Genomic DNA, 144,179 nt, shown 5'->3' with positions numbered 1-144,179 from the left:
TGTATTTATGATATAATGGCTTTGTTATAAGCAGACATATCCTCCAATTTACCTTCAGCAATACCATAAGGATGTTGCTCTGACACTGAAGGTGGGTGGAGGTAATGTTTTTTGCCCCTGATCTTTAGCCTGTTTGGCTGTAAACAGTATCTCAAACTAATGGATGGATTTCAACAAAAGCTGGTACACAGGGTATGGCACAAGGAAGAACTGATCAGCTTTTTGGTGACAATGTGGGTCTGGATCGTGGAATATTTTAAGGGATCTACCTGTTAATGGGGAGAGATGATGTGAATTGACTTTTTCTTTCAGAATTTGTGGGTTGTTTTATTGTAAATGTTGTGGATTGTCTCAACTGCTGTGGTCCAATTTGTCATAGCTGTCAAAAGTGTGAGCAGAGTTTTCAGAGCAAGTTGTTGTAACTGAATTGGCTTGAAGCCTCTTCAGTGAGATGGAATACTTAATAAAAATGTCTTTTTTCAACTTTTTAGTTGCAGAGCATCAACCGGGCAGGTTGAGGGTTAAGACGAGTAATTCTAGAGCTGCATAATTGTAATAATATTGAATTAACACAGCATGAGCTATGCACCCTACTGAGCGCCCTCTTCGCTTGTTAGTTTTGTCTTGTTGAAGTGTCTTTTCAAATTGACCCCCAAGGTTGGAACTTGCAGGACTAGCTTTGTAAGATTGAAATATTATTTGAACAGAAGTTTTGACTGTACCTTCACACCATTTGAGAGTTTCCTATGTATGCAGTTGATTATGAAATTGCTCAATAGAAAAATGAACTTCTGTATATCCCTAAATATGCAACATAGGGTGGAAATGAGAAACCCATTCATATGTTCCTTGTGTTTTCTTATTTCCGCTCCTGCCTTCCCCCGCTAAAGGACATAAAATTGCTGGAAACTGAAAAGATGTCAGCTTTCACAAAGGTCAAGGCCCTTTCCTTCTTGGTAACTGATCATTACAAACACTCCGTCTGGAATTGCTTGTGTGATATCGACTTAACAGTTGATTGGATGTGGGGGAGTGCTGGCTAGAAAAAGGAGTGACTCCATGTACTAATTGAGCACGGAGACTGATGAATTGGCTCAGTCTACAGTAAGAGGGGAGAAATTCTAAGATCCAATTACATGTAGAAATTGCTTCTTCAAAGTATTATTTTAAACATTGATTTTAACATCATATCTCCATATGTGTAACTATGCTACTATTACTGCACTTTAGATTATTAGTTATTGTTGGTGCGGGGTGTGGTGGGAAGTTTGTGTCTCATAGCTAAGACAATGGCCACTGTTGGCAGCTGCTCCCTCTATTCCTCATGAAGAAGAATTTCTTCCTTTCTTCACCATTTGCCACCCCTTCTCTCTCTTTCCCCCTAACCCCTCAAAAAAAACCTAGGCTTACATGACTATTTCCTGAACTGGTTTCTAAAACACTCAGCCAGATCATACTGGCAATGCTCCTCACTGCTAGAGGGGAGTTTACATTTAATGCCTTGAATCAAATGTAAAAAAGTTAAGAATTCGGATAAATATGACAATATTACCTAGAATTACTGTTGTCTTAACCCTCAATTGGGAAGAGGAAAGACTATAGGTTCGCCTTTCGCAGTGTATGAAAACTGCAGTAAAATTTGTCATAAAAGTGGCAATAGTGTTAACTATTTCCCCCATGGAATAGGGTGGACTTTGATCCAGCGATTTGCACATTTCCCACAGTGTGTCCCATTTCATTAAAGAACTTAGACCAGTTGGATACTGAGCTATAGCCTGCATGGTCTTTGGGAAATCCATTGGTCACTTCCAAAGAAGAGTCATTTATCAACCAAGTCTCATTGTAACATTGCTGGATGTTATTCCAGGGAGATCGGAAATGGTCATTCAAGTCCATTCTCAAATAACCAAAAACTTGATGAATGGAAAAAAGAACGGGAGAAACCGTACCAGTCCTCCTTCAGAGATAACAAGTAATTTGTCTAAAATGCATCTCTCTTTTACATAATTATGTACATGGTCCAAATTTTAATTGCACTCAATACATCAGTGCTTTGAGGAAGAAGGGAGTGTAGATCAAGCAGAGTTCAGCATTACCTCATTCAGGGTTCAATACGACAGCTTAGCAATTTAATTATAAAATCTAATTTTGACTTGTATCTTTTGAACCTCATCTGTGATTGCATTCACCAGCCATTTGTGTGTTTATGGCTATTATGAGTTCTAATTCAGCAATAAATCGAGAGCTACAACTGGTAACTGAATTAAAGGAGAAATGTGGCTCAGGACAGTCATCTGAATTGAACCAATTTATATTAAATTACTGACTGGCCTCACTCAATATTTTGCTGGTTACCATTCCCAACAGGGTCACTGAAGGATGGAACAAAGTTTGATTCTTCTCGGGACCGAGCTCAGCCATTTAAATTTAAAATCGGTGAAAATCAGGTCATCAAGGGCTGGGAAGAAGGATTAGTTCAGGTAAAAATAAACTTGAATTTTGTCTTCTCCACTGTACCCTGAGGTGCCGACTCTGTTCAACTCCATCCTTGTTTTCAAATCCCTCCTTGGTCTTGCTCCTCCCTATCTCTGTAATCTCTAACCCCAGAGCCCCCTGAGGTATCTGCACTCCTCTAATTCTGACTTCTTGTGCGTCCCAATCATAATTGTTCCACCATTGGTGGCCATGCCTTCTGTTGCCTAGGCCCCAAGTTCCGGGATTCCCTCCCTAAAACCCTCTACTTTGCTTCTTCCTTTAAGACATCCTTAAAACCTACCTTTTTGACCAAGCTTTTGGTCACCTCACCTAATATCTCCATATGTGGCTTGATGTCATACATTGTTTTAAAATTCTCTAGTGAAGCGTCTTGGGATGTTTCATTATGTTAAAGGTGCTATATAAATAAGTTGTTGTCATAGAAGTTGATGCTTTTTTTCTTCCCATGGAACTCAAAGCTAAGTTTCTAACTGTTCTCCAGTTTTGTAGAGGAAGCTTATTATAGCCAAAGTGAGCCAGACTGGCGTTATATAACAGTTTCTCACATCTTAGTTATGCTATAGCTCTTGAATTATCTTTTAGAAGTAGTTATTACGTAGGCAGACAGAATTGACAAGATGGTGATTTTACTCCACTTGGAAGCACTTTACACTTATGTGGCATAAATTCACAAATAGAAAAATTGGAACATGACCCAAATACTTCTTTTATATTGTCATATCAGGGCACTCTCAGAAAAGTTTCTGCCTCCCTGCTGTGCCTAACTGGAATTAAGGCAGAGCTAGATAAATTCTTGATTAACAAAGGGGTAAAAGGTTATCGGAGGTAGGCAGGAATGTGGGATTCAGGTTACATTTTGATCAGCCATGATCTTATTGAGCAGGCTCGAGAGGCTGAGTGGCCTGCTCCTGCTAATTTGTATGTGTATATGTTTAAAGCATACAGGAGGTGATTAGCAGTAGTTCAGTACAATCAACTTCCCCTTTAACACTCTAACTGCATTTGCAGTTTTTGAAGAAGCTGAGAAACATGTGGCTGCGTTGCCATGTTTAACTGAAGGACAATGTGGGCATTGAGTGAGGTCAGGATCAGGCTTGACTATAGCCTGTCTACCCTTCTCCCACCCACACTTGCCTATTGATATTACTTGCTGGGATTATGGTCTGGTTAAACAAAAACAAAAACAGAATTACCTGGAAAAACTCAGCAGGTCTGGCAGCATCGGCGGAGAAGAAAAGAGTTGACGTTTCGAGTCCTCATGACCCTTCGACAGAACTTGAGTTCGAGTCCAAGAAAGAGTTGAAATATAAGCTGGTTTAAGGTGTGTGTGTGGGGGGCGGAGAGAGAGAGAGAGAGGTGGAGTGGGGGTGTGGTTGTAGGGACAAACAAGCAGTGATAGAAGCAGATCATCAAAAGATGTCAACAACAACATGAGGACTCGAAACGTCAACTCTTTTCTTCTCCGCCGATGCTGCCAGACCTGCTGAGTTTTTCCAAGTAATTCTGTTTTTGTTTTTGGATTTCCAGCATCCGCAGTTTTTTTGTTTTTATTATGGTCTGGTTACTTGCACTAAGGCACTAGAGAGCTGCTGTCTGTCTGTGGAACTGTACCCCAGCAAGAATCATTGGCTTCAAAAAGTATTTTAAATCCCAAGGTGAAATCTTAAAACTAATTTTTATATATTTACAATTCAGGTTCATAATTTCCCACCATTATGTTCCCACATTTGTTGTAGCAGTTCTAATGGAAAGTTATTGACCTGTTAGCCATACCTTCCGCTCTCAATGAATGCTGCTTGACGTGGATATCTCCAGCATTTTCTGTTCTACAGTGAGTTATCTGAGAGCAGACTTAAGATCAATTCTACCTGAGCTTTTTATTTATTCTTTCATGGGATGTGGGTGTCACTGGCAAGGCAAGCATTTGTTGCCCATCCCTAATTGCCCTTGAACTGAGTGGCTTGCTAAGCCATTTCAGAGGGTTGTTAAGAGTCAGCCACATTGCTGTGAGTCTGGTTTCACATGTAGGCCAGAGGTAAAGTTGGCAGATTTCCTTCCCTATGGGACATTAGTGAACCAGAACTCTGTTTACAGCAGTTGATGGTTTCTTGGACACCATTACTGAGACTAGTTTTTAATTCCAGATTTTATTAATTGAATTTAATTTCCACCAGCTGCCATAGTAGGACGAGTTAGACTGCTTTTCAGATGCAGCAGAATCTGACCCCAGGATTTGTTCTTCAAAAGTTAAGTACAGGAAAGCACCTTTTAACAACATTGGGGACCAGGACATGCATGAATTGTTGGATTCATTCGTATGTAGAGAATGCTGGCATCTTCTTCAAAGTACCCTGCATTGTGGGGTTCTCGGACTTTTGTACAAAGAGGAATAAACTAATTAACCTTAAGCACTAGAACCTGCGTGATATACTAAGGCACTTGGCTTCAACTATCTGGAAATCTCATTTTTCAATAGTGTATTTGTGCACTTTGTCCCTGTATATTTTAACTAAATTCTCTTAAGTTGGGGATAAGAGGAACAAGATTGGTCATCTTGTCGATCTGAATTTACAATATTGGCTCTCCTAAAACATTGTAGAATGAATTTCCCCCACCATTTCCTGTTTAAACAGACGATTTCTATAAAATGGTCTATGCAATCTTTATTCTGTCTTGTAGAGGTAGCGTAGCTTGGATCTGATAATCAGATTTTGTCACTTGCTAGAAATTCTGTTGGATTCCTGAAGTGCTGAACACAAACTACCTTTCTGCAGGTCAAAATGGTTCATGAAAATGATTCGTCTTGAATAATTTACAGCAACAAAGTTATAAGGTGTACACTACTTACTGATGTGCATGTAGACATGCTTGCATACAAGATGCACCCCAAATCTTGCCTTGAAATCATGTAAAAGAACTAACTTACACTCCAAGCTTCGGTTTTTCTCCATAACCTCCATCTTGGAGAATCTCAACATTCAAACTTCGCCATTTAGGAGTGAAGTCAGGAAGCATTTTTCACAAAAGATTATGGAAGTATAGAATTTCTTTCCCCAAAAGGCTGAGTCCTGGGTCATTCGAAATGTTATATTTCTTATTAGGGTATAAAGAGATATGGAACAAAGACAGGTAAATGGAATTGAGGATCAGCCAGCACCTAACTGAATTATGCTAATACAAGCTAGTGATTACAGAATCCCTCGATCAGAACAATCTCAGCAATCTAGTGGCTGTACGGAAACAAAACATGAACAACCGTTTTAGACTTAATAGATGAAAGTCATTTTGAATGTACACTTAAATCACATGTAAAAATCTTGTAGGCATAACAAAAAATCTAGTTCTGACAAAACATCCAAAGCTGAAATGTATGACATTTGCTGTCTTTGTTTTCCTTTAAATAATACCTCCTATTCATTGCAGAATTTTGAATTGGCTTAGAATACAATTCTGATTAATTCTATCTTACAATTAAGAAAGAATTCTGAAGTGAGCCCAGAAGGTGGCATTTTGCTTTTTCATATTCCCTGCTCTTCATTATTATAATGCAGAGGCCACTGATGTTTAGAAATTTTTCCTGGCGTTGTTTGTCTTTTTTAAAAAGCTTTGTAGCTTTATGTTCAAATGTGTTAATCTTGTATTTTAGATGAGTGTTGGACAGAGAGCAAAACTAACCTGCACCTCTGACTATGCTTATGGAGCTGCTGGCCACCCTGGCGTCATTCCACCTAATGCTACTTTGATTTTTGATGTAGAGCTCTTGAGACTCGAGTGAAATCATTATTCGGTAAGTGGAATTGCAATATAGTTGAGAGGGCACAAAAAAAATCAGATATTGCTTGCTATCTTTAATACTGAAAATTGGAATGTGGAGTAACCAGTTCGTTTTTTTTTTAACAGGTTTGTCTCCTGCTTTTGGCACACAAACATGAGCAAGCTTGAAGATTGTGCATTGAATATGCAGGGCTTGGCTATAATCACACTACATTTACCTTCCCCATCCACAACCTGCTGTATGTCAGCAACAAATCTGCTTCTCTCATGTTCCTTTTGGGCTGTAACTTAAAACCTGATGATCTCAATCTTGAACTTTATTTTTTTAATTTTTTAAAGAAAATCATGCTTTGCTTTCTGATAATTCTAAGTTGTGCATGATCAAGAATGAACATCAAGCTACCTGTTAGTAAAAAAGGACAGCTGATCATTTATGACATACTACTTAACATTGAATTGTTAAAGCATAAGATAACCATTTTGAATTGACTTGATGCATTGAAAAGCCATTATCTGAATGAAACCCAGTGACAATGTGGCCATACAGATTGCAATCTTTTTAAACTTGTCCATCTTTGTATAGAAATGATTTACTATTGTGACCTGCCTGTATTGTCTAAACTTACTCCCATGCTAAATAGTATCAACACAAAACTTGTCATTGAGGATTATCCAAAATTGGGGGTAAAATTGATCTGTGGTCAAATATAAGGTTTATTTTTTGGAGGAAAGCTGGGATCAATTTACCTTCTGCCAGTACTTGCTTGAATTTTTACATACAGTACTTTTCTCTGCTTGTGTACAGCCCAAATTTCCAAGTCATTTTTAACTCCACATGTTGTGATTTCACCAATATCTCTTCCATACTTATTTGATTCCATGTGTGCTAGTATCCTCAGTAGGGTCTGGTCTTCTATTCTGTTTAACTTGCAACAAAGTGGTGCATCCTGAATGTTTAAAACCTGGCACTGGGTAGAAATCAAGACTGATTTTTTTATTTTGGGAAAGAGGGCGCTAACACATTTAACTTGTACATTTCCAAAAATGATCATTCCTTAATACAAATGGATGATTCTCACACTGGTCTGCAGAAGACATCCAGTGATGGCATTGGTTGTGAATCATAGGAAAGGCAGCAAAATCATGGGGGCAGGCAACTCGTTAGTACTGATTAATGATGTAGGGATCACAGAAGTGTAAATTATACCATTATGAAGCTGGGCCTCTTGAGCGCTGTCAATGGGATAGAGATACTGCACCTGTTCTAGAATTATTACAGGTTTCACTGTCACATTAGGACAGTAACTTCTTCCTCTAAAATCATCCTTGCTTTCATCCTTTTTCTTTGGAACAGCCAGTTCCCCTTTGTAACAAGTTAAATAGTTGCTAGTGACATATTTGTAAGCAAGAGATGCTGGTCATCACCGCTGCCATCCCACCTCAGTCCCTTCAGTGTGGCTTATGATCCTTTCATTGCACATAGCCCTGTGATCAGCAATTCATTTTGGAACTCATTGCTTTTACAATAAAATGCTTTCTACCAGTTTTTGGTGTGATGTTTGTGTCTTTAAAAATTTGGGGGTAAAAATTGGTTCTGGCCTGTTTTCAGACACGATCAGTGTCTTCCCACAGGTCCAAGATTGGACCTTGGCCTTTATTTATATTATTCAGATGAACTATTGCAGCCCCACAGCTTCCATATTTCAAATAGATTAATGTCCAGCCTCTTGTCTTGCCAGGCGTGCTTTTCAGATAAGTCCCAGGAAGGGAATGAAATGAAATGGTAGGAGCTGAATGGATGTATAGAGGAGCTGGACGAACATTCCTGGTCTTCCTGACTCCACAGCCTTTACCAGTGTTTAGGCCACAATGGCCACTGAAGACCCTGAGCAGCTGTGACATCTAATCTGCCAGTTGGAATCCAGTTTCTTTAAGGTGGCCTAAAATAGGCATTGGGTTCTTTGATAACATATAAGAGGACTGTTTTAGACAACCACCTGGGCCAGCTGAAAAATAGCCCCACCAAATATCCTTGCAACATAGCTCTTCGTTGCTATTGAAGGAAAATCCAAGCCAATACTTCAGAGACTGTCCCTGATCCTGTTCCAATTCCAACACTGCTAACTGTAAAAGAAACTGTTTTTGTGTCTGTTTTGTTCAATGGTATTACATTCACCTTTTGGGTTTCAAAGTTGTGAATACAAGCCTTATTCTAGGACTTGAGCACATAATCTAGGCTAACATCTCATTGCAGTACTGAGGGTGTGCTGTCTCTTCACGAAGATATGAAACTACCCTGGGTGTGTTAATACGAAATATGCCTACTTCACTTTTAGAAGAACTGGGAATAATGGTAGCCTGGTCATTATTCACCCTGTAACCACCATCCAAACAACCTGCTCTGGGCCTGCATGTTAACAGTAATTCATTGGTTGCAAAGCTTTTACAATGCCTTGTCATGAAAAGTGCAAGTTCTGAGTGCTAGTCTTATAAGCTGACCCATGTCTTCTTGAAAATCATGAACCTTACAACTTCATGTAGAATAAATGAATTAGCCTGCCACCAGATTAACCATCCTTTTTATTGTCAGTTCCACATAAGAGTTCACTTGGACCAGCCCAAGATCAGCTTTGGTTCAATTGTAATACTCTTGTCTTTTGAGTCAGAAGGTTGTGGGTTTCAAGTCCCACTCCAAAAGTTTGAGTACATAAGCCAGGTTGACACTGCTAGTGCAGTACTGTGGTTAGAGGTACTGTCTCAGGTGGATGTAAAAGATCACTATTTGAAGAGCAGGGGATTTCCCTTGGTATGCTGGTCAGTATAATTCCCTCAAACAAAACCTGAAGACAGATTATCTGGTCATTTAACTCACTGCTTTTTGTGGGACTTATTTTGCACAAATTGGCTACTGCACTTCCTACTTTACAGCAATGACCCTTTTAAATACTCCATTAGCTGTAATGTGCTCTGTAGCACGCTAACCTGAAGATATATAAATGCGAGTTCACTCCTTTTCGCCACTAATTCCTGGTGTCAGAATAGCTGCGCACACACATTTGGCTCGCACTGAATCCCCTGATAAAACGCAATTTCTGCCAACACTGGCATCATTGGTGTATGCCTGTCAGCCAGAGCCAGTACTGGTTTGTGCCTATTCAAATGGTGGGGTCACTTGCTCAACTGCTCTGGCTGGTGCATCCTGTCTGCCATTGGCCTGTTCCCTCCGCCACCCTGAACCCTCAGCCCTTCTCTCCCAAGCTCTTGCCATGCAGTGCTCCTGTATTCGGCCATTGTGAACCACAGTCCAACCTGGCAGTGACGATGGTCAGTTATTTCAGGGTGCCAAAATAACATTGCATTTCACTATGTACGTGGCAATCTCTATCCTTCACACTACAATCATTTTTGCAAAATTGTAACGCGGAAAATATATAGCATAGGTCCACTGTATACGTTTGCAGCCTGAAAAATACAGCAAAGTGTAACCTTGTAAGCAGATTTACTGACTGCCATTTAGGTTGTTTCTACTTAGGCTAACACAGCACTGTAACCCAGAGAGAATTCTATAATAACACTTAAGCTTCTCTACAGATTTGCTGTATTTTAATAATCAGAGCCCTTCAGTTGCTTGATTTGACATCACAGGCAGTGCAAATATGTGGTGGAAGTGCATCCTCTGCAGTTGTGGCATCACCAAACTCAGCTTCCTTTAACACTGCTGTCCTTAAAGTGTAGAAAATTTCAACCAACAGTGAGGGCATCCAACGACTACCTGAATTTATTTAGCACAGATAAAATAGAGAAATATCTGATGATGCTTACATTGTTCCTGTTAGGGGAGAACCAACCTAACCAACAATTTGTTGATTCTGAAACTCAGGAGTTTCAAAGTCACAAATCTGGAGTTACTTGCATGCACTTCTTTAATTGGCCTTAGTTTAAGAATCAGTGATTATGCCAGTAAGAACATGTGCTATAAAGCTGCTGCCACAAGCAAATCACATGGTGTTCAGAACGTGTCCACATGGCAAAAAGTTCTCACCAAGGAGCAGTTTCTGGATCTTGAAGAGTTTCATTTGCTCACTTCATATATGTTTCAAATTGTCATGAATAAGTTTTTGAATGTAAGCTTGGTCATAGATTACCACTAAATAGTAACTATGGAATTTAGTAAAATATTAGGTATATTAAAAATTATTACAGTACATTGAATTTAGAATTATTTCATGAAAAATGACTGTGCTTGAAGACAAAAATACTTACATTTGTACAGCACCTTTCACATCTTCAGAGCATCCAAAAGTATATTTTTTTAGCTAATTAAATACTTTTGAAATGCATTTATTTTGTAGATAAGCATAACAGCCATTCTGTGCACAACAAGGTGCCAGAAACAACAATGAGGTTAATGAGCAGATAAGTTGTTTTGGTGGTGTTAGTTCATCCAGCTTTCATCACCTCACCTTAACTTGTTTTGGTAGTGTTAGTTCGTCCAGCTTTCATCACCTCACCATCAGTGGCTTGGCCTTCAGCGATCTAGACCCTAAGCTCTGGAATTCCCACTCCAAACCTCTCCACCTTGTTAGCTCTCTCTCTCCTCCCTCAAGATGCTCGTTGGAGTCTACCTCTTTGAACAAGCTTTTAATCAGTTAAATTTAATTAGTTTTAATTGGTGTCATTTTTTTCTCTTGATTATGCTCCTGTCAAGCGCATTGAGATGTTTTATTGTGTTAAAGGCACTATATAAATGCAAGTTGTTGGCTGAGTGATAAACATTGTCCAGGATACTATCTGAACTCTTCTAATAGTGCACTGGATCTTATACAACAACACCCCATTAGAGAAGTATGACTGATATTACAGCATTCCCACAGTACTTCAGTGAAGTCACTTATGTGCTGAAGTCCTGAAGAGAGGAGCCATTTTGAGTGAGTTGGTACAGTTTTAGTCAGGTTCCTTGCTTTCCCAGTGAGAGTTAAGTCTCCAGAGAAGAGCCAGTTTTGTTTCTTGTCAATCTGTGAAAAATAGAACTATAAATCCAATAAATGTAAGTTGTTTGGCACTGCCAGTCCAAAGGAAGTGAAGCAAGAGAGAGAAAAATAATGAAGAATAAACAGGAGGTAATGAAGAAGCAGAAAAGAAGTAGAAAAGAGATTGAGAGAAGAGCAGAAATGAGGAGCAATAAATTAGTTTTACAATTTTGAAGCTCCTTGCATATACAGGAGTGGAAAAACAAGGTGTTGAAAGTGCCACTTCGCTTGTTCCTTGTGTTTACAATGGAATTTGGTCACGTATCTCAGAGAAAGAGTCAATAAAATATTCATACCATTACTCACATCTACCCCTTTGAAGGAACAGAAGAACACAAGAATCAGGAGCAGGTCATTCAGCCCCTTGAGCCTGCTCCACCATTCAATCAGTTCATGGCTGATCTGATTGTGGCTTCAACTCCACTTTCCTGCCTGCCCTCCATAACCCTTGTCAATCAAGAATCTAACTCAGCCTTGAGCATATTCAATGTCACTGCCTCCATTGCTCTCTGGGGAAGACAATTCCACAGACCAACAGCCCCCGCCCCCCCCCCCACCCCAAGAGAGAAAATTCTCTTCAACATAAACAGAAATACCTGGAAAAACTCAGCAGGTCTGGCAGCATCGACGAAGAAGAGCAAAGTTGACGATTCAAGTCCTCATGACCCTTCTGTTGAAGGGTCATGAGGACTCGAAACGTCAACTTTGCTCTTCTCCGCCGATGCTGCCAGACCTGAGTTTTTCCAGGTATTTCTGTTTTTGTTTTGGATTTCCAGCATCCGCAGTTTTTTGTTTACCTCTGTGAGAAAATTCTCTTTATTGCAGTCTTTACTGGGATATCCTTTATTTTTAAACTCTGTCCCCTAGTTCTAGACTCCCCCACAAGGGGAAACATCCTCTCAATATGCACCCTGTCAAGCCCCCTCAGGATCCTATACGTTTCAATCAGATCACCTTTCATTCTTCTAAACTCCATTGGTATAGGTCCAACCTGCTCAACCTTTCCTCATAAGATAATCCCTTCATCCCAGGAATCAGTCTAGTGAACCTTCTCTGGATGGCTTCTAATGCTATTATATCCTTTCTTAAGTAAGGAGACCAAAACTGTGCACAGTACTTCAGATGCGGTCTCACCAATGCCATGTAGAACTGTAGCATAACTTCCCTACTTTTATTTTCCACTCCCCTTGCAATAAACGACAACATTTAATTTGCCTTCCTAATCACTTTATGCGCCTGCATACCAACCTTTTGTGATTCATGTACCAGGGCAACCAAATTCTTCTATAATTCAGAGTTCTGCAATCTCTATGTTTAAATAGTATACTGCTTTTCTATTTATCCTCCCAAACTGGAAAAGTTCACATTTTCCCACATCTCCATCTGCCAAATTTTTCTCCCCTCACTTAATCAATTTAAATCCACCAGTAGACTTTTTATGTCCTCTTGACAACTTATTTTCCTACCTAGAAAATTTAGCTACCATACATTCAGTCCCTTCATCCAGTACATTGATAAAGATTGTAAATAATTGAGGCCCAAGCACTGACCTATGTGGCCTGCCACTAGTAACAGCTTGCCAGCCCACAAATGAGCCATTTATCCTTACTCTCTGCTTCCTGTTGCTAACCAATCCTCCAACCATGCTAATATGTTACCCCCATATCATAAGCACTTATTTTATGAAGTAACTTTTGATGTGGCACCTTGTCAAATGCCTTTTGGAAATCCAAATATAGCACACCTACAGATTCCCCTTTTTCAACATTACTTTTTGCTTGCTTAAAGAATTCTAATAAATTAGTCAAATGCGATTTCCCTTTCATAAACCATGTTTCCTCTACATTGGAGAGACCAAACGCAGACTGGGTGACCGCTTTGCGGAACACCTTAAGTCTGTCCGCAAGCATGACCCAGACCTCCCTGTCCCATTTCAACACACCACCCTGCTCTCATGCCCACATGTCCGTCCTTGGCCTACTGCAATGTTCCAGTGAAGCTCAACGCAAACTGGAGGAACAGCACCTCATCTTCCCACTAGTCACTTTACAGCCTTCCGGACTGAATATTGAGTTCAACAATTTTAGATCATGAACTCTCTCCTCCATCCCCACCCCCTTTCCGATCCCCCTTTTTTCTAATAATTTATATTGATTTTTCTTTTCCTACCTATTTCCATTATTTTTAAATGTATTTCCATCCGTTGTTTTATCTCTACCTTTTAACCTTTTTTGATCCCTTCCTCCCACCCCACCCTCACTGGGGCTATCTGTACTTTGCTCGTCCTGCTTTCTATCCTTAATGTCACCTATTAGCACATTCCTTAGATAATATCACCACCTCCAACACCTCTTTGTCCTTTTGTCTATGACATCTTTTGGTTATCTCCACCTATCACTGGCCCTTTATCAGCTCTACTTGCACCCCCCACCACCCCCCCCCCCCACCCACCCTTAACCAGCTTATATTTCACCTCTTTTCTATTTTTCCTTAGTTCTGTTGAAGAGTCATACGGACTCAAAACGTTAACTGTGTTCCTCTCCACAGATGCTGTCAGACCTGCTGAGTTTTTCCAGGTATTTTTATTTTTGGTTAAGCTAACTGGTCTATTTCTGGTTTTCTGTCTCCTTTGTTTCTCGAATAGCGGTGTTACATTTGCAATTTTCCAATCCGCTGATGCCTTTCTAGAATCTAAGGAATTTTGGAAGTCCACAAACAATGGATTTACAATCTCTGCAGCCACTTCTTTCCAGACCCTAGGATGAAAGCCAGTTTTCCCAGTACCTTTTCCCTGATGCTTATGATTGTTTCAAGTTCCTCTCTCCCTTTTACCTCGTGCTTTTTAAGTATTCTTGGTATGTTTTCAGTGTCTTCTGCAGACAGGCATAAAATCCCTATTGAATGCTTCTGTCATTTCCTTTGCAATTATTAATTCTCCAGTCTCACCCTTTAATGGATCAACACTCATTTTAGTTACTCTTTTCCTTTTTAAATGCTAGTAGAAACCCTTACTATCTTTTTTTAATATTTCTAGCTAGCTTTCTCTCATACTGTAATTAATTAATTATGGTCTGGACTGCACTGCCTGAAAGTGTGGTGGAGGCAGGTTCAATCAAAGCATTCAAATAGGAATTAGACTGTTCTCTGAAAAGGAAAAATTATGGGGACAAAGTGATAGAATGACAATAAGTGAAAGGCTCATTCGATGATCCAGTACAGACACAATGGGCTGAATGCCTCTTTCTGCACTGTAACAATTCTAATTTCTCGCTCAATTTTTTTAGGCATTCTTTACTGATTTCTAAAATATGTCCAATCTCATAACTTACCACTATTCTTCACTGTATTATACGCTTTTTCTTTCAATTTGATACTACCTTTAACTTCCTTAATTGGCCATGGATAATGCATCCTTTTCCCAGAGTCTTTCTTTATCAGTGGAATATATCTTTGCTGAGAGTTATGGAACTTCTCCTTACATGTCTGCTACTGCTTCTCGACTGTCCTACCTTTTAACCTATTTTCCCAGTTCGCTTTAGCCAACTCTGTCCTCATACCCCTGTAATTGACTTTATTTAGGTTTAAAATTCTAGTTTCAGACCCACACTTCTCAGTCTTCTCTCCCTCAAACTGAAAGTGAAATTCAATCACTTTATCACGGCTACCTAGAGGCTTGTAGAGAACTACAAGGTTGTTAATTAAACTAGCCTCATTGCACACTACCAACTCTAGAATGGCCTGCTCTGATTGGCTCTAGTATGTGCTACTGTAAGAAATTGTCCTGAAAACACTTTAAGAACTCATCTTTCAAGCTATATTTGCCGATCTGATTTGTCCAATCTATCCATAGATTAAAGCCACTCATAATTGCTGCAGTACCTTGCTTACAAGTCCCCATTATTTCTTCCTGTATATCTGTCCTACAGTGTGGTTACTGTTAGGAGGCTTATAAGCTACTCCCACAAGTGACATCCTACCTTTATTTTTTTCTTATCTTTACTTAACCTGATCCTACATCTTGATCCTTAGAACTAAGGTCATCTCTATTTTACTAATGTCATCCTTAATTAACAGAGCTATCCAATCACCTTTTCCTAGATTCCTGTCTTTCTGAAGTGTAAAATATCCATGAATATTCAGTTCCCAGCCTTGTTCACCTTGCAGTCATGTCTCTGTGATGACTATCAAGACATATCTATTTATATTTAAGAAGACAATTCATTTGTTTAGTTACAAATGCTTTGGGCATTCAGATACAGAGCCTTAAGTTCTGCCTTTTTACTATTTTTGCAAACTCTGGCCTTATCTGTTGCTGCACTCTTAAGTTTGTACCCTCTATCTCTTCCTGCACACTCATTATTACTATCCGTATTGCTACCTTGTCCTTTCCCTTTAATTTACCACATCTTCCCCCATGTGACCCCTCACCCCCTACTATTTAGTTTAAAGCTCTCTCTGCTGCCCTAGTTATACGCCTCGCCAGGACACTGGTCCCAGTATGGTTCAGGTGAAGTCCATCCCATCAGCACAGCTTCCACTTTTCCCAGTACTGATGGCAGTGCCCCATGAATTGAAACCTATTTCTCCCACACCAGTATTTGAGCCATGCATTTAACTCCCTAATCTTATTTGCTCTATTGTAATTTGATTGTGGCTCAGCTAATAATCCAGAGATTATTACCTTTGAGGTTCTGCTTTTTAATTTAACTCCCAGCTGCTCACACTCCCTTAGCAGAACCTCTTTCCTATTTATGTCATTGGTACCCACATGGACCACAACATCTGTATCCTCCTCCTCCCACTGCAAGTTCCTCTCCAGCCCAAAAAGATGTCCTGAATCTTAGCACCAGGTAGGCAACATAGCCATTGGAACACTCACTCTTGGCTATAAAAAACTGTGCCTATCCCCCTGACTATACTGTCCCATTCTACCACTACATTCCTATTGAGTGGCTTCATCAGATTGATACCATCATAAGTTTACTCATCCACCCTGAAGACCCCAGTTTCATCCATACAAGCTGCAAGAACCTCAAACCTGTTGGACAGTTGCAATGGCTGAGGCTTCTCCATTTCTACCTTCTCGATCCCCATACCTGCCTCACTCACAGTCACATCCTTCTGTCCCTGACCATGGATGAAGTCAAATGACCCTAGCCTAAGGTTTGTGATTGCCTTCTGGAACAAAGTGTCCAGGTAACTTTGCCCCTCCATGATGCATCGCTGTGTCTGTAGCTTGGCCTCCAGCTCAATGACTCTGAACCAAAGCTCCTTGAGCCACAGACACTTACTACAGACATGTTTGCCATGGATTACAATGGTGTCCACCAACTAACACATACTGCAACTACAGCACATTACCTGCCCAGCCATCCTAATTATGTTTTAATTTACTAATTAATTAATTTCTTAATTTATTAAATTAATGCTTATATACTTACTTTTTAATTTATGTTCTACCACCCCAATTTTAAATTCCCTTGTTTAGATAAGATAAATAGGAAATACTCACCTGCCAATTACCTACCTGCTTCCCTGTGATGTCACACCTTGAACTTTGTTTCCAAAATCTTGCTCTCCCTCTCGATGCTTGTGGCCCTGTTCATGGCTCCCTTAATTGAATTCAAACTCCACCAGCTGCCATGGTGGGATTTGAACCCATGACCCCAGGGCATTAACCTGGGCCTCTAGATAACTAGTCTAGTGACATTACCACTCCACCACTATCTCTCCCAATTTATGATTGTCAACCCTCCAAGATTGTCCTGTAATCTCCAGCAATTAAAAATAAATTTCCAGAACACTTGTGAACCTAGAATGACAAGGGCAGCATATGCATGGGAACACTATCATGAAGAGATATTACTGTCTATAATGATACTGGAAATTATTTTTTTAAATAGAATTTAGCGGTGTCTATGTGTTGTCTTAACTGGATTAAAGACAGCTAGGCTTGTTGCTTTGATGTATAGTAGTGTGAAATGTAAGTAGGATAGAAGGTAAAGAGTACATTTGCATTTGTTGAATAAAGCATTCAAAAGAATGGGTAAAATCTTGCACCTAGCTGGAAGACACCAAGCAATATTACTAATAAAATTAGTGGGATGAAAATGTTATTGTTAGAAGATGTGACATTAAAAGCCTAGGAAACAATGGAAAATCTACATTCAAAGAGGAAGCTAGGTATAAACAGAAAGGAGTTTTATGTGTGCAGGTCAGAGGCATTTTAAGATCTCACCAGCCTGTCACCCTAAAACTATGTCTGCAAAGGAATCAAATTGCAATGAACCCCATTTTGAATTTGTAAGGTCAAATGCACTTTGCCTGTTGTCTGTTTAAAGTCTATGGGTTATTGTTGCCTTGGTGAAGGTTTACCTGGGAGTGGTTAATTTGGGGATTTGTTTAAAGGTTATTATGGTAGTAATTTATAGACATGTGTATGTGTTTGATTTGTTAAATTAATAAATGTTTAATTTAGTTTTATATAAAAACCTTTGGAGGCGGTGGTCTTATTTCTGCATTCAGAGCTGCATCTCAAACATACCAATTGAAAATATAGGTTATGACAGTTGTTTAAGTTTCCCTCTTCGATTTGAACAACTCAGCCTTTACCAACTGTTGTGTCATAACAATGCAGGGACCTGCAATATCCCCTCCAAGCCACAAACCGTCCTGGCATAGAACTATATCTTCATTCCTTCAATGTTGCTGGGTCAAAATCCAGGAATTCCCTTCCCTACAGTGCTGTCTTTGTGCCTATACCAGACAGATGGCAGTGGTTTAAGAAGGTGGCTCACTACTTTCTCATCTTGATTTTGGAAAAGTCCCAGCAGATTGGAAAACCTCAAATGTAACACCTCCATTCAAGAAAGGAAGGGAAAAGAAAGCAAGAAGCTATACGCCAGTTAACTTAACATCTACCACTGGAAAAATGCTGGAATCTATTATTAAGGAAATATCAGCAGGACATTTAGAAAATCATCACACAATCAAGCAGAATCAACATAGCTTTATGAAAGGGAAATTGTGTTTGAAAAGTTTATTAAAGTTCTTTGAGGATTTAACAAGCAGGGTGGATAAAGGGGAATCAGTAGATGTAGCATATTTGGATTTTTGAAATGCATTTGATAAGGTGCCACACAAAAGGTTACTGCAGAAGGTAAGAGCTCATGATGTTTGTGGCAATATATTAGTGGATTGGTTCACTTACAGGAAACAGAGAGTTGGGATAAAGGAGGCATTTTAGGTTGGCAAATTGTAACTAGTGGAGAGCCACTGGGATTAGTGCATGGGCCTCAACTATTTACAGTCTATTAATGACTTGCATGAAGGGATCGAGTGTACTGTAGTCAAATTTGTTGACGATACAAAGATAGGAACAGGAGAAGGCCAGTCTGTCAATAAGATCATGGCTGATCAAACACTTCAATGTCTTTTACCCACACTATCCCCATAACCCTTTACATTATTGTTAATCTATCAATTTCTACCTTAAACACAAACATAGGTAGGAAAGCAACTTGTGAGGTGGACACAAAGAGATATATAGGTTAAGTGAGTGGGAAAAAAATGGCTGATGGAGTATAAAGTGGGAAAATGTGAGTTTGCCCACTTCTGCAGGAAGAATAGGAAAGCAGAATACTATTTAAATGGAGCGAGATTGCAGAATGCTGTGGTTCAGAGGGTCCTGAGTGTCCTTGTGCATAAATAACAAAAAGTTAGCATACAGGTACAGCAAGTAATTAGGAAGGCAAATAGAATGTTAACTTTTAATACAAGGGGGATGGAGCATAAAAGTAGGAAAGACTTGCTGCAACCGTACAAGACACTGGAGGGACCACACATAGAATCCTCCATACAGTTTTGGTTTCCTGACTTAAGGAGGGGTAATATTTGGAGGCAGTTCACTAGGTTGATTTCTGGGATAAAGTGCTTGTCTTATGAGGAAACATTGAGCAGGTTAAACCTATATTCATTGGAGTTTAGAAGAATGAGAGGTGATTTTATTGAAACATGAGAGATTCTGAAGGGGCTTTGACAGGGTACATGCTGAAAGGTTGTTTCCCCACATGGGGGTATCTAGGACTAGGGACACAGTTTCAGAATAAAGGGTCTCCCATTTAAGATGCAGAGGAGGAGGAATTTATTCTCTCAGAGGGTCATTAATCCTCGGAATTCTCCACCCCAGCTAGCAGTAGAAGCTGCTTCATTGAATATATTAAAGTGAGTTAGACGAATTTTAATAGGGTGGGGTGGGGCACTGTAAGCAGGAAAGTGGAGTTAATTAAATCAGCTATGGTTGAGCAGGCCAGAGGGGCCTAATGGCCTACTCCTGCATCTATTTCTTATGTTCAAGGGCAATTTGGGCAACAAATGCTGGCTTTGACAGCAACCCTCACATCCAGTTAAAGAATAAAAAAAAACTTGGGGACAGAAGTCACATGCGTTAAAAAAAATGGTATGTTTTCTTCATTCTCTTAACGCTTATGCTTTTTAGCTTTAAAAAATCTTGGGAGCTGGGGAGGCGGACGGTCACGTGATGAAAGCTCCAGGAATATCTCCAAAGTGAGTTGGCAAGCCGCGTTCACAACTGCAGTGTCAAACAAACTCAGTTATAACGTGAAATGCTTGTTTTCTTTTTAAGGGGAGGGGTAAGGTACTTGTGAATGTCGCTCACTCACAAAGAGTTGACTGGTCCAGGGTCGGAATGGTTTCTGTACCTATCAGGGTTTTCAATGGACCCTCCTCTTTACCCCAATTTCACTGGGGGTTGAAGGTTCCTCGAGTCTCACACACATTCCGAGTGCATGAGTGGCTGAGGATCCACCCCAACCAATCCTAGGATATGTTTCTCTTCCTGCTTCCTCCTCGCACTTTCGGAGATCCGCCTGCTCGTACGCGACATTTCCAAGTATTACTCCTGGCTCCGCAGTTGATGAGAGTTCGAGTCTCAGACCCGAAATCGTGTGCGTGTCATTCATCACTTTAACTAAATTCTTCTCTGAGGTGAGTTCAGTGTTTTTTTTTCTTCCCATCTCTTTGATCAAGCTTTCTTTTAATATGTTTCGTTCTGGCTGAGATGTTAGTTTCCTTCTCTTGACGAATTCCTTTCTGGATCTCCATTGCTCCCCAAACATCAAACACAAATCTGTTTTCTTTAAACGTAGAATACGATTTTCAACTAATAAGCTGAGCATTGACCAACAAGTTTGTGATACGAATTTGATTTTTGTAAATCTTTTAAAAATTGGCAGCCGAATCTGGCTGTAAGATCCTCCAAAGTTCAGGCTCCGAAAGCCAGTTAATTAAATGGTTCAATTAGTATTTGTTTGTCAAAGCCCTGACATAATAACGTAGCCCTCCACGTTACTCGCTTCACAGGTACAGGTAGTATTGTAAATGCTTCACCTCTAGTCCATCAACAATCTGTTCCCTCTTTAAACAACACCAATCCTGGTCTTTAAACTTGGCATTTTTCAGTTCTGTAAAACTCTAACTGATTCGTCGAAATTAAGAGCAGCAGCAACGCTGATTCTGACTCTGGCTTCACTAGATGTCCAACATACACAAACACAGACATTTCACAGCAGTTTTTGCAGAAAAATATAGCAACGGGAGCAGGAAGCCAGTCTGATCTCTTTTTCCACCCACCTCTCCCTCAACCCCTACCCTTACCTCTAGGCTTGGCCTAAATAGCCAAGTGGTTATGGTACTGGGCTTGTAACCCCAAGATCAAGAGTTCAAATCTCACAATGGCAAACTATGAAACAATGTAACTTCATCTGAAACAGATGGAAACAGGTTTACTCAAAAGAGTATCAAGAGTTCAAATCTCTCAGTGGCAAACTATGCAACAATGTAACTTCATCCGTATAAACAGATGGAAACGTGTTTGTACTCGAAAGAGTTACCCCTACCTCTACCCCCACCCCCTCTCCTTTACAAGCAAGCTATTACGTGGGAGGTTCTAAAAAGTGTATTATTCTTAAATACAAATATAGGAACAGTAGGCCATTAGGTGCTGCAAGCCTGTTCCTCATTTATTGCGATCCTGTCTATCTGTATCATAACTCCACCTACCCACCTGGATCCATGTCCTTTATTCTCTTGTTCAGCACAAATCTATTGATCTCAGATTTGGAGTGACTAATTGAGCCAAAGAGTGTACTGCATTTGCTGTTCTACAATTCCTTGTGTGAAGAACTGAACTTCTCTGCTGAATGTCCTGACCCTAATTTTAACATTAACTCTCTCTGTCCTCGAGCCCCTTCCACTCCAGCAGCCGAAAAAAAAGTTGCTCTCTAACCACCATATTAATCCCTTTCAAAATCCCAAAAACCTCTATCAAATCGTTCCTTAACCTTCCACATTCCAGAGAATAGAAGCCTAGTTTGTGTAATCTCTATTCATAGTCTCACATTCTGGTGAACTTGCTGCACTCCAAATGTGAAGATTTGATTCCCTGAAGAACAATCTTGTGACCATTATTTGTAAATTTTTTTAAATTTAGGGGTGATCAACGAGTTAAAAATTCATGGGTTGGAATTTTGTGCTGGGGGGATTTTATGGTCCCGCCAAAGTCGATGGATTTTTGAAAGGCTCGTCCCTGCCACGATGGGGCTGTAAAATTCTACCCGTAGGATCATACTGCACAGGAGAGCACTCGGCCCTTTGTGTCTGTGTTGGCCCTTTGAAAGATCTATCCAGTTAGTCCCACTCTCCAGCTCTCTCCCCATAGCCCTGCAAATTTTTCCTTTTCAAAGTACATGCAAATTCCCCCTTGAAAGTTGCTATTGAGTCCACTTCAGTTCACCCTTTCAGGCAGTGACTCCCTGATAAAGCAAGTCACTGTGCAAAAAGATTTCTCCTTGTCATCTCTTTGTTTTAATTAATTTTTACCCAGCTAGAGGAAGGCAAGTTGTCTCTTTTTCTCTCTCTCTCTCTCTCTCTGAGGGCATTGGTGATCATGGATTAGTCCATGATTATGCTTGGCAAGGTACTGCAGTGGTTTGCCATTGCCTTCTGCAGTATGGCAGAGGCTGTGGTCTGCACGTAACATCCTAGAGGCCCTGCAGGAAAAAGACATGGATCCTGTCGGATTATTCCCTGAGCAGACGGTCAAAATCTTTTGGCAGAATGCCTTATCGCCAGAACTTTCAATCAAGCACCATGACATAGCTTTGTTAGTGGTGAGAAAGGCCCTCCCTGTCAGATCCTTCCTACACATCCTGAGTCTCACCCCCTCCATGCGCTGCCCTTGAGGTGGCTGTGGTGGTGAAGGGACCATTGTCCACCTCCTTGTGGAATGTGCCTTTGCAAACAAGGTCTGGAGAAAGATGCAGTGGTTTTTGTCGAGGTTCATCCCAAGCACCTCCATGACACCAGACTCTGTGCTCTATGGGTTGTTCCCAGGGACACACAGCAAGACAAATGTGAGCTACAGCTGGAGGGTCATCAACCGGGTGAAGGATGCTCTTTGGTCTGCCTGAAACTTGCAGTCTTCCAGTGCAAAGAGTTGTCCACAACCAAGTGTTGCAGACTGGCACATTGCAAGGTCCAGGGCTACGAAATGTGGGATGAACTAAAGCTTGGGACAGCCACCACAGAGCTGCCTAAGACCTTTTGGCCATAGCGCATGGATGAGGTGGAAACTACAGAATCCTCTTGGGCTGTATGTCTCACATTGAATGTATGCAGCAAATATTACATGTATCACAATTGCATTGAAGAATCTCAGAGTGCAACATGATCTATGTGTAAAATTTGAATATCATTGCACTTTGTGATGGCCATTTTAAAATGTTTTGTAATGTTCTTTTAGGTATTTTATGAATAAAATATATTTTTGCATAAAAGAAAATACCAGGTGATTCTCCCACTCCTAACACCTGCCATCAGGCATATTGGAAGGATTCACAGGTTGATTCTCAACCTGTTTATCCATATTATGAACCCACCTTCCTTGGCTATCAAGTCCTGGAGTGGGACTGAACCTAGAGCTTCTGGCTCAGAGCCAGGGATGCTGCCCACTGTGCCACAAGACCTCCTTCACAAGCTGTCTACTTTCAGTCAGAATAAAGAAGAACCAAATTTGCATTTTTATAGCAAATATTTTCACAGTCCACAAACTACTTCTTTAGTGTAGTTGCTACTGTTATACAGGCACACAAATCCGGACCCAAATTATATACACCAGGGTCCTGTAGACTGCAAATGTGGTTTTAATAATATTGATTGAGGGATGAATGGGATGTATGCATTCACCTGAGGGGGCAGAAGAAGCATCAAGTTAATGTATCAGTGGAAAAATAGCACCTCCAATAGACATCGTCAAGGGCCTCTTGTTCACCGCACCACCTCTGCCTTTACCCCACCACAATGCCTAGAGTTGTCTAGACCCTAATGTCTGAAATGCCTTCCCTAAACTTCTCTACCCCGTTTCAGCTGCTCCTTAAAACGTACCTCTTTGGCCAAATGTTTGGTCGCCTGTCCTGATATCTCCTCCTTTGGTCTGGTGTTAATTTTAGTCGGTTGCACTTTTGTGAAGTGCCTTGGGATGTTTTCCTACTTTAAAGGTGCTATATTTATATAAGTTGTTGGTAATTAAAATGGAGATGAGGAAGTGAAGAGAAGTTAATTTTAAAAAGTTTCATTGAATTGGACACTTGGTGCTCCAGCCTTAAAGTGGTTTTATCTGGCTTTGATCAACAAAACAGCTGTGGTCTCATGATTCCTGAATCTTGTGATGTTCAGAGAGTTAATCCCCTTGTAGAGCTCTGAACTAGCTGTAAGAAAGAGTTGTTTATGTAGTTTGTGTGGTACTTTGGCACCGAGGCATTAAGTTGCAATTTGTTCACTGGGGGATGTTTGTATCTTAGGGGACAGTGATGACAAATTGCAGGATTTGTTGCTCCCTCCCTAGGAATTAACCCTCGCCTTTGTTATCACAAGAGTTTTTGGAAGGAAGAGGTTAAATGCTACCATTTTATGAAGATGTGATTTAACTGGTGAGCATGCTTTGAGTCACCTGGCAAAGTTCTCCACATGAATGAGACTAGGCCCCAGAGGTAGTGGCGGAGAGGTGGGGGTCAGAGATGGAGGTGACAGAATTGAATTCTAAACTGTTCCATTACTCTGCAGACCATCTGAAAATGATGGGCAGGAAAAGATTAGCTGGACCATCTAGCCCTCCCCACGCTCATGATGGCTGAAGCAGCCTAACCATTTCCAACCAGCCACTTATCCCCCTCACCCTCCCTAAACCATCTACAACAGCTATGTCATTGGGGAGAGGCAAAAATCCAATAAAACCCGAGGGACAGGGAAGGGAAAAATTGCAAAATTCCTGTGTGACCTACAGCTTTATGAATCAGAGGCATGAGTGCAACCAATTAGAAAAATGTTGTGTAACCCACCATTCTCATAGGCAGTGGTTGTAGTCAGTTGTAGTCATTTAAGACAACAGCAGAGACAATCAATGATTTCAAAAGGAAATTGGATGGGTACATAAGATCATAAGATATAGGAGCAGAAATTAGGCCATTCGGCCCATCAAGTCTGCTCTGCCATTCAATCATGGCTGATAAGTTTCTCAACATCATTCTCCTGCCTTCTCCCCGTAACCTTTGATCCCCTTACCCAATCATGAACCTATCTATCTCGGTCTTAAATATGCTCAATGACCTGGCCTCCACAGCCTTCTGTGGTAATGAATTCCATAGATTCACCACTCTTGGCTAAAGAAGTTTCTCCTCATCTCTGTTCTAAAAGGTCTTCCCTTTATTCTGAGGCTGTGCCCTCGGATCCTAGTCACTCCTACTAATGGAAACATCTTCCCCACGTCCACTCTATCCAGGCCTTTCAATATTCTGTAAGTTTCAATCAGATCCCCCCCTCATCTTCTAAACTCCATCGAGTAGAGACCCAGAGTCCTCAAACTTGCCTCATATGTTAAGCCTTTCATTCCTGGGATCGTTCTCGTGAACCTTCTCTGGACCCTCTCCAGGGCCAGCACATCCTTCCTGAGATATGGGGCCCAAAATTGCTCTCAATATTCAAAATGTGGTCTGACCAGAGCCTTATAAAGCCTCAGCAGCGCATCCCTGTTTTTATATTCTAGTCCTCTCGAAATAAATGCCAACATTGCATTTGCCTTCCTAACTACTGACTTAACCTGCAAGTTAACCTTAAGAGAATCCTGGACTAGGACTCCCAAGTCCCTTTGCACTCCAGATTTCTGAATTCTCCCCCCATTTAGAAAATAGTCTAAGCCTCTATTTTTCCTACCAAAGTACATGAGGGAAATAAACCTTCAGGACTACAGGGTTAGAGAGGGGGAATGGGACTGACTGGATTTCTCTACAGAGAGCTGTAATGGACTCCATTGGCCAACTGGCCTTCTTATGGTAATGACTCTATGACCACTCGGGAGATTAGGACCAGTCAGGAGATCACACGGACCAAGTGTTATCTGTAAAGATACTTAGCTTCAAGATACCGTCCTTGTCCCAGTCAAAAAGCTGTCAGGCTTCAAAATGACTGCATCCAAACAGCACACACCATAGCAACCAATTATGCACATCAGAGAGCATGCTCTCCCACCCTTACCAGCAACCATGGCCTTGCACTGTGTCCTGAATCCAGGATGCTATACATGAACAAACTGGGGAGAGACTTGACTGAGAGAGACAGAAGTCACAGGTTGAAAAGAGCCTGCACCAGAAACAGGAAGCTGATTAAAATGCATGTCAGATTGGATGATTGCAATGTGTCATTTGCATTGTGAAAAGATTATTTGGATGCATGTCTGTGCTTTGTGGGGTAAAATAGAATCAATATCAAATTGCTTTATTATCTTCCAGGAGAAGTAGTGACTGGAATTGTTCTCTGTTAGAAACACAGAATCTTTTGTTACGATCCCAGCCGAGGTTACCACTGGACAAGCTTAATCCCAGCTTGATAGATGCTAACTTTTATTTGTTTAGATACGTGGAGAGGGGCTACTGAGCAGAGTCACTATAGTCAGCTGATGAACTTTTAACAAAAGCATAAAACATTTATCAAGCAAGAAAAGATGAACTATATTACAATACTCCTTCACCCACAACTATACCTTGAGAGATGTATATAGATTTGTAAGGATAACACAAGTTATAAAAGCTATCTTGTACTCTAATATTCACAGTAAGTACACAGTCCATGTAAACCAATTGGGAACCTGTAGTCAGACACACCACATTCTGAAACTAAATGACTGATACCGCCTCAGCCAGATGCTATGAATCTCTCCTCAACTACCCCCAGATGCTTGTCGCACTGTGAGCCAATCAGTCTCACTGAACTCCATCTTTCACATGAGGGTTTCCAATCTCCACTTTCCAAGAACTCGCCTTGGAATCTTCTCCCAGACCAACATTTTCTCTCAGATGCTTTCTGCAAGGGTTGACCTCCAGGGTTTTGAACTCTCCTTCCAATGTTCCTCTCCCCTGGATCACCGCATATATTCAAACTTTCTTCTACACACTCTCTCACTGACTCAGCTGTCAGAAGTATACCATCATTTCACATGCCCATAGCAAAGAGTTAGAGACCTTCAGTTGCCTCTTTGGACCTTCTGATTTCTCACAAGCCTTTATATTGCTTTGACTCTGCTTCCTGCAGCTTGGAGCCTTTCTCTGCCCTCACTCTTAACTTCACTTAACAGGACTTTTTCCTGATTCCCGTCCTTCCTTTGACTATAAGGTCTTCTTGGGACTTTCTCCTGTTGTACTTCCGTGGATTCTGTGGACTTTCTTCTTTAGCTTGGGACTGGATATCTTCCCTCATTGCTCCAGTCTCTCCCTGGCAGCTACTTTCAACCAATTTTAGTTTGGAACTGTCTATCTGAGTCTTCTAGGTTGCTTCTGCCTGGCAGCTATCTTCAAAACTGAACTCAAAACTGCTGTTTCTAGTTTCTTGTGTGTGTATCTGTGGGAGGGACCTGCCTCTCTGGACCCCTGTTGCTAGGCTATGGCCCAGTTTTTCTACTCTTGCATTTGCTTAACTTCACTTACAGCGTAAACTCTTATTAGAAAAACAGGCACCTTTTAAAATGAAACTAAAACTCAACTTTACCTTTTCTTAACACACGGATACAGAAATACAAACCAAACTTAAACATTAAAGCTAAAACTCATTCCTAACACCCACCAATACCAATATAACATACTTAAACTATTTTTATTTCCTAACACGTTAGGAACAGGAGCAGAGCAGTCACCCCCTCAAGCCTGTCCTGCCATTCAGTTAGAACATGACTAATCTTTGGCTCAGCTCACTTACCTACTCCTTGCTACACTTACCTAACAAAAATGTCAACTTTGAAAGCTTCAATTGTCCCCCAATTTTCAGTGTTTTGGATGAGAATAACCCAAATTTCTACTACCTTTTGTGAGAAAAAATGTTTCTGGATTTTTTTCCGAAATGGCATAGATCTAATGGGCAATAAATGTTGGCTTTGCTAGCAGTGCCCACATCCCATGAAAGAATAAAATAAAAATGTTAAGATTCTGTATGTTTGTCCTTGTTTCCCTCACCAGAGGAAATAGTTTCTCTGGACCTAACCTATCGAATCCTCCTAACATCTTAAATAGCTCGATCAGATCACCCCTCAATTTTCTATACTCCACTCCCGAGCTACCTAATCTTTCTCATTCCCAACTGCCTGAGGCTAAATCATTTGCAGCTTTGGGATTATATTTGGCCATGAAATGAGTATCCAACCACATACCTGCACCATCACTATTTTCACCTCTGAAACATTGCCCAGATCTTCCCCTGCCTCAGCTCCTTCACTGCTGGAACCTTGATTCATGCTTTTATTGCCTCAAGACATGACTATTCCAATACATTCCTAGCTGGTTTCCCATGTTCTACTTTCTGCAAACTTGATGTCATCCAAAACTCTCATTCTTGTTTTCAAATTCCTCCATGGGTTGCCCCTCCCTATCTCTGTGAATTCCTCCAGCCCCCCCCAAACCCTCCGTGATATCGCACTCACTTAATTCCAGTGCATTGAGCTTCTCCAATTTTCATCGCATCATCTTTGGTGGCCATGCCTTCAGCTGTCTAGACCCTGAGTTCTGAAATTTCCTGCCTAAACCTCTCCACCTCTCTTTCATCCTTTAAGATGGTCATTGAACCTTACCACTTTAATCAAAATTTAGTCTTCTGACCTAATATCTCTTTATGTTACTTGGTATATTGTTCCTATGAAGCGCCTTGGGACGTTTCATTCTTAAAGATGCTATATAAATACAAGTTATTGTTGTTATTGCCGTTCAAGCCAAGTTTATGCAACCTGTTCTCCCTCTATGCCCGACATTTAGTTCTTTTCCGCCAATTTCATCACCATCATCTACTGAAGGCACTGACTCCTGCAGGGTTATGTTTTCATGAGTATAGGCCAGCCATCACTGCTCAATGTTAGCCCAGAGCCTATGGTCGATTTTTCTTTCTACCACCTAGGCATTAAGTATCATTTGCACAATCACAGAGAAGAATCTTGTGCAGAAGGATTATGTGCCTGGAGGGGAACCAAGCTGATTATCCTTCCACTGGATTGGAGATGACTATCTGAACTGTCTCTTGATACCACACATGAATCACACAAGTTCACAACCTAAAGCTTGTATTATCTCAGGCCACAATGTAATTAAGAGTTTGTTTTTCCGAATGACTTCAAAACAAGCTGGAACATGACCATTACAACCTTTTTATGTAAGATTTGGCAGGAAAAGTGTTTTCAAGTAGATATTGTTAGTCAAGATAACAAATACTCAAAATAGAGAGAGGGGATGATTTCAACATGCATTTTCATATAAACAATGAATTCAAAAGCAATCATTGTTCCCTTAAACTAAAACAAAAATTTTGGAAAAACTCAGCAGGTCTGACAGCATCTGTGGAGAGAAAGACAGAGTCAACATTTCGAGTCCATATGACTCTTCTTCAGAACTAAAGAGAAGTAAAAATGTGGTGAAATATATACTGTTTAAGGGGAATGGGACAGGTGAAGCTGGCTAGAGGGCCAGTGATAGGTGGAGGCAAAGGAGAGATTGTGAAAGATGTGATAAACAAAAGGTCGAAGGGGTGTTGATGGTGGTGATACTGGCTAAAGGAGGTGCTAATGGTGACATTAAGAGTAGAAGGCAGAATGAGCAAGTGACAGATGGCCCTAGTGGGGGTGGGGGTGAAGGGAGGGAACGATGTGGTAAAAAAGATCGAAATAGGCTAAAAGGTGGGGATAAAACAATGAATAGAAATAAATTTAAAAATATAATAATAATAGAAATAGGGAAAAAATATATATAAAAATTAAAAAAAAAAACTATTTGGAAAAAGGGAATCAAAAAGGGGTGAGGATGGAGGAGAGAGAGTTCATAATCTGAAGTTGTTGAACTTAATGTTAAGTTTGGAAGGCTGTAAAGCTGTAAAGTGCCTAGTCGGAAGATGAGGTGCTGTTCCTCCAATTTGCATTGAGCTTCACTGGAACAATGCAGCAGGCCAAGGACAGACTTGTGGGCATGAGAGCAGGGAGGGGTGTTGAAATGGCAAGCGACAGGGAGGTCTGGGTGATGCTTGTGGTCACCCAGTCTGCATTTGGTCTCTTCAATGTAGGGGAGACCGCATTGGGAGCAGCGAATGCAGTGGACCAAATTGAAGGAGGTGCAAGTGAAGCGCTGCTTCACCTGAAAGGAGTGTTTAGGCCCTTGGACGGTGAGTAGGGGGGAAGCAAAGGGGAAGGTGTTGCCCCTTCTGCGATTGCGTGGGAAGGTGCAGTGGGAGGGGGTTGAGGTTGGGGGTGATGGAGTGGACCAGGGTGTCCCGGAGGGAATGATCCCTGTGGAATGCCAACAGGGGAGGGTGAAGGGATGATGTGTTTGGTGGTGGCATCGTGCTGGAGTTGGCGGAAATGGCGGAGGATGATCCTTTGAATGTGGAGGCTGGTGGGGTGAAAAGTGAGGATAACGGGGACCCTATCATGGTTCCAGGAGGGAGAGGAAGATGTGAGGGCAGACCATCGGAACAGATGCGACGGAGGCAAAGGAACTGAGAGAATGGTTGCATCTGTTCCGATGATGCCTCTTTCCAAAGTAGTGTTTCTGACACGTCTCCCTCCTTCCTTAACCGAGATTTCATACCCACGGTGGTTGGCAGGACCCTCAACTGTGTTCGACCCATCTCCCGCACCTCTGCCTTCACACCTTCCTCTCTCTCCCGGAACCATAATAGGGACCCCCTTGTCCTCACTTTTCACCTCACCATTCTCCGCCATTTCCGCCAACTCCAGCATGATGCCACCACCAAACACATCTTTTGTTCACCACACCCCCCCCCACCTGTTGGCATTCCGTAGGGACCATTCCCTCCGGGACACCCTGGTCCACTCCTCCATCACCCCCTACACCTCAACCCCCTCCCACGCCACTTCCCATGCAATCGCAGAAGGTGCAACACCTGCCCCTTTACTTCCCCCCTCCTCACCGTCCAAGGGCCTAAACACTCCTTTCAAGTGAAGCAGCACTTCCCCCAATTTAGTCTACTGTATTCGTTGCTCCCAATGCGGTCTCCTCTATATTGGAGAGACCAAACGCAGACTGGGTGACCACTTTGCAGAGCACCTTCGGTCTGTCCACAAGCGTGACCCAGACCTCCCTGACGCTTGCCATTCCAACACCCCACCCTGCTCTCATGCCCACATGTCCGTCCTTGGCCTGCTGCAATATTCCAGTGAAGCTCAACACAAACTGGAGGAACAGCACCTCATCTTCTGATTAGGCACTTTACAGCCTTCCGGACTTAACACTGAGTTCAATAACTTCAGATCATGAAGTCTCTCCTCCATCCTCACCCCTTTTTGATCCCCTTTTTCCAAATATTTATTTTTTAATTTTTATATATGTTATATATATATAATAAATATATATATATTTTTCCCACCTATTTCCATTATTATTATATTTTTAAATTTATTTCTATTCATTGTTTTATCCCCACCTTTTAGCCTATTTTGATCTTTTTTCCCACACCATCCCCTCCACCACCCCACTAGGGCCATCTGTCACTTGTTCATTCTGCTTTCTACTCTTGATGTCACCATTAGCAATTCCTTTAGCCAGTATCACCACCATCAACCCCTTCTACCTTTTGTTTATGACATCTTTTGCAATTTCTCCTTTGCCTCCGCCTATCACTGGCCTTCTATCCAGCTTCACCTGTCCCATTCCCCTTGATTAGTATATATTTCACCACATTTTTACTTCTGTTTAGTTCTGGAGAAGAGTCATATGGACACGAAACGTTAATTTTGTTTTTCTCTCCATAGATGCTGTCAGACCTGCTGAGTTTTTCCAGCAATTTTTGTTTTAGTTTCAGATTTCCAGCATCCGCAGTATTTTGCTTTTATCTTATTGTTCCCCTGAATATTGATTAGATAAGATTTATTTCTTACCTTATTATTGATATCTCATCTTGATCATCTTAAAGGGCCTCAGAAAGTACAGGTATATTCCCCAAACAGGACACTGAAATGTTAACCCTGCTTTCTCCTCGGGCTGCCTGACCTGCTGAATGTTTCCATGTTTTCATTTAGAGTATCAGAAGGACGGGTTTCGATGGATCAAATGGCCTTGTCTCATTGCTGACTTCACACGGGGCTGGGCATTGTCTTTCTGGAATGCTTCATGTGCAGTAATACATGATTGAAATTGAACAAAATATTTATATATGTGTAATAACTCTTGTCCGTTTCAGTGCAAAGGTTGGACCAAAGAATGGCTCTGTATCCATCACTGGAGGATCTGCAGGTCTCCAAAGTTATTCAGGTCAGTTATGATGATTCTTAATGCAGTTTCAATACTCTTTAAGAGATTGATGATTGATTGAGGACAGTCATTTAAATTTTGATTAATTCAGTCCAGTCTGATAGGGATTTTTTGTTTTTTCTCAACTGGTTGCATATCAAATTAATTTTTGGTCAGTTGCACCCTGATACTTAAGGGGACACAGCACAGGATGTTTTAGAACTAAGCTGTCAGTCTCAATCGTAGAGTCCACCAGAAGGATATTACACTGGACCAGCAGAGCAGACAGAGTTTTATTCTTCATCCAACCTATGGAATGCTTGAGCAATAATATACTGAAGAGTCATGAATGTAAGTTGTAACCTTTACGTAACATAGAGGAGGGAGGTGGCACTTGAGGAGAAATTACAACTTGCCAAATGCAAACACAGGGAACCACTCAAGGAGTGTCTGATGCTAAAGACAGAGGTTGAAAAACTGTAACATGTGAAGGAATATCATGAATTACTTAAAGACATCAGTTAACATCCATGGTAAATTGATGAGTAAATCATCCAGGCTTAACAAAAAGTTATTTTTGGCACCGGAATCCCGTGTTAACGGTAGAAAGAAAGCGTTAGTTTAGAAAATATTAGTCAGTAACAGAAATGAAAGGATTGCTAATGAAGAATATAAATAGAGAGGTACAGACAAGGAAAGTGGTAGAGAAAGTTAGAACATTGTTGCAATAAGTAATTCAACAGGGAAATGTGAATTCACAGAATCACAGAAACACACAGTACAGAAGAGGCCCTTCGGTCCATCGAGCCTGCACCGACACGTGAGAGACACCTGACCTACCTACTTAATCCCATTTACCAACACTTAGCCCATAGCCTTGAATGTTATGATGTGCCAAGTGCTCATCCAGGTACTTTTTTAAAGGGTGTGAGGCAACCCGCCTCCACCACCCTCCCAGGCAGCGCATTCCAGACCGTCATCACCCTCTGGGTAAAAACGTTTTTCCTCACATCCTCCCTAAACCTCCTGCCCCTCACATTGAACTTGTGACTGCTCCCTATCCACCCTGTCCATGCCCCTCATAATCTTGTACACCTCGATCAGATCGCCCCTCAGTCTTCTCTGCTCCAACGAAAACAACTCAACTCTACTCAACCTCTCTTCATAACTTAAATGTTTCAACCCAGGCAACATCCTGGTGAATCTCCTCTGCACCCTCTCCAGTGCAATCACATCCTTCCTATAATGTGGCGACCAGAACTGCACACAGTACTCCAGCTGTGGCCTCACCAAAGTTCTATACAACAGGAACATGTCCTCCCTACTTTTGTAATCTCTGCCTGGATTGATAAAGGCAAGTGTCACATATGCCTTTTTCACCACTCCACAAACATGCCCCTCCACCTTCAGAGATCTATGGACACACACGCCAAGGTCCCTTTGTTCCTCAGAACTTCCTAGTGTCATGCCATTCATTGAATACTTCCTTGTCAAAAGTGTATCACCTCACACTTTTCAGCGTTAAATTCCATCTGCCACTTATCTGCCCATTTGACCATCCCGTCTATATCTTCCTGTAGCCCAGGACTCTCAACCTCACTGTTAACCGCCCGACCAATCTTTGTGTCATCCGCAAACTTACTAATCCTACCCCCCACATAGTCATCTATGTCGTTTATATAAATGACGAATAATAGGGGACCCAGCACAGAGCCCTGTGGTAATCCACTGGACACGGGCTTCCAGTCACCAAAGCAGCCACCTTTCCTCACCTTCCATCTCCTACAACTAAGCCAATTTTGAATCCACCTTATCAAATTACCGTGTATCCCACGTGCATTTGCCTTCTTTATAAGTCTCCCATGTGGGACCTTGTCAAAGTCTTTGTTGAAAACTACATCAACTACACTAACCTCATCTACACACCTGGTCACATCCTCAAAAAATTCAATTAAATTTATTAGGCATGACCTTCCTCTGACAATGCCATACTGACTATCCCTGATCAAACCTTGCCTCTCCAAGTGGAGATAGATTCTCTCCTTCAGAATTTTCTCCAATAGTTTCCATACCACATGAGACTCACTGGCCTGTAGTTTCCTGGCTTATCTCTACAACCCTTCTTAAATAGCGGAACCACATTAGCTGTTCTCCAGTCCTCTGGCACCTCCCCTGTGGCCAGAGAGGAATTAAAAATTTGGGTCAGAGCCCCTGCGACCTACTCCTTTGCCTCCGTCAGCAGTCCGGGACACAAATCATCCGGACCTGGAGATTTGTCTACTTTTAAGCCTGCCAACACTTCCAATACCTTGTCACTCCCTATATCAACTTGCTCAAGAACTTCGCAGTCTCTCTCCCCGAGTTCCATACCTTCATCCTCATTCTCTCGGGTGAAGACGGATGTGAAGTATTCGTTCAACACTCTACCGATGTCCCCTGGCTCCACCCATTGAATGCCGCCTTGGTCCCTAATGGGTCCTACTCTTTCTCTGGTTTTCCTCTTCCCACTGATATACTTATAGAATATCTTGGGATTTTCCCTACTTTTACCAGCCAGAGCTTTCTCATATCCCCTCTTTGCTCTCCTAATTGCTTTCTTAAGCTCCACCCTGCACTTTCTGTACTCCACGAATGCTTCTGCTGATTTGCTCCCCTTGTACCTGCTAAAAGCCTCTCTTTTCCTTCTCATTGTATCCTGAATACCTCTGGTCATCCATAGTTCTCTGGGCTTGTTACTCCTTCCTATCACCCTAGACGGAACTTGTTGAGCCTGTACCCACTCCATTTCCTTTTTGAACACCCCCCATTGCTCTTCTGTAGATTTCCCCACAAGTAGCTGTTCCCAGTCTCCCTTGGCCAGATCCTGCCTTATTTTACCAAAATCCGCTCTCCCCCAATCCAAAATGTCTTTTTGCAATTTGTCTGTTTCTTTGTCCATAACAAGCTTAAATTGTACCATGTTGTGATCGCTATCACTAAAATGCTCTCCCACCACCACCTCAGCTACCTGTCCAGCTTCATTCCCCAGAAGTAGGTCCAGCACTGCGCTGTTCCTTGTTGGACCCTCTACATATTGACCTAAAAAGTTCTCCTGTACACATTTCAAGAAATCCATTCCATCAAAGCCCTTAACACTATGTCTGTCCCAATTAATGCTGAGAAAGTTGAAATCACCTAATATAATTACCCTATTGTTACTGTTTTTACACACTTCTGTGAATTGTGCACATATTTGCTCCTCAATTTCCCGCTGACTATCTGGGGATCTATAATAAACACCTAACAATGTGGTTGCTCCTTTTTTATTACTAAGCTCTATCCACAAAGCTTCTTTTGATACTCCCTCCAAGATATCATCTCTCCTTACTGCAGTAACTGACTCCTTAACTAATAATGTAATGCCTCCTCCTCTTTTACCTCCTCCCCTGTCTCGCCTGAAGATTCTATATCTCGGAATGTTGAGCTGCCAATCCTGCCCCTCCCTCAATCATGTCTCAGTGATGGCTACTATATCACAATTCCATGTGTCAATCCTCAACCTTAACTCATCCGTTTTACCTGTAATACTCCTGGCATTAAAGTAGAGGCCATCCTGCCTTGCCTTATTCCCTTGGAACTTCATGCAACTGTACGCCCTCTGACTTGATTGTTTTACTGTATTATGATGTGTCCCTATTCTGCTAACATTCTGTGTCCCCTCCCCCTGCCAAATAAGTTTAAACTCCTCCCAACAGCACTAGCAAACCCACCCACAAGGATGTTCATCCCACTTTGATTCAGATGTAGACCATCCTGCTTGTACAGCTTGCCCAGAAACAGTTCCAGTGATCCAGGAATCTAAAACCTTCCCTCCTGCACCAACTCTTAAGCCATGTATTCATCTGTGCTATTCTCCTATTTCTGAGCTCACTAGCACGTGACACTGGGAGTAATCCAGAGATTACAACCCGAGAGGTCTTGCTTTTTAGCCTACTGCCTAACTCCCTGAATTCTTGATGCAATACCTCATCCCTCTTTCTGCCTATGTCATTGGTACCAACATGTAGCATGACCTCTGCCTTATCACCCTCCCCCTTCAGGATGCCCTGCAGCTGTTCAATGACATCCTGGACCCTGGCATCAAGGAGGCAACACAGCATCCTGGAGTCACGTTAAAGGCCACAGTAGCACCTATCTGTTTCCCTGACTATAAATCCCCTATTACTATTGCTCTGCTTCTCTTCCTCCCCTCCTTGACAGGCTGCTTGTGGTGCCAGAAGCTTGGCTCTGTCTGCACTCCCTGGAGGAACCAGCACCCTCATCAGCCTCCAAAATGGAATACCGATTTGCGAGCGGGTCCCCAGGGGAATCCTGAACTACCTGCCTGTTTCTCTTGGACTGCCTGGTGGTCACCCATTCCCTCCCTTCCTCAAGTCCCTTCAGCTGCGCTGTGACCACCTCTCTAAACGTGCTATCCATGATGCTCTCTGACTCGTGGATGCTCCACATTGTTCCCAGCCGCCGTTCCAGCTCTGAAACTTGCGCTTTCAGGAGCTGCAGCTGGACACACTTCCTGCACACATGCTGGTCCTGGGCACTGGAAATGTTACCGGCTACCCACATGGGGCACACCACGGCTTTGAGCTCTCCTGTCATGACTTATCCCTTTAAATTAAACCTTTTTAATCAATTACTCTAGGGCCCTTCTTTCCTGATCCTCGTTACCACAGAATATACAATCTATAAACCACAAAAGGACCTTAAACTATAAGTGATAAAAATAGTAAATACTTACCCAACCTTACCCACTACTTACCAGTCATTCCTCTCCCTTGTAGCCTCTACTGCTGCAGCAGGTCAAGACCACTCTCTGAAGATTTAAGAAGTTGGATAGCAAAGAAAAAATGCAAATAGCACCTCTTCCCCTATGCACCGAATTCCCACTATGCACCAAATTGCCAATACCCACACTCACTCTGGCTGTGTCTCACTCAGGATGAGATCTCTCTCCTGATTGTGTGCAAGCACACAAAGGGAATAATTTAAATAGGTTTAACTATTCTTGGGTAAGAGTAAAGGAAATGGAAATGAAGGCAAAAAAGCTAATGAAGAGAAGGGTTGGATTATCTGTTGGGACGAATGATATTAAGAAGAGAAGATTGAAATAACTAAAAGAATACAAAACTAGTGGCTAAAGAAATGTAGCAAAGCAGAGTTAATGTCAAACAAAACTGAAACAGGAAACAGCTGATGAATGAAGTCATTCCTACATTCTCCAATCAGAATAACTTAGTGATTCTGTTTATAGTAAGTGCATGAGTTGATTTTAATGTTGTTTTTTCTTAGGCTCAGGCCACCATTTTAGCCAACCAGACCTCACCAGCAATTGAATCCGAGGCCTCAGATGCCCAAAGTGGTGAGTCATTGCAGTTTACCCCTGTGCTTTACCCCACTATTCTTCAAAACTCTATTTTCAAAATCATGAACTTAGACCCCTACTTAGTATTGATGTCTTCACTTTCATCCATGCCCTCTCCTCTCCATCTTCCAGCTACCTCCTCCAGCATCACAACCCTCTGAGAAAGGCAGGTCCCAATGCAATATTGGAAAAAGTGCCAAGCCTAGTTATGAAGAAGACACTGAACCTAAGATGCTTTGGTAGAGATTGTTTATTGCAGAGTTTATTTCTCCAGTCTAACACAATCTCCCTCAGTGCTGGCTGACTCTTCTTTATATACACATCGGAGTATAATCACTACCCAACACCTGTTCACCTTATTACCTTTAACTACTGGATACTTAACATCCATCAACTGAACCTATGAGATACAAAGATGTAACTGCCAGGATCATAATCTGAAGAATTTCAGTGACAGCTGCATATTCTGGTTTCAAATGGAAGGGAGATGGGAAGTATGAAAGGGAAATGAGGCTGACCCCTTCCTCAAATTGTTGTGTGTTTGGGTCTCAGAGAGACAGGGAATGCCTTTACATAACTTACAAATTGGGCATTATTCCAACTCTGACCCCTTGTGCATTTCCAATTTTCTTCGCTGCACTATTGGTGGCTGCACCTTCACTGTCAAGGCCCTAAACTCCGGAATTCCTTCCCTTTAATCTCTGCTTCTCTAGCTCTCTCTTTGCACTGGACTCACTGCCATCTGACCCCTGCCTTCATTCCCTGGCAAACATTCCACCCCTGACAGGTTGACCAGGAACCTTGTAGAAGCGATGCAGATGCAGCAGAATGAAAGATGTTTAACTTATGAAGGCTGCTTTCATGAACCTGGATTGTATTCCCTTGTATTTAAAAAGTTGAGGGGTGATCTAATGAAGGAATTTAAAATGCTTAAAGGGTTCAATAGCATAGGTACAGAGAAACTATTTCCTCTGTGGATGAATCCAGGATGAAAGGACATAATCTTTAACGCCGGCCATTCAAGAGAGAAATCAGGAGGCACTTTTTCAAATGAAGCCTTCTGGAAACCTGGTATTTTCTCTCCTGAAAGGCTTGGATGCTGAGGGGGGTGGGGGGGCAACTCAAGCAGTCATGACTGAGGCTGATAGATTCTTGTGAGGTAAGGGTATTGAGAAATATGAAAGATGATTGAACTTGAGGTGCAGATCAACCAAGATCTAGCTGAATGACAAAAGAGGTCCAAGAGTTGAATGGTCTCTTCATCCTCCTATGTTCCCAACTAGGTCTTCATTGATTTATGCCTCCCCTTTCTATTTACACACCCCTTGCTGGTTTCCCTCTGTTGCCTGATTTAAACTCCTTGCCAGGTTTATTTTATTCTTTCACAAGATGTGGGCATCACTGGCTAGGCCAGCATTTATTGCCCATCCCTAATTACCCTTGAGAAGGTGGTGGTGAGCTGCCTTCTTGCACTGCTGCAGTCCCTGCGGTGTAGGTACACCCACAGTGCTGTTAGGGAGGGAGTTCCAGGATTTTGACCCAGTCACAATGAAGGAGCGGCGATATATTTCAAAGTCAGCATGGTGAGTGGCTTGGAGGGGAACTAGCAGTTTGTGGTGTTCCCATGAATCTGCTGCCCTTGTCCTTCTAGGTGATCGGGCCGCAGGTTTGGAAGGAGCTGTCGAAGGAACTATCAAAGGAGCCTTGTTGAGTTGCTGCAGTGTATCTTGTAGATGGGTCACACTGCTGCCACTGTGCGTCGGTGGTGGAGGGAGTGAATGTTAAGGCGGTGGGTGGAGTGCTAATCAAGTGGGCTGTTTTGTCCTGGATGGTGTCAAGCTTCTTGAGTATTGTTGCAGCTGCATTCATTCAGGCAAGTGGATTCCATCACATTCCTGACTTGTGGGCAGGCTTTGGGGAATCAGGAGGTGAGTTACTCGCTGCAGAATTCCCAGCCTCTGACCTGCTCTTGAAGCCACAGTATTTATGTGGCTACTCCAGTTCAGTTTCTGGCTTGCACCCCCCTATCTGATTTACACCACCCTATGACTTCTTATCCACCCACCCAGTGCCCAATAGAAAACAATGCAGAGGAAAATTGGGTGGTGTTGTAAATTAGGGTTCCAAACCAAACTTGCCTTGTTTGTGCTGGGTCGGTTTGGTTAAAGTTTTACAATGTGTCTATTACTTTATCAGTGAGAGGGAGGGTCTGTGCAGATGCCAAGACTTTCTTAAAAAAAACTGACTGAGGTGTTTTTCTTTAGCTTCAGGTTTATATCCGGACCTGCAGGAACTGGGGGACTATATGGGCCTGGACCTGAACAGTGAGAATCTGGAGAAAAACATGGCCCTGCTGCCAGTCCTGGAATCTGGAGTAAGCATCCAATGGAATTGGGTGAATGTACTGAGCTCAGCTCACCCCTCACCACCCCTCACTCTCTCCATTATGCACTGGCTTTTTAGCAATGTTAAGAGAAAAGATTAATTCAAGCCTTTTGATATGTACAATTAATTAGCATCTGTCTTTGCCCTGGTGTCAGCCATGGCTCAGTGAGTAGCACTCTCGCTGCTGTCAGGTGGTTAGGGGCTCAAGCTTCAATCCAGACACTTGATCCAGGCTTACACTCCCAGTGCAGTGCTAAGGGAATGCTGCACTGTTGGAGGTGTTGTCTTTCAGACTAAACTTTAAACTGAGGCCTCATTTGACTTCTCGGGGATGTGAAAGATCCCATGGCACTATTTCAAAGATGAGTACAGGAGCCCTCCCCAGTGTCATGGTCAATATTCACTGCTCCAACCAGCATCACTGAAGCAGATTCTATAGGAAATATTACAGTGCCTTTTGTGGGAGCTTGCTGTGCACAAATTGGCTACTGCGCTTCCTACTTTGTAACAGTGATTACATTTCACATGGTTAAGATGCTGGGCTAACAGTATCTAGATCCTGAGTGTAATACCATTTTAAAGATGTGAAACTGACCACAAGGGCTGCTTGTTTATTGAAAAATCCCAACCAGCTCACTCGTGGCTTTTAGAGACGAGAACTTGTGAACCTTCAACCCACATTGTCCAACATGTGACTCCAGTCTCATGCAATATGATTAATTCTTAACACCCTTTGACGTAGCCTCTCGGTCATACAAATAAGAAAAAGATCACCCACCAACACCATCTTCTTGGGGCAATGGAGGATGGACAATAAAAGCAAACCTTGCCAAGAATCGCCTACCTGACCAGAGGGACGATGGATTAAATCTCAAGTATGGGTGATAGCATATAACTGAAATCCACCGACAGAAACACTCAAGACTTTGGCTAAGTTACAAAATCATCACACCTTTTAAAATTCATTCATGGGATGAGGGCGTCACTGGCTAGGCCAGCATTTACTGTCCTGCCTGAACTGCCTTTGAGAAAGTGGTGGTGAGCTGCCTGCTTGAACTGCTGCAGTCCATGTGGTGTAGCTACACCCACGGTGCTGTTAGGGAGGGAGTTCCAGGATTTTGACCCAGCAACAGTGAAGGAGCAGTGATATAGTTCCAAGTCAGGAGGATGAGTGGCTTGGAAGGGAACTTGCAGGTGGTGGTATTCCATTGCATCTCCTGCTCTTGTCTTTCTAGGCAGTAGAGGTCGTGTGTTTGGAAGGTGCTGTTGAAGGAACCTTGGTGAGTTGCTGCAGCACATCTTGTAGATGGTACATACTGCTGCTACTGTGCATTGGTGGTGGAGGGAGTGAATGTTGAAGGTGGTAGATGGGTGCCAATCAAGCGGGCTGCTTTGTCCTGGATGGTGTCAAGCTTCCTGAGTGTTGTTGGAGCTGCAAGTGCAAAGACAGGTGGCAGGCCAGAGGATTGGAAATAATATAAAGAACAACAGAAAATGACAAAAAGATTAATAAGGAGGGAAAAGATTAGAGTATGAGAGAAAGCTAGCTATTGATATAAAGATGGATAGTAAGAGTTTTTATAGATATTTAAATAAGAAAAGTGTACGCCGGTCCTATAGAAAGTGCATCAGGGGAATTGATAATGGAAAGTAGGGAGATGGCAGATAAATTGAACAGGTATTTTACATCGGTTTTCACTATAGAGGACACAAGTAACATCCCAGAAATAACTGTAAATCAGGAAATGGGAGGGAGCGTAACTTATAATCATCAGGGAATTGAGCAAATTGTTGGGGCTGCGGGCTGACAAATCTCCAGGTCCAGATAGACTTCACCTTAAGATGTTGAAATAAGTGGCTAGTGAGATAGTTGATGTATTGGTTTTAATTTTTCCAAATTCCTTAGATTCAGGGAAGGTTCCATTAGATTGGAAAATAGTGGATGTAAGTCCTTCATTCAAAAGGGGATGGAGACAGAAAGCAGGAAACTACAGGCCAGTTAGTTAACTGTCAGGGGAAAATGTTGGAAAGTATTATTAAATATGTTATAGCAGGGCACTTAGAAAAAATCAAGGCAATTGTGGAGAGTCAACATGGTTTTGTAAAAGGGAAATTATGTTTAACCAAATTACTGGAGTTCTTTGAAGGAGTCACATGTGCTGTGGATAAAGGGGAATGTGGATGTATTGTAATTAGATTTCCAGAAGGCATTTGATAAGGTGCCACATCAAAGGTTATTGCAAAAAATAAAGGCTCATATGGTGTAGGGAATAACATATTGATATTGTTAGAAGATTGGCTAGCTAACAGGAAGCAGAGCATTTGCATAAATGGATATTTTTCTGATCGGCCGAATGTGGCGAATGGTGTGCCAAAGGAATCAATGCTGGGCCTCAGCTTTTTACGATTTATACAAATGACTTGGATGAAAGGACCGAAGGTATGGTTGCTGGTGACACAAAGATAGGTAGGAAAATAAATTGTGAAGAGGTCATATGTAGGCTACAAAGGCACATAGGTTAGGTGAGTGGGCAAAGATCTGGCAAACGGGGTATAATGTGGGCAAATGTGAAATTGTCCATTTTGGCAAGAAGAATAAAAAAGAAGCTTATTATCTAAGTGGTGAGAGATTGCAGAGCTCTGAGATTCAGAGGGACCTGGGTGTCCTAGTGCATGAATCACAAAAGGCTAGAATGCAAGTACAGCAGGTAATTAGGAAAGCTAATAGAATTACAATTTATTGTGAGTGGAATTGAATATAAAAATAGGGAGGTTATGCTTCAGTTGTACAAGGCACTGGTGAGACCACATCTGGAATACTGTGTACAGTATTGGTCTCCATGTTTAAGGAAAGATGTAAATGTGTTAGAAGCAGGTCAGAGAAGGTTTACTAGACTAATACCAGGAAAGGGCAGGTTGTCTAATGAGGAAAAGTTGGACAGGTTAGGCTTGTATCCACTGGAGTTTAGATGCGTAAGAGGTGACTTGATTGAAACATATAAGATCCTGGGGGGTCTTGACAGGGCGGATGTGGAGACGATGTTTCCTTGTGTGGGAGAATCTAGAACTAGGGGTCACAGTTTAAAAATGAGGGGTCGCTCCTTTAAGTCAGAGATGAGGAGAATTTTTTTCTCTGTGGGTCGTGAGTCTTTGGAACTCTTCTTCCTCAAAAGGTGGTGGAAGCAAAATCTTTGAATATTTTTAAGGCAAAGGTAAATAGATTCTTGATTAACAAGTGGACAAAAGGTTATCGGGGGTAGACAGGAATGTGGGTTTGAGGTTACATTTAGGTCAGCCATGATCTTATTGAATGGCGGAGCAGGCTCGAGGGGCTGAGTGGCCTACTCCTGCTCCTAATTCATATATTTGTATGAGTATTCCATCACTGTCCTGACTTATGCCTTGTAGATGGTGGACAGGCTCTGGGAGACAGGAGGTGAGTTATTCGCCGCAGAATTCCCAACCCCCAACCTCCTCTTGTAGGCACAGTATTTATGTGGCTGGTCTAGTTCAGTTCCCGATCAGTGGTAACTCCCAGGTTGTTGAAAGTGGGGTCTTCAGTCATGGTAATGCCATTGAATGTCATGGGGTGATGGTCAGATCCTCTCTTGTTGGGGATGGTCATTGCCTGGCACTAATGTGGTGCGAATGTTACTTGCCACTTGTCAACCCCATGCCTGAATACTGTCCAGGTCTTGTTGCATATGGACAATTCAGTATCTGAGGAGTTGCGAGTGATGCTGAACATTGTGCAATCATCAGCAACAGCCTAACTTCAGATCTAATGATGGAAGAAAGGTCATTGATGAAACAGCTGAAGATGGTTGAGCCTAGGACACTACCCTGAGGAACTCCTGCAATGATGTATTGGAACTGAGATGATTGACCAACAACAACCACAACCATCTTCCTTTGTGCTAAACCAGTGGCGAGTTTTCCCCCTGATTTCCATTGACTTCAGTTTTGCTCGGGCTCCTTGATTTTGATCACTGATGGAATACCTCCATATCTGACTATACCAAGTGCTGCTGGTGATATTTGCATTAAAGATGACTGCTCTTGATAGTGCATTCATTAATCCAGTGCCACCAGCCTTGAACCCTTCAGTTCAGGGCTCAGAGATAGTTTGCAGCCAGCTGTCTATCCATTTCATCCTTGGTCTCCTACTCTTTCCTATTAACCGTTGTTTATGTGTTTCACTCTATAGCAAGTCACCAGCAATCAGTCACACATGAATAACTTGGTGGCCCCGGTGACTGGAAACAGTCTGGGGCTTCACCGAGCAGAGATCAAAGCTGGAATACGTGAAGTGATCCTTTGCAAGGACCAAGATGGAAAGGTTGGACTGCGCCTACGTGCAATCGACAAAGTAAGTAAATAAGACACAAATGCATCCTTAGATCCTGTTGTAGAATTGTACAGCACAGGAGGAGGCCATTCAGTCTATCAAGCTTGGGCTAGCTCTTTGGAAGAGCTATCCAATTAATACCACGGTTGTATTCTTTCCCATAGCCCTGCAAATATTCCCCCTTCAATATGAAATGATCTCCTTGCTCCCAATTTCAAATAAATGAGTTCTCCCTAAAGATTTATTTGTGATCACCATGTGAGGTGATTTGTTTCAGTCACTCATCTCACTACATCGCCAGGTTTTCCCTCCATTTTGGTTTGCCAATTTGGTTGCTGAATATTTGTAGATGGGACAGCAGACGAGCACATTGTGTTCACCTCTCAGCTCCAGTCTGGAGAGGTTGTATGGTCCCCTTTTATCAACCGATGTTAATTGCAGTTTGTTTTTAACTGACTTAGATGATCAGTTATAGGTTCAGGCCCGATTCCAGAGATTTAAGCACACAATCCAGGCTGACGCTCCCAGTGCAGTACTGAGAGAGTGCTGCACTGTCAGAAACGCTGCCTTTTGGATAACCCACTAAGCTGAGGCCTTGTGTGCCTCTTAGGCAGATGTAAAAGATTCCATGACACTATCTAAAGAAGAGCTGCAGAGTTCTCACTGGTGTCCTGGTCAATTCCTATCTGTCAAGTAACATGGCTAAAAAAATAGATTTATAGATCCAGAAATTTAAAAATAGATATAAAAGTAGATTCATTATCACATTGTTGTTTGTGTGTCTTTGCTGTGCGCGAATTGGCAGCTGTACTTCCCACAATGCAACACTTCAAAGAGTATTTAATTGGCTGTAAAGGGAAGTTCTGAAGTAATGAAAGGTGCTGTGTAAATGCAAGTTCATTTTTTTTTCTCTCTTTCCTCTTTTCACCCATTACTTCCTCATTCATTTTTTTCTTTAGGGGATATTTGTCCAGTTGGTACAGGCCAACTCCCCATCTTCTCTTGTTGGGCTACGCTTTGGGGACCAGATCCTGCAACTGGATGGCCAGACCTGTGCAGGCTGGAGCACCGACAAAGCACATAAGGCGCTGAAGCATGCACCACAGGACAGGATCTCGGTCATTGTCCGTGACCGGTCAGTATTTGTTACACGTCCAGGTCTAGTTACACTGTCAAGGAGGCAGGGGATGGGGGTGTTATGGCACGGCAGATGGTAAAGGTCAAGCTGCTCAAATCCCACAGGAAAACTTGAATCAGCTGCCAAAACTGTTTTTTGCAATTTGTATTGTATGAGGAGCGGTTGTGAAATCAGGAAATTATGTCCCTGACTACTTGTGATGATTTTATAGTAAAGTAAACATTCATTAAAAGAATAACGGAAAAACAAATAAAGCACAATTACACTTAAACACAAAAATGGCTTCACACAGTAAACAGAACTTTAAAACAGTTCCACAAATCCTAACTTAACTGCCCTTAGAGCTAACCCTCCCCTTTTCTGTTTAGCAACTGTCCTCATAGATTTTAGAATCTATAGAAGCCCAGTAATTTTTACCACACCGTACTTTTTCCTTGGGGTGTCCTCTGAGGCTGGCAGCAACTGCTTCTTTCACTCTGGCCTTGTTCACACTGTCTTCTGGGAGTTCTGACCAGCTACCCTGCTGTATTCTGGGAGATTTAAGCAACTACCCCCTCACATAGGCTTCAGTGTTTCCTTATATGCACTCCTTCCCTTTGATCTCTCTATTGTCTCAACCAGTCTCTTTAGAGACTTTCTTCCCAGACTTGATTAAATCGTTTTTTAAAACAAAAACAGAATTACCTGGAAAAACTCAGCAGGTCTGGCAGCATCGGCGGAGAAGAAAAGAGTTGACGTTTCGAGTCCTCATGACCCTTCGACAGAACTTGCGTTCGAGTCCAAGAAAGAGTTGAAATAATTCTGATAATATTTCAACTCTTTCTTGGACTCGAACGCAAGTTCTGTCGAAGGGTCATGAGGACTCGAAACGTCAACTCTTTTCTTCTCCGCCGATGCTGCCAGACCTGCTGAGTTTTTCCAGGTAATTCTGTTTTTGTTTTGGATTTCCAGCATCCGCAGTTTTTTTGTTTTTAAATCGTTTTTTACTTTAGTTCATAGACTTGTGAAAACAAACTTACCCTATCTTTACCTCACTTCCTTACACCTTTTTATAACCTGCATTTATCCAGCCCCCTCTGAACTACAACTCAATTCAAAAACACTCCTGTTATTGCTTTCTGTGAAACTCTGATTGAAGTTCCTCTTGGTTCATTAACATATCAAAACAACTTCTGACTGTTGACTTTAGACCCTTGCTGTCACTTTAGTTCTTAATCCAATTACAGCCTGACTTCCAGTACATAAGAAAATATACCAGGTTATTATCAGAAGAAAAATATTACAATTTCTTGTTTTCTTGACAGGGGTGAGGTGCTTTCTGCCATTAAATACAAATATTCAATGATTATGATCTGTAAGAACTACGAATCTTTCTTTCTTTCTTGGGTTTTATTTGGAGGCTTCTCATTGTTAGATAAATTTGTGGATAAAATTTGTACAATTTTAGATCCATCATTGAAACACCCTAGTACATGATACTTTCCTGATACATCCTTGTGAGTTTGAGCTGAGTTTCATACCCTGTACTATCTTCACCATTAATAACAGACTGCTTCCACCTATGTAATATCCTCCGTCTTCACCCCTTCCTCAGTTCATCTGCTGTTGAAACTCGTCATCCCTGTTTTCATTAACTCCAGCTTTAACTATTCCAGTGTTCTCCTGGCCAGCCCCCTATCTTCAACGCTGCTCATCCAAAACTCTGTTGTCCATGTCCTAGCTCACACCAAGTCCAGTTCACCCACCACATTTGTGCTTACTGATCTACAGCAGCTCCCGTCCAGCAATCCCTTTGTGCCCTTGCTCCCATCACCACTCCCACCCCACCATCCCCCCACAATCTCTGTAACCTCTTCCAGCCCTACAACCCTCCCAGAGCTCTGCCCTCCTCCTGTTCAGGTGCGTGGATTGCTCTACAGAGAGTTGGCATGGATTCCGTGGGCCAAATGGCTTCCTTCTGTGCTGCAACAATTCTATGCCTCTATCCCCCACTTCCTTCAACCTGCCCTCACCCTAGGCAGCCATGCCTTCAGCTTGTTTTAGGCCATTAGCTCCAGAATTCCCTCCCCAAATCTCTTCAGCTCTTCACCTCTCTGAGGCATGGTTAGCTAAGGATATGGAGAAAAGACACGTAAGTGAAGTTAAGATGCAGACCAGCCATGATCTAATTGTATAATGGAACAGGCTCAAGTGGCTGAATAGCTGCTTTCTGTTGCTAAGCCTCATAGTTTCAGGTATTTTGAATTCAGTTCTAAGTCTTTTGTGAGTTGCACTCCCACCTTATGTTCTCTGAGTGTAACGTGCTTGGGACAAACAGGTGACTTTGGACCTATGGTCTTCCAGTAGGATTTTCCTCATCTCATGTCTGGGTCTGAGGTAGATACATTACCAAGACTAATTGCTGTGATTATTCAACAACTCCATTATGTACCAGGATGATAGAAGGTGACTTAGCTGGATACTGTCATTTTATGATTAGCAATTTCTATGATCCAGTGGGATTATCATTTTTTTCTATGCTGTTTGTAAATCCAGATTATTCTATTCTTTTTATGACTGCTTTTACTCTTTCTTCCAAGGCCATTCCAGAGAACGATCACAATGCACAAGGACAGCATTGGCCATGTCGGGTTCATCTATAAACATGGAAAAATCACCTCCATTGTGAAAGACAGTTCCGCAGCCAGGAATGGGCTGCTGACTGACCACAATATCTGTGAAATCAATGGACAGAACATCATTGGGCTGAAGGTGAGAGACAGTCCACAAACGTGGAATAATTTCACTAATATCTGTTTACCTGCAACCTGTAATAATCTCAGTGGTCATAGTTTACACAGAAACTACAACAAATACAGTTTACATACAATCTGCAATAATTAATATACCCAGAATCTCAATAATATAGCCCAAATCTGGAAGAATTCCAAGAATACAACGTTTTATTAACCAATCCCCCACAGTATTGCACATGAGAAGTCTAGTCCAACTGTAGTGTTCTGGTAAAGTGGATTTGAAGGGCGGGCATAATAATGTGCAGATGTAATCTAGTCTCCATTTTAAAGTCCTGCCTTTCAGACAGTGCACTCTAGACCACACCAAGAATTTGTGTACATATGCCCCCAGATCTCTGTCCTAAAGCCCATTTCAAATTATACCACTTAGTTCTTACTGTACCTCCTCATTCACCCTACCAGACTGTTCATAACCTTGGTGTCATATGTAACCCTGAGATGAGTTTCCAAACACTCATCTGTACCATCACTAAGATAGCCTTACTTTCACCTTCATAATATCACCCAACTCAGCCCCCACCTCAGCTCGTCTGCTGCCGAAACTCTTATCCATGTCTTTATTGCCTCAAGTCTTGATTATTCCAATGTACTCTTGGCTGATCTCTCCCATTCTACCCTCCATAAACTTGAGGTCATCCAAAACTCTGCTGCCCATTGCACCAAGGGCTATTCACCCATCGCCCCTGTGCTCGCTGACTTACACTGGCTCTTGGTTGAACAATATCTCAATTTTCAAAATTCTCATCCTCATTTTCAGATTCTTTTATGGCCTCACCCCTCCCTATCTTTGTAATCTCCTCCAGCCACACAACCCTGTAAAATCTCTGCACCCCTCCAATTCTGACTTCTTAAGCATTCCTGATTTTAATTGCTCCACCATTGGTTGCCATGCCTTCAGCCAGCTGGAGTTCTTCACCTCTCTACTTCTCTTTCTTCATCTTAAGATGCTCCTTAATGCCTACCTCTTTGACCAAACTTTTGGTCATCTGTCCTAATATCTCCTAATGTGGTTCAGTACCAAATTTTGATTTATAATGCATCTACCAAGTTTTATAATGTTAAAGATTCTATAAAATACCAGTTGTTACCAGATTGTATCCTTTCACATTTCTCTGCATTAAAATTCACCTGCTATGTGTCTTCCCATTTCATCTTGTCCTTCTGAAGCCTGCTATGATACTCCTCGTTGTTTACTATATTTTCAAGTTTCATATTATCTGTAAACTTTGAAGTAACATGCTGTATACCCAAACCCAGCTCATATATCAAAAAGAGCAGTGGTCCCAAAACTGACCCCTGGAGAACACCACTGTGGACTACATCCTATCTGCAAGCAACCATTCACCATTACTCTCTGCTTCTTGTCTCTTGGCCAGTTTTGTATCCATGCTGCCGCTGTCTCTTTATTCCCATGGGCTTTAATTTTGTTAACAAGTCTATTATGTGGCACTTTTTGAAAATCCATCAGCTGCACCACCATCTTCAACCCTCTACATTACTCCATCAAGGAACTGACCAAATTAGTCAAACGTTATTTGCTATTTACCAAATTCATGTTATCTTCCATTTGTTAACCCATAATTTCCCAAATGTCAATTAATTTTGTTCTGGATTGTTGTCTGTAAAGGTTTCCCTACCACCGAGGTTTGGCTGGAAGCCTGTAGTTGCTGTGATTATCCCTCTTCCCTTTTTAAGCAAAGTTGTTACATTTACAATCCTCTGGTACCACCCACCCCCCCCCCCCCCCCCCCCCCCCCCCCCCCCCCAACCTGTATGTACAGAGGATTGGAAGATTTGTGGCTGGAGTCTCAGCAATTTCCACCCACACTTCCCCGGGTGATCTAGGATGGATCCCTTGTGGACTGGATAGCCTTTCCACTTTAATAACTGCCAGCCTTTTTCTCTATATTTTTATCCTTTCTTATATTGCTACTGCTTCATTCTTTTATTGCTACATTGGCATCATCCTCTCCGCTGGTGAAGGCAGAATGCATTCAGTACCTCAGCCATGCCTTCTCACTCCCCAAGAATATCTTCAATTTAGTCCTTTAAAGGGCCCACCCTTCCTTTTACTACCCTTTCGCTATCTAATAATAATACACAAGTTTTTACCTGCCTGGACTGTTTTGATTGGTCAGTGTAAGGGACTTATCTGTTGGGTTTACTTTGTGGGCAGTACCTGATGCATGGAGGACTGCACATGTTGCTGCCAATGGTTGGTGGTAGCAGAGTTGGAGAGTTTGATGAAGAATAAAAACTGCAGAAGGTAAGAAGATCACAACAACAAAGTTACCCTGGCAGCTGATGCAGCAAGCAATAGACAGAGTTAAACGATCTGACAACCAACAGATCAGATCTAAGCTCTGCAGTCCTGCCAAATCCAGTCATGAATGGTGGTGGACAATTAAACAACTCACTGGTGGAGGTGGGTCCACAAATATCCCCATCCTCAATGATGGGGAGCCCAGCACATCAGTGCAAAAGATAAGGCTGAAGCATTTTCAGCCATCAGCATCAAGTGAATGATCCATCTCGGCCTTCTCCTGAGGTCCCCAACATCACAGATACCAGTCTTTCAGCCAATTGAATTAACTCCATGTGATATTATGAAATGGCCATAGGGAATAGATACTGCAAAGCCTATGGGCCTAACAACATTCCAGCAGTAGTACTGAAGACTTGTGCTCCAGAACTAGCGGTGCCCCTTACCAAGCAGTTCCAGTACAGCTACAACACTGGCATCAACCTGGCTATGTGGAACATTTCCCAGGTATGTCCTGTACACACAAAGCAGGACAAATCCAACCCGGCCAATTACCACTCCATCAGCTACTCTCGATCATCAGCAAAATGATGGAAAATGTCGTCAACGGTGTGTATCAAGCAGCACTTAATGAGCAATAACCTGCTCACTGATGCTCATTTTGGGTTCCCCCAGGGTGACTCAGCTCCTGACCTCATTACACTCTTGGTTCAAACATGGACAAAAGAGCTGAACTCCAGAGGTGAGGTGAGAGTGACTGCCCTTGACATCAAGGCAGCATTTGACTGAGTGTGGCATCAAGGAGCCCTAACAAAACTGGAGTCAATGGGAATCAGGGGGAAAACTCTCCGCTGGTTGGAGTCATACCTAGCACAAAGGAAGATGGTTGTTGGAGGTCAATCATCTCTGTTCCAGAACATGACTGCAGGAGTTCCTCAGGGTAGTGTCCTAGGCCCAACCATCTTCAGCTGCTTCATCAATGACCTTCCTTCCATTATAAGGTCAGAAGTGGGGATGTTCACTGATGATTTCACAATGTTCAGCACCATTCGCAACTCCTTAGACACTGAAGCAGTCCAAGTCCATATGAAGCAAAACCTGGACAATACTCAGGCTTGGGCTGATAAGTGGCATATAACTTTCACGCCAGACAATGACCATATCCAACAAGAGGGAATCTAACCATCGCCCCATGACATTGAATGGCATTACCATTGCTGAATCCCCCAGTATCAACATCCTGGGGGGTTACCAAAAACTGAACTGGACTAGCCATATAAATACAGTGGCTACCAGAACAGGTCAGAGGCTGGGAATTCTGCAGCAAGCCTCCTGACTCTCCAAAGACGGTCCACTATCTGCAAGGCACAAGTCAAGAGTGTGATGGATGACTTGCCTGGATGAGTGCAGCTCCAACAACATTCAAGAAGCTTGACATCATCCAGGTCAAAGCAGCCCGCTTGATTGGCACTCCATCCACAAACATTCACTCCCTCCACCACCGACGCACAGTGACAGCAGTGTGTACCATCTACAAGTTGCACTGCAGCAATTCAACAAGTTTCCTTAGACAGCAACTCCCAAACCCAAAACCTTATCATCTAGAAGGACAAGGGCAACAGATGCATGGAAACACCACCACCCATAAGTTCCCCTCCAAGCCACTCATCATCCTGACTTAGAAATATATCGCCACTTCTTCACTGTCACTGGGTCAAGATCCTAGAACTCCCCCATCTAACAGCACTGTGGGTGTTCCTACACCACATGGACTGCAGCGGTTCAAGAAGGCAGCTCACCACCACCTTCTCAAGGGCAACTAGGGATGGGCAATAAATGCTGGCCCAGCCAGTGACACCCACATCCCTGAATGAATAATAAAAAAACAAGCCCAGACTCTTGACAACACTTGTATTTATACTCCTAGGCCCGTTATTGGACATGGATAGCTCCATGTAGCTTTTTCCAGATGAGACCTTTTGATTCTGTTGAAGCTTTTGGTGAAAAGATAACTAGAAGTCCTGTATTTAAAGGACTAATGTTTCAATAAAGATACTAATTTGACCTCAAATGTTTAGCAGGTCTTTGCTAGTTTGCAATAATCTCCACAATCTTGCTTTATCCAGAACATGTGATGATCTCAGTTCATCTACAAACTTCAAAAATTAGTTTAAATATAACCTGTAACAATCTCAATGATTGTTACAATTCCAGAATCTGTAGTAATTAATTGCACTACTGTAAATCGTGGCGTGTAAGCCACCTGGTGTATAAGACAACCCCATTTACCCATCATGTTCTTGTCTATACTCAGTGTATGAGTTGTGCTATTAAATTTTCTCAGTCTGCCCACCATGTTTGGAAAGCAGCATTTCCCAATTCCCACCTAATTGTAGCACAACAAAGCTAATTTTGTACAACCATAAAGTAATAACAGCTAAAAAAATTAAAGTGGCCTTGTCTACCTTCAGATACGAACATACATACATACAACATAGAGTAGGAGTAGGCCACTCGGCCCCTCAAGCCTGCTCCATCAATCAATAAGATCTGATTGTAACCTCCCACATACCCCCAATAACCTTTCACCCCCATGTTTATCAAGAATCTATCTAGCTCTGCCTTAAACATATTCAAAGTCTGCACCCACCCCCTTTTGAGGAAGAGAGTTCCAATGACTCATGACCCTCAAAGGGAAAAAAATTTTCCTTAACTCTCTCTTAAGTGAGTGCCCCTTATTTTTAAACAGTGACCCCTAGTTCTAGATTCTCTCACCAGTGGAAACATCCTCTCCACATCCACTCTGTCAAGACCCCTCAGAATCTTAAATGTTTCGATCAAGTCACCTCTTACTCTTCTAAACTCCAGTGGATACAAGCCTAACCTGTCAAACTTTCCTCATAAGACAACCTGTCCATTCCTAGTATTAGTCTAGTAAATCTTCTCTGAACTGCTTCTAATGCATTTACACCTTTCCTTAAATACAGAGACCATTGCTGTTCACAGTGCTCCAGATGTGGTCTCACCAGTGCCCTGTACAACTGAAGTGTAGATAGTACAATAAGATACCAGTAATCATTTTTTAAGATTGGAGCTCCTCTGTTTTGAATTCTTTCCTGATGCTGTCAGCAGATTCCTAGCTGACATTGGAAAAGGCCAGTTAGTTGCTGACATGAAACTGGTCCTCCAGTGAGGGCAACTTGGCACCAGATGCCTGTCTGAATGGCTCCTGGCTGAAGCCAAGGAGCCATCTTCCCCAGGCCAGGTCCACTTGTCCAGGGTGTCAGGGGACTGTGGGGCAGCTTCCCCCTCCCATCCTGGGACTCCAGCTTGCTGTCTCCAAGATGATTTGATGCAACCTGCAGTAGTTTTCTCTCTTCCTTTGCTGGGTGTGGTTAGAAGGGCAGAAAGTGATTTTTTTTGGCACAAGTGTCTATTGCAAGGCACCAGAAAAACTCAATTTATCATATAAAATGTTGAAAATATTCCGCATCCCCAAAAAGAGTAGAGTTCGGCTTTGCCATCTTCCCAGGAAAGTGGTGTCGTTTTTCAGTGCCTCCTAATGAAGACGAGTCCGAGTATTTATATTCCTTCTTGTTGCTTGACTTGACACATTTTATACTTGGTGTATAAATCGACCCCCATTTATGGAAAGATGCTTCAAAGGTTGACTTATATGTTGACATCTACGAAATCTGCAGAAACTATAATAATTTCAATAAGCACAGAACACCAATATCTATGGTATTTACAATTTAAATAGAATGAATTATGTAATGTGTAATGACATCATGTCACAGAGAAACTAAATTAAAATCAATTTACACGGAGTTTGTGTAATTTGCTTCCAGAATTTTCTGTTTTTAGTTCAGATTTCCAACATTTACAGCATTATGATTTTTTCCTATAATGACTGCAGTTTACACAGTCTGTAATGACTGCAGTTTTCCCTGGCCAAGCCATTGTCTGCAGCACCAGAAACAGGAAATCAGCATTACCGTCTGGAACACACTGATTAAGTGTCCCCACCCTTGGATACCAGAGTGAGTCACTGTTGTTGTCATTGTACTCGCACCTTATGCTTCTGTCACCAGATGGTGCTGTGATGCCCCAATATGGCTCCCATTTCCCCTTTGATCCTTTACTCTAACATGTAGTCTCACTGCTTTTTTCCACTCAACTTATGCAGATGTCTCATATATCCTGTTCAGTTTCAGAATGACATTTTCTATGGCACCGGAAAGATTAAATGACCAGAGTCCACAGTACAAAACAGTCACTGCACACTCCAGTAGAAGGAGCTGATTACTGTAAAATTCAGGAATTGTACTAAAGGTGACATCTAGTGGCAGAAAATTATTGGTCCAGCATCAGAATATCTACCAAATAAATAACTAAAGTCCATCAGTGTTTGGAAAGGGAAAGAGTAGGCTAACAATTATGGGAACTGGGGGATAGTTATTTATTGCATTTAAGGTGGCAAAGCTTAACTAATTGTTAAAATAAGAGCAAAATACTGCGGAAGCTGGAAATCTAGAACAAAAACAAAAATACCTGGAAAAACTCAGCAGGTCTGACAGCATCTGCGGAGAGGGATACTGTTGACGTATACAGACTCAAAAAGTCAACTGTATCCCTCTCCGCAGCTGCTGTCAGACTTGCTGAGTTTTTCCAGGTATTTTTGTTTTTGTTTAACTAATCGTTGACTTGCTCTGCCTGTGTCAATCAGGTGGTCAAGTTTTTTTATATTCGTTCAAGGGAGGTGGACATCGCTGGCTAGGCCAGCATTTATTGCCCATCCCTAATTGCCCTTGTTCCAAGGGTATTTAAGAGTCAACCACATTGCTCTGGATCTGGAGTCACATGTAGGTCAGACCAGATAAGGACAGCAAATTTCCTTCCCTAAAGGACATTAGTGAACCAGTTGGGTTTTTATGACAATCTACAATGGTTTCATGGTCATCATCAGACTTTTAATTCCAGATTTTTTTTAATTGATCTCAAATTCCACCATCTGCCTTGGGATTCGAACCTGGGTCCCAGTGTATGGACATAGGGGCATTGAATAAAAAAAGGGAGTCATTCTAAACTCTTAAAATTTCTGGTTAGGCCTCAACTGGAGTATTGTGCACAATTCTGGGCTCCAAACTACAGGAAGGATGTCAAGTAGGATTGGCCTGGAGTCTCCAGGAATAAAAAATCAATCTCCAGGACACTGCTCTGTGCAACTCTGGAGAAAAATCATTGGGACATGTGGGGGGAAAAGATGTTTTTTTGTCATTTTCTTTGAACAATTCTCTTTACTGGTTATAAAAATATTATAAACGGGGGAAAAAAGACTATTTGGCTGACAATCAAGCACCAACCCAATTGAGCAATGAGTCTTTTTGCTTTCCAGTTGACGTAGGAAGGCAGTGCATCAAAAGGATGGATGTGTTGGCCGACTAACGGCTGGAGCGTGTTTAAACCTCCAGGAATACATTTAAGCACAGTTGCCAACTTTAATGTCAAGACCCTGGAGAGGGTACAGAGTAGGTTTACCAGGCTGATAATGGGGATGAGGGAGTTATGTGGAGAGGTTGGAGAAGTTGGGATTGTTCTCCTTAGAGCAGTGAAAGTTATTTGGATGAACTAATAAAGGAATTCAATATAATGAGGTATTTTGATAAAGCAAGTAGGGAGAAACTGTTTCTTCTGGCAAGTGGGTCAGTAACCAGAGCTCATTGATTTAAAAGAATTGCTAGAAGTAGTAGAGGGAAAATGAGAAATTTCTTCACACAAGTGAGTTCTAAGATTTGGAAAGCGCTACTAAAGGGTGGTGGAATCATATTCTATAGGAATTTTCAAAAGGCAATCAGACATGTACTTGAAGTTTTTTTAAATTATTCATTTGTAGAACATGGGCATCTCCAGCTGGGTCAGCATTTATTGCCCATCTCTAATTTCCCTTGGAAAATTGGTGGTGAGCTGCTGCTTTGAACTATTGCAGTCCAGGTGATGTAGGAGCACTCAGTGCTGTGAGGAAGGGAGCTCCAGGTTTTGACCCAGCAACAGTGAAGGAATAGCGAAATATTTCCAAGTCGAGATGATTTGGGTTTTGGAGGGGAAATTGCAGATGGTATTCCCATACATCTGTTGCCCTTGGCCCTTTAGGTGGTAGAGGTTGCAGGGTTGGAAGGTGCTGTTGAAGGAGCCTTTGTGAGTTGCTGCACTGCATCTTGTAAATGGTGCACACTGCTGTCACTGTGCATGGTAGTCGAAGGAGTAGATGTGTAAGGTGATGGACGGAGTGCCATTCAAGCGGGCTACTTTGTCCTGGCTGGTGTCGAGCTTCTTGAGTGTTGTTGGAGCTGCACTCATCCAGGCAAGTGGAGAGTATTCCATCACATTCCTGACTTGTGTCTTGTAGATGGTGGGCAGGCTTTGGGGATACAGGAGGTGAGTTACTCACCACAGAATTCCCAGCCTCTGACCTGCTCTTGTAGCCACAGTATTTATATGGCTAGCTCAGTTCAGTTTCAGGCCAACAATAGCCCCCAGGAGGATTCAGCGATGGTACTGCCATTGATTATCACAGGGCTGGCATTGCCTGGCACTTGTGTAGAGCAAATGCTATTTGTCACTTGTGAGCCCAAGTCTGAATATTGTCCAGGTGTTGCTAAATTTGGACATGGACTGTTTCAGTATCTGAGTTGCAAATGGCGCTCAACATTGTGGAGTTATCAGCGAAATCCCCACTTCTGACCTTATGAAGGAGGGAAGGTCATTGCCGAAACAGTTGCTTGGGCCTAGGACACTACCCTGAGGAACTCCTGCAATAAGTTCCTGGGAGTGAGACGATTGATCTCCAACAACATCAACCATCTTCCTTTGTGCTAGATATGACTCTAATAGACACAATGGGCTGAATGGTCTCTTGTGTGTTTTATGATTCCAATACACACAATTCTAATCATGCGTAAACCTGGAAAATTAGTATTGTTGAGGTATTTGACCATGACAGATTCCAAACTCCATCTAGTCCTTAGTTAACTTCTAAACGCCCATGACTTTTTCAGCAGAAACTACAGGATCAGGAACTCTGACTGATTATTCTGCATAAGAATTGTAATCCATTCCACGGAGCTAGGAGGAACAAGAGATCTGCCCAGACTCCACAGGAGTAACAACCCGGACCCACCCATCCTTTCCCGATCCCACCTTAATCTTCCTAATCCCTGTGCCCAGGAGCCATTACCAGTGAGGCAGGAAGCTCAACATTGAGCTGCCTGTGGAGGTGAATTGAGTGTCAAATATGCTAATGCAGCCCAAGAACCAATTTTTATCAATCCCGGGGCCTCGTGGTTCAGGTGGCGACTGATCAGCTCATTTCTAGGCCCATAGGTTAAAGTAGTAACTTGCCCCTCCCAAGCACACCACACCTAACACATGTCAAATTACTCTGTTATTTTCTGAAAGAAATCTGTCTGATTTGTATTTTAACGAGTTAATATTGTATGCACTGTCTCCCTCAGGAGCTTGTCCCATTGATTAATCACTCCTCACTGACAAAGGGTGGAATTTTATATCCCCATCACAGTGGGAGCAGTCCCATAAAATGCAATGAGCCATTCAGAACTCCATGAACTTTGGCAGGAATGGGAGATCTCGCCGGTGGAAGGGCCCGTAAAATTCCTCCCATATTGTTTTCACAGCTGTTTTGAACTCATCCCCTTCAAATGCTGGCTGTGTCTTCTGGTGTTCTCATTCTGGACCAGGTCTGATAGCTCATCACTGCAATTATACAGCAATCATATCACCTCTCAACCTTCTCTTCCAGTGAAAAGATCCCCAATTTATATAATTGCTCCTCATAATCGGATCCTTCCATCCTACCATCATTCTAATTGTGCTCTTCTGTATCCTTTTAGTAACTGCAATTTAGGTGAAGGTGTACCTTGAATATATGTTATACTTATAGCCTTGATATGTTTACAGTTCCTCCTTATTTTACAGGACTTGCAGGTCGCTGACATCTTGGCCACTTCTGGGACCACAATCACCATGACCATCATGCCGAGTTTTATCTATTCACACATGGTGAAGAGGTAAGCAAACAATATGCATCTGGTGCAAAAGTGGTTGAGTGTTAGTATGGCTCAGTGGTAGTACTCTCATCTTTAAGCCAGAAAGCTTTGCAGAGCAGCAGCAGTGTGGATAGCATGATGAAGATCACCGCTGATCATCCCCTATGCTCATTGATCTACGTTGGGTCCTGGTCCACCCAGTCCTCAAATGGTAAAACCTCTTGTCGTGGGTGCTCAAATACCTCCATGACCTCACCTTTCCCTATCTCTTTAAACATTGTACAATGCTTCAATATCTCCAAGTCCTCCAATTCTGGCCTCATATGAATCCTCTGCTTCCTGCGCCCACCATTGGTGGCTGTGTCTTCAGCTGCCTGGGCCCTAAGCTCTGGAATTCCCTCCGTAAACCTGTGACATATGAACATACGAACATATGAATTAGGAGCAGTCATCAGTTGAGTGAACCTTCCCTGAACTGCTCCTAGTGCAATTATATCCTTTCTTAAAATAGGAGACCAAATCTGCATAGAGTAACTCCAGATGAAGTCTCACCAATGCCCTGTACAACTGTAGCAAATCATCTCACTTTTGTATTCCATTCCCCTTATACTAAATAACAGCATTCCATTTGCCTTCCTAATCACTTGTTGCACTTGCATACTAATGTTTTTGTGATTCATGTACCAGGACACTTAGATCCCTCTGTACTGTGAGTTCTGCCATCTCTCTCTATGTACATAATATGCTGCTTTTCTATTCTTCCTACCAAACTGGGCGATACATTTAGTTCCTTCATCCAAGTCATTGATATAGAGAGTAAGCAGTTGAGGCCCCAGCACTGATCCCTGTGGCACTTCACTAGAAACAGCTTGTCAACCCGGAATTGACCCATTTATCCCAACTCTCCACTTCCGGTTAGCTAACCCGTCCTCTATCCATGACATGTTGCTCCCTACTCTTATTTTGTGTAGTAACTTTTGATGTGGCACCTTATCAAACACTTTTGAAAATCCAAGAACACCACATCTGCAGGTTCCCCTTTATCCATGTTACTTGTTACTCCCTCAAAGAACTCATAATAGTCAAACATGATTTTTCTTTCACTTTGCCTAAGTGCCCTGCTCTAACCTTCTTAATAATGGATTCTAGCATTTTTCCTATGACAGTTGTTACACTAACTGGCCTGTAGTTTCCTGTCTTCTGACTTCCTCCTTTCTTGAATAGAGGAATTACATTTGATATTTTCCAATCTGATAGGACATTTCCAGAATTTAGAGAATTTTGGAAAATTACAACCAATGCATTTACTATCTCCACAGTCACTTTTCTTGAAGGCCCTAGGATAAACTCTATTGGGTCCTAAGGACTTGTTAGCCTCTAGATCTAATAATTTTCTCAGTACCCTTTCCTTGCGTAATTTTAATTTGTTTTCAGTTCTTCCCTCCCTTTCACCTTCTACAGTGAAGTCAGACACAAAATATCTGTTCAATGCTTCTGCCAATTCCTCAGGTTCCTTCTCTGAAGGACCAATGCTCCCTTTGGTTCCTCTCTCTCTCTTCCTTTACGATGCTGATAAAACCTAACTTTGGCAAACGCTTTTGGTCGCCTGTCTTAGTATCTCCTTTTGTGACTTGGTGTCAATTTTTGTCTGGTTTACAGTCCTGTGAAGTGCCTTGGAATATTTTACCATCTTAAAGGCACTATATAAATGCAAGTTGTTGTTTGTAGATGTTGCCCAGGTCTGATCCCATATTTGTTCTTCCTATAGGATGTCCTCAGGCCTTGTGTCCCTGATGGATCACTCCACCCCTGAGGTGTAAGACATGTCCTGCAGGATTCATGCCAAGCCATTCACAGCCATGATCTAATGTGGAACTGTCCAGTCTGTGATCTCACCTAAATTAAGCAGTTGGATTTCACTTCTGCTCTGTTCTCATGTGTATATTGAGATGTGTCAATTCCTGATGGGATTTATGTTAATCCATGCTTTCCTTTTTATTATATAATTCCTTATCACTAGTCCCTCTTGTGTCCTATCTATTTTTAAACATTCTTGGGGTTGAACTCTTAATGAATGTGCTACAGGTTGATATAATTGTAGATGCATCCTTCAAACTTTCAAGAAATATCAATGTCATGGGCACTGGTTTGCAAATAAACTCATAGATTGAAATTCATTAAAGATTGTAAAGAATTTTTGGAATTCCTGATAACAAAAATGGATTATGGTATATTGTAAATCAATGACCTCGGCCAATCAGAACACACAGTGATGCACTCACTGGGAATCCCAGCTATTGATCAGAGTCACACTGACCAGAGGCCAGCTTCTGGTCAGAGTCACTTAAGCGGAAGCCCAGCTATTGGCCAAGTTCGTTGGCTGAAGCCCAGCTACTGGGTCAGGGTCACACCGGCTGGAGCCCAGCTATTGGTCAGGGTCACACCGGCCACAGCCCAATTGGTCAGGGTCACACCGGCTGGAGCCCAGCTGTCGGTCAGAGTCAGAGTGGCTGAAGCCCAGCTATTGATCAGGGTCACACTGGCTGGTGCCCGACTATTGGTCAGCTCACACCAGCCAGAACTCAGCCATTAGTCAAGCTCATTGCTGGAGTTCAGCAATTGGCCAATGGGAGAAAAAAATTGAAATTTACAAACTGGGGCCCACTTCGAACACTTCTAGCAATTCCTGAACAGGCAGCCATTGTGGGTAATGAACACACCCAGAGTGAAATTAAAAAATCACCATCAGTTACAGAACAAAATTAGAGGAGTAAGAGGCGTGGAAACATTCTGCTACTATTGTTTCTGCTAATGCTGGTCAGCTTTTATGTTTTAATCTGGTGGAGACAGTCAGAGCTAGGGAACTGAATACATTCCCCATTTTACGCCCTGTACGATGGAGAGTAACAGTGAGTGGCGTGTGTAAAACCAGAGTTTCACCTGATCCTGTGGGATTCCTGCACAGGGAGATAGCTTAACATTAACCCCCACCTCTCCTCTCCCCCACCACCGTTCGGTGCCAACATTCCGCAGATCCCGGCAGGGACTGTTTGGTTAGAGGTGAAACTCCCTTGGTGCCATTAATTTGGACAGATGGAAATGTAAGAGGATGTGCGCTCCTACGACCACCACTCCCTACTAGGATTGGCCATTTGGAGAATCTTTGTGACTGTGTATGGGTTTAATTTGCTCGGAGGTTTCGCTGGCAATTTTAAGTGCTCTTCAAAGCTTACAGTCGGTAAAATCCCATCACCGTCCCCCCTCGTCCCCCTCAAACAGCACCTAGCTTTTGTATTGTTTAAATAGTCTCCTCAGTTAGCTCCATGTCCTGCAACAAGAGAGCATTACCTGCAATTTTTACAATGCAAGAGAGCTGTGCCGATTTTAATTGTTTTTAGTGTGTGTGTGTGTGTGTGTGTGTGTGCGGGCTAAGTCGAGACACAGGCGCGTCAAGTACAGACCCGAGTGTCAAGTGAGTTAAGACCCAGGTTTGTGTGTTTCATAATATTTAATACTCAGGGTTCACTGGCATTGAGTTCTAAACTCACCTTTCTGCAGATGCAAGTGGGCGTTAAATTAATCTTGAGAAATAATGCAACAAGGACAACAGCAAAACGACTACCTAATTGCACCCTATCCAATTTGCTTTTCCATTGTTAGCAATTCTCTCCCACCCTGAACCAATTTCATCCCCAAGATCTCAGCAAAGGGTTTGTGACCCCACCAGCATTTGTAGTGAATTAATCTTCTAGCCAATTCCAATTGTGATCTTCAAATGTATCTGATAAAATCATTTAATCATTAAAACCACTTCACATTGTATGAACCCTCAGGAGCTTGTGTTTTTCTTTCAGTGTAGCCCAGAAACACACTGTGTGTTAATGTAGCCCGGGGTCAACTGAGGATAACAACAACAGGCACTTTTAGTGTGAAACATCCCACGGCAACATCACAGCAAGTTTTCAAACAAAATTTGACAGAGTCACATAAGGAGATAATGGGGCAGCTTATGAAATATTTGATCAAAGAGGTCGGTTTTAAGAGGATAGAGAGGTTTAGGGTAGGAATTCCAGCATTTGGGGTCTAGTTGGCTGAAAGCACAGTCACCATGATGGGGCGAAGGAAGTGGAGACCTGTACAAGAGGCGAGTTGGAATAAGACCCAATTTAGAAGGTAAGTGGAAAGCATTACCTGCCCACCAGCCCCCTGGAGCCCAAACACATACAATAATTCAGGAGAGGTGAGGAAAGATGGGTCTGCCTCAAACCCCCCTTCCCCCACCCACCCAACTACCAACTGGGACCAAATTATGAAGCTGAGGGAGTGAGGGCCATATTTTATGAAATTCACTGGTTGGGATTCTGGTACTGAGACAGTGTTTTTCCGTGTTCTCCGTTGTATCTCACCAGCAGGTGAGGAGGTCATCCAGTCATGAATGGTGGTGGACAATTAAACAAATATCCACAAATATCCCCATCCTCAATGATGGTGGAGCCCAGCACATCAGTGCAAAAGATAAGGCTGAAGCACTTGCTACAATCTTCAGTCAGAAGTGCCGAGTGGATGACCCATCTTGGCCTCCTCTAGAGTTCCCCAATATCACAGGTGCCAGTCCTCAGCCAATTCGATTCACTCCACAGGATATCCAAAAACAGCTGAAGGCACTGGATAATGCAAAGGCTATGGGCCCTGACAATATTCCAGCAATAGCACTGAAGGTTTGTGCTTCAGAACTTGCCCCACCCCTAGCCAAGCTACAACACTGGCATCTAACCGGCTGTGTGGAAAATTGCCCAGGTATGTCCTGTAAACAAAAAGGACAAATCCAACCAGGCTAATTACTGCCCATCAATCTACTCTCGATCAGTAAAGTAATGGAAGGGGTCATCAACAGTGTTATCAAGTAGCACTTGCTTAGCAATAACCTGCTCACTGACAATATCCAGGCTTGGGCTGACAAGTGTCAAGTAACATTCGCGCCACACAAATGTCAGGCAATGACCGTCTCCAACAAGAGAGAATCCAACCATCGACCCTTGATGTTCAATGGCATTACCATCACTGAATCCTCCGCTATCAATGTCCTAGGGGTTACCATTGACCAGAAACTGAATTGGACTAGCCATAGTGGCTAAAAAAGCAGGTCAGAGGCTAGGAATCGTGAGACACCTCCTGACTCCCCAAAGGCTGTCCAAGGCACAAATCAGGAGTCTGATGAACTACTCCCCAAAGCCTGGATGAGTACAGCTCCAACAGCACTCAAGAAGCTTGACACTGTCCCAGACAAAGCAGCCCGTTTGATTGGGGCCCCATCCACAAACATTCACTCCTTCCACCACCAATGCACAGTAGCAGCAGTGTGTACCATCTACAAGATGCCCTGCAGGAGTTCAGCAAGCCTCCTTCAACAGCAGCTTCCAAACCCATGACCTCTACCATCTAGAAGGACAAGGGCAGCAGATACATGGGAACACCACCACCTGGAAGTTCCCCTCCAAATCACTCACCATCCTGACTTGGAAATATATTGCTGTTCCTTCACTGTCACTGGGTCAAAATCCTGGAGCTCCCTCCCTAACAGCACTGTGGGTGTACCTACACCACATGGACTGTAGCGGTTCAAGAAGGCAGCTCACCGCCACTTTCTCAAGGGCAGCTAGGGATGGCCCTACCAGTGAAGCCCACATCTCGTTAATGAATGAAAAAAAAACAGGAGGGTATTTTATGTTTATTGACCTGAAAGGAGAGACAAAATAGAAGCATGAAAGATATTATATTTGGAAAGATTTGAGTTTCAAAGAGGTGTGATAACAATGGAACCTGAGATGAAAGGGGAGGAAAAGCATTTTAGAGTTTCTGTGGCGAGATTAGGGGTTGGCTGTTGGCGGAAGATCTTCTGGAAACAGCTCCAGGTTGGGAGAAGTTGCAGTTTGAATCAGCCATCCAGTCAAGCCAGAAAAATCTTGGGCTGCAAAAAACAGTCTTGTTCTGAAGACTTGGATTTTCACAGCAGAGTGGAAGAAAGTTTAAAAGGTCGTGTGGTAAGCCTTTATTAAAGCAACAGCAGTTTGCCTTGGGTAATATTACTGGATTTTTATAGTAAAGTATCTATAAGGGAGTGTTGCCTGCGAAGTGTTTACATGTGGATCAGACCAAGAAGGGAGTTTTTTGGGAGCATATTTTATAAAGCTAATTTTAACCATGTAACTATAATCTTGTGTGCTTAAGTTTTCTTTTCTTCTTGTTAATAAAACTTTTACTTTTAATTTTTAAAATCGCAAATGTGTTACTGCACTTATCCCTGCTGAGATCAGTATGCTCTCTTGTTTTCAGGATACAAAAATAAAGATATGGCCGGTAAGCCAATTTTCACTCTGGGATTTGATTTGCTCAGCAATTAACATCTGCTATGGTTATTACAACACTTTGTTTTGAGTTTTGTAAGCATGGGCTGGTTGGGTACGGTCTGCACTTTGCCCATTGCAAAGAGCAGCTGGGACATGCTGTTTGATACGATCAACCAGTCTTTGGGACATACAGCCTACATACCTAGCATCACACTGGCACTGAAATTCATTTACCACATTACTCATCTGTGAGGTAGGCAGAACCTCTTTTTGGCTTGGCGGCAGCATTCTATTAATGGTGAATACCACTCGTGTTGCTACTGCATAGTAGCAGCGTGAAACAGCTAGCTTCACCTGTTGCTCAAATTTTTGAGATACCTTGCCCTTCCAGGGTAATCTGAGGTAGACTGGGCACTTTTCAAGGCTGAAAGTGAAGGCCTTAGGCCTGTTCATGAGTTTGCGTGATATACAGCGTGAAATTATCTTATCAGAGTAGCCATTACCTTGCCTTTAATGCGCCCCATTTCAGCATCAAGCATGCATGGTGAGCAAATGGCTCAGACCCTATTTACAAGGTTGCCGATAAGACCAATCTTATAGCATGTGGAACTGTAAGAATCCCAACGAATATATTGACCAATGAAGGTCAACCGTAAGTCTACCTTCACTGGTCAATATATGCATTGGGACCCTTCACTGTCGCTGGGTCAAAATCCTGGAACTGCCTCCCTAACAGCGCTGTGGGTGTACCCACACCACAGGGACTGCAGCGGTTCAAGAAGGCAGCTCATCACCACCTTCTCAAGGGCAATTAGGTATGGGCAATAAATGTTGGCCCAGCCAATGAAGTCCACATTCCTTGAATGAATTTTAAAAAATCAGAGTCCACTTGCCAACCAATCAGCACTCTCTTCACATACAGTATAAATTGTTGTTTTCCCCTTGTATTGGTATTCTTACAAAGTGTCCTGATGAGTGCAAAATGAAAAGCTTTGACATGCCTCTTTTTAAAGTAATTTTCATAATTGCTGTTGTGAGTCAAAGAGGCATCAAATGCCAGGGCTATCTAAACCAGCCTTATTCCAGTGTTGATCTATTCGAGTATTTTACATTTCCATATATATTAGTGCCCAAACCATGGACCACAGCCACAAAGCTAGAGACCCAGGGTGGGATTTTCTGGCCTGCCAGTGGGATCACTCAGTACCGTCGAAAATCCTTGGAATCTCCTGTGGGGGGTCCTGCCTCAACAGGGCCAGAAATTCTCCGGCCAAGTCTCACACGCGTGAAATAAAAGCAAAAACGTTGGAAATACTCAGCAGATCAGGCAGCATCTGTGGAGAGAAACAGAGTTAACATTGCAGGTTGATGGCCTTTCATGCACAGATATACACACATGTACACAGACACATGAGTGCACACACAGCCATAAGGCAAGAGATCCAGTCACACACACATGTATATAGAACTGCACATGTGCACACACATACGAACAAATAGAAACAGACACATTAATGGCCAGCCAGTGTGAAACGTATGCTGAAAAGCTCAGTGCTGCTGGGGTGGGGGCAGGAGATGTTGTCACTGTGGGTGGGGTGAGCGCTGCGAGAGAGCTTCCTGAAGGCAGACAGCTGCCTCAGGGAGCTGCAGACCTGCAAATGATGGAATGAAGGTGGAAAAAGCTGCAAAAAAAATCCACGCATCACAGTCAAGCACCTGAAAGCATGCCTTGTAAAAATGCTGTCCCCAGATATTTCTTTTTTATTTTAGTTCATAACAGAAATTTCATCCCGCCCTTGGATGAGGTTTGATGAAAGTGTAAAGGCCGCCTGGTCGATGTGCCCATCCGCCAACCGTAAGGTTGGATGGGCCATAAAAAATTGGAGACAGTTGCCCTGCGGGCTTAATTACCCGCTTAATTGTTGGTGGGTGCGCTTCTGACTTTCACCTGTGCCCACCAAGCGAAATATCACGCGAGTGCAGGAAGACGTCATCTCGCGTGAGTTTACGCCTGATTGGGTTGGGCACATGCCCACCCACGGGACATAAAATCCTGCCCCATGTCTTACTAGCAAACAGACTGAGGGGGCAAAGACCTCGACTAGATCTTGGACACAGGCACTAGAGCTTTTTCTAATTTGATACCAGCAGAAATAATCAATTAAACAGTAAAGCAGCACGATAATTACACTTGTCTAGGCTTCAACACAAAATCCAGGCTGACACTCCCAGTACAGTACTGAGAGAGTACTGCACTATCTGAGGTGCTGTCTTTCAGAAAAGGTGTTAAACCGAGAACATCGGGTAAATAAAAAGATACCACAATGCTATTCAAAGAGCAGGGGAGTTCTTCCTGATGACCTGGCCATTAGTTATTCCTCAACCAACATCACTAGAACAGTTAATCTGGTTATTATCACAATGCATTGTGGTGGGAGCTTGCTGTATGTAAACTGGCTGCCATATTTCATGTAATGGTGATTACACTTCAAAAAGTACTTCAAACTGCAAATCTTTTTTTTTCAGGCCAACTCCCAGTGGAGATAACATGCCTGGCCTGTATGCTGAAGGTGTTTGTGGGTAAACTCATTAAAGGTAAATAGCGGGAGAACCGTTGGTTAATCTCCCTTCTCACATACTAAAGGGCATGTTGTGCAATGTTAGCATTTTTTAATCGATGTTTTGGGTTCCCTGACTGTTTTGCTGCAGAGATTACACAAGGTGCCCAGAATTTTCAAGTATTTTATTTCAAGTATAGTTCACCCTGATTGCGACAATGTCAGTGATACAAGAGATCAACAGAACAGATTAAAGTCCTTTCATTATCTGTCAGACACCAATGGGTTCAGTTGCAGTTTGGGTGTCAGCTTGATCCACAGCAAGTGTCAACCCTCACAGTCAGTGCCACACATAAAGGCTTGAACATGGCCACAAACACAAAACAAATACATAATTGGACAAGATAACCATTGACATGTTTCTGGTGAGTCCACTGGGCTCCCCTGCCCAGACTTAATACCAAGCGGGATAAGATAAAATCCCAGCCAGGTACATACACTGGGGGACATGGTTAATAATGGAAATAGAGCAGCGATATCGTCACAAGTCAACAGTAACACCATCACCTCCAAGTCATACACCGCGCCTGACTTGGACACCTATGGCGATTCCTTCATGGTAAATTGGCTCAGTACCACATAACCAAGCACCCTCACCATTAGGACTTCCAATGGATCAAGAAGGCGGCCGGCAACCAACAGCAACTTCTCAGGGCAATAGGCAATTGAACAGTAAATGCCGGTCTTGCCAGCGATGCCCACATCCCTAGAATGAATTAAGAAAAAGACACTAGAGATGAAATGTAGAAAATGCAGTAACCTCCCACTACCTCAAATTGTAATGAATTGATTTTAGGGGCAGCCACTCCTCTCTGCTGATGTTTAAAAGGAACAGTCCGGAATATTCTACCCCCAATAAACACGACTCACTACACACAGATTTTATAGTTTGCAAATTTCAATACATGGTCTATTGTGGCTATCCATAATCACTTCTGAATGTCTCTGAAATTGACCTGGATTTGTTAAGTGACTGAATCCACTCGTTCATTCGCACTCTCTGAAGTCACTTCACATTTTGTTCTCTTACTCGCAGTGGATATCCTACTTCAGATTTTTATTAAAAGGACCGATGACCCAGTGCTATCTCCCTTCTTTTCCTGATGGCACTGATTCTCACTGGCTTCCACTTCTGTAGGTGCCTGAACCTCCTCACTAACTCAAGCTAAGCACATGCTTGAGCGTCAGTTGGGACATTCAGTCATGGGAGTGGTTGAGGCAGAGACCGCTCATGTGACACCATGCTCCTCCCCCTGCTCCCACCACCCCCCAATCATGAACTGTCCACCAAAGGTCATTAGGCTTTGATATGGATCCATTCTCCCACTTCCCTATCCCCAGGGACTTGCATCAATTCTAATCCTGTTACAGTTAATGCAGTCGTGTTTGAAGTTGGATCTCTCCCTGTCCGTTAAGCTCTGCCTGACATTGGATGAAGCTAGGTCACTGAATATTAGGAGAATATTAGGAGAGTTGGTCTCTTGAGTATTTATGCAAAAATAATTACTTAAGATTAACACCAGCTTGAATGGTGGTTCATTTTGCTGGGTGTTGAGAGCACAACATTCTATGAAAGAATCTGGACCGAAATATTAGGGGAAATAAATCCTCATGTTAAAATCTGGTCCTGTGGAGGGGTTGCTGAATGATGAAATGGGTTAAAACACTGATCTTTCACTCTTGGATCTGAGTCCAAACCATCCCAAATTGATTCAATGACACCGTCTCCCTTCTACTGGGTGTCTGGAACTTTAAAACTGAAAAAGGCCATTCAACCCCTTGAGCCTGCTCCTTCATTTAAGTAAATCACACTTGCTCTGTATTTCTTGGCTCCATATCATCTGATATGGAGATGATATCATCTACCTAACAAGCATGTCAACCTCATTCTTGAAAGCTCCGACTGCTTCCCAGAATCCACATACCTTTTGGGGAAAAGTTTCAGATTTCCACTGTGAAAATCTCCTTCCTGATTTCACTCCTAAATGACTATTTCTATTTTAAGATGGTATCTTCTTGTTCTTGAGTCCTGCCACAGAAGGAATAGTTTTTCTGTATTTACATTATGAAATTCTTTAATTGTTTTAAACACCTTGATCAGATCATCCTTCAATCTTCAAAATTCAAGGGAATAAAAGCCTAGTCTATGCAACCTGTCCTTGGGGGTTTAACCCTTTAAGTGGCAATAAAGGCCCAAAATGAGTTTGGTAGGCCTCAGTCCAACTCTGAGGCCAGATGCCACCAATCCAACACTAATCAGAATCGAAGAGGAAGCAGGATGTCTGTGGTGGGCGTTGAGATCTGAGGCTGAGGTACTTTGTTGGCAAGGATCCAATCTCCCTTTGAATGCAAGTTGGCAAATTTATCCCAATATTTAAAACCTGATCTGGGTGTCAGAAACACAGAAATGAATCTTCTCCACTTCCACGAAACAATGCACCTCACCTCAAACGGTGCAAAGAAGTCACAAAAGTAAAACTCTACAAATAAATAAATGGGGGCAGTACCACATAAAGGAGGAAGGGTCGGACAAGCTGAACGCTATTTACTGCAATTCTCCAGCGATTCTTACAGACACCTGGATTAGGGCCACAGTTACAAACAATTGTTGAACATTGGTAACAGTTCAGGGTGAAGGAGAACTGAGGGGACCTCTAACTGAAAAGTTATTATGCTTAGTAAATTTTACACTACACCTGGTGCAATGGATGCAGCATTTCATAACTGTGCTGCTGACATAGATGTAAAAAAAATGGTTCAATACTTTGTCTTTAAATAACGATAACACCAATATGGAGTCTTTGAAGTGCAGTGGCGATGGTCCCAGGAGTATCTGATACATGAGATGTTTCACAGCCATGCAATGCAGCATAAATTCCCAGCTATCAATCACTGGAACAATCATGAGTGTTATTTTTATACTCTCTCTCTGTATATATATATATATTTGTGTATCGATGATTCATTAACGGTAGTGCAAACAGCTGATTCTGTGGGGGGAATGGTAAAACTTTGAGTCTAATTGTGAAGTGATATGAGAGAGGAAAGGTTGTATGTGTGTGTGTGTGTGTTGGGGTGGTAGTTGGGGGTGAGGGTGGGAGTTGGGGTGAGCGGAGTGTGTGGGAGGGAGTTGGGGGTAGTGGGTGTGTGTTTGGGGGGTGGGGTAGTAGTTGAGGGTGTAGGTGTGGGTTGGGGATGAAGCGTGTGTGTAGGGGTTGGGATGATATGTGTGTGTGGGAGGATGATGGGGGTAGTAGTTGGGGGTGAGAGTGGGAGTTGGGGTGAGGGGTGTGTGGGTGTAGGGGGGTGGTGGGGAGTTGGGGGTGAGAGTGGGAGTTGGGGTGAGGGGTGTGTGTGTGTAGGGGGGTGGTGGGGAGTTGGGGGTGACGGTGGGAGTTGGGGTGAGGGGTGTGTGTGTGTAGGGGGGTGGTGGGGAGTTGGGGGTGAGAGTGGGAGTTTGGGTTAAGGGGTGTGTGTGTGTGGGGGGATGGTGGGGAGTTGCGGGTGAGGGGTGAGGGGTGTGTGTGTGTGGGGGGATGGTGGGGAGTTGCGGGTGAGGGGTGAGGGGTGTGTGTGTGTGGGGGGATGGCGGGGAGTTGGGGGTGAGGGGTGTGTGTGTGTGTGTGTGTGTGTGGGGGGGTGGCGGGGAGTTGGGGGTGAGGGGTGTGTGTGTGTGTGTGTGTGTGTGTAGGGGGGTGGCGGGGAGTTGGGGGTGAGGGGTGTGTGTGTGTGTGTGGGGGCGTGGCGGGGAGTTGGGGGTGAGGGTGGGAGTTGGGGGTGAGGGGTGTGTGTGTGGGGGGGGGTGTGGTGGGGAGTTGGGGGTGACGGTGGGAGTTGGGGGTGAGGGGTGTGTGTGTGTGGGGGGGTGGCGGGGAGTTGGGGGTGAGGGGTGTGTGTGTATGTGTGTGTGTGTGTGGGGGGATGGCAGGGAGTTGGGGGTGAGGGTGGGAGTTGGGGGTGAGGGGTGTGTGTGTGTGGGGGGGTGGCGGGGAGTTGGGGGTGACGGTGGGAGTTGGGGGTGAGGGGTGTGTGTGTGTGGGGGGATGGCGGGGAGTTGGGGGTGAGGGGTGTGTGTGTGGGGGGGGTGGCAGGGAGTTGGGGGTGAGGGTGGGAGTTGGGGGTGAGGGGTGTGTGTGTGTGTGTGTGTGTGTGGGGGGGTGGCGGGGAGTTGGGGGTGAGGGGTGTGTGTGTGTGGGGGGATGGCGGGGAGTTGGGGGTGAGGGGTGTGTGTGTGTGTGGGGGGGTGGCGGGGAGTTGGGGGTGAGGGTGGGAGTTGGGGGTGAGGGGTGTGTGTGTGTGTGGGGGTGGCGGGGAGTTGGGGGTGACGGTGGGAGCTGGGGGTGACGGTGGGAGTTGGGGGTGAGGGTGGGAGTTGGGGGTGAGGGGTGTGTGTGTGGGGGGTTGGCGGGGAGTTGGGGGTGAGGGTGGGAGTTGGGGGTGAGGGGTGTGTGTGTGTGGGGGGATGGCGGGGAGTTGGGGGTGACGGTGGGAGTTGGGGGTGAGGGGTGTGTGTGTGTGGGGGGATGGCGGGGAGTTGGGGGTGACGGTGGGAGTTGGGGGTGAGGGGTGTGTGTGTGTGGGGGGATGGCGGGGAGTTGGGGGTGAGGGTGGGAGTTGGGGGTGAGGGGTGTGTGTGTGTGGGGGGATGGCGGGGAGTTGGGGGTGACGGTGGGAGTTGGGGGTGAGGGTGGGAGTTGGGCGTGTGTGTGTGGGGGGATGGCGGGGAGTTGGGGGTGACGGTGGGAGTTGGGGGTGAGGGTGGGAGTTGGGCGTGTGTGTGTGGGGGGATGGCGGGGAGTTGGGGGTGACGGTGGGAGTTGGGGGTGAGGGGTGTGTGTGTGTGGGGGGATGGCGGGGAGTTGGGGGTGAGGGTGGGAGTTGGGGGTGAGGGGTGTGTGTGTGTGGGGGGATGGCGGGGAGTTGGGGGTGACGGTGGGAGTTGGGGGTGAGGGTGGGAGTTGGGCGTGTGTGTGTGGGGGGTTGGCGGGGAGTTGGGGGTGAGGGTGGGAGTTGGGGGTGAGGGGTGTGTGTGTGGGGGGGGTGGCGGGGAGTTGGGGGTGATGGTGGGAGTTGGGGGTGAGGGGTGTGTGTGTGGGGGGGGTGGCGGGGAGTTGGGGGTGATGGTGGGAGTTGGGGGTGAGGGGTGTGTGTGTGGGGGTGGCGGGGAGTTGGGGGTGAGGGTGGGAGTTGGTGGTGAGGGATGTGTGTGGGGGGGTGGCGGGGAGTTGGGGGTGAGGGTGTGTGTGTGTGGGGGGATGGCGGGGAGTTGGGGGTGACGGTGGGAGTTGGGTGTGTGTGTGTGTGTGCGTGTGTGGGGGGATGGCGGGGAGTTGGGGGTGAGGGTGTGTGTGTGTGGGGTGATGGCGGGGAGTTGGGGGTGACGGTGGGAGTTGGGGGTGTGTGTGTGTGTGCGTGTGTGGGGGGATGGCGGGGAGTTGGGGGTGAGGTGTGTGTGTGTGTGTGGGGGGGTGGCGGGGAGTTGGGGGTGACGGTGGGAGTTGGGGGTGAGGGGTGTGTGTGTGTAGGGGGGTGGCGGGGAGTTGGGGTGAGGGGTGTGTGTGTGTGTAGGGGGGTGGCGGGGAGTTGGGGGTGACGGTGGGAGTTGGGGGTGAGGTGTGTGTGTGTGTGGGGGGGGTGGCGGGGAGTTGGGGGTGACGGTGGGAGTTGGAGGTGAGGGGTGTGTGTGTGTGGGGGGGGTTATGTGTCGAGGAGGGGTGGTGGAGAGGAGGGAGTCAGTGGCTGGGGCTAGGATGGTGGGTGATTTGGGGAAGATGCATTGGCACTGAATCGTCGCAGGGATTGCAGAGCAATAACGCAGCAGCTGCGCAGCAACACGCCGATGTTGTAGAGAGGCTGCGCGCTGCCTCGCTGGGTGCTGACAATCCAGGCTACTGTGGGAACAGCTGGCACTGTCACTGCCAGCAAATCTACAATATAATAGCGGCTCCAGTGGGCCACCTGGGTAGGAGCCTCATCCGGCCCAGGGTGCACAGGTTCCTGTGGCACTCCCGCTCCAGGGGCCTCAGCCACTGCTCCTGCAGGAGCTGAGTGGGAGTCAACTGGCCGCAGATCAGGGGCTTCACCGAGGCTCTGAAGTGTATGATAATCAGGGAGCGGTCTCAGGTTCTCTGTCCCCACCGCGGTGAGGTCATCAGGGTCAAAGGTGTTGGACCTCAAGACCTTCTTTGCTATCACTTCCAAGTCAGGATCACGGGGAGAGAAGTCAGTCTGAATGCCCTGCTCCCGGACAGCACCCATCTGGATCCTGGCCAAAGGGTCACTTCCCTCGGGCATACCGCTTGCACGCAGTAAGGACCTTGCAGTGATGGCAGCAGCCTCAGCCGCACGATCGATTCCAGAGGCGAGGGAGCCACGGTGTGGCAGATCAGTGACATCAATGGCCTGGAGATCACCCCCCTGCTCACTCAGCTTGGTGTAGGTGGAGCTGCGGGTCAGAGACTTGGCTGGGGAGCCAGCAGTAGACTGGGATGCACCATCCTGAGCCAACTCCATACTGTGCAGCAGGGTCTCCAGCTTCTTGTTCTGAATGTTGATGTCAATGAAATACTTCTGGATGCCCTTGTCCTTCTCCACCAAGTTATTCTTCACAGTGTCGATCACCTGCTTTAGCTGCTTGATCTCCTTCCTGGCCTCCTTCAGTGAGAGTTGAGCCTCCACACGATGACATTCCTCCTCAATCCAGTCTTCCTGCATCCTGGACAGCTGCAATTTCAGGTCCTCCACTTCCCCACCTCTGTGAAAACCACAAGGACAGCCCATTAACAATCATAAAATTTCATAGGTACAGGGGAAGGCCATTCAGCCTCTCGAGCCTGTTCTGCACCATTCAGTTACATCTCTACTTGACTTACCAATCTTTGCTCCGTATCACTCAGTGCCCTTAACCAACAAAAATCTGCCCCCCAGGATCCACAGCCTTTTAGGGCAAAGAGTGCTAGATTTCCACTACTTCTTGTGTAAAAAGAAACCCAATTATAACCCCGAAGGACCCAGGTCTGATTTTGAGATTGTGAGCCACTTGTTCTGGATTCATCCCCATGTGGAAACTATTTCTCTTCATCTGCTCTATTGATCTCTTTTCATCATTTTAAACATCTTAACCTCACCCCTCAACCTTTCAAACTCAAGCCAACACAAACAAAGGTTATGCAACTTATCTTTACAACTTAAGTCTTTTAGTCTCATTTAGCCTCAAGCTGTAACCTCAACAAAGCCAATACAACCTTCCTGAGGTGCAGTGCCCAGAACCGAGTACAGTTACTCTGGGTTAGACCTGATCAAGGCTCTGTAACAAGATAGCTAAAGCAAGACTTCCTCCCCATTGTATTCAACTCCCCTGAAATAGAAAAAAAAACAGTATTACAAAAATATGAGCAAGGAGCAGGGATAGGCCAATCAGCCCCTCAAGCCCTGCTCCGCCATCTAATAAGGTCATGGCTGATCTGATAGTATCCTGAAATCTGCATCCCACCTACCCCCAATAACCTATCACCCCCTTGCTTACCAAGAGTCTATTCACCTCTGCCTTAATAATATTCAAAGACTCTGCTTCCATCATCTTTTCAGGAAGAGAGTTCCAAAGACTTGATCGAACCTCTGAACGAAAAAATTTCGCCTCATCTCTGTTTTAAATAGGCGACCCCTTATTTTAAAACAGCGACCCCTAGTTCTACATTCTTCCACAAGAAGAAACATCCTCTCCACATCCACCCTGTCAAGACCCCTCAGGATGTTATTCTATTAGCTTTTTCATCATTTTTTGTGAAAGTCCACTAGCTTTTCATCATTTATGTACCTGGGTACCCATCTCCCTTTTCTCCTCCACAATTCCTAACCTGTCGTGCACTTTGCCATTGTAACTTCAAAAGAAAACCCGCTTAATGTGCGTGAACAGGTTTTCCAAAGTTATGGTGTTTGAGTGGGAGACTTCCTGAGGAAATTCCCATGGTATCTCTTTCTAAGCAAATCCAGGGATCAATTAGATGATAATTGTTTCTTTGCAGACTGGGAGCTTGTAAATCCCTGGCTCCTCCGCAATATCAGAAGATGTTAGAAAATGCCTAACCCGTGTCATATTAGTTTACATCAGGCCGAATGAAATTGGTCAACTCAGTTAGTGCCGAGCCCACATGGTCTCAGTCAGCATCCAGCCCGTGGTAACTGTTAGCATCTGGCCTGAGGTATTGGTCAGTGATAAAAACAAAAAAACTGCGGATGCTGGAAATCCAAAACAAAAACAGAATTACCTGGAAAAACTCAGCAGGTCTGGCAGCATCGGTGGAGAAGAAAAGAGTTGACGTTTCGAGTCCTCATGACCCTTCGACAGAACTTGAGTTCGAGTCCAGGAAAGAGCTGAAATATAAGCTGGTTTAAGGTGTGTGTGTGGGGGGCGGAGAGATAGAGAGACAGAGAGGTGGAGGGGGTTGGTGTGGTTGTAGCGACAAACAAGCAGTGATAGAAGCAGATCATCAAAAGATGTCAACAACAATAGTACAATAGAACACATAGGTGTTAAAGTTAAAGTTGGTGATATTATCTAAACGAATGTGCTAATTAAGAATGGATGGTAGGGCACTCAAGGTATAGCTCTAGTGGGTTTTTTTTTATTTTATATAATGGAAATAGGTGGGAAAAGGAAAATCTTTATAATTTATTGGGAAAAAAAAGAAGGGGGAAACAGAAAGGGGGTGGGGATGGGGGAGGGGACTCACGACCTAAAGTTGTTGAATTCAATATTCAGTCCGGAAGGCTGTAAAGTCCCTAGTCGGAAGATGAGGTGTTGTTCCTCCAGTTTGCGTTGGGCTTCACTGGAACAATGCAGCAAGCCAAGGACAGACATGTGGGCAAGAGAGCAGGGTGGAGTGTTAAAATGGCAAGCGACAGGGAGGTTTGGGTCATTCTTGCGGACAGACCGCAGGTGTTCTGCAAAGCGGTCGCCCAGTTTACGTTTGGTCTCTCCAATGTAGAGGAGACCACATTGGGAGCAACGAATGCAGTAGACTAAGTTGGGGGAAATGCAAGTGAAATGCTGCTTCACTTGAAAGGAGTGTTTGGGTCCTTGGACGGTGAGGAGAGAGGAAGTGAAGGGGCAGGTGTTGCATCTTTTGCGTGGGCAAGGGGTTGTGCCATAGGAGGGGGTTGAGGAGTAGGGGGTGATGGAGGAGTGGACCAGGGTGTCCCGGAGGGAGCGATCCCTACGGAATGCCGATAAGGGGGGTGAAGGGAAGATGTGTTTGGTAGTGGCATCATGCTGGAGTTGGCGGAAATGGCGGAGGATGATCCTTTGAATGCGGAGGCTGGTGGGGTGATAAGTGAGGACAAGGTGGACCCTATCATGTTTCTGGGAGGGAGGAGAAGGAGTGAGGGCGGATGCGCGGGAGATGGGCCGGACACGGTTGAGGGCCCTGTCAACGACCGTGGGTGGAAAACCTCGGTTAAGGAAGAAGGAGGACATGTCAGAGGAACTGTTTTTGAATGTAGCATCATCTGAACAGATGCGACGGAGGCGAAGGAACTGAGAGAATGGGATGGCTGTTGTTGTCTGGCGCACTGACCTCTACCACGCGGAGGCTGAGCGTCAACTCGCAGACACTTCCTCCTACCTCTCCCTGGACCATGACCCCACCACTGAACATCAAGCCACTGTTTCCAGGACTGTCACTGACCTCATCTCCTCTGGGGATCTCCCTCCCACAGCTTCCAACCTGATAGTTGCCCAACCTCGGACGGCCCGCTTCTATCTCCTACCCAAAATCCACAAACAGAACTGCCCCGGTAGACCGATCGTCTCAGCTTGCTCCTGCCCCACAGAACTCATTTCTCGTTATCTTGACTCCCTTCTCTCTCCCCTTGTCCAGTCCCTTCCCACCTACATCCGTGATTCCTCTGACACCTTACGTCACATCAACAATTTCCAGTTCCCTGGCCCCTACCGCTTCCTCTTCACCATGGACGTCCAATCCCTCTACACCTCCATCCCCCACCAGGATGGTCTGAGGGCCCTTAGCTTCTTCCTCGAACAGAGGCCCGAACAATCCCCATCCACCACTACTCTCCTCCGTCTGGCTGAACTTGTTCTCACGCTGAACAATTTCTCCTTCAACTCCTCTCACTTCCTCCAAATAAAAGGTGTGGCTATGGGTACCCGCATGGGCCCCAGCTATGCCTGTCTCTTTATGGGGTATGTGGAACATTCCTTGTTGCAGTCCTACTCCGGCCCCCTTCCACAACTCTTTCTCCGGTACATCGATGATTACTTTGGTGCTGCTTCATGCTCTCGTCAGGACTTGGAAAAATTTATTAATTTTGCTTCCAATCTCCACCCCTCCATCATTTTCACGTGGTCCATCTCTGACACTTCCCTTCCCTTCCTTGACCTCTCTGTCTCAATCTCTGGTGATAGACTGTCCACCAATATCCATTACAAACCCACCGACACCCACAGCTATCTCGACTACAGCTCCTCACACCCCACTTCCTGTAAGGACTCCATCCCATTCTCTCAGTTCCTTCGCCTCCGTCGCATCTGTTCCGATGATGCTACATTCAAAAACAGTTCCTCTGACATGTCCTCCTTCTTCCTTAACCGAGGTTTTCCACCCACGGTCGTTGACAGGGCCCTCAACCGTGTCCGGCCCATCTCCCGCGCATCCGCCCTCACTCCTTCTCCTCCCTCCCAGAAACATGATAGGGTCCCCCTTGTCCTCACTTATCACCCCACCAGCCTCCGCATTCAAAGGATCATCCTCCGCCATTTCCGCCAACTCCAGCATGATGCCACTACCAAACACATCTTCCCTTCACCCCCCTTATCGGCATTCCGTAGGGATCGCTCCCTCCGGGACACCCTGGTCCACTCCTCCATCACCCCCTACTCCTCAACCCCCTCCTATGGCACAACCCCTTGCCCACGCAAAAGATGCAACACCTGCCCCTTCACTTCCTCTCTCCTCACCGTCCAAGGACCCAAACACTCCTTTCAAGTGAAGCAGCATTTCACTTGCATTTCCCCCAACTTAGTCTACTGCATTCGTTGCTCCCAATGTGGTCTCCTCTACATTGGAGAGACCAAACGTAAACTGGGCGACCGCTTTGCAGAACACCTGCGGTCTGTCCGCAAGAATGACCCAAACCTCCCTGTCGCTTGCCATTTTAACACTCCACCCTGCTCTCTTGCCCACATGTCTGTCCTTGGCTTGCTGCATTGTTCCAGTGAAGCCCAACGCAAACTGGAGGAACAACACCTCATCTTCCGACTAGGGACTTTACAGCCTTCCGGACTGAATATTGAATTCAACAACTTTAGGTCGTGAGTCCCCTCCCCCATCCCCACCCCCTTTCTGTTTCCCCCTTCTTTTTTTTCCCAATAAATTATAAAGATTTTCCTTTTCCCACCTATTTCCATTATATAAAATAAAAAAAAACCCACTAGAGCTATACCTTGAGTGCCCTACCATCCATTCTTAATTAGCACATTCGTTTAGATAATATCACCAACTTTAACTTTAACACCTATGTGTTCTATTGTACTATTGTTGTTGACATCTTTTGATGATCTGCTTCTATCACTGCTTGTTTGTCGCTACAACCACACCAACCCCCTCCACCTCTCTGTCTCTCTATCTCTCCGCCCCCCACACACACACCTTAAACCAGCTTATATTTCAGCTCTTTCCTGGACTCGAACTCAAGTTCTGTCGAAGGGTCATGAGGACTCGAAACGTCAACTCTTTTCTTCTCCGCCGATGCTGCCAGACCTGCTGAGTTTTTCCAGGTAATTCTGTTTTTGTATTGGTCAGTGTCTGGCCGGTGGTATCAGTCAGTGTCTGGCCGGTGGTATCAGTCAGTGTCTGGCCCGTGGTGTCAGTCAGAGTCTGGCCTGTGGTATTGGTCAGTGTCTGGCCTGTGGTATCAGTCAGTGTCTGGCCTGTGATATCAGTCAACATCTGGACCATGGTATCAGTTAGCATCTGGCCCCCGGTGTCAGTCAGAGTCTGGCCTGTGGTATCAGTCAGTGTCCAGCCTATGTTATTACTGAGTATCTGGTCTAAGTGTTAGTTCTAAGCTGATTCTGGGCCAACAGGGCTCTGCCTACACCAACCTGTGCAGAAGTAGTCACTGGAGAATCAGTTGAGAGCTATATAGGAGTGGGTTATTGCCAGGCTGTTTGGGAATAGTGAGCTGGGTCATGATATACTGATCAGCGCTTGACCATGCTGTATTGACCAGTGCTGAGCCATGCTGCATTAACCAGCATTGGGCCATGCTGTATTTACCAGCACTGGGCCATGTTGTATTGACCAGCACTGCGCCATGTTGTATTGACCAGCACTGGGCCATGTTGTATGGACCAGCACTGGGCCATGTTGTATTGACTAGCACTGGGCCATGCTGTATTGGACAGTGCTGGGCCATGATGTATTGACCAGCACTGCGCCATGATATACTGACCAGCACTGGGCCATGTTGTATTGGCCAGTGCTGGGCTGTGCTGTATTGACTAGCACTGGGCCATGCTATATTGGCTTGCACTGGGCTATGCTGTATTGGCTAGCACTGGGCCATGTTGTATTGACCAGCACTGGGCCATGTTGTATTGACCAGCACTGGGCCATGTTGCATTGACCAGCACTGGGCCATGTTGTATTGACTAGCACTGGGCCATGCTGTATTGGACAGTGCTGGGCCATGATGTATTGACCAGCACTGCGCCATGATATATTAACCAGCATTGGGTCATGTTGTATTGACCAACACTGGGCCATGTTGTATTGACCAGCACTGGGCCATTTTGTATTGACTAGCACTGGGCCATGCTGTATTGGACAGTGCTGGGCCATGATGTATTGACCAGCACTGCGCCATGATATACTGACCAGCACTGGGTCATGTTGTATTGACCAACACTGGGCCATGTTGTATTGACCAGCACTGGGCCATTTTGTATTGACTAGCACTGGGCCATGCTGTATTGGACAGTGCTGGGCCATGATGTATTGACCAGCACTGCGCCATGATATATTAACCAGCATTGGGTCATGATGTATTGACCAACACTGGGCCATGTTGTATTGACCAGCACTGGGCCATTTTGTATTGACTAGCACTGGGCCATGCTGTATTGGACAGTGCTGGGCCATGATGTATTGACCAGCACTGCGCCATGATATATTGACCAGCACTGGGCCATGTTGTTTTAGCCAGTGCTGGGCTGTGCTGTATTGACTAGCACTGGGCCATGCTGTATTGGCTTGCACTGGGCTATGCTGTATTGGTTAGCACTGGGCTATACTGTATTGACTAGCACTGGGCCATGCTGCATTGGCTAGCACTGGGCTATGCTGTATTGGCCAGTGCTGGGCCATGATGTATTGACCAGCAATGGGCCATGTTGTATTGACCAGCACTGGGCCATTTTGTATTGGCCAGTGCTGGGCTGTGCTGTATTGACTAGCACTGGGCCATGCTGGATTGGCTAGCACTGCACTATGTTGTATTGACCAGTACTGGACCATGTTGTATTGACCAGCACTGGGCCATGTTGTATTGACCAGCACTGGGCCATGTTGTATTGGACAGCACTGGGCCATGCTGTATTGGCCAGCGCTGGGCTATGCTGTATTGGCTAGCACTGGGCTATGCTGTATTGGACAGCACTGGGCTATGCTGTATTGGCTAGCACTGGGCTATGCTGTATTGGACAGCACTGGGCTATGCTGTATTGGCTAGCACTGGGCTATGCTGTATTGGCCTGCGCTGGGCCACGCTGTATTGACTAGCACTGGGCTATGCTGTATTGGCCAGTGCTGGGCCATGATGTACTGACCAGCACTGGGCAATGCTGTATTGGCTAGCACTGGGCTATGCTGTATTGGCCAGTGCTGGGCTATGCTGTACTGGCACGCACCCTCTCCACCACCAGCACTGAGCCATGTCTGTAAACGTTGAGCCCTGACATATTCTGTTCTCGTCACACAATCAGGAATCAGCAATACCTCTCATCCAGTTTCTCCTCTGTCTCCTTTAGCTTTGCCCTCAGGTGTCTGATGCAGACTTCCTTCTGCTGCAGGGGAGTCAGATACTGCTCTGGTGTTGGCGGTTTGATCCCATGGTTTTCGCTACAGGATGAATATTTGCTGGATCGCCTGCAAAACAAGTTGACAAACAGAAAGTGTGAGGAGGGGAAGCAGACTCGCAGCCAGGTCTATCTAAACTGTAGTTAGGGTCACACCTGTAGACAGCTAGTTATCAAAGAAAGACTTGCATTTTTACAGCACTTTTCACAAGTTCAGAATGTTCCAAAGCGCTTTACAGCCAGTGAAGTAATTTTGAAGTATAGTCACTGTTAATATAAGAAATGTAATAGTTACATTGCGCGCAACAAAAATGTGAAAATGACCAGATAACTTGCTTTTTCATGATTTTAGTTGAAGGCTAAATGTTGACCAGGACACCAGAGCGAGAAAGCCCTGCTGCTCTTCTCTGTAATTGTGCCTCGAGAATCTTTTACATCCACCTGAGAGGGCAGACGGGGCCTCAGTTTTCAACATCTCATCTGAAAGATGGTAACTTCAGTGATGCAGCGCTCCCTCAGTACCGGTACCAGGCATGTCAGCCTGGATTTGGTGCTCTAGTCTCCACAGTGGGTCTCAAATTCACCACATCCTGAATCAAGAGGTGAGGACATTAGCCACTGAGACATGGCCAACACAGGCATGGTTTGTTTTCACGGTTGCTCCAATTTGTTAAGCTGCAGGTACCAGTTATCAGGATCAGCATGGCCTACAAAGGGCCTGGCATTTCTTGCATTTACCTGGGGGTCGGGCTGCTGTCACTGCCCTTGTAAGAACCCGAGTTGCTGCTGCTGCTGAGGGAAGATGTAGCGCAGCTGTCCCGTAGCCCAACTGGAGGTGAGGTACGTCTGGATGGCTGGAGGAGAGGCTGAGTCTCCTGCTGTGCAGAGGTCGGGGCCAGAGCCGATTTAAACAGGGAGGAGAAACCGCTTCTTCCATGGACACCCCGACTAGAGACAGGGGAAAGTTAACAATCAGGAGGTGAATCAGAACCCATCATCTGTTTACAGTTAGAACACACAAATTAAACTGAGACCACTGAGTTTGAAGAGGATCCTGAACTCATCTTTGCCCACTGCAGAGTTTTGAGTCCGAACTCCTGTTTAACCAGCAAAATATCTCATCCTGACATCCGAGTGACCTGGAATTCCCCAATCAGGTAAGCCGCCCCTTCCCCTCCTTGAACAATCCCACAGGCATCTGCCTCACACTGTTCCTCATCAAAATTGACAGAAATCTCTGTTAGGGTACATTTGAGCTGATTAAGATCTGTCCAGACAGAAAGTAATCAATGTTAATGGTGAAATAAAAATGTTAAGGAATAGGCAATTTTACAAAATCACAAAACAAACATGAACAAACACGAGATTCTTGTGTGCCGCTGACTATCTTAAAGGTAGGACATAATTTTAAAAGTTTTACACTGATGTGTATTCATGGAATGCAAATGTATTGCAAGTATGAACCCGTCACAGGACAGCATGAGGATCAACATGCCACATACACGCCGCTGACTTTATTTCTGCGTCTCAACTCACCATTGGGAAATCAGGATCTTGCATCCCGCCTAGTTAAGTCACTCAGCACGCCATGTTTCCTGCTCTTCTGGGTTCCATAAAATCCTATCCCCACCCCCACCCCGCCCACTGTTTCATGCCCAAAATGACTTTTGATCAGACCCGGAAAAATAGAGTCTGGGCATCTGTTCAAACTTCTACTGTTGATACAGTTGCCAGATGGTCTCATTATGAATCTTGGCTAGGCTCCAAGAATGGCTAATGGACTCATCCCAGCAGGCAATCTGGACCATGCTTGCAGGGGAGTGCTAACTTTGTGCGATTAACATCTTTATTACCTTGTAATAACCTGATTTTTTTAAGAATTTTTTTTTCAATATCTGTGTGTTTATTTACACAAGATTAAGAAGTGGAGCGAAGTGGATTAAAGCAGTTGTCATTGATATTATGAATGGCTGTATATGACTGATACTTCTAATAGCTTGTAAGATTAGCAATTGTTCTCAGTAGAGATTTTCAAAGTCTCATTGCTTATTGTGTCAGTTTCAGAAGCATCTCAAAGACTTGCCAGCCTTGCCAATGGCTTACTGTTCTGCACATAGTTGATATGGAAGAGTGGGTATGAAGGATGCATAGGAGGCATCGAAGGGGGATGTGGGATATGAGGGCATTGGAGGGGGCATGAAGGGTGTGGAGTGTGAAGACATGTGAAGGTTGAGGGCTAGTGGTCTAAGAGTCATGATTATAACTAGACCGATGACCCAGTAAAGAGAGGCAGGCCTTCTAACCTGCTAGCCTCGCCATCCACCTCTGTTGCTACCTCAGGCTGCCCTCCGACAGCAGTGGTCCCGTCTCCAGCCCATGCTCACATCCCTGACATGAAAATAGGGTGGGTATGCACCAGGAAAGAGGCAAGGTCATGGGGGTCAGGAAAATTCCAAACTCCCGATATCTTTCTCCTAGATGAAAATCTAGCCCCCCCAGTGCAGTGAAAAATGGTGATGTAGTGGAGATGTCACTGGACTAGTAATCCAGAGGCCCAGGCTAATGCTCTGCAGACATGGGTTGAAATCCCACTCTGGCAACTCGTGGAACTTGAATTCAATCAATAAAATCTGGAATTGAAAACTAGTCTCCGTAAAGGTGAAACTATTATTGATTGTGAGAAAAAAACCATCTGTTTCACAGATGTCCTTTAGGAAAGGAAATCTGATGTTCTTATCCAGTCTGGCCTACATGTGACTCCAGACCTACAGTGATGTGGTTGACTCTTAACTGCCCCTCTGAAATGGCCTAACAAGCCACTCAGCTTAGCAACACCCGCATCCCACCAAAGAATTAAAAAGGACATAAATGCAAAGATGCTAATTTCTTCAACTGCTCCCTGAGGGATGTAATAAGTAAATAGATCTCAGAATAAAGAGGTGTCTTCTGAATTCCTCAGTGGATTTATTCGTGACCATCCTATATTTCTGCACTCTAGTTTTAAGCTTTCTGTAATTGCATCTTCCCTTTATAACCTTAAAAGACCTTTATCAGGTTAGCCTTTGATTCTCTCCTGCACAAAAGCCTTTATGATCTGTGTTAGCTGCCGCTGTGTATACCTCCGTGGTCCTGGAGATCTTCTGCTCCCTGATCCTGACATGGGGTTTTCTGTATTGAGCCAACAGGGGACCTGAGAAAACAAAAGTAAGATCCACCTTAGACGACTGTTCCCAGTCCCAGCTGGTGAGCTCTAAGGGTTGCTAACTCTGGTTGAATATATTCTAGTTTACATCACATGATCTCCTCCCTCAAACAGCCCCACTCCCATATTCCCTGCCATTGGTCATCAACTTGTGCATCCATTGCCCACCTTCCTACAGCCAATTGGAAACTGAACAGGCTCTTCAATACCCAATTGGATAATTCTTGACTCTTCATCACACAGCCTTCTCTCCCCATCTCCAAAATTTTTAGAACTGATAAACAGAAATTTTCAAAGAAAATGAATAAAAGTACACACAATTCTTGTTATTTTTTTTTTGTCCCTGGGTGTTGCTCGCCACAATGTCCTGGACATTGATCTTCAATTCCTGGAGGCTACTGGGTAATCCTGGAGAGCTGGCAACAATAGTGAGCGCACAGCTCCAAGTTCTGCAGGAAACCCATGATCTTGCTCCTTCGCTGTAAAGATGGTAATGTGATACCTGCTGCTGCTGACCTCAGGCAACCCCAAACCCAGCCCGAAGTTCCACTTACAGGGCGTATCCATGGGTGGGGGAGGGGAAGGTGGCGGTGGATGAGCAGGCACCTCAGCAATGCAGCTGGATAGAGACAGGCTGGGGATCTGGTTATTTGGAGTGCTCACGTTATTAATGCTCTATGTGTTGCTGATCTTATTCTTTTAGCCTTTTCCCAACCTGCTAATATTTGCCTGTAATAAGTTTATGAGAAAACATGAAGCATGGGAGGTCACTGGGCCCATTAAACTTACACCTTCTACACCACCCACTTTGGTGATGTTGGCTCCTCCAAACTGCTGGCAACCATTCATTCAGTTGTCTAGGCCCTAGGCTCTGGAGTTCCCTCAGAATCACAGAATTATTATGGTGCACAAGGAGGCCATTTGGCCCATCATGTCTGCACTGGCTCTCCAAATGAGCATTATGATTTAGTGCCATTCTCCTGCCTTTTCCCCATACTCTTGCACATTGTTTCTATTCACATTATCATCTAATGCCCTCTTGAATACCTCGATTGAACCTCCCTCAGCTTTTTCTCACATTGCATTTTCTTCTTCTGCAAATCATTTTAAGTCTGTGCCCTCATTCTTGATCCTTATATGAGTGGGAACACTTTCTCCCTATCCACTCTATGCAGCCCCCTCATGATTTTGAACACCTCTATCAAATCTCCTCTTAGCCTTCACCTCTCCAAGGAGAACAGTCCCAACCTCTACAATCTATCTTCAGAACTGAAGTTTCTCATCCCTGGAACCATTCTTCAAAATCTCTTCTGCATTCTCTCCAATGAGTTCACATCCTTCCTATAGCGTGGCACCCAGAACTGTACCCAATACTCCAGCTAAGGCCTAACTAGTGCCTTATATAAGCTCAGCATAACCTCCCTGCTCTTGTACTCTATGACCCCATTAATAAAGCCCAGGGTACTATATGCTTTATTAACTGCCCTCTTCAACTGTCCTGCCACCTTCAATGATCTATGCACATATACACCTAGGTCCCTCTGCTCCTGCACCCCCTTAAGAGTTTCACCCCTTATTTCATATTGCCTTTCCATGTTCTTCCTACCAAAATGCATCACCTCACACTTCTCCATTGAACTTCATCTGCCACCTATCTGTCCACTCCACCAACTTGTCTATGTCCTTTTGAAGTTCTCTTCACGGTTTAGAATGCATCTAAGCTTCGTATCATCCGCACACTTTGAAATTGTCCCCTGCACCCCATGATCTAGATCAATAATATATACCAGGAAAAGCAAGGGTCCCAATACTGACCCTTGCGGAACTCCACTACAAACCTTCCTCCAGTCCAAAAAATGTCCATTGACCATTACCCTCTGTTTCTTATTACTCAGCCAATTTTGTATCCACGTTGCTACTGTCCCTTTTGTTCCATGAGCTACAAATTTTCTCATAAGTCTGTTGTGTGGCACTGTATCAAATGCCTTTTGAAAGCCCATGTACACCACAGCAACAGCATTACCCTCATCAACCCTCTCTGTCCCCTCTTCAAAAAAACTCCAACAAGTTAGCTAAACATGATTTCCCCTTCAGAAATCCATGATGGCTCTTCCTAATCACCCACATTTTTCCATGTGACTACAGATTCTATACTGAATAATCATTTCTCAAAACTTTCCCACACTGAAGTTAAACTGACTGGTCTGTAATTGCTGAGCTTATCCTTAGACCCTTTTTTAAACAAGGACGTAATGTTTGCAATTCTCCAGTCCTCCATAAGTCCCTCCTCAAGTTTCAACACCAGACTCTCCTTTAAGATACTCCTCAAGTCTCTTTCATCAAGCATTTGGTCACCCATAAGATCTTTTTCTTATGCTCTGTGCACTGGGATGTCTTTCTTTATTTAAAAGATGCTATATTGTTGATGCTGTTCTGTGTTGTTCTGAGTGCAGTCCCCATAGATTAAATAGAAGGGTTTAGGAGTATGGTAGCGACAGGGTATATTACTAGTAATCCCAAAACTTGGGAATAATGATCTGGAGACATGAGTTCAGGTCCCACTTTGGTAGCAGCAAAATTTAAATTCAATTAAATAAAATCTGGAATTTGATAAAAGTTAGAAGCAGTAATGGTGACCGTGAAACTAGCAGATCGTTGAAAAAAAAAACAATTTGTTCCCATTAGGGAAGGAAATCTGCCTTCCTTGCCCGGCATGGCCTATGAATCCAGATCCTCAGCAATGTGGTTGACTCTTAACTGTCCTCTAAATGGACCTAGCAAGGCACTAGGGACTAAATTCGAGAAGGTGAATCACTACAATCTTCTCAAGGGCAACAAATGCTGGCTTTGCCAAACATCCACATCATGAGTTAATTTAAAAAGTTGTCAGGCAGGGACAAGGTGTTTTCCTCATCAAGATTTCAAAGCATTTTCCCCTCTGCTGTGTGACAGGCAGATGATAAATTCAGTGAAGCCAGGCTGCAAAAATATAGAACAAAACCTGCAGTCACTTGCTGCCATTTAGACAAAAATAACCCTCAATCACCCAGACAGGTGACTCTATCCGACAGGCTGTACTTCCTTCACTGATTAATCTCCTGCATTATTTCCATGTGTTTTTGGGAATGCTGAATTAAGTTCATGTGCTTCCTAATTATAAAAGTTTGTGTAACAGGCAGGTGCAGGAGTATTTAATAAAATCACTGCCGACTCCTCGGTATGATCCACCATACTTGGAGAGCCCTTGGGTGGGATTTAATTTTGGCGAAGAGGATCTCCTTACTGTGCCAAGCAGCCTTTGCACTTTTTTGGAAACCTCATCCATGGGCAGGATGAGGTTTCCAAAAGCAAATAAAAATAAAATAAAAACTTTATTTTTCCATTAATAACATGTGCCTGCTCATGTGACGGAGTCACAAGAGGGGACATGGTTCATTACTTTTTTAAAAATTTATTTTTTCCATATATCTTCATCTCCCTGAGGCAGCTCTCCATTTCCTGCCTTTGGTCCATATTCTCAACACCCTTACCCTATAAAAATCTATCAATCTCAGTTCTAAAAGCCCCAATTGTCCCTCAGCATCCACAGCCTTTTGTGAAGAGCATATTCTGTATGTGAAAAAGTGCTTCCCAAGTTTGATTCTTCATAGTCTGGCTCTAATTTTGAGATAATGGCCACTTGTTTTGGATTCCCCACCAGAGGAAATAGTTTCTTTGTATCTACCCTGTTGAATCCTTTTATTATTCTGAGCATCTGACGTCCCTGCTGTTCAAGGTCTTGAAGTCATGGAAACCATGTCACGAGATGCTCCCAGCCAAGTCTAACAGCACTTGTCCATCCACTGGCACTTCAACAATTCTTAAAATCCATGCCTTTGACCAAGCCTTTCGTCACCTATCCTTCTGAGGTTTGGTGTCAAATTTTGTTTGATAATGCTTCTGTGAAGCGCCTTCTGATATCTTACTATCTAAAATTGCTACATAAATGCAAGTTTTTGTAGATCACACTTCAGTATCTCTTGTGAATGGTGTGTGTGTGTGTATATGTGTGTGTGTGTGTGTGTGTGTGTGTGTGTGTGTGTGTGAGAGTGAGGCATTGGTTAATCACTTATAGGAACCTACCATTGTAAGATTTGACAGGCAGGGTGATAATCTAGATTGAGCTGTGATGACGGGCTTAATCCACATTTTAAGGGCAAACTCAGGCAGGCTGCTGGCCATCTATTATTGTGGATGTGGCAGCATTAGGCATCTTCCTTGTAGGCTGGCTGCAGGTCCTTCCACCGCAGCAAAGTCTCTCAGTATGGTTAATGACGTGTTGGAGGATGGGCAGCTGCTGGTAGATATGGCTCCAGCTATTGCAGGGGCATCTCATGACCTGGATCCTTCACTTCAAAGGTGTCGTACTTTTTGAACCTGTATCCTTTACCTCAATGCTGCCCTGCCCCATGGACCCTGGCCCTTCACCTGGGCTGTTTCAAATTTCGGATTGTGGGCTCAGAATGCGAAACAAGCAGATTTTTAAAAATGCAAAGTTCAAACACAATAAACAGGCTTCAGCATTCTAAATAGCTGTCATTTTGTTACATACAGTGCACGTGTGAATATAATCACAGCGAGCAGCCAGTTGGTAGGCTTAAGCAAATATGTTTGTTTTATCGCACATAAAGGTCAGGAAATCTGTACCCAAGCATATTTTAAATAGAAACCTCCTATTCCAATGGTGGATCCAGACTTAACAATGGGGGGAATCATCCCAGATTTGCAGCATGTGCGGTAGCTGTTGTGAAGAAAGACGTTTTACCCGCTGGCTGCAATGGTGGGTTTTCGTGCCGCAATCATCCCCTTCCCGCCTCATTAATTATGCAGTCATAGGAAACATGCCGTCTCACTGGTGGGCGGCCTCCGATTTGCCCACCACACTGCTTCCTCACGTCTGGAATTATATTTAAACTACAGCCTTCCGCTCACTTCTCAATGCTTGCAGCCCAGGACTGCTCCATGGCCCCAAAAGCCAAGAAGAATGCAGCCCCCGAATTAAGTGACACATCCCTGGGATGCCTTCTGGACGCCATGGAGGCCCACCGCAATGTCCTCTACCCCTGTTCTGGCTGCAGGAGTCCAGCAATCTCACCACTGTGGCTTGGCCAGGGTAAGTCAACCATCTCATCAATCTCAACTCAACCGCTCACCAGGTTATCACACATTCACTGGCATCTCACTCACAGCCAGTTCAAGAGACATCACCACTCACTGTCTCACACATGCTCTCGCATCTCCATCTGGCCTCATCTCCTCTGGTGACTGCCTCCTAAGCCCTCACCCTCTTGAGGCCACTTGCACAGATCAGCATATGCCCTCACACACATCCTGAGATACCCTCCTTCCCCAATACAGCCCTCACCCTGCACTCCCTTCCCTTGCCTGAGGCCACTTCTCCCCCTTCCTCAAACAAGCTTTAGCCCTGCAGCTGTTGAAAAGCCACCTCCGCCTTACGGCTGGTCTGGTAGCTGAAGACCTGCCCATCAGCCTCCCTAAAAGTGATGTGGTGCTGGCTGCAAAGCCTGGCGCTGATGACTGTGAGTGCTGCCTGAAGCAAGGTAGGCAGACAAATCTTGAAGTCCCAAGTGAAGTGCAGCCAGCCAGGTGTGCACATCGCTTATGTACGGTTATGAAACACGTCGGTGTTGTGCCCGGATAATCCAGCGTGGGCGGGGGGATGATTCTGGCGAGCAGGGCTTATAATGAAATGCTAAAGTATTGACATTAGGTTCCAGATACCTAGCTGCAGGAAACGCAGCCTGTCATTGATGGGTGGAGTGGATGATCGCAAACTGGCTTCATGACAGGGTAAAACAGATTTTTGCCCTTCTTGCCATATTGTCCGCACATGCCTATCATGACGCCTGCTGCCAAAGGGACAGGACGATTCCACCCTATGGATCCAAAGGCACCGTCTCAAAACACAAAGGTAATAACTGCACTAGCTGTAAAGAATCAATCAATCACTGCTTGAGGAAGTCTTGTTTTCATTTACAACCCTTGTTAAGTGGATGAAGTCAATGGTGATGGGGGAGAGGAAGCAGTCACATAAGAGCAGGTTTGACAAAGTAGATTGGGAGAAACTATTTCTGCTGACAGGATGGTTGGTAACCAGAAAACACAAATCTCAGATAGGTTACAAGAGAACCAGGAGGGGAGAAGAAGGGAAATATTTTTACACAGCATGTTATTATGATCTGAAACACATTGCCTGATAGGTGGAAGCAAGTTCAATAGTAACTTTCAAAAAAGTAATTGACTAACTTCTTGAAAAGGGTAAATTTGCATGGCTGTGCAAAAAGAACAGGGGACAAGTAGGACTAATTGGATAGCTCTTTCAAAGAGCTGACACAAATATGATGGGTTCAATGGCCTGCTTCTGTGCTAAATGATTCTATAATGGTTCAACCAAACTCTTCCATGCACGGAGAAATGGTCAAATCTGATGACTGTCCATGGGACAACAGAATATTCCAGCCTTAATTCACCTTACCGAGGCTCAAGGTTCTCTCCTGTTTTTATTTCCTCCCGTTGGGCTGCCGGTGAAGATCCATTGTTCTCAATTGTTATATTTATCCTGGAATTCCATTCAGTGACAGCAGTGACACCTCCTGTGAAGAGACAATTATAGCAGTACAGCTTTTCAGTAAACTACTCGGTACCAATCACAGTGAGTCACTGCTGGAAACTGTCACAAGCAGAGTTCATTCTGCAGGGACCACCAATGGCATTTGGTAACAGTCAGTTAAACATATCATTACTTCACAGCCCAGTTGCGACTCGGGTGGGTGAAACCTGTGCGAAGAGATTGCTGGTGCAATCTGTCCATGGAATGTGATCACAGATAGTTAAAGCTGACATTCAGTCACACATGACTGAAGCTTTGGTCTTTGTCACGTGCATTTTTCTTTTACAGATACAGCAATTTCCCTTTGTCAAGTAGAGCCAGGAATCAGTAAAGCACCAGACCTGTGGCTGATTCATGAGGCTGCTAGTCACACAGACTACAGATCCCATGCAATATTGTCTCATTGTTAATCTTCAAACAAAAGGCTTGATTTATATGACGACCACTGGATGTTGAAAAAGCTCTTTAAAGCCTTTAATTTACTTTTGAAGTGTACTCAATGAAGGAAACACAACAGCCAATTTGTTGGTTGAGGGATAAATATTGGCCAGGTCACCAGGGTAGCTCCTCTGCTCTTCTTCTTTTGCATCCACCTGAGCAGATAGTCAGCACTCCCTCAGTACTGCACTGTCAGTCTGGAGTTTTGTGCTCAAACCCTGGAGTGGGACTTAAACCTGGAACCTTTTGACTCCGAGGTTAGAGTGTTACAGGCTGAACTACAACTGACACTACTGCAAACATCCAACTTCAGGAATTCCTGGACGTGGGGCTGGGGTGCAGATCAAAACTTCTGCCTGTCCATTGCTGTTCTCCCTGACCAAAGTACTTTGAATATTTTGGTTGGACATAAAATCCATTCCAGACAGGTGCCTGACACCAGACTCACAGAGCTCTGGTGGGGCACCTCACGACCCTGTCAGCCATGGCTCAGTGACTCTACTCTGAGTAAGAAGCTGTGGGTCCAAGCCCCAGAGTCCTAAGCACAAAAGTCCAGACTGACACACTCAGTGCCGTACTGAGGGAGTGCTGCACTGTCAGAAGTGCCTTTCAGATAAGACATTAAGCCACCGATCTGCTCTCTCAAAGATGTAATAGGTCCCACGGCACTATTTCAAAGAAGAGCAAGGGAGCAGGGGTATTCTCTCTGGTGACCTGGCCAATATTTATTCATCAATCAACATCATAAAAACAGATTATCTGGTCATTATCATGTTGGCATTTTTTGTAGGAGCTTGCTGTGCACAAATTGGCTGCTATGTTTCCTATATTACAAAAGTGACTATGCTTCAAAAGTACTTCATGGGTTGTAAAATGTTGTGGTATCCATTTAAGAGAGTCTATGCCAATGAGTAAGTAGCCAGGATGTAAACCTTGTGAACAGCAGGCTTTGTTCAGAAGAGCTTTCAGTTCAGCTAGCAGCATATGGTGTGAAAGAATTGCAGCTGTACTTTCCTGTTAACAATTGCTGTCGAATCTTTACAGTAAAACTGTCTGCTTAACAATCCTGTACTATATTTTCAAATAAACTGAGCCTACGTTTATTTTACCAGTCCTTTGTGATTGGTAAGTTTGTATTAATCAAACATAGAAATATAACAGAAAGTGCTTCAAACATCCTGCAGTCGTGAAAGGCATATTAGAAATGCAAGTCTTTCTTTCTTTGCTCACAATGTTAAAAAAAAATCCTTGGTGCCTTCTTCTGCTGGCCAGCCCTAGAAATAACTATCTGGTATCTGGTGTTGCTATGGGCATAAATGGGAGCTCATGACTTCCGGGAGTGCCCTTTCTCACAATATGCATTTCCAGCATATGCAAGGAACCCAAAAATGGAAGATTTGACTCTTTACCCTAGAAAAGAAAAGGCTAATGGGTGACCTATTAGAGTCTTTAACATTAAAAGGTTTGATATAGGAGACACAAAGAAAATGTTCCCACTTGTGGGGGGAGTCTAAAACTAGGGGCCATGAATAAAAGGCAAAAGGAGTAGATAGTTACTATTAAATCCATTAGGGAATTCAGGCAAAACTTCCCCTGAGAATGTTGAGAATGTGTTGAGAATGTCAAGAAATAGTTGAGGCAAACATCATAGATGCAGTCAAAGGAAAGCCAGATAAGAGGCGGAAGGAAAAGAAGGATTTGCTGATGGATTGAGAAGTGGATTTGGAGCATAAACACAGGCATGGACCAAATGGCCTGGTTCAGCGCTGTAATTACCATGCAGTATCTCCATCATGAAGTCATTGTCTGTTTTGTAATTTTCTTTATGTTGGCTTCACAGAGAGCTGTAAGAAAGTCCATATGTAGCTGGTTACAGATGGTGGGGGTGTGGAGGGGGTGATATTGAACTCCTACTTGGGCAGGGGTTGTAAATGTGGCAGCAGAGGACATGCTGCCTGTTTATTCCCGCTTCATTCAACTTTCACTTCTCCACTACCCGCCCCCACATGACCCCCCCTTCTCCCCAACACCACCCCCTCCCCCCCACCCCTCCCCCCCACCCCCAGCCCCCTGCCCAAGCTGCTGTATTCGGTTTTTGTTCATGAAGAGCTCACAAGCATTGTACAAACTGTTGTGGGTGGGGTCAGAGAGTGTGGGGTTATAGAGAGCACTGAGACAGCAAAGAGAGACTGTCAAAACATGGGGATGGGGAGCTTTATTTCTTCAAAAACGTTTCACTGATATTCACACATGCCTGAAGCCTTGATTAATTTGCACCCTTCAGCATTCAGCTCAGGTCAGGGCACACAGCTTGTAGACTGCAGCCAATGTCACTGTGTGCCCAACTTGTCAGAGGCACATTTTCCACTTGTTCATTTCACTGACATTCAGTGATTTAATCTGGATTCAGGTAACATGTTCACTGCATGCTAATATAACACAAACTCCCAAGGCATAATCATATGGGGAAACTCAACCTTTGCAACAAAGGAATGCGCACAAACCCCAGATATTTCCATTTTCTACAATGTAGGGTTTAGAAGTCTTTTTATGATCTTTTTATGATGTGACTTGGCTTTTTATGCCAAGGCCAAATTGCCAAGTATGATGGTTAATCTCATCCAGAAAAGATGCGAATGTTAAATAATGTGGTCAAACCAACATGGCTGTTGGGAATGTGGTTAAGGAAGCTTTGATAAGACTGAAAGTAGTTAAGCATTTGACAAACTTAAACATGGGCTGTCTGACACATGCTGAAATAGCAATGACTTGGTATTGTGGTTTATAATATGTCTTGTAGTTTAAGGAACAAGTCAATACGCTGAGATGTGAATTAATGGTCCAACTATATGTATCAATGCCCTGGAAAAGCAAATGTGGTTACTTATCTTGTGCTAGGAAATGCTTTGCAGAATTGTGGCCTATGGAATCTTTTGCAAGGACTGTCAAGAAGAAAACTGGGAAAACCTGAGACGTTTCAGAGTCTGTGGACTGAAATTTAAAACGATTATGATATCAGAGTAAACCAGTCACGTTAAGAGAGATTGGGATATTCCCTAACAGGATAGATCACCAGGAAAGAGGATAAAAGGTGAGGAGCTTCGAGACATCGATGCACACCGTTGGAAGAAGGATCAAGATCATCAGTCAACAGAACACTTGAAGAGACAGTGCCACAGTTATCTGAGAGGCAAGGATCTAAGCTGAGGAAGACACAGCTGTATGCTGCTTAAGTTAAGTATCACATAGTTTAAATCGTATTGCTTAATAAATCTATTGTCACTCATAATCATGGTCTGTAACTGCCATCCTTAGTCAGCCATGAATGGGTCTCAAATCTACTAATCTAACAACTAAAATAAAAAATAAAAAACTGCAAATGCTGGAAGTCTGAATTAAATCAGGTAATTATGCAAATAAATAGATCAGTCCCAAGTAAAATCACTAAAATAGCAGCAAAATACGCTGAATGCTGGAAAGCTGAAATAAAAACAGAAAATGCAGGAAAATCACAGCAGGTCCGGCAGCATCTGTGGAAAGAGAAACAGAGGTAAAGTTTCGAATCTGTATGACTCTTCTTCAGAGCTAAGGAGAGGTAGAAATATGATGGATTTTATACAGTGTGGGAGGGAGTGGAGCAAAATAGAAGGTCAGGGTTTGGTGGGAGCTCAGGAGGGATTTGACAAAGATGTCATGGACATGACAAAAGGAGTGTTAATGGTAGTGTTAAAGACTAAAGAAGGTGTTGATAGTGGCACAAAGGTAAGATAGCAGAAGGTGTTAATAGCAGAACAAGGGTCTGTGAAAGCAAAACATGAGAACAAGTGACAGATGGGTCCTGTAGGTGGCTGGGGGGGGAATGTTGGGGAAAAAAAATCATTAAAAAAGAGATCAAGATGGAGGAGAGAGTTCATGGTCTGAAGTTGTTGAACTCAATGTTAAGTCCGGAAGGCTGTAAAGTGTCTAGTGGGAAGATGAGGTGCTGTCCCTCCAGTTTGTGTTGGGCTTCACTGGAACATTGCAGCAGGGCCCACATGTCTGTCCTTAACCTGCTCCAGTTTTTTTGCCCAACCAGCCCCCTCACCCCACCCCAAACAGGGTCATCATGTCACATGTTCTTATGGGCTGAATTTTATGTCCTGCATTTTATGTCCTGCGCGCGGGTGTGTGCCTGACCTATTCGGGCATAAAATTGTGCAAGAAGGCATCGGGCGAACGACCGGACATCATCGCACACTCGCACAATATTTCGCTCAGCAGGCATGTACAAAAGTCAGAAGCACACCTGCCAACAACTAAGAGGGCAATTAAGCCCATTAATGGTGCAATTGTCTCCAGCTTTTCGTGGACCGTCCAACCTTACGCGAGTCGGCCAGGCGGCCTTTGCATCTTTCATCAAACCTCATCCAAGGCGGGATGAAATTTCCCTTATGAAGTAAATTAGAAATAAAAATCTGGGGACAGCATTTTTATCAACTATATTTTCAGGTGCCTGATTGTGATGCATGGAAGTTTTTTTGCAGCTTTTTACACCTTTATTTGATGATTTTTTTTGGGGTCTGCAGCTCGCTGAAGCAGCTGTCTGCCTTCAGGGAGCTTTCTCTCGCAGAGCTCGCCCACGCCCATGCAAACCTCATCGCCCGCCCTCTTCCCGCCCCCACCCCGGCAGTGCTGAGCTTTTCAGCGCGCGTTTTACGCTGGCTGTTAATTGGCCAGTCGGCGTGAAATCGCGGTCGGGGGCCGATCACAGTGGGGGTCCCTTTCCCGACTACTCCCGGGCCTGCTGATCACACACACCCACCAAAGATAAAATTCAGGCCTATGTTGTGCTTTCACAGAGCGCTGACCCTTGGTCTGCTATTAACACATTCTGCTATCTCACCTTTATGCCACTATCAGCACCTTCTTTAGTCTTTAACACTACCATTAAAACTCCCTTTGTCTTGTGTCCATGACATCTTGGTCAAATCTCTCCTGAGCTCCCACCTATCCCTGACTTTCTATTTTGCTCCAGCCCTCTTATAAAATCCATCACGTTTCTACCTCTCTTTAGCTCTGAAGAAGAGTCACATGGACTCAAAATATTAACTCTGTTTCTTACTCCACAGATGCTGCCAGATCTGCTGAGTTTTTCCAGCATTTTCTGTTTTAATTTCACAAAATCACTGTTGCTCCTGCAGCCAATTTGATCACAGCAAGAATCCACAAGTAGCAAATTATGCAGGATTACATAGGATTACAATTACATAGGATTACAATTACATAGGATTACATAGGATATTCAGAGGAGAAACAGGCCATTTGGTCCAACCAGCCAATGCTGGTGTTTATAGCCCACTTGAGCCCCCACCCCCCTCATCTCTCCTCATTTAAATCTCCCACTGTGACCCTCTATTCCTCTCTTCCTCATGTGCTTGTCTAGCTTCTCCTTAGATGCATCTATAATAATCACTTCAGCACTCCCTAGGGCAGTGAGTTCCATATTCTCACCACTTTTTGGGTAGAGACGTTCCTTCTGAATTCCCTATTTGATTTCTTGTTAACTATCTTATATTGATGGTGTCCCCCACAAGAAAAACATTCTCTTTTGTATCCGATCCATCAAAACATTTCATAATTTTAAAGATCTCGATTAAGTTACCCTTCAGCATTTTCTTCAACAGAAAAGACACCCAGTCTGTCCAGCCTTTGCTGATATGTATACCATACATTTCTGGTATTATCCTTGTAAATCCTCTCTGCACCCTCTCCACTGCCTCTATAGCCTTTTTATAATATAGTGACCAGAGCCACAGTACTAAGTGTAGTTTAACCAAGGTTCAGTACAGGTTTAACACGACTTCTCTACTCTTCAATTTTATCCCTCTAGAATTAAAACTGTTTTAATTTAAATGAAATAAATTACCAGCTAATTTATTTTAATAGCATTGGTTCTAGGGTGAATGTTGACCAAAATACTGACCTCCTTTTAAGAGCTGAACAGGCAGATGGGGCAGAAGTTTAACATTTTATCCCAGACATGGCACCTCTAACAGTGCAGCACACCCTCCTTGTCAGATTAAATGTTGTGATCAAGCTCTGGATGGAGTTTGAACCCAGGCACTCTGTGTGCTACCCACTGAACCACTGGTGACACTTGAAGAAACTCTGTTCAAAACTTTAACCTGATTTTCTCTACAGATGTTGAAGGTTTGCTGTGCATTGCTGGATCATTCTGTTTTCACCATATCTTTACAGGGTGAGTGAGTATTTTGGATATGAACATTTAACATATTAGTGTAACATTGTTGTGTCTAGTTTAAGAGAAGTGTTAACAGAAGCCTAGTTCAGAGAAAAGAATCATATGAAGAGAAACACGCGACTGGTAAAGAAAAATCAGATACCTCTTTGGCATCCAAGTCTCTGCTGATTTGATTTTCAGGGAGGTATTTAAACAGGGTGGACGGTGGGAGGCAGCAATCCCACCAAAAACAGGCAAGTGGGTATTTAAATATCCAAATTTGGATCCCATGGTAGCTGTAGGACTTTGATTTATTGTAAATAGTTCAGGCCTGTTGCTGTTGGCTTTAGGCTGATTAAAAATGAACACCCCCTCCACCCCACATTGTCTAATTCTGATTTTTAAAGTTTTGAGTTACAAACCTTAAATTTCATTTATTTTCTGATGACATTTGTTAGAGCTTCACACTCTGTGAGTCACTATCATATTAAAGTAATCTATGTGGGAGGGTGTACAAGTGACACTCTCATCATACTGCAAGATTTCCAAAAGCTCACAAGTGCCTCGCAAATTTACAGACTGCTAATTCTGTACTACTTTGCAAATCAAGTTCACATTAACGCACGAGATTCACCATCACAAGGGCCTGTTTCACATCAGTCACACAGCATTGTCAATAATTAAGCTCCTTTAACTTTCTGAAATCAGAACAGAAAATGTTGGAAATACTCTGCAAGTCAAGCAGCATCTGTGGAGGGAGGAAGAGTTAACATACAAACATACGAATGAGGAGCAGAAGTAGATCACTCGGCCCCTCGAGCCTGCCCCGCCATTCAATAAGATCATGGCTGATCTGAGGATAACCTCCCACCTACCTCGGTAACCTTTCACCCCCTTGCTTACCGAGAATCTATCTATCTCCACCTTAAAAATATTCAAAGGTTCTGCTTCCACCGCCTTTTGAGGAAAAGAGCTCCAAAGCCTCACGACCCTCTGAGAGAAAAAATTTCTCCTCATCTCTTTCTGAAATTAGCGACCCTTTATTTTTAAACAGCGATCCCCAGTTCTAGATTCTCCTTTAACCTTTCAGGTTGCTGATCTTTCATCAGAGCTGCCTCTAACTTGTCTCAGTTCAGTTCTTTTTGTTTAATGCTGAGCGTTAGTGACACGTTCAGGAGACTGTGAATTACAAGACCTGTTGGTAAATGTGATAGATTGTTATAGAAGATGTTTAAGTCAACCTCTTACTAGCCTCATAAAGCAGAATAGTGTATATGAAATAAAATCAGAAAATGTTGGGAAAATTCAGCAAGTCAGGCAGCATCTGCAGCAAGAGGAAGGTAGGTTTAATGCTATAGATCCATGACCTTTCTTCAGAACTTGGTCATCAACCTTAATCAACATTATAATCAGCATTAATCCTATATTACACCTGTGATGACACTTCATAAGTGCTTCATTGGCTGTAAAGTACTTTGGGATGTCATGATGTTGTGAACATGTTTTTCTCCACCTTCCTCATCCCGTGAACAGTGCCTGATCTGCTGAGTGTTTCCAGCACATTTTGTCTCTAACTCAGCACTTTTCATGATCTCAGGGTATCCCAAAGCACCTTAAAGACAATTAAGCATTTTTGAAGTGTAGTCCCTCTTGTAATGAAGGAAATATGTTACCTAATTTGCACACAGCAAGCTCAAACACACAGCAATGTGATAATGGCCAGATGATCTGTTTTCAGTGAAACTGATGGTGGGATAAATGTTGGCCAGGGAATGAAGGAGAAGTCTCCTGCTCTTCTTCAAAATAGTGCCATGGCATTTTTTATGTCCATCTGAGAGAACAGATAGTTTAACGTCTCATCTGAAAAAGGCACCTCCAACACAATAGCACATCCCTCAGTACCGCACTGGGAATGTTAGCTAAAGTTTTGTGCTCAAGCCTCTGGAGTGGGTTAAACCCGTAGTCCTCTGACTCAAAGTTAAGAGTGCAATTCATTGAACCACAGCTGAAAATTCAATTGAATATATGAGGCCTTCACCCAGAACATTAACAGGTGCTTTCCCTTTCCAGGCATACTATGAGTTTCCAGTGGTTTCTGTTTATTTGACAGTCATTTTAATTAACACTTGCTGTGAAAGAACAGATATGAAGAGTTGAAATAATATATTTTGAACTTACGCAGTGGCGTTTTTCTTCAACCTGTAAAATCTTGAGTGTAGCAAGTAGCCCGAGGCATCAGTGAGTGACTCATTCTGTCATGTTGACCAATCAACAGGAGTGTCAGCAGTTAAAATGGACATCTTTCTGGGCTGGGTGATAGAAGACAGGTGAGTTTAAAGGAAAAGGGAAAACCTTCCTGCTGGTGTGGGCAGACCAGTATATTAAACAAAATAATATTAAAACATCCTCACATAAATTCTGTCCCTTAATCACCCAGCAATGCACTTAAAAGAAAAAAACACTAAGCCAGGTTTTGCTGGAGAAACAATCATGTGTTACTGTCACATGCCATTGTTAATGTGCAAATCATACAGTGAACTCAGGGATGTCATGAATTGCAAATCTCCTGAACTTTATTAAAAAAAAAATATTCTTCCATGGTATGTGGGCACCACTGGCTAGGGCAGCATTTGCTGTCCATCCCTAATTGCCCATGAACTGAGTGGCTTGCCACACCATTTCAGAGGGCAGTTAAGAACCACATCACTGTGGGTTTAGATTCACATGTAGGCCAGACCAGATAAGGACAGCAGCTTATGACAATGGTTTCAATTTCAAATATATTAACTGAATTTAAATTCCTACAGCTAACATAGTGGGATTTGAATCCTTGTCCCCATTAGCCAGGGCCTCGGGATTACTAGCCCAGGACGTGACCACTATGCCATGGCACCCCAATGCATTGCAGCTCCCTTTGCATAAACCACATCTCATCCACAACCTCCCCATTACTTTTAAGGATTTGTTGGATTTTCACATTAACTGCTCTTTAAACTCACTGCGTACTCTCCTTTCTGTCTTTATTTTACTCTCTCTTAATCCAATCTTTCTTTTCCTCTTATTTTTCTTTCTGAGCCTGATCTGACTCTAATTCACGCTTTCACCTTTCTCCGTTTCTCCTTTCTTTCTCAATCTTTAAGTCTTGTTGGTTACGGAAATAGGTTGTTAATCCCGCCATTCACTGAGGTCCCAAAAGTTCACTGCCATTATTGCACAGTTATCACATCATACATCCAGCTAGTAATGGCACTAATGATATTCAAACTGAAGGATGAGGTTAAAGCGGAGCAATGTGGTGCCTCACTCCAGAAAGTTCCCTCCTCAATGAAATAATGTAATCAATTTTTTCAGCTACTAGCAATGACAACTTCATTTTTTGATTTCAAACATCAAGAGGACATTGGACCGGTCCCTGATTGAGAAGAGATCACATCACATAGATAATGATTAGTCCATGTGATTCCATGGATTAGTTCCAATCATTTGACGGGATGGAGAGGAGTTTTCCAGAGCATTTTCCCTTAATGGCTCTGGGTTTTTCCTTGTTGTTTTTGTCTATCCCAGGAGATGACATGATGGCCAAGACACAACGCCAACCAGCAAGGCCTTCCAGGGTTTCACAATTCTGTGGGAAAAGCAGAACTGCTCAACAACCCATTCTATTTCTACTCTTACTATACTTGCATAAAATTCAAAGTTATGTTATATAAAACAGTGGTTTGACCCCATCTGGAATACTGCACCACACCTCAACAACACCACCCACCACCTTATATTAATATAGCACTTCTAATGTGGTAAAACATCCCATGGTACACCAGAATTATCAAACAAAATTTGACACCGTGTCACAGAAAGAAATATTAAGGCAGGTGATCAAAAGCTTTGTCAAAGAGGTAAATTTCTGAGGACCATTTTAACAGAAAAGAGAAGCAGCGGCTTTGCAAGAGATATTATCCTAGGAGGAGATGCATTGTAGATTCATCAGAATTGTTACAAGATCTAAACTCACCTTAAAGTCGGGCGGTGATCAGGAACTCCAGGTCCTCACAGGCCTCAGGAGTTTCACGAATGCGCAGACCGGGTTCAGAGTGAGTACAGGCCCAGTGCACCTGTGCAAAGAGCAAAAAGGAAATGATGGGAACATTAGTTCATGTGACCGAGAGTCGAGAAGAGTCCCAGGGAGAGGGGCTAGACAGAGGTCCCAAAAGAGGAGTCTCAGACAGGGGACAGGGAGGGGTCCCAGGTAAGAATACAGAGGAGCAAAGAAAGAAGCTCCCAATAGTAAAAGGACTGTGGTTGACAGATTTTAAGTAGTGAGGGCTCAGGAGAAGCCTTGGAGATCGAAGATGGCAACAGAAGGTTGGTGACTCCAATTCCAACATGGATTGTTGGGGTAAAGATATCCCCTTTGGAGCAGACGTGTGCTGCTCAGCATGGCAGAAGAGCTGTGAGTTGTGCTGAAGTGCAGATTGAGGAATCCAGGGGAATGGAGTCTTGGGAGACAAGATTGAAATGCTGTAAGGTGGGTCATTACTGAGACTGTCGGAGCTGGAGAGATTTTGGAGAGAATTCCAAGGTGATATCTTTAAAGGTGAAGACTAGGGTCCCTTGTGAGAGAGACAGGGTTTCTACGAGGTTGGTTGAGAAATCCATGGAATCAGTCATGGATGCATCTGCCAGTGTGGTGTGTTCGACTACAGTTTGCCTGTTAGTTCACATGTACCTCATAGTAACCTTGAATGTTAGCGCATAAAGTATTTATTGTAAATTATTTTATCTTTCTGACCTTGTATAGTAAAGTTTATTTTTGTTCATTCAAAACCCATGGAATCTGTGGCTTTATTATTTTAGCAAGTGTCTTGAATCTCAAACTTTGTTGATGTTGAACAAAACGTTCGGAGTCCCTAACCTGATCTGGTCCAAGATCATAACTGAATGATAAGGGGATAAAAAGGTTAAATTACAAGGAGACATTAGACAGATGAGGTTCCTATTCCAAGGAGTACAGGAGATTAAAGAAAAATCTAACTGTGGTGTTTTAAGATAATTACAGAATTTCATAGGCAACTAGTGGGAAGCTATTTCCTTTGGTTGCAGAAGTCCAGAACAAAAGGGCAGAACCAGAACCAAGAAATTAAAGGGTTTTCCAAGAAGCAATTCTTCCAGGCGTTGGAAATCTAGAACTCTCTCCCCAAAAAGCCTTTGAGGCTGGAGTCAATTGAAAATTTCAAAATATTGATATTGATTTTTGCTAGGTAAGGATATTAAGTATTACGGAACTAAGCAGGTAGATGGATCTAAGATACAGATCAGGCATTATCTAACTGAACGGTGGAACCGACTCAAAGGGATGAATGACATTCTTCTGCTCTTATTTTCCTTCTTTGTGCATCGAGAAGCAGCTGGTTTTGCATTTCTCTCCTGCTATACCTGGGAAACACCTGATTTAATTCATCTCATTCATATATGAAGAAGAACCCAGGGCTCACTGACCTCCAGAGGACAACAAAAGGGCTGATATTAGGAGCTCATGAAGTGGACATGAGTGAAGCCTCATCATATTACTCTGTAATGCAGCAGATAGGCCCACTACTTAACAAATGGGTCTGCTCAATAATATTCAACAGAGAAATCCATATTATGAGAGATCCAGGACATCACTGCAAGAGTTCCTCAGGTTGGTGTCTTCAGCCCAACCATCTTCAGTTGCTTCATCAATGACCTTCCTTCCATCATAAGGTCAGGAGTGGGGATGTTCGCTGATGATTGCACAATGTTCAGCACCAATCGCGACTCCTCAGATGCTGAAACAATCCATCTCCATGTGCAGCAAAACTGGAACAAAAAGGACTGATAAGTGGCAAGTAACATTCATGCCACACAAGTGCCTGGCAATGACAATCTCCAAAAAGAGAGAATCTAACCATCACCCCTTCAATGCATTACCACCACTGAATACCCCACTATCAACAGCCTGAGGGTTGCCATAAAAAAAAGCGCTGAACTGGACAAGCAACAAGAGCAGATTACAAGAGCAGATCATAAAATGGGAATTCTGCGGCGATTATCTCACCTTCTCGCTCCCCGAAGCCTGCCCACCATCTACAAGGTACAAGTCAGGAGTGTGATGAAATACTCTCCCCTTGCCTGGATGAGTGCAGCTCCAACAATACCCAAGAAGCTTGATACCGTCCAGGACGCAGTAGCCCACTTGATTGGCATCACATCCACCAATTTAAACATTCACTCCCTCCATCACCGACACACAGTGGCAGCAGTGTGTACCATATACAAGATACACTGCAGGAATTCACCAAGGCTCCTTCGACAGCACCTTCCAAACCCATGACCACTACCATCTAAAAGGGCAAGGGTAACAGATAGATGGGAACACCACTGCCTGCAAGATCCCCTCCAAGTCTCTTGCCATCCTGACTTGGAAATATATCACCGTTCCTTCTCTGTAGCTGAGTCAAAATCCTGGAACTCTCTCCCTAACAGCACTGTGGGTGTACCTACACCACATGGACTGCAGCGGTTCAAGAAGGCAGCTCACCACCACCACCTTCTCAAAGGCAATTAGGGATGAGAATAAATGCTGGCCCAGCCAGTGACACCCACACCTTGAAAATGAATAAAAAATCCTACAGTACATGGACTGCAGCAGATCAAGAAGATGGCTCACCACTGTCCTGTCCTCAAGACATGAAAGAGATCAAAAACTGTTAAATCAAACTTACTTCCTGCTTATTTAAAAATACGCTTTGCTGGACCAAAAACATGGCTGCTACAAGTCATAGCAGTAACTAAATCATCCCTAAATGAACAGCGTTCTTTAAAGGAAGTAACTAACCAGCTTAATCTAAAGGGAAGTTATGGCAGCAGAGCGTGCAACCGTGGTATGCTCCTCCTACGCTATGTGGGAAGTCATGGACACTTCCAGTGTCCCTTCAATGATGAGTGCAGGAAGTGTGTCCAGCTGCAGCTACTGGCTAATTGCATTTTGGAGCTGGAGCTGCGGGTGGATTCACTGTGGAGCATCTGTCGTGGACAGCAGGTTCAGTGAGGTGGTCACACAGCAGGTAAAGACTGAACAGGCAGAAAGGGGATGGGTGACCACCAGGCAGAGTGGACGAAGGCAGATAGTACAGAAGTCCCCTGTGGCCGTTCCCCCTCTCTAACAGATTTACCGTTTTGGATACTGTTGGGGGAGACGACTTCTCAGAGGAAAGCAGCAGGAGCCAAGTCCATGGCACAACGGGTGGCTCTGCTGCACAAGAGGGGAGGAAGAAGAGAGACAGGGCTATAATGATAGGGGATTCAATAGTAATGGGAGCAGACAGACGTTTCTGTGGCTGCAAAAGAGACTCCAGGATGGTGTGTTGCCTCCCTGGTGCCAGGGTCAAGGGTGTCGTGGACAGGCTGCAGGGCATTCTGAAGGGGGAGGGTGAACAGCCAGTGGTTGTGGTACATATTTGCACCGACGACATAGGATAAAAAAAGGGATGAGGCCCTACAAGTGAAAATAAGGAGTTAGAACGTAAATTAAAAAGGACCTCAAAGGTAATAATCTCAGGATTACTGCCAGTGCCACATGCTAGGGAAAGTGGAAATAACAGAATATATTGGATGAATATGTGGCTGAAGAAATGGTGTAGAGGGGAGGGATTCAGATTCCTGGGACATTGGGACCAGTTCTGGGGAACGTGGGACCAGTACAAACAGAACAGGTTGCATCAAAGCAGGACCGGGACCAATGTCCTCGGGGTGGGGTGGTTGCTAGTGCTGTCGGACAGGGTTTAAACAGGGGGTGGGAATCTGGGCAGGGAATCAGAGGAGGGGGAAAAAAGGAGAGAAACAAAAGACTAAAAGGTAAGAAGCAAAAGTGGAAGGCAGAAAAAACAAGGGCAAAAAACAAATGGGGTCATAGTGCAAAATAAAGCTAAGGTGACTAACAAGGTTAAAAGGACAAGTATAAAGGCATTGTATCTTAATGTCCGGAGGGTTCGCAATAAGGTAGGTGAATTAACAGCACAAATAGATATAAATGGTTATGATATAATGGCAATTATGGAGACATGGCTACAGGGTGACTAAGGATGGGAACTGAACATCCAGCGGTATTCAGTATTCAAGAAGGACAGACAAATAGGGTGAGGAGGTGGGGTAGCACTGTTAGTAAAGGAGGAAATCAATGCAATAATGAGGAAGGATATTGGTTCGGAAAATCATGATGTGGAATCTGTTTGGATGGAGATCAGAAACACCAAGGGGCAGAAAACGTTGGTGGGGGTTGTCTATAGGCCCCCAAACAGTAACGGAGATGTAAGGGAAGGCATTAAACAGGAAATTAGAGACACATGCAATAAGGATACAACTGGAATCATGGGTGACATTAATCTAAACATAGATTAGACAAACCAAACTTGCAATAATACTGTGGAGGAGGATTTTCTGGAGTGTACATGATGGTTTTTTAGACCAATACATTGAGGAACCAACTAGAGAGCAGGCTATCCTAGACTGGGTATTGTGCAATGAGAAAGAATTAATTAACAATCTTGTTGTGTGGGATCCCTTGGGGAAGAGCGACCATAAAATTATAGAATTGTCCATTAAGATGGAGAGTAAAGAAGTTGAATCCGAAACTAGGGTCCTGAATCGAAATAAAGGGAACTACAAGGATGTGAGATGCGAGTTGTCAATGATGGATTGGGGAACCTTACTTTTTTTAAATCCAATACTGGGATGTGGGCTTTGCTGGCTGGTTTATTGCTCATCCTTAGTTCCCTTGAGAAGTGGTGAGCTGCCTTCTTGAACCATTGCAGTCCATGTGGTGTAGATACACCCACAGTGCTGTTAGTAATGGAGTTCCAGGATTTTGACCTAGCGACAGTGAAGGGACTGCAATATATTTCCAAGTCAGGATGGTGAGTGGCTTGGAGGGAAACTTCCAGGTAGTGGTGCTCCCATCTATCTGCTGCCCTTGTCCTTCTAGATGGTAGTGGTTGTGGATTTGGAAGGTGCTGTCAAGGGAGTCTTGATGAATTCCTGCAGTGCATCTTGTAGATGGTACACACTGCTGCTACTGTGCGTCGATGGTGGAGGGAGTGAATGTTTATGGATGTGGTACCAATCAAGTGGACTGCTTTGTCCTGGATGGTGACAAGCTTCTTCAGTGTTGTAGGAGCTGCACTCATCCAGGAAAGTGGAGAGTATTCCATTACATTCCTGACTTATGCTTTGTAGATGGTGGACAGGCTTTGGGGAGTCAGGAGGTGAGTTACTTGCCAGAGATTCCTAGCCTCTGACCTGCTCTTGTAGCCACAGTATTTAAATGGCTAGTTTAGTGCAGTTTATGGTCAATGGCAACCCCCAGGATTTTGATACTGGGGGATTCAGTGATGGTAATGCCACCGAACATCAAGGGGCAGTGGTTGGATTCTCTCTTGTTGGAGATGGTCATTGCCTGACACTTGTATGGCGTGAATGTTACTTGCCACTTGTCAGCCCAAGCCTGAATATTGTCCAGGTCTTGCTGCATTTGGACATGGACTGCTTTAGTATCTGAGGAGTCGCGAATGGTGCTGAACATTGTGCAACCGTCAGCGAACATCCCCACTTCTGACCTTATAATAGGAGGAAGGTCATTGATGAAGCAGCTGAAGATGATTGGGCCTAGGGTCACTACCCTGAGGAGTACTGCAGTGATGTTGTGGAGCTGAGATGACTTACCTCCAACAACCACAACCATCTTCCTTTGTGCTAGGTATGACTCCAGCCAGCAGAGAGTTTCCCCCGATTCCCACTGACTCCAGTTTTGCTGGGGCTCCTTGATGCCACACTCGGTCAAATGCTGCCTTGATGTCAAGGGCAGTCACTCTCACCTCACCTCAGGAGTTCAGCTCTTTTGCCCATGTCTGAACCAAGGCCGTAACGAGGTCAGGGGCTGAGTGGCCCTGGCGGAACCCAAACTGGACATCAGTGAGCAGGTTATTGCTAAGCAAGTGCCGCTTGATAACATTGTTGATGACCCCTTCCATTACTTTATTGATGATCGAGAGTAGCTGATGGGGCGGTAATTGGCTGAGTTGGATTTGTCCTGCTTTGTGTGTACAGGACATACCTGGGCAATTTTTCACATAGCCGGATAGATGCCAGTGTTGTAGCTGTACTGGAACAGCTTGGCTAGGCACGCGGCAAGTTCTGGAGCACAAGTCTTCAGTACTATTGCCGGAATATTGTCAGGGCCCATGGCCTTTGCAGTGTCCAGTGCCTTCAGCTGTTTTTGGATATCATGTGGAGTGAATCGAATTGGCTGAAGACTGGCATCTGTAATGCTGGGGACCTTTGGAGGAGGCCGAGATGGATCATCCACTCGGCACTTCCGGCTGAAGATTGTTGCAAATGCTTCAGCCTTATCTTTTGCACTGCTGTGCTGGGCTCCTCCATCATTGAGGATGGGGATATTTGTGGAGCCACCTCCTCCAGTAAGTTGTTTAACTGTCCACCACCATTCACGACTGGATGTGGTAGGGCTGTAGAGCTTAGATCTGACCCGTTGGTTGTGGGATCGCTTAGCCCTGTCTATCGCTCGCTGATTAAGCTGTTTGGCACACAAATAGCCCTGTTTTATAGATTCACCAGGCTGACACCTCATTTTTAGGTATGCCTGGTGCTGCTCCTGGCATGTCCTCCTGCACTCTTCATTGAACCAGGGTTGATCCCATGGCTTGATGGTAATGGTAGACTGGGGGATATGCCAGGCCATGAGGTTACAGATTGTGTTTGAGTACAATTCTGCTGCTGCTGATGGCTCACAGTGCCTCATGGATGCCCAGTCTTGAGTTGCTAGATCTGTTCACAATCTATCCCATTTAGCATTCTCAACATCCCCACTTCTGACCTTATGATGGAAGGAAGGTCATTGATGAAGCAGCTGAAGATGGTTGGGCCTAGGACACTATCCTGAGGAACTCCTGCAGTGATGTCCTGGAGCTGAGATGACTGACCTCCAACAACCACAACCATCTTCCTTTGTGCTAGGTGTGACTCTAACTAGTGGAGAGTTTTCCACCTGATTCCCATTGATTTCAGTTTTGCTAGGGCTCCTTGATGTCACACTTGGTCAAATGCAGCCTTGATGTCAAGGGCAGTCACTCTCACCTCACCTGGGGAGTTCAGCTCTTTTGTCCACATTTGAACTAAGGCAAAAGATAAGGCTGAAGCATTCGCAACAATCTTCAGCTACACAACACGATGGAAGGTATCCTCAATATGAAGGTGGGATTTCAATTCCACAATGACTGTGCGGTGGTCACTCCTACTGATACTGACATGGACAGATGCATCTGCGGCAGGCAGGTTGGTGAGGATAAGGTCAAGTATGTTTTTCCCTCTTGTTGGTTCCCTCACCACTTGCCACAGACCCAGTCTAGCAGTTATGTCATTTAGGACTCGGCCAGCTCGGTCAGTAGTTATGCTACTGAGCCACTTTTGGTGATGGACATTGAAGTTCCCCACCCAGAGAACATTCTGCACCCTTGCCACCCTCACTCAACCAACTGATTCATCAGCTGAGAGAGGGCAGTACGTGGTAATCAGCAGGAGGTTTCCTTACCCATGTTTGATCTGATACCATGAGATTTCATGGGATCCGGAGTCATTGTTGAGGACTCCCAGGGAAACTCCCTCCCTCCTGACCACTGTGCTGCTACCTCTGCTGGGTCTGTCACAGGGATGGTGATGGTGGTGTCTGGGGCATTGTCTGTAAGATATGATTCCGTGAGGATGACTATGTCAGGCTGCTGCTTGTCTAGTCTATGAGACAGCTCTCCCAATTTTTGCACTAACCCCCTGATATTAGTAAGGAGGACTTTGCAGGGTCGACAGGACTATGATTGCTGTTATCGTTTCTGGTGCCGAGGTCGGCGCTGGGTGGTCCGTCTGGTTTCATTGCTTTTTTGTGTCTTTGTAGCTGTTTGTTACAACTGAGTGGCTTGCTAGGCCATTTCAGAAGGCGTTTAAGAGTCAACCACATTGCTGTGGGTCTGGAGTCACATGTAGACCAGACAGATTTCCTTCCCTAAAGGACATTAGTGAACCAGATGGGTTTTTACAATATTCGACAATGGTTTCAGGGTCATCATTGGACTTTTAATTCCAGGTTTTTATTGAATTCAAATTCCACCATCTGCCATGGCAGAATTCAAACCCGTGTCCCCAGAGCATTACCCTGGATTACTAGTCTAGTGACAATACCACTACACCATCGCCTTCCCTATAAGGGTTATTGCTGGACAGGCGATGGCTAATATTTAAAGAACGTATGTATGAGTTACAAGAATTATTCATTCCTGTCTGGCACAAAAATAAAACAGGAAAGGTGGCTTAACCATGGCTTATAAAATAAATTCAGGATAATACTGCATCCAAAGAGGAGACATATAAAATTGCCAGAAAAGACAGCAAGCCTGAGGATTGGGAGCAGTTTAGAATTCAGCAAAAGTGGACAAAAAGATTGATCAAGAAGGGGAAAATGTAGTATGAGAGTAAACTTGCAGGGGACATAAAAACTGACTGTAAAAGCTTCTATAAATACATGAAAAGGATTAGCAAAGACAAATGTAGGTCCTTTACAGTCAGGAACGGGGGAAATTATAATGGGGAACAAAGAAATGGCAAAAGAACTGAACACATATTTTGGTTCTGTCTCCACAAAAGAGGATGCAAATAATTTCCCAGAAGTGTTAGGGAACCAAGGGTCAAGTGAGAGGGAGGAATTGAAGAAAATCAGTATTAGTAAAAAAAAAGAAATGGTGCTAGAGAAGTTAATAGGGTTAAAGGCCGAAAAATCCCCAGGGCCTGATAATCTACACCCCAGAGTGCTAAAGGAAGTGGCCCTGGAAATATTGGATGCGTTGGTCGTCATCTTTCAAAATTTTATAGACTCTGGAGCCATTCCTACAGATTGGAGGGGGGCAAATGTAACCCCACAATTTAAAATAGGAAGGAGCGAAAAAACAGAGAATTACAGACCAGTTAGCCTAACATGGGTAGTGGGGAAAATGTTAGAGTCTATTATAAAAGACATGGTAACGGAAGACTTAGAAAACATTAACGGGATTAGACAAAGTCAGCAGGGGCTTATGAAAGGGAAATCATGCTTAACTAATCTATTGGAGTTTTTTGAGAATGTAGCTAGTAGAATAAATAAGGGAGAAGCAGTGGATGTGGTGTATTTGGATATCAAGAAGCCTTTTGATAAGGTCCCACATAAGAGGCTAGTGGGCAAAATTAAAGCACATGGGATCGGGGGTAATATACTGGCATGGATTGAGAATTGGCTGACAGACCGGGAACAGAGAGTGAGAATAAATGGGTCTTTTTCCAAGTGGCAGGTGGTGACTAGTGGAGTACCGCAGGGTTCAGTGCTTGGGCCCCAGCTATTCACGATATATATAAATGACTTGGATGAGGAAACCAAATGCAATATTTCCAAGTTTGCTGATGACACAAAACTGGGGTTGAGAGTTGTGAGGAGGATGCAAGGAGGCTTCAGAGCGATTTAGACAAATTGTGTGTGGGCAGACACATGGCAGATGCAGTATAGAGTGGATAAATGTGAAGATATACGCTTCAGTGTGAAAAACAGAAAGGCAGAGTATTATTTAAATGGTGATATATTGGGAAATATGGATGTATAAAGGGATCTGGGTGTCCTTGTACACCAGTCAATGAAAGTAAACAGGCAGGTGCAGCAAGCAATTAGGAAGGCAATTGGTATGTTGGCCTTTATTGCAAGAGGATTTGAGTTCAGAAGTAGGATGTCTTACTGGAGTTATACAAGACCTTGGTGAGACCACGCCCGGAGTATTACTTGCAACTTTGGTCTCCCTACCTAAAAAAAGATACACTTGCCATAGAGGGAGTGTAGCGAAGGTTCATTAGGCTGATACCAGGGGTGGCAGGACTGTCGTATGAGGAGAAATTGGTTCGACTGGGCCGGTATTCACTGGAGTTTAGAAGAATGAGAGGGGATCAGATTGAAACTTATAAAATTCCAACAGGGCTAGACAGACTGGATGAAGAGAGGATGTTTCCCCTGGTTGGGGGAGTCTAGAACCAGGGGCCACAGTCTCAGGATATGGGGCAGGCCATTTAGGACTGAGATGAGGAAATATTTCTTCACTCAGAGGGTGGTCAACCTGTGGAATTCTCTACCACAGAAGGCTGTGGAGACTGGGTCACTGAGTATATTCAAGAAAGAAATTGATAATTTTTTGGATATAAGAGGCATCAAGGGGTATGGAGAGAAAGTGGGAATATGGCGTTGAGATAGAGGATCAGCCATGATCATATTGAATGGTGGAGCAGGCTCGAAGGGCTGAATGGCCTACTCCTGCTCCTAGTTTCTATGGGTTTTCACCAGAGACATAGAAACTGATTGTTAACCTGAAACTGACTCATCAATGGGCAATGCCATATGACCTAAGCTTCTATGGCCTTTGGAAAGTTTTAATGTTACATTCTTGGGATCCCAGGGCAGTCTGCTGTTAACATCCAGCCTATTAACACCAAAGTAGGGCTCCAGACTGACAATAAAGCCTGCTTCAAGTCTAAACCTCCTCAAAGTCTGGTTCTCTGGAAGACTCCTGCTATTGCCTATAGAGTGGAACAAGTCCCCATATGCCAACCTCCTCTTGCTGCGTTAACACCAATTTTGAAGGAATTTGACAACTCTTGCTTTCAGCCAGCTGAACCTGCCTGAACTTTAGCTGCTACGTGAAGGAACCCTCACTAGACTCTGACATTCTGGACTCTAACATTCACATGAATTAATATTCTTTGTTTTGTTTTGTTCTAAGTTATTCTTAATTGTAAAACTCTTTTCTTTCCTATCTCCCTCTTGTGTGCTTGTGTGCATGTATTTGGTAGCGATGACCATCCCTGCAGGTTTGAATGTATGAGTAAATAATACTCTGAGTTAACCCTAATGAGAGTTTGCTGCGAGTCACTTTAAAATTGTCTTCACGAACAGAGGGTTTGGGGAAACACGCCACAGTCTATTTAAAAAAATTAAAACACATCTGCTTATGTACTGGCGGCGAGAAAAATAAAGGAGTTCAGTTGGTCTCTCTCCCCTTTCCGTAATACCAACACCTGCTCAAGGGCAATTATGGGTGGGCAACAAATGCTGACCTTAATTGCCAGAGACACATCCCAGGAACAAGAAAAAGGATCTTTGCCTTGAAACCAGCAAATAGAAGTGTTTACTTTCCATGATTGTTCACGGAATTGTCTTCTAATAAAGATAACCAGCAGGCGTCACTTCTTACCAGCCACTGGCAAAGCTGGTATAATACAATCTTAAAAAACTCTTCAGAAAATGTCTTCTATAAAAAATGTGAATACATTAAATTTTGATGTTTCCGTGTTCTAATAATAGAATCTGAGATATAAATAGGCTACTTCTGACCTTTATACAATAGTTCTTGCAGTAAATTGAAGTTTTTCTATATATTTCCTTTGTTGAATTTATATTCAACGCCATCAGATGGAAAGATTTCTCTTCACATTTCCGCACCGTTAACTCTGTTATCCCCCAAGGATCTGTCCTTGCCCCTCTTCCTACTTCTCATCTACGTGGTTCTCCTTAGCGGCATCATTCAGAAACACAGCGCCACGTTCCATGTGTATGCTGACAAAACTCAGCTCTAGCTTTCTATCACCCAGCTCTACCTCCCGCCACCCAGCTCTACCCCACCACTCAGCTCTACCCCTCACCACCCAGCTCTACCCCTGTCACCCAGCTCTACCCCTCACCACCCAGCTCTACCCCTGCCACCCAACTATACCCCACCACCCAGCTCTACCCCCTCCACCCAGCTCCACCCCTGCCACCCAGCTCTACCTCGCCACCCAGCTCTACCCTGCCACCCAGCTCTACCCTTCATCACCCAGCTCTACCCCACCACCCAGCTCTACCCTTCATCACCCAGCTCTACCCCACCACCCAGCTCTACCCCTCACCACCCAGTTCTACCCCCTGCCACCCACCTCTACCCCTGTCACCCAGCTCTACCCCTCACCACCCAGCTCTACCCCTGTCACCCAGCTCTACCCCTCACCACCCAGCTCTACCCCCGCCACTCAGCTCTACCCCTGCCACCCAGCTCTACCCCCGCCACCCAGCTCTACCCCTGCCAGCCAGCTCTACCCCTGCCACCCAGCTCTACCCCTGTCACCCAGCTCTACCCCTGCCACCCAGCTATACCCCACCACCCAGCTCTACCCCCACCACCCAGCTCTACCCCTCACCACCCAGCTCTACCCCTGTCACCCAGCTCTACCCCCACCACCCACCTCTACCCCGTCACCCAGCTCTACCCCTCACCACCCAGCTCTACCCCTGTCACCCAGCTCTACCCTTCACCACCCAGCTCTACCCCTGGCACCCAACTATACCCCACCACCCAGCTCTACCCCCTCCACCCAGCTCCACCCCTGCCACCCAGCTCTACCCCGCCACCCAGCTCTACCCTGCCACCCAGCTCTACCCTTCATCACCCAGCTCTACCCCACCACCCAGCTCTACCCTTCATCACCCAGCTCTACCCCACCACCCAGCTCTACCCCTCACCACCCAGTTCTACCCCCCTGCCACCCACCTCTACCCGTCACCCAGCTCTACCCCTCACCACCCAGCTCTACCCCTGTCACCTAGCTCTACCCCTGCCACCCAGCTATACCCCACCACCCAGCTCTACCCCCACCACCCAGCTCTACCCCTCACCTCCCAGCTCTACCCTTCATCACCCAGCTCTCTTCTCCACCCAGCTCTATCTCCTCCACTCAGCTCTATCTCCTCCACTCAGCTCTACCCTCCACCACCCAGCTCTACCTCCCCCACTAAGCTCTATCTCCCTGCCATCCAGCTCTAGCCCTCGCCACCCAGCTCTACCTCTGCACCACCTCCCTTGACCCTTCCACTGCCTCTGATTTATCGAATTGGCTGTCCGACATCCAGAAATTTCCCCCAATTAGATATTGGGAAGACCGATGCTATTGTTTTTGGTACCTACCATTAACTCCATTCCTTTATCACCGACTCCATTCCACTCCCTGGCCACTGTCTGAGGTTGAACCAGACTGTTTGCAATCTTTGTGTCATATTTGACCCCAAGCTGAGCTTATACCCTGAATTCTCTCAACCAACAAGATTGAAACATATAAGATCCTTGGGCGTCTTGACAGGGTGGATGTGGAGAGGATGTTTCCTCTTGTGGGAGAATCTAGAACTAGGGGTCACTGTTTACAAATAAGGGGTCGCCCAATTAAAACGGAGATGAGGAGGACTTTTTCCTATCAGAAGGTCATGAGTCTTCGGCACTCTCTTCCTGGGAAGGCAGTGGAAGCAAAGTCTTTGAATATTTTTAAGGCAGAGGTGGATAGATTCTTGGTAAGCAAGAGGGTGATAGGTTATCGGGGGTAGGCGGGATGCAGATTTGAGGTAACTATCAGATCAGCCAGGATCTTATTAAATGGTGGAGCAGGCTTGAGGGGCCGAATGGCCTACCCCCAGCTCCTTGTTTGTATGTTCGTATGTCCTTAAAACCTAACTGTTTAACCAAGCTTTTGATCACCTGTCCTAATATCTCCTAATATTGCTTTGTATCAAACTGTGTTTGATTTATTCTCCTGTGAAGCAACCAGGAACATTTTACTACGTTAAACATGCTATTCAAGTCCAAAATGTTGTCTTTAAGCGCTTCCCATAGTACTGCAAACAATAATCCCGGCTGTAATCCTGTAATCAGACTCAAGGGGCCAAGTGGCCTACTCCTGCTCCTAATTGTTTGTAATCCCACACACAAGTAATTTTAACTGTCAGCAATGTAACCAAACACTAGGAAAATAGGAGGCTTGCTTTCAAAAAGGGATAAGTATTGCAAATACTTAAATTCCCTTTGGAAAATTGATATATTGCATCTTAGTGTATGATCTTTTATAAAGTAGTGAATATACAATGAGTAAAACAGGCAATCGTGTCCAGCATAACGCTACTATTCCCATTTATATCACATGGGAATCTGCCAACTTCATGGAAGGCTGGGATGGTGAAGGGGCTCTGAATGTTGTCATTGCCAATCCCACCAGCTAATGGAAAGGCTGAATTCTTTCCTGTCGCTACCCATTTTCCCACACATACCAGCAGTTTCTCCAGCCTATCACACTCTATAAAATAATTTTAAGCAAAATAGAAACAGTAAATACAAGTTATTCCAATTAAAAGGAAAGAGGCCACAATCTCAAAATGAACACTGGACACGTAAAGGAGAAGATTAAAAGTAAGTTGTTGGAAGAACATATGAAGCTCTGTTGGGGTTGTTGTTCAATACTGCTTTCAGAATGGATAATAACTGGATAACTGAAAGCAGAAAGGAAATATTTCAAAAGGAGGTGGAAAGGGTATGAACCAGACACATTTGAGTAAGGAAAGGGTAGAATTTATTGAAGCCTAGGGTTCCTTGGCTGAATAAGGAGATGAGAAGAAAATGTGAAATGAAATAAAAGCATTCAGTGCTTACAGGGCAGTTAATAAATGAAATAGGAACACAAGAATCATCAGACAATAAAAGTCCGAGGTCCATCTGATTCACCTTGCACCATCCTGGCAGTTACATGGTAGAACAAAAATCACAGATCAAAGAATGGTTACAGCACAGAATGAGGCCATTCAGCCCATTGCGTATGCAAGAGCAGCTCAGCTAGTCCCCCTCCCCTGCTCTTTCCCCTTCAGGTGCTTATCCGGTTCCACTGAAAGCCATGGTTGAATCTGCCTCACCACACTCTCAGGCACCGCATTCCAGGTCCTAACCACTCGCTGTATGAAAAGCTTTTTCCTCATGTTGCCTTTGGTTCTTTTGGCATTCGCTTGAATTGATGTCCTCTGGTTCACAACCCTGCTACCAATGGGAACAGTTTGTCTCTATCTACTCTGTCCAGAACCCTCATAAGTAGATAGAGTGAAACTGTTCCCATTGTTGACTAATCAAAGAGATCAATCTCTGTCAATAAGTCTACAACAGGCCAGATGTGAAGCAAGGAAAAAAACCTCAATGGTGGAGAAGTTTGGAAACCAGAGGTCTAAAGTCATCCATTTCTCCCGAACATCTTACATGTTCTGGAAAATATGATCAACATAGAAAAGTTGCAACAAAAAAAGGGAGACTACGAAGAGTGAGGGAATACAATAAAATGAGCAAAACTTAATATATTGGCACATAAGTAATCTGAACATCGTCAAGTTAGTGGCAGGGCTGGTAAAAGGTGTAGGAGGCTCACTGGTAGAGGAGAGTGAATAAACACCAGGCGTATTAAATCAGTACCTTGCCTCAGTTTTCACAGAGGAGGTAGATAATGGGATATTATTGTCTGTGGAAGTTATTATTCAAAAAGACACATGAGCAGTGAAACCAATCAAAGTTCAGGTGAAAACTTGTCAGGATTTGACAGTTTATAGCTCAGAATCCCAAGAGACGCTAGAGAGAAAATAGCAGATGTTCTATCTATAACCTCCAAAAACTTCTTTGGAAGGCAGAACAATGCCAGAAAACTGGGAAGGGGGGTGGGGGTGGGGGGTGATGGTGGAGTATGTGGAGAGGTAACAAGATGACTCCCCTCTTCAAGGGAGCAGACAGTGCTAAGCAAAGAAATTGTGGATCACTGGGTCATCCTTCAGTTCTTGGCAAGCTGCCAGGGTCGTATGAGACTGTATGTAGCTACTGGGAGAAACATGAGCTATTTATTCAGGGTTAGTCAGCAGGTGTGTCTAAAAACCAGTCTCCACTGTAGTAGCCTAATAGGATCCTTCTGAATAAATAAACAGAGCATCAATGAAGCAAATAGAATGGATGAATAAACAAAAACAGAATTACCTGGAAAAACTCAGCAGGTCTGGCAGCATCGGCGGGGAAGAAAAGAGTTGATATTTCGAGTCCTCATGACCCTTCAACAGAACTGAGTGAATCTTAGGAAAGGGGTGAAATATAAGCTGGTTTAAGGTGGGGTTTGGGGGGGGAGAGAAGTGGGGGGTGGTGTGGTTGTAGGGACAAGCAAGCAGTGATAGGAGCAGATAATCAAAAGATGTCACAGACAAAAGAACACAGAACGTGGCCTGAACCAATAATAATAAAAGGCCCCCAGAAGTGGCCTAGCAAGCCGCTCACTGCATCAAACACTTTGGCCAATAAATAATGACACCCTCATCCTGAGAATGAATGAGGAAATTAAAAGGTACATGACTATGTCCTATCCAATATTTATCCCTTAATATCATTAAAGCAAGCCATTATCACATTACTGTTTGTGGGAGCTTGCTGTGCATGAATTGGCAGCTGCATTCCCTACTTCACAACAGTGACTATATTTCAGAAGTATTTTATTGGCTGTAAAACATAGTGGGGCATCTTGAGGCCATGAAAGGCGCTAAATAAAGGAAAGTCTTCCTTTCTGTCTTTTGGATAGAGAGATGGTTGCAGGATGGAAAGGACAGGTAGAAGGAAAGCTGAGATGTTGCACAGGCTCCATACTAGAGTCCATCTTATTTACCATAAATCTAATTGATCTGAACTTAGGTATTGAGGGGCAATATTTAAGTTTGCTGATGTCACCAATTGGAGACACGGTAATTTGTGATAAAGATTATGAAAGTCTGGAAGAGGACAAGGGCAACAGGATGGGTAGACAGGTGGTAATTCACTGGAAACAAATGCAGCCTAATAATAGGGAAATGTAAGTTTGAGATTTGAAATGGTGCCAAGGGCTCTTTCTGTACAGATACACAGGTTAGTAAAGGTGGCAGTGCAAATAAATAAAGTCAACAAAGACCAAACAGAATCTTTGACAGAATTGGCCACTGCAGGGAATAAATCCAAGGCAAAAACTAATTTGACCTTGTCCTTGCCAATCTAATCTCCCTTCCTAACAGCACCTTCACCACGTGCACTGTAATGTTTCAAGACAGCAGTTCAACAGTATCTTTTCAAGGACAATTAGGGCATGGCAATAAATTTTAATCTTGCCAACAACGTTTACATCCTGTGAATAAAACAGGTAGGTAATAATGAAATTCTATAAGACCTCAGTTAGGCTGTAATTGGAATATTGTGTACAGGGATAGCATAAAGTCACTGGGATGATATAAGAGATGAGGGGCTAGAGTAATGATGACAGACCTGAGCAATTGGGGATTTTTTCACATGGGCTGAGAAGATTAAAGGTGACCTGGTAGAGATCTTCACTATAAAGGGTTATGATAAGGGAGTGAAAGATTGCATCCGGTATTTGGTGAGGCAGTGGCAGAAAAGAACTTATTTAAGAAAGTCATAGAAAGAATTAATGGGTAGGTTTGAACAAAATTTCCTGAGTTGAATGGGGAATATCTCAGCCACAAATTGTTGAAGCAGAGTCATAAATCCTTCTGAAAGGGATCAGAGATTTGCTTGATAAAGGAGAACATTATAAGTTATGGGAAATTATCAAGAGACTGAGATTTGTTTGAGGAGAGAGGGGACATAGGATTGTGCAAAATCAGTAAAAAGAGGCCTAAATTCGGCAGAAGCGAGAAGGGCCGAACAGCTTTGTTCCCTTGCTATAAACGTTTCAATGTCATGGCCTAGTTTTGGGCTGATGAAGGCAGCCAGCCACGCAAACAGCAGTGCCCGAGTGAAAGAGAATTTGTCTTCTCAACTTGGGAATCCAAGTGTTTGGACACTTCAAAAACAGCAGCACTGTCAACCAAGAGACTCGTGGTGACTCTGAGTAACTGTGAATTGCAGGAATTACAAGTTCACAGTAACTTAATTATCTAAGTGTAAAACCTGGGATTGGTTAGCATTGTTAAAATAGTCAATATTTAAACTGTACAGAATTCAGGGGGAAAATTGTAGGGCTATAAGGGAAAGAGGAGGTCTTGTGGCACAGTGGGTAGCGTACCTGCCTCTAACCCAGAAGGTCTGAGTTCAAGTCTCACTGCAGGACTTGATGGTCACTGGAGGTGTATTCACAGTGTGGCCAAACAGGTTGACTGTGAATCCTTCCAACCCATCTAAAGCAGGTGGTAAGCACAGGAAAGTCTCCTGGTTAATCATGCTTGATGGGGAGTGGCACCCCTCAAGTTATAGCCTCTAGAGACAGGACAGAACAGACCTGTTCCAGGAACAAACTAGCTATGGCAACAGATATAAGCACATGTGTTTCATCTGCCCCATGTGTCATCTGGATAAGAAGGTGATAGGTGAAGAAGCAGGGGAGAGGGACTAATTGGATAGCCCTTTCAAAGGGCAGGCATGATTGTCCAAATGGCCTACTTCCAGGCTGTACAATTCTATGATTTTTCACATCGGCTCGTTTCACAGCTTTCTCATTAACATTTGCTTTGATTTTATAACTAAATTCCCTATTCTTTGATCTCCCATTCCCCATATCAACTCTCACACCCAAGCTATTCTCATTGGTAGGATGACACATCCCATCAAAGCACCACAAAAGAAAGACAGCAAGCAACATACAAGGGCAACAGATGCATGGGAATACCACCTCCTGCAAGTTCCCCTCCAAGTCACTCACCATCCTGACTTGGAAATATATCGCCGTCCCTTCACTGTCGCTGGGTCAAAAATCCTGGAACTCCCTCCCTAACAGCACTGTGGGTGTACCTACACCACATGGGCTGCAGCGGTTCAAGAAAGCAGCTCACTACCACCTTCTTAAGGGCAATTAGGGATGGGCAATAAATGCTGGCCTAGCCAGAGACACCCACATCTCATGAATAAATATATTTTAAAAATCATACCTATATGTGCCAGCTGTGGCTCAGTTGGCAGTACTCTTGTCTCTGGGTCAGAAGAAGTCCTACTCCAGAGACCTGAGTATAAAAATCTAGGCTAAAACTCCAGCATAGCACTGAGGGAGTGCTGCACTGTTAGAAGTGCCCTTTTTTTGGATGAGATGTTAAACTGAGGCCCTGTCTCTCCAATGGGGGTAAAAGATCCCTGCCACTATTTCAAAGTAGAGCAAGGGAGTTACCCTGGTATCCTTGGCAATATTTTTACCTCAATCAGGATCATTAAAACAGATTATCTGGTATTATCACATTGCTGTCTGTAGGAGTTTGCTGTGTGTAAATCGACTGCTGTATTTCCTACATTACAACTACACTTCAAAAATACTTCAAAGGCTATAAAGTGCTTTGGGATATCCTGGGGTTGTGGAACGTATATGTTTGTAAGCCTCTTTTTGTAGCGTTCCCCACACAAAGAAAACATGTGAGAGAGTTTACTTGGTAAGAAAAGTGGGCACATAGAAAAAGGAGGGTGAAGAAATGGGAGAGGTGGAAGGAGTATTAAGACCAAATAGAACAAGGCAAAGGTATAGGTTTTAGGAGGTTTGTGAAAACAACAAAGGTGCTGGCAAGGCATGGGAAATTTTGTGGAAGAATTTCAAAGGCCAAACATGGAATGATTCAAGGAATTGCCATCAATACTGGAATGAAGGGATTAGGGAACAAGTAGTAATGTAGAGGAATATCAGAGCAGTGAAGATATGATGGGGTCCCTCTGATAGGATGGAGGGTGGCCCTGAAAGATTTTAAAATGAATCTTGAAATCAACTTGCTGAAGCCAGTTTGTCTAAAAGCTTTGGTATGTGGGACTTTGTGCAATAAATAATGTGGCCCATAAACATTCACTCCCTCCACCACCGACGCACAGTGGTACCAATGTGTACCAGCTACAAAATGCACTGCAAAAACTCACCAAGGTTTCCTCTACAGCACCTCCTAAACCCATGACCTCTGCTACCTAGAAGAATAAGGATAGCAGACACCTGGAAAAACCACTGCCACTAAATTCCCCTCAAAGTCACACACCATGTTTGGAACTATATTGCCATCCTTCATCATAACTGGCTCATAATCCTGGAATGCCCTTCCTAACAGCCCAAGCCTAGACATTGTCCAGGTCTTGCGGTATTTGGACATGGGCTGCTTCAGTTTCTGAGGAGTTGTGAATGGTGCTGAACATTGGGCAATCATCAGCGAACATCCCCACTTCTGACCTTATGATGGAAGGAAGGTCATTGATAAAGCAGCTGAAGATGGTTGGGCTGAGGACACTACACTGAGGAACTCCTGTAGTGATGTTCTGGAACTGAGATAAATAACCTCCAACAACCACAACCATCTTCCTTTGTGCTAGGTATGACTCCAACCAGCAGAGAGCTTTTCCCCTGATTCCCATTGACTCCAGTTTTGCTAGAGCTCCTTGATGCCACACTCAAATGCCGTCTTGATGTCAAGGGCAGTCACTCTCACCTCACCTCGGGTGGTTAGCTCTTTTGTCCATGTTTGAGGTAAGGCTATAATGAGGTTAGGAGCTGAGTGGCCCTGGCGGAACCCAAATTGGGCGTGGAATAAGGATCAGCATATATTACATATCACATATATATAGCACATCAGCGTATAAAGGATCAACATAACTTCCTGTTTTTGTACTCAATATCTATATTTATAAAGCCCAAGGTCCCATATGCTTTGCTAACTGCTCTCTCTATATGTCCTGTCACCTTCAAAGATCTATGTGCAAGCACCCCCAGCTCCTTCTGTTCCAGAACACTCTTTAGAGTTGTGCCATTAACTCTACGTTGCCTATCCCTGTCTCTTCTGCCAAAATACATCACCTCACATTTCTTTGTATTAAATTCCATCTACCACTTGTCTGCCTATTCTGCTAGCCTATGTCCTGTTGAAGTTGATTAGTATTGTCCTCACTGTCTGTCGCACCTCCAACAACTATTTACTACAACTCACTGTTCTCTGTCTTTAAGCCAATTTTTTTTATCCAAGCTGACAATAATCCTCCTGTTCCATTAACCTTAATTTTATTAACCAGCCTTTTATGTGGTCCTTTGTCAAAGGCTTTCTTAAAACCCATATAGACAACATCTACTACAATTCCTTCATCAACCTTCTCTGTCACTTCATCAAAAGATTCCATTAGATTATCAGATATAATCTGCCTTTTACAAAAATGTGTCTGCTCTCTTTAAGTAACCCAAATTTTTCCACATGCCAACTATTTTTCTCCCTGATTATTGTTTCTAAAACCTTACCCACCACAGACATTAAACTGGCCACAATCTCCACACACACACTTCCTTTAACAACATAGGATGCAAGCCACCTGGATGAAGTAACTTATCCACTCCAAGCATAGCCAGCCTCTCCACTACATCGAGCCTAAGAATTTTGGAACATCCTCTCTCCAGCACTGCAATGTTCTCCTTAATCAATACCGCCACTCCTCCCCCTTTTCTTCCTTTTCTATCTTTCCTGATCATCTTGTATCCAGAAATATTTAACACCCAGTCCTGCCCTTCTTTGATTCAGGTCTCTGTTATAGCCGCAACATCCACATGTCAATCTGCGCCTGTAACTCACCAATTTTCATTATCACGCTCTGTGCATTCACACACATGCACATTAACGCTGATTTAGATGTTATTACTTTCTCCCTTACTCTGAACTCACTTAATACCTTACTATTCTGGACTCTAACACTATCCATCTCTCCCAGTATTCTGTGCACTTTGCTATTCCTCTCTGGTAATTCCTCCTGGTTCACACATCCAATATGCATCATACATCTGATGGAGAATCCACAGCCCTCTGAGTAGATAATTCACAAGCTTATTAGTGAATAAGTTTCTCCTTTTCTTTACTCAATGGTCAACTTATCCTGAGACTATGATCCTTAGCTGCAGATTAGTATAATTACCAATTGTACGTAATTTTATTACACTTTAATTTTACAGTGCCATAAATGAAGTTGTCCGTTTCCTGTATTTTTACTTGCTTAATATTTGCTACTTGCATGGTGGAAGGAGGTCTGTGTGGAGCATAAACACTGGCAAAGACCAGTAGAGTTGCTGTAATGTCCATGTAATTCTGTGTGGATGAGGCTTTCAACAGTGGTGAGGTTGAGCATTGAGCAGACAGTGTACTGGAGGATCAAAAGTTTGGTGTTGGCAATGCAGCAGCTGTGACGAGGAGATATGGTCTAAAGCAGATCCTATCTAATCTAGACTGGTACTCTAGGGGAAACCCCAATGTAAATATCTCTCACAACGGAGACTAGAATTTAGGTGTCCTCATTACAAATGATACCTTACACTGCAGCAACAGAGATAAAAACAAAAAACTGCGGATGCAGGAACAGCTTGGCAACTTGTGTGTAAGAAAAGACAACTGACTTGTTCTCAGAAATCAATCATTCAATTGAAGTATTATAAGACTTTAAAAATGATCTTGTATTGGTAAAGCACCTTTCATGACCTCACTATGTTCCAAAATACTTCACAGGCAATTATGTATTTTCGAAGCGTAGTTAAGGAAACATAACAGCCAACTTACACACAGAAAAATCCCTACAAATAGCAATGAAATGAATGAGCAGATAATCTATTTTTTGTAATCTTGGTTGAAGGATAATATTGGCCAGAACAAGAAGATACACATGTTTTTCTTCAAATAATGACTGTGGGATCTTTTACAGCCATCTGAGGGAGCAGACAGTGCCCTCCACTTAACAGTTCATTCAAAAGACAGCATCACCAAAAGTGTAGCACCCCCTCAGCACTGTAAGGAATGCCAAACAAGATTAGATCTGGATTAGATCTTGAACCCAAAACCTTCTAACTCTGAAAATAGAGAGTTGCACCTGAACCAAGAGTGAGACCTTGGGTTCTACAGCAAGAATGGGAAGGTTGGTTCATTACAATGTAAATGGGCCATTTTACCACAACTCATCAATCATTAAGCACTATGGCAATTAGTAATGCATATATACTAGGATATATCAACATCACAGAAAATGTTCTGGGTGCAGCAACTGCCCACCAGTAACCTTGGTAGGCCACTCCAGAGGGAATTAAGAGGTAACCACATACTGTTGGACTTGAGTCAAAGGTAGGCGAGACCAGGTAAGTGACAGGTTCCCTCCCCTGAAGGGCATTAGTGAACTGGTTAGCCTTTATAGAAATTTAACTATCCAGAAAGTACCTGATATATTAACACAAAAAAATGCCAGAAATCTGAAACAAAATTATAAAAATACTGGAAATACACAGCAAGTCAGGCAGCATCTGTGAAGAGAGAAATAGAGCCAACATTTCAGGTCGATGGCCTTTCATCAGAGCCAGAAAGAGTTATGACAGGTTTCAAGCATGTAAGAGGCAGAGGAGGTGAGGGAGAACAAAATGGAAAGTCTGAGGTAGGATTAAAAGGTGAGATTAATGTCATGTATCATGTAATCTCTCCTATTTTTCACCACATCGGACCTTCCTTTTTATTCGTTCTCCCCTCCCTCATTTCCCTGCCTCTGTGCTTTCCTAAAACCTTATCTCTAACTTTTTCCAGGTCTGACGAAAGATCATTGACCTGAAGCATTAACAGATCTTCCAGTCTATCTCTCTCCACAGACCTGACCGATCTGACCTGCTGAGTATTTCAACTGAATTTACTAAATTCAACTGCATAAAATTGCCATGGTTACTGATCTAGCACCATAACCACTACACTGCCACACACCAGATGATACTAATTTTACTGATTTTACAGACATTTTGAAGTGTATAATAAAATGGTTCAGCTATTATCCAAAGATTTAATTTTTAAAAAATGTTCGGGAGCTAACTAGCAGTTCAAAGGAAAAGTGCACTGTCCAATGTGCTACTGAATCATTCGGACCAGGATAGTCTGAAGTTTGTTCACTCCTCAGTGTGGATGGAATGAGCTGATTTCACACTGGCCCCTGGGCACCACTAGGCATTAGAGCCAAAAAAAATCAGCTCGTTCTTGATCAGTAACTCTGGTAGGAGCTGTAGGGGAAAGTGCATTTGTGTGTACATATTGGGTGAGGACAGGTCCTGGCTTCATTCTGATGGCCTCTGCAGCCGAATAGCCTAACAACCCTCACCCTCACTTGATGAGGCACTGATGGGTGGGTAGCACGGGTAAAAGACTAAAATAATAATAAGGACTCGAAACGTCAACTCTTTTCTTCTCCGCCGATGCTGCCAGACCTGCTGAGTTTTTCCAGGTAATTCTGTTTTTGTTTCGGGTAAAAGACTACCGGAACATAAGAACTGAAGAGCCTGCATTTATATAGCTCATTTTGCGACCTCAGGATGTCCCGAAGCATTTCACAGCCAATGACTTACTTCTGGAGTACGGAGGAGCCAATTTACGCACAGCAAGACTCCACAAACAGCAATCACCAGATAATCTGTTTTTCTTCAGTGATGTCGGTTAAATGTTTTGTGGCAATGGGAAGAAAGCTGAAGTTTTAAAAATAAAATGAAGCATATGCTGAAGACCAAGGTCTTTGCCTTAATAAAGGTTCCCTAGACTGACAGAGAGCAGCAGCAGCTGTGGTTGGCATTGAGCAGGGGGAGTTGAGAGCTCTGGGCCTCTGCACGGATGGGAGCGGGGAGAATGCAGCAGAATCGGAACCTGCCCTTGATGCAGCGGCACTGCGGTATCATTCCAGACTGGCTCCGAGAGCCGGCTTTTCAACCCCTCACTCTGCCTCTACAACATCCACAAAACCACCCTCTCCTCCCGCAACAATATCACACCCCTTCTGCAGCTTTCGCCAGTCATTAATATGCAGCATTTAAATACATTGAATATTTATTTACCGAGTGATGTCATGTCCTCTTCAAATCCTAATAAACTCTGCTGCCCTGTCAATCACTCCAAACTCTGGGCATCTTCATTCTATATAACAGAAGGTCACTTACCCACTCGCTCAGGGTTGTGTGAGGACCAGCAGATCCCCAGTTTACCAGCTGATTGGGTTTTGCTTTGGGAGGGTCCGAGTCGAGTGACTCCGTCCCACTCCGAGCATGGAGCTGGAGATCTGCGTCTCCCTCGCCTTTGCGTCGCTGCTTCTTGTCAGAGACCAGGTGGCAGTAGAGTGAGGGAGAGATACAGAGTCACAGAGAGAGAGACACGCACATACAGACAGAGAACTAGGGAGAGAGATAGGCAGAGAGAAAAAGAGAGTCAGAAAGAGGGAGAGAGAGAAAGAGTGAGAGAGACAGAGTCAGATAGAGAGACAGATAGGGAGACACACAAAGAAAGAGAGAGAGAGAGAGAGCGAGACAAAGAGAGAGTCGGAGAGTTAGAGGCAGAGAGATAGACACAATAAACACACAGGTCTAGGGAGCTCTGTGCTATTTTACTCACGTGTTTGTTATGGGAGAGGAGGGTGGTGGAGGGTGTCATGACAGCAGTTCACAGCCCGAAGTACTTATTGACATATTTACTTTTTTTAAGGAAGACATGTTTTTTTAAAAAGAACTGCAAACAAAATCTGCCTGAGAATGTAAAGTAACCATTTGTTGGAAAATTCCTAAATAGATTACACTTGACTGACTAGTCTGGAGAACATGGAATGTCACACTTAAAAGGTGTCAAGGACTCCTTCAGAGACACTTCAAAGGGAGAGATGCAATGCAAAAGACTGAACTCTAATCTCCTGTGGTTGCAGAGAAAATGGAGACTGATTAACATCTCAGCAGAAACCATCTCCTGTTGCATTATAACTCAGAATGTGGAAATGCTTTGAGTTAAAAGAAAGCAGATTCTGGGTGGGAGACACATTTGTTTTTCCCTTCCAGGAACCCATAAGAAAAGGTGTTAAAAAGCCAGCTGCAAAACTGATGTGTTTGTGCTAGTTCTGGTATGATAGTGTGTTGTGAAGAACAGCAACTAGGCATCCTATAGACTCATTGACATTTACGGCACAGAAGGAGGCCATTTGGCCCGTCATGACTTAGCCGGTCAACAAAGATCTGACTACAAAACAAAAACAGAATTACCTGGAAAAACTCAGCAGGTCTGGCAGCATCGGCGGAGAAGAAAAGAGTTGACGTTTCGAGTTCTCATGACACTTCAACAGAACTCGAAACGTCAACTCTTTTCTTCTCCGCCGATGCTGCCAGACCTGCTGAGTTTTTCCAGGTAATTCTGTTTGTGTTTTGGATTTCCAGCATCCGCAGTTTTTTTGTTTTTAAAGATCTGACTACATCAACCCCATTTTCCAGCGCTTGGCCCATAGCCAAGGCTATGGCAATGCAAGTGAATATCTAAATAATTCTTAAATGTTGAGAGAGTTTCTGACTCAACTACCCTTTCAACCACTGAGTTCCAAACACCCACCACCCTCTGGGTGAAAACAAATTCTCCTCAACTCCCCTCCTAGCTTTCTACCTCTTACCTTAAATCTATGCCCCCTGGTTATTGACCCCTCTACTAATGAAAAAAGTGCCTTCCTATCCACCCTATCTATCCCCCTCATAATCTTATCAGGTCCCCTCTTAACCTTCACTGCTCCAAGGAAAACAACCCTAGCCTATCCAATCTTTCATCATAGCTCAGACCCTCCAGCCCAGGCAGTATCCTGGTAAATCTCCACTGCACCTTCTCCAGTGCAATCACATCCTTCCTATAATGTGGTGACCAGAACTGCATGCAGTACTCCAGTTGTGGCCTAACCAGTGTTTTATACAGTTCCAGCATAACCTCCCTGCTCTTTGTATTCTATGCCTCGGCTAATAAAGGCAAGTATCCCATTTGCCTTTTTAACCACCTTATCTACCTGCCCTGCTACCCTCAGGAATCTGTGGATATGCACACCAAAGTCCCTTTGATCTTCAGTACTTTCCAGTGTCCTACCATTTATAGTGTAATCCCTTGCCTTGTTAGCCCTTCCCAAGTGCATTATCTCACACTTTTCCGGGCTGAATTCCATTTGCCACTGTACTGCCCACCTGACGAGTTCATTGATATCCTCCTGCAGTTTATGGCTATCCTCCTCACTATTTATCACACTATCAATTTTCGTGTCATCCGCAAACTTCTTGATCATACTCCCTACATTTAAGACCAAATCATTTATGTACATCACAAATAGCAAGGGCCCCAGCGCCAAGCCCTGCAGAACCCCACTAGAAACAGACTGCCAGTCACAGAAACATCCCTCTACCATCATCCTCTGCTTCCTGTCTCTCAGCCAACTTTGGATCTAACATGCCACTTTGCCTTGGATCCCATGGGCTCTTACTTTCTTGACCAGTCTGCCATGAGGGACCTTATCAAAAGCCTTGCTAAAGTCCATGTAGACCACATCAAATGCATTACCCTTATCAACACTTCTGGTTACCTCCTCAAAAAATTCAATCAATTTTGTCAAACACGACCTTCCCTTAACAAATCCATGCTGACTATCCCTGATTAATCCGTGTCTCTCATATATATTCTGTCCCTCAGAATTCTTTCCAGGAGCTTCCCCACCACAGAGGTTAGGCTGACTTCTGTAATTTCCTGGTCTATCCCTTTTTAATAATGGGACAGTGTTAGCAGTCATCCAGTCCTCTGTGGCCAGAAGGATTTGAAAACTGCTGCCAGGGCCCCTGATATCTCTTCCCTTGCCTTCCTCAACAGTCTGGGATACAGCTCATCCAGGCCTGCGGGTTTATCCACTTTTAAGGCCACTAAATCTGCTAGTATCTCCTCTCCCTCCATGTGAATTTCCTCTAATAATTCACAGTCCTCTACCCTGATGTCTATACCTGCATCGTCCTTTTCCATTACGAAGACCAACACAATGTATTCATTGAGGATTGTACCCACACCTTCTGGTCCACACACACACATTACCTCTATGGTCCCTAATTGGCCCTACTCTTTCCCTAGTTATTCTCTTGCTCTTTATATATTTAAAAAAACCCTTTGGGTTTTCCTTTATTCTACCCACCAACGCTTTCTCATGCACTCCCTTAGCTTTCCTAATTTCCTTTTTAAGTTTCTGCCTACACTTTTTATACTCCTCTAGGGACTCTGCTGTTTTGAGCCCTCGGTATCTGCTATAAGCTTCTCTTTTTTCCTTAATCCCAACCTTTATGTTCCTTGACATCCAAGGTTCTTTGGACTTGGTCCCCCACTTTGTCTTTACGGGAACATACTTGACCTGTACTCTCGCTATTTCCTCCTTGAATGCCTCCCACTGCTCTGACACAGTTTTATCTGAAAGTAGCTGCTCCCAGCCACTTGGGACAAATTATATCTCATCTTAGTAAAATTAGCCTTTCCTCAGTTTAGAACTTTTATTCCCGGCTCAACCTTATCCTTTTCCATAACTATCCTAGTTCCAACTGAGTTATGGTCACTATCTCCAAAATGCTCCCCTACTGAAATGACTTCCACCTGCCCGTGCTCATTTCTGAATATTAGGTCCAGATCTGCTCCCTCCCTTGTTGGGCTTTCTACGTACCAGCTAAGAAAGTTCTCCTGGATGCAATTTAAGAATTTTGCTCCCTCCCTACCTTGCAAACTAAAACTATCCCAGTTAATATTTGGATAGTTAAAATTCCCTACTTATTACTGCCTTATTATTCTCACACTTCTCTGAAATTTGATTACATATTTGATCCTCTATCTCACTCTGACTGTTTGGGGGCCAATAATACACACCCAACAATGTGTTTGCCCCTTTTGTGTTTTTTACTTCTACCCATATGGCCTCCTTTGAAGATCCTTCGAAGATATCATCCCTCCCCACTGCTATAATTGATTCCTTGATAAAAATTGTGACCACCCCCCCTCTTCTATCCCCCTCTCTATCTTGTCTGAATACCCTATAACCAGGAATGTTGAACTGCCAATCCCACCCTTCTTTTAGCAAAGTCTCGGTCATAAATATGATATAGTACTCCCACATGCCTATCTGTGCCCTCAGCTTGTCTGTCTTATTCCTCATGCTCCTTGCATTAAAATATATTCCATTTAGACTTGCTAAAGTCACTTCTTCCTTATCCAGCCTATGTTTCCTCTGCCCTCCAGACTCACTTGCTATCGTTTTAACTTCTAATTCCATCTCAGCTTCTCTCCCCTCTGAACTGCTTCTCAGGATCCCATCCCCCTGCCAATTTAGTTTAAATCCACCCCAATAGCATTAGCAAACCTCCCCATGAGGATGTTGGTCCCATTCCTGTTCAGATGTAACCAGTCCAACTTGTACAGGTCCCACCTTCCCCAGAAATGGTCCCAAAGCTCTAGGAATCTAAAACCCTCCCTCCTACACCATCTTTCCAGCCACACATTCATCTGCTCTATCCTTCTGTTCCTATACTCACTACTGTGTGGCACTGGGAGTAATCCAGGGACCTCTGAAGTCCTGCTTTTCAATTTCCTAACTAACTCCCTAAAGTCAGCTTGCAGGATCTCATTTCTTTTTCTTCCTATATCATTGGTCCCCACATGGACCAAAACATCTGGCTGTTCACTCTCCCCCTTCAGAATGCCCTGCAACCATTCTATGACATCCTCGACCCTAGTGCCGGGGATGCAGCATACCATCTTGGAGTAATGTATACAGCAGCAGAAGCGCCTGCCTACTCCCATCACTAACAAATCCCCTACCACAATTGTCATTCCACACTTCTTCCCACCACACCCACCCCCCCCCAATCGAGAGCTGGACCACCCACAGTGTCGTGGCCTTGGCTCTGGTCGGCCTCCACAGAGGAACCATCACCCTCACTGATTTCCAAGGCCGAAAAGCAGTTCGTAAGCGAGATGAACTCGGGGGATTGCTAAGACCGATGCAGTTGATAAAGTGGAGTTATTTTTAAAAATCCCAGAGGGAAACTTTAAACAACCGTCAAAACCAATAATTTTAAGTGTTATGTTTGAGATGCGGCTCTAAACTCAGGAATCAGACCACTAGTTCTCAAGGTTTTACATTAAACTAAATGAAGCATTTTGTTAATTTACACAGGTTAAAATATATGTACACATGGCTTCAAATTAAAAGTTATATCATAACTTTTAATAAATTCCTAAACTAATCTCCATTAAGGCAACAGCAACCCATAGACCTAACCACAAAATAGGCAAAACATTTTCACCTTACGAATTCAAAATGAGGTTCTTTTCATGATGGAGCCAATTGGAGGCTTGCAGCTGCCTTTTGATCTTACATTACCACTGCTCTGCACATCTGAAAACTACTGAAGTTATACCTACCACCACTGATTGAATTCAAATTCTCATTGTCTCACCAGTCTCTTTGAACTTTACCTTTTAATAATGAAACCCCTTTCATTGCACCAATTTTATTAGTAATATAAACATATGGCTTGGTATCTGCTAGATAGGTGTCAAGTTTTCACCCCACTTCTTGAATGCTGTATTCAAAAAATACAAATGCACGCTATCTCCCTTACACATCAAAACACCCAAACTATCTGGCTTTAATCCAATTAAGACATACCCGCAAACTAAACCTCTATTTTAAAAGAAAAATATTTTCCAAAATATTATATACGTTAATAGCTTCATGACAGGATTCCCCCACTATCTGTCTGGTCCCTGCAGCTTGCAGGTAAAGGTCTGTCCTCTTTCTCTGTTGTTGGAGGAAGGTCACAACACAGTAAAGCCACAGTCAAAAAGGAAATAGAACAGCTACCTCAGCTAACCTGCAGAACCAAGTGTCTCCAAACCAACAGCTCAACCAGAAAAGTCAGCTCTACTGGAGTTACCCAACTTAACGGCCACAATGCCGCATTGCCATAGCCTCCAAGGCTATGGGCCAAGTGCTGGAAAATGGGATTAGTGTCGTCAGATCTTTGTTGACTGCCATGGACATGATGGGCTGAATGGCCTCCTTCTGTGCTGTAAATATCTATGAGTCTATAATGTTTTCCCAGCTATGCCTCATGGATAAGCCAAAGACTGATTTGTATATCTTTTTTAAACTTTTATTTTTGAACTCAACTTCTCATTTCTGATCTGTGTGTATGTGTGATGTGTTTTTATTATTTTTCCTTGGGGTTTTAGTAACTAATAAACTTACTCTTTCTTTGACTCAAGAAAGACTGGTTACATTGGCTCCTTCTAAAACATAAATACATTTGGACTGGGAGAAGGTGTCCCCAAGGGAAGGAATCCTTTTAAAATTATGCTTGTTGTGAGCAACTGAGGGGGTTGAATAAAGAAGGGGAGCCAGCTCATTCCTCCTCACCTGGGAGCATAGCAATTTTGGGGTCTCATTCTGGAAGTTAACAATTTGGGGTATCTTATCTGAGATCATAACAAATTGGGGGACCTTGCCCAGATTTTGGTCCTAACAAGGGGGCAAGAGAAAGGTGGTGGGGCGGTGAGTTGAGGGTGGTGGGAGAGAAAGATGAGGGTGGTAGGGGAAAGGGTGAGGAGAGAAAGGAGGATGGGGGTGAGAGAGGAGGGAAGTTGGGAGGGAGGGATGAAGGCTGAGGGAGAGAGGGAATGCCTTTGTTTTTGGATGAGATGTTAAACTGAGGCCCTGTCTCTCAAGTGGATGATAAGGTCCCTGCCACTGTTTCAAAGAACAGGGGACTATCCCTAGTAGATACCCTAGTATCTAGCCAATATTTATCCCTCAATCAACAGCATTAAAACAGATTATCTGGTATTGCCACATTACTGTTTGTGGGAGCTGGCTGTGCAGAAATCAGCTGCTGCATTTCTTACACTTCAAAAGGACTTCAAAGGCTATAAAGCACTTTGGAACTTGCGAGAACTTGCTGCACCCCTAGGCAAGCTGTTCCAGTACAGCTACAACACTGGCATCTACCCGGCTATGTGGAAAATTGCCCTGGTATGTCCTGTACACAAAAAGCAGCATATATCTAACCCAGCCAATTACTGTCCCATCAGTCTACTTTTGATCATCAGTAAAGTGATGGAAGGAGTCATCAACAGTGCTATCAAGCGACACTTGCTTAGCAATAACCTGCTCACTGACGCCCAGTTTGGGTTCCACCAGGCCACTCAGCTCCGGACCTCATTACATCCTTGGTTCAAACATGGACAAAAGAGCTGAACTCCCAAAGGGAGGTGAGAGTGATTGCCCTTGATATCCAGGCAACATTTGACTGAGTGAGCCCTAGCAAAACTGGAGTCAATGGGAATCAGGGGAAAACTCTTCGCTGGTTGGAGTCATACCTAGCACAGAGGAAGAAGGTTGTGGTTGCTGGCTGTCAGTCATCTCAGCTCCAGGACATGACTGCAGGAGTTCCTCAGGGTAGTGTTCCAGGCCCAACTAACTTCAGCTGCTTCATCAATGACCTTTCTTCCATCATAAGGTCAGAAGTGGGGATGTTGCTGATGATTGCACAATGTTCAGCACCGTTCGTGACTCCTCAGACACTGAAGCAGTCTATATCCAAATGCAGCAAGACCTGGACATTATCCGGGTTTGGGCTGACAAGTGGTAAGTAACATTCGCACCACACAAGTGCTAGGCAATGACCATCTAATCCAACCATCACCTCTTGATGTTCAATGGCATTACCATCACTGAATCCCCCACTATCAACATCCTGGGGGTTACCATTGACCAGCCACTGAACTGGACTAGCCATATAAATACTGTGGCTACAAGAACAGGTCAGAGGCTAGGAATCGTGTGACGAGGAACTCACCTCCTGACTCCCAAAGCCTGTCCACCATCTATAAGACACAAGTCAGGAGTGTGATGGAATATTCCCCATTTGCCTGGATGAGTGCAGCTCCTACAACACTCAAGAAGCTTGACACCACCTAGGACAAAGCAGCCCAATTGATTGGCACCACATCCACAAACATTCACTCCCTCCACCACCGATGCACAGTAGCAGCAGGTGTACCATCTACAAGATGCACTGCAGGAATTCACCAATGCTCCTTTGACAGCACTTTCCAAACCCATGACCACTACCATCTAGAAGGACAAGGACAGCAAACACCACCAACTCCAAGTCACTCACCATCCTGATTTGAAAATATATCACTGTTCCTTCACTGTCACTGGGTTAAAATCCTGGAATTCCCTCCCTACCAGCACTGTGGGTGTACCTACACTACATGGATTGCAGCAGTTCAGGGAGGCAGCTCACCACCACCTTCTCAAGGGATGGGCAATAAATGCTGGCCCTGCCAATGAAGCCAACATCCCTTGAGTGAATAAAAAAAAATCCTGGGGTTGTGGAAAGTATATGTTTGTAAGTCTCTTTTTGTAGCGTTCCCTACACAAAGAAAACATATTAGGGCATTTACAAGGTGAGAAAAGTGGGCACATAGATAAAGGAAGGTGAAGAAATGGGAGGGGTGGGGTGAGGGGGAGGAAGAGGGAAGGTGAGAGGGAGGGAGGCAGAGGGAGTGGGAAGGAGGGAACATGAGAGGCGGGGTGGAGGGAAGGTGAGAGAAAGAGAGGGGGAAGGATGGAAGATGAGAGGAAGGAGTGGGAGGCAAGTGAGAGGGTGTGGGTAGGAGGGAAGATAAGAGGGAAGAGAGGATGGAGGGGTGAGAGGGAAGGCAAGGGGCAGAGGGAGGGAAGGTGAGAGAGAAGGGAGGGAAGGTGAGAGGCGGAGGGAGAGAAGGAGGGAAGGGAAGGTGGGAGGGAGAGAGGGAGCAGAGGGGGAGCAAAGGTGTGTAAGAAATGTAGTGCGGGAGAGAGGGAGGGAAGCAGGGAGAGAGAAGGGAGGAATGGCGGAAGGGTGGGTGGGGGAAAAAGATAAGGGGGAGAATGATGAGGGAGGGTGGGAGGAAGGAGAAAGTGGGGGCAAGAAAGAGAAGTCGAGGAGAGAGTGAGAGGAACTATCAGCACTCTATGCTAGCTGACATACTGAGAGCCAGGTGAATACCTGATGGCAGTAGAAACACAAGGATACATTTATTTACTCATCAGTTACACCCACTCATATCATCAAGTGTTCATTTATAACAGGGCTGGATTGTTGCCCATGCACCGAATATTGGACAAGCCTGATTTATAATTACCTATGGAGCCAGCGTGGAGCAGTGCCCATTAGGATGCCCACTCTGGTTGGAGATTTGATTATTTCACATCCGCAAATGTTATTATTTTCATTTTGCTCATGGCTTAGGCAACACTATTTGATCCTCTAGCTCTGGCCTTTCAAGCATCAACAACAACTTGCATTTATCTGGTGTGCTTAATGTGGTAAAAAATGCCCCATGGTTCTTCACAGAGCCATAATCAAACAAAATGGCGACTGAGCCTAAAGAGATAATGGAATGCAGTAGCCAAAGTCCTTGTAAACATTATAAAATATTTTGTAAGGAAGGTCCTGAAGATGAGAGAAGTACCGGAGAGATGGAACAAAAGCATTATATGGGTCTTATATGGTTGGATTTGACACTACCTCACCAGTGGGTTTGAAGGCATGGGGGCTTGATAAATCCAGCTGCGGCCTAACCGCCTCCTTCCCCTACCACAATTTTACCAGTGCCGGGGTTGATGTTAGGTGACCTGACTGGTAGTGGGACAAATGAGGGATTAAACTGATGGCAGGAAAGGCCCACATCAAGAAGCCAGCTTGGCAGGTTTCCCTGCAATAAGCTGGTGGCAGGCAGGGGCCATTCATTAATGTGCCCCCTAAGCCCATCAGAAGGCCCCCCCTACCCCCCGCCAAGGTTTTCCCCCATCCCCCTCCCAGGATGCCCTCCCCCCATTGGCCTCTCAAAGCCCAGGCCCTTGCCAGCACTTGCCAGCTTGGCACATGGGGAGACCCACAAACACTGACCCAAATCCCGATCCAACGCCCGAAGTGCTGGAGAGTTGCCAGAGACCAGCAGTTCTCTGAGGCAGGACTTCCTGTCTCTGAGGGGCGGAAATCCCACCTCCAGCCTGTTAATGGTCAATTGGCTGTGGGACAGTCAGCATTCCCCTTGCTGGGCTCTCTCTATCCCACGATTTTTTTTAGCCAGGTTGGCAGGACGGAGGATCTGGCACCTCATATGATTCAGCCCATGTGGTTTATATGTGGCAAAACTGCAAACAGTCTGTATAAACCCAAGTCAATGGCTTTGGAAGAGGATGGAATTGGTGAGGAGGGTTTGTAATCTGCATAGGGGCCAAAAACATTGGCTTCTGTTTTTCAATATCATCCAAGCTCATCCAAGATGCGACATTGGCCAATTAGCCTGCTAAAAGGGTGCTGGTTGTTGTCAATGTACATGTGAAAGCTGACTGGCACAGCAGGGTCAAAGAGCTGAAGAGCCTAATCTGCTCCTAGTTCTTATGTTCAAGTAAGAGTAGTTGCACAAAAAGGGACAACAGAGGGATGGCATTAGAGCAGGATGATGTGATCATGCTTGTCAAAGATTGCAGAGAGGTCAGTAATGAAGAAGGATAAAGCACCACAGTCACTGTCACAGGATGTCATTCAGAAGTTAGGAAACACTTCCTCACGTCAAGGGTGGCAGAGGTTTTGAACTCTCTCCCGCGAAAAGCCGTAGATGCTAATTCAACTATTAACAAATAATAATGTTATATCTAAGAACAATAGATTCTTCTGATAAAAGGCCATTGACCTGAAACCTTAACTCTGTTTCTCTCTCCATAGGCGCTGCTGGACCTGCTGAGTGTTTCAAGGATTTTCTGTTTTTATTTCAGGTGTCCAACATCCACAGTATTTTGCTTTTGCTGATTAAGTATTAAGGGATATGGAGCCAAGGTAGGCACTTGTAGTTAAAATACAGGCCAGTCATGATCTTATTGAATGGTAGAACAGGCTCAAGAACCCCCAGTTCTTGAGTGAAGCAATGTGTAATTTTCTCCTGTTTATGCCAGCATAGTCTGTGATTGATTCATCCACCTGTCCATATAAATAGCGGTTTCCATGTTTGCTAGGATTTGTGCCATTTGAAGTTTTATAGAGATTTTAAGACATTTTTCAACCCTTCTTACTTTGATTCTCCACTTTTGGCACCATGATGTCACAACATGGTTCCCCTGGGAGCCCCCATTTTGCTAGCAAACACTTAGTTGCACTGAAGTTGTAGTTCTTGCTCAGATATTCTTAATCATGTTTGCATTGGTGACAGAATGGGAGATTTTGATAGATAAGCACATTTGTGGAGGTAATGAAGAAGATATGGACAGGACTTCAAATCCTGTGAACAGGAAAGGATGGGGTGATGATAGGGAAAGATGGGGTAAAAATTGGCATGAAAGTGTGGAGAATTAAATGTTTTTGTTCATGGATCTTTGGGAATGTTCTGTGCCAAATTCTTTCTGTGTCAATAAGCTGACTTCTTGTGCATATGTCTGGTTTTAATTTTATTTGTGGGTGATAGGCGTTTGAATTTGTGTTCTTAATGCTTGGGTTTTGTGTGTATTGGAACTTGTATTTTTGTAAAATTGTATGCTGCATTCCCTGGTTTACACATGTGTATCTGGACCCAACTACATAACATTGGATATCCTTTCCCTACTGCACAAATAGGCATTTATAATTTGCAGTGAAAGTACTTTTAGACAAAGTGAGGAGAGAGGTAATTGTAAGTAGTCTGGTACATTGTAGTAAAAGAAGTTGATGGCAAATTCCATTTTGTCAGACCCAGTAATGTCATTAAGCTTCCACTAAACTGTATCCGGTTGATATTCACCCTGGTTGCCACTTGCAGGCTTTGGATCATGTTGAGGCAGTTACAGTGTGACGTCATTTGCTGTAAGGTTGCTGTCAGCCAACCTCCATCATAGAAACTGCACTGCTAGTGGCCATTAAAGTTCTTTCCTCTCTCATTAGTTATGCCTGCACCTCTTAGCAACAGCAATGATGGCGTAGTTACCCAATTTTATCATACTGTATTTTACAAAGCGCAGGAGTAATCAATGGTATCCATGTGGCCATCATGTAGCCTACCTTGTGCGTCACAAACATAACATGTATAATACAAATAAGATTTAGCATTTATTTTCTATTTGAAGCACCAAAATGTCAATGCAACATCAGTTCAACCGTAGCTTGCATCTACTTGTGCCATACCATTTCCGGCTGTGCACACTACATATTCAAAGGATTATAAAGTTGAAGTGAATACTTTGGAAGAGTGAACATTATGAGTAAACAGGTGCAGTATAAGGGTCTCGCAGGGTTAATGTGGGACTGAGTACAGTACCACCCACACAGTGATGACCCAGACCAAGGGTCAGTGTGGTGTAGAACAGAAACATGTAAAGACCTAGACATGGAGATAGAAACATAGAAGCTAGGGTAATGCTCAGGGGACCACTGTGGCAGATGGTGAAATTTGAATTCAATAAGAAATCTGGAATTAAAAATTCTAATGATGACCACGAAACCATTGTCAATTGTCATAAAAACCCATCTGGTTCACTAACGTCCTTTAGGGAAGGAAATCTGCTATCATTACCTGGTCTGGCCTACATGTGAGTCCGGACTCACAGCAATGTGGTTGACTCTTTAAATGCCCTCTGAACAAGGGCAATTAGGGATGGGCAATAAGTGCAGGCATAGCTAATGAAGCCCATATCTCATGAATGAATTTATAAAAAACATGGTGGCAGCTCAGGGCCAAAAATTCTCAGCCCCACTAAAATGCTGAAAGACTAGGAAAAAACGAAAACTGGGAGAAGCTCCAAAAAGAAGTTGAAGATGCTGAGAAAATTCTTCAGAAAATGTTCCAGACAAAAGAGCCTGGAAGCTGAAGGAGACTGCAGCAGAAAACTCCATTGAATCTCCCTTGGAAGTCCAGCTTTGAAAACAGCAAGAGTACAATTAAATTTGAAGACCTCGTTACTTGGAAAAGCAAACCACTGAACAAAAGAAGTCGGCAGATAGCCGATCCAGGCAGCCATTGTTAAAAAGTTTCCTTCAAAAAGCACACCGCTGCCATTTTGCGGAGCCTGCTGAAACCTTCAAGCGCAGGAAATCTTATATATCGCAGTGAATAATGACACCATGTTGAAAGCCTGTTAGCTCTTAAAGCTGTACGAATACTTTAAAAATCTTTAACATGGATCACAATTCAACACTTCTCAAATCAATTTGGACTGAACCACAGCCCAGGCCAGTCGCAAAATTGGGGTCTTTAGAGGAAAAGATTTTTAAGATACAGCACCGCTTCTGGTTTAGATAAAAAGTCAGGAGAGTGCAAGTGAATGCACTTCTTTATTGTCTTAGGCCAATTGCATCATTGCAAGACAGGGTATTAATGAGTCATCCACCAAATTTGAAGAGGTTTTAAAATCTTTTGACATTTATTTCGACTTGCGAACCAGCAAAATATTGGAAAGAGCTGAATTCAATAAGATAGTCCAACTGCCTGAGGATCCTGTCAATTCCTTCATAAATGATCTCTACAAGATGGCAGAGGGGTGTGAACATGGAGATTTAAAGTCTGAATTCATCAGAGACAATAGTGGTAGGTATTGCAGATGATTCGCTCTCTGACTTCCTCGAAACATAAGATATCTAACCCTAGACAAGAGTTAAACTGCCTGTCCTGTGTTGCTTGCGCAGTTCAATCTTAAGGAGAGAGAATAAAACATGGTACAGCAGCCAACTCTCAGTCCAGTTTATCAGTTTACAAAGACTTAGGGGCAATCCAAGTCAGGGAAAGCAATTCCTAAACGGCCCAGCAGAGCGACCTTGCAGTGCTGCAGTGTGAAGCGTCCTCACAGGAGAGATCAGTGTCCTGTGAGTACAGCCCGGTGCTTCCAATGCAACCAAATTGAAAGCTTTAGCAAACTGTGCAAGTCAAAAGCCCAGATAGGCACAGAAGAGCCAAAAGTAATCCACGAGGTCGGGACTGAAAACTCAGAAGATACATAGCCATACATCTTGGGCGAGGTCAAGGATTCTGGTTCTTCATTTTAGAATGCTGACATCCATGTAAATGGGCATCTAACAAATTTTAAATTAGATTCAGTGAATGGTGCTATCAGACAAGGAGCCATGGCTCAAAGACCTCTGGCTTCAAACAACGGACACTCCACTGACACTATCCTGGAACCACTGGTGCATGGCGGAAAACAGATCTTTGAGCTCATGTATGTCATCAGTAATCAGCCTTTCTCTCTCCTGAGCAGGGATGCCCTGCGTAGCCTTGGATCTCCTCCAGATGGCAGAGGATGTCAGGATAACTACTGTAGTTGGCCAGCCAGAACTGCGAGGTGCTGAGTACTCAAACACTAAAGAATATTCACACTTGGACTTCAGCTTTGAACTCTCTTCTTTCTTTGCGGAACAGCTTGGTCCATTCTCATTGCAGACCCCAGAAAACCCTCAGTGCTTAGACAAGCCTACCATGCACAATATAACCACGATGCCTCCAATGGAAGTGGCACAAGAGAGTGATCAGCAGTTCGAGAAGCCTCCACCTCCAACTACGAGGATGGTACAGCTGGTCAACACAGCAACCACTGTGCACACACTGCAGCTTGCAGCCAGCATCCCACCATCGACAACAATGAACAGGTGAGCATACCACTAAACCTTCCTCGCCACATGAACACTCTTCCTCAGCCACAGAGGACATGGAAATGGCCCACTGGGAGAAAGAAGCGCCATGGAGACAAATTCAATGTTTGTCCATCCTGCAAAAAATGATTCAGAGTAGCAGCAGCCACAGATCAACGCAATCATTGAACTGACCAACTGCAGTTTAACATGAAGCAATGGAAGAAAAGAATGAAAGATACCCAAATGCCAGGCCAATCTCCAAGCCAACAGCAAGAACCCACAGAGCATTCCTCAATCAGAGTGGCAAATGAGATATGGAAGAGTTATAAGACCCCCAGATCGCCCAAAGCTGTAAATTCAAATTCTTGAAGGGGGAATTGGAGTACTGATAATATTGTAGTAGTGATAATGTGGTAACAACAATGTATGTGCATGAGACTGATAGCAATGCAAAACATGAAGTAAACCAGTGTAACTTTGGATAAAGACGTGGGGGGGAAATTGTAGTATAAGGGTCTGGCACATAAAGGGTTAATGTGGGACTGAGTACAGTACTGCTCACACAGTGATGGAAGGAGGCACCTGACCCAGACCTAGGGTTGAATTTTGACCTCATCGGGTGGGCGTGGCAGTTGGGCTCGGGAGTGGCCGCAAAACTGACCGCTGCCCGCTTTCAGGCCCTGACTGCGATTTCACACTAGGCGGGCCAATTACAGTCCGCCTAGTGTGAAATGCAGCTCGTCAGTGGCCAGGAAGGGTCGAGCAGGGGTGAGGGCCTGTTAGCTGCCGGATCCAATGGCGACCCGGCGGTCGGTATTAAGAATGGCCCAAACAGGTCCAGAAAGGCTGCCAGGGAAGGATGTCTGGCTGCCGTTTGGATGATGCACTCGAGTGCAGCAGCAAACACCAGGCAGGAGGGCAGGTAGGGTGGGCACTCAGCCCCCCCCGCCTTTCCAATGAGTGCCTGGCCATCCTGTTGGAGGAGGTGGCAGCCCAGGTGAGCAGCCATGATGTGGTATGGCGCACATGGATGCAGTGCCAGAAGCGCTTCAATGACCTGCTGCACTCAGGAAGGGTAAGTACTGTGTTGGCACGGGTGAGTGTGCAGAAGTGTTAAGGCGTGGCCACACCCCCAACCTCCCCACCCCGTACACCTCAGCGGTGCTAGAGTCTGAGCGCCAACTATCAATGCCGGAGCTGGCCAATGGGATGAGCCCTGGCTGCTTGGATTGAGTGCCTTGCGGCTCGAGGGCCATGATTCGGATGTGCCCTGCAAGATGCTCCTCAGCTGGGGTTGGCCAGGCTGCAATGGTGCTGCATGCACAGAGTGGACTAATCAATGCTCCATTGTCCTTTCAGGGGAAGACAAGCCAAAACCAAGCAGAGGTCACATTCAGGTAGAAGCCCACCCAACCTGCTGCTACTCTCCTGGTTCGAGCAGGACACCCTTGTGCTGGAGAGCTAGTGCGCTTCCCGTGCAACTGGGTGTGGAGAGGCAGGGGGTGCCAGGCAAAGGTGAGAGTGCAGTGCACAGAAGTGAGACTCTTGGATTATGCAACCAATCTAGTGCAGTCTCTACACTGATGTGAGCCACGAGCCTGGAGTCCCCATTGATCGCTGCAAGACGATGGCACCGTGATGCAGATCTCCATTGTCTTACCAGGGTGCCTGGTATGCGCAGTGACAGTGTGATGACACTGGCTGCTCCCTCCCAAGTAGGGCCAACATGTGCTCCACTGGTCAGAAGACGACCGCCAACAAGACAGCAGAGTTAGCAGGCTGTCTCCAATGCTGCTGCCAGTACTGGGGGAGAATGTAGCATGGGTGATTTTATGTTCATTTTTGTTTAGTTAACGTACACCGGTCTGGGACTTAAGACCTGGGAGGTTGATGTAATTAATCTGCACTTGTCAAAATGATATAAATCTGGTTTTGTCACCATGGCCTGACTATGCTTCACCTTTTTATTTCATTGGTGCAGGGCACACCAGTATGTAATGCTGGACATATGTGGTTCTAAACTTTATTGACAGGTACTGAGTGTTTCTTGTGTTTAAATGAAAGGGTTTTTTCAGACATCCAGGATAGAGGAGGCAGCCCTGGCATGCGTTTGAAGCTGATCTTTGGCAGCCTAGTAGAAGGAGTGTTGGATCAAAGCGTCCCCGCCTCCATGGAGGTTACCGAGGTCTGCCTCCATGCCCTCAGTGTTCTCCCCACTGTGCTCATCTTTGGACTTAACTCTGGGCTCATCAACTATTGCCTGTGCGGCTATATCAAGATCCTCTTCCTCCAGTGGGTCCCCCTTGCCAGTGCCAGATTGCGGAGAGCGCAGCATGCAACCATTATCAGTGATACCCATTCTGGGTGGTATTGTAGTGATCCCCCTGAACGGTCCAGGCATCAGAAGCACATCTTGAGAAGACCTACCACCGCCCTTGTGGAGCCATGACTCATATTGTAACACTTCTCTGCCTCTGTTTTTGGGTGGCAGACAGGCGTCATGAGCCACCTCTTCAACAGATAGTCCTTGACACCCAGCAGCCATCCACCCAGTCTGGCTGGAGCACTGAAGAGCCTCGGTACCTGGGAGTGTCTCAGAATGTCATGGGAGCTACCAGGGTACCTTGCACACACTTGCAGAATCTGCATCCTGTGGTCACACACTATCTGCAT

The 144,179-nt window shown here is 44.2% G+C and overlaps 3 protein-coding genes and 1 long non-coding RNA gene across 4 annotated transcripts in view; 2 read left to right on the top strand and 2 right to left on the bottom strand.

The window, feature by feature from the left end:
• LOC121287054 (peptidyl-prolyl cis-trans isomerase FKBP1A-like) overlaps nucleotides 1–7,813 on the top strand; it is an 11,640-nt gene extending 3,827 nt beyond the window's left edge. Inside the window, exons 3-5 of the mRNA XM_041204513.1 lie at nucleotides 2,368–2,480; nucleotides 6,143–6,283; nucleotides 6,397–7,813. Of these exons, the coding sequence (XP_041060447.1) occupies nucleotides 2,368–2,480; nucleotides 6,143–6,271 (242 nt within the window). The 3' untranslated portion in view covers nucleotides 6,272–6,283; nucleotides 6,397–7,813. The remainder of the gene's footprint in view (nucleotides 1–2,367; nucleotides 2,481–6,142; nucleotides 6,284–6,396) is intronic.
• A 12,337-nt stretch (nucleotides 7,814–20,150) lies between these two features.
• Nucleotides 20,151–60,713, top strand: LOC121287306 (syntenin-1-like). Its single transcript, XM_041205073.1, has 9 exons — nucleotides 20,151–20,306; nucleotides 32,094–32,164; nucleotides 37,469–37,538; nucleotides 39,806–39,915; nucleotides 44,134–44,295; nucleotides 45,234–45,409; nucleotides 47,992–48,163; nucleotides 58,466–58,557; nucleotides 60,305–60,713. Exons 2-9 carry the CDS (start codon nucleotides 32,114–32,116, stop codon nucleotides 60,354–60,356), a joined length of 885 nt encoding a protein of 294 aa, XP_041061007.1. The 5' UTR covers nucleotides 20,151–20,306; nucleotides 32,094–32,113; the 3' UTR covers nucleotides 60,357–60,713.
• Nucleotides 60,714–73,164: 12,451 nt separating this feature from the next.
• LOC121287341 (syntaphilin-like) lies at nucleotides 73,165–91,392 on the bottom strand. Its single transcript, XM_041205126.1, has 6 exons — nucleotides 91,334–91,392; nucleotides 84,716–84,786; nucleotides 82,335–82,544; nucleotides 81,517–81,666; nucleotides 73,640–74,255; nucleotides 73,165–73,591 (listed from the first exon to the last, which is right to left on the bottom strand). The coding sequence occupies exons 2-6, from the start codon at nucleotides 84,754–84,756 to the stop codon at nucleotides 73,247–73,249; spliced, it is 1,362 nt and encodes a 453-aa protein (XP_041061060.1). The 5' UTR covers nucleotides 84,757–84,786; nucleotides 91,334–91,392; the 3' UTR covers nucleotides 73,165–73,246.
• An 8,941-nt stretch (nucleotides 91,393–100,333) lies between these two features.
• Nucleotides 100,334–127,043, bottom strand: LOC121286823. Its single transcript, XR_005945074.1, has 3 exons — nucleotides 126,993–127,043; nucleotides 102,139–102,238; nucleotides 100,334–100,435 (listed from the first exon to the last, which is right to left on the bottom strand). It is a non-coding gene; the product is annotated as an uncharacterized LOC121286823 (long non-coding RNA).
• Nucleotides 127,044–144,179: the final 17,136 nt, after the last annotated feature.

Source organism: Carcharodon carcharias, chromosome 14 (genome assembly GCF_017639515.1).
Source record: "Carcharodon carcharias isolate sCarCar2 chromosome 14, sCarCar2.pri, whole genome shotgun sequence".
Classification (NCBI taxonomy): Eukaryota; Metazoa; Chordata; class Chondrichthyes; order Lamniformes; family Lamnidae; genus Carcharodon; species Carcharodon carcharias.
The sequence above is the reverse complement of the archived record's forward strand: the minus strand, read 5'-3'. Positions and strand labels throughout refer to the sequence as shown.

Bases quoted from the DNA above. Each gene is read 5' to 3' on its own strand.
- LOC121287306 (XM_041205073.1), top strand. From the start codon at position 32,114: ATGGCTCTGTATCCATCACTGGAGGATCTGCAGGTCTCCAAAGTTATT. The intron at 39,916-44,133 runs GTAAGCATCCAA...TTCACTCTATAG, and splicing joins TGCCAGTCCTGGAATCTGGA to CAAGTCACCAGCAATCAGTC. The intron at 48,164-58,465 runs GTGAGAGACAGT...CTTATTTTACAG, and splicing joins AGAACATCATTGGGCTGAAG to GACTTGCAGGTCGCTGACAT.
- LOC121287341 (XM_041205126.1), bottom strand. From the start codon at position 84,756: ATGTCAGGATCAGGGAGCAGAAGATCTCCAGGACCACGGAG. The intron at 81,667-82,334 runs GTAAATGCAAGA...CTTGTTTTGCAG, and splicing joins GACAGCAGCCCGACCCCCAG to GCGATCCAGCAAATATTCAT. The intron at 73,592-73,639 runs GTGGGGACAGAG...CATACACTTCAG, and splicing joins ACCCTGATGACCTCACCGCG to AGCCTCGGTGAAGCCCCTGA.